This window comes from Pelobates fuscus, chromosome 13 (assembly GCF_036172605.1).
Source record: "Pelobates fuscus isolate aPelFus1 chromosome 13, aPelFus1.pri, whole genome shotgun sequence".
NCBI lineage: Eukaryota > Metazoa > Chordata > Amphibia > Anura > Pelobatidae > Pelobates > Pelobates fuscus.
The window spans coordinates 92505964-92650142 of record NC_086329.1 but is presented as its reverse complement, the minus strand read 5'-3'; the positions used below and the strand labels follow the sequence as shown (position 1 = coordinate 92650142).

Sequence of the window (144179 nt, the reverse complement as noted above, 5' to 3'; positions counted from 1 at the left end):
GTGATAGACTGGCAGGCAAGGGGTTAATTTTTATTTGGACTGGGTAAAGGGTTTATTTATTTTTATTTTTTACTTAAACGTTATTAAAACTTTTTTTACTTAATTTTTTAACTTTTTAAAGCTTATTTTAAAACTTTTTTTAACGTTAACCCCTAGTTAGCCTAACACTAAATCCCCCAATTCCCCACTAACTTCCACCCTCCCCAGCTAGCTAAATTTATAATTTTAAAATATTTAAATTAATTAATAAAATAAATTTAACCCCTGAGGGTTAAAAAAAAAAAAGAATTAACCCTCAGGGGTTAAAAAAAAAATCAGATCATATTAAAATGTAATCCCTGCCAATTGATCACTGTAGTCAGTGATCAATTGGCAGGGAAGGGGTTAATTTTTTATTAATATGGGTAAAGGGGGGGTGGGATTTTAATTTAACTTTTTTTTTTAACACCAGGGGGCAGGATCACTGAAGATCCGTCTCCCTGCACTTCACACTGAACCCGGAAGTGCAGGGAGGCGGAGGTGAGTATACACAGCACATGTGCCCGCTCAGACATGCTGTCAGAGCGGGCACATGAGCTGGGACAGCCCGATCCGGTGCTCCCGGTCTGCCTCTAATGCAGAGGCAGACCGGAGCACCATTAACCCCACGATCGCCGCGATTGCGGCGATCTGGGGTTAATTTTACCGCGTGACGGACGAGGTCCGTCACCCGTCGTTAAGGGCATCCCCAGGATGACGGACCTCGTCCGTCACCCGTCGTGAAGGGGTTAAGAAATGGTATGCCTTTATGGGGTAGCTGGAATAATTAGCCTACAAAAAAAACCTCCAAAGTTTGAAAAAACTTAAATGGCTGTGTCTGAAATGTGCCCCTTCAACGTCCACATATACCTGGTAAAGGTACATACGGGGCATTGCTGTACTCAGACAACATAGCTGAGCAATATATAAAGTATTATAAAGCCATAGCACACATAAGGTTTGCAAAATATACAGTACAAACTCACTGTGTGTCAAAAAGGCAGAAAAAAATGCTTATTACCTCTACATTTGATACAAGCTAACGGAAAAATTATCCCATGCAAAGGTTCAAAATTTGCCTTTTGAAATACCCTTGGGCGTCTTCTTTAAGAAATAGTATGCATTTTTGGGGTAGTTGGAAAAAGCAGCCTGCTAACATATTTAAAAATAGAATGCGGCCTCATTAAAACTCTCCATGTAAATTCACACTTAAAAACCTGAACTTGTCACGTCTCTTTCACAGCACTGTAACTTCACAAAATAGTGTCTAGGTCATACACTGGGCTTATTGTTTTACTCAGAAGAGGTAACTGATCATACTTAGGGGGGATTTATGACAGTGGCAATTATCAAATGTAAGAAATACCCAGCGAAAATGCAACATGTATGTAAAAACATTTAATTTTTTTTTCTCACCACAAAATTTGAAATAAATTGGTTGAAAAAATGGTGGCAAGTTAAGGTATAATATATGCCTAATAACATACCCTGGAGTGTCTGTTTTCTCAAATGGAAGGCCATTGTTGGGGTTATTTGAACAGTCAAATGGCTATAATGCCACAAAACCAGACATATGACCATCTATGAAAATTCCAACTATAGAAACTGAAATAGCATTGTCTCCTATATGGCATTGTAGCTTCACAGAATAGGGGCAAAGGTATACAATGGGGGTATCGTTGTACTCAGCAGATGTAGCTGAACACAACATGGGGTTCTGTACAGGGATAGCACACACTAGGTTTACAAAATACACATTACAATAACCTTGTAATATGTGTATATGCGTAAATAGAGAAAAAATACAATTTTACTCCAATATTTAGCATAGATTGGCGGTGAAATGGCTACGCAAAAAGTGTCAAACTAACCTTAGGTAAATAGCCTGTGATGTCTACTATATATAAATATAGGGAACATTTATATAATATATATGTATGTCACATCAAATTAAAGCCATTTTTGCTGTCTAAAAAAATGGTATATAATATGTGTTGGTACAATAAATGAGAGAGATGCACAAACAGCAAAAAATGCAAAAATTGCTTGTGTCCTTAAGGTTATGTCCAGCTTCTGAAGCTGTGTCCTTAAGGGGTTAATAGTTCACTACCTCTTCTGGGATCCAAACAATAAACGCAGTAAATGAATTTGGCTCGCGGGGCAGTGAATAGTACTATGCTCGCACAACCTGAAGGTAAAGTGACAATGCAGAATATTTTGTGTACAGTCTGATTATACCTCTGCAGGTTAACTCTATCCAGGAGCTTTCTTTACTAAACGGTGACTTGTGATAACAACAAAATGGCCATATTTGTCCCATGGTCACCAAGGTGAAGATAAAAACGAAAAAAAGCCTCTGAATTCACAGTTTTAGCACATTATGTTTTTTTTTTCTTTTTTATGAAAATGTTAATATTTTTACAAGACAAAATGGCTGAGGCAATTGGCTGGTCTATAGTCTGATGCCCAGCATGCATTGCAAAACAGCTGGACCTATGCTACCACAAAGGATTTTTGGTTTTGACTATTAAGCCCCTTACAGGTAACCCACATTGCTAGCTCTCCTGCAACTGTGTCATCCACGAAAGTAGGCCTACACTATAAACTATTCTAGTAACCTACTTTTCCCCATACATTACATCCATCCTACCCTTATCTCTTGTGACACTATACCCCACTTCCTCTAGAATGTAAGCTCCTTTGAGCAGTTCCCTCAGCAACCTCTATTCCTGGGTGTCCAACTCGTCTTGCTGCAAATACTGGTCTGTTAGTCATACTATTATACAGCACTGTGGATATGTTGACCCTTTATAAATATTAATAATTAGTACAGCCCACCACAATCATTGCTTTGGGTATTATTCTTAAATGCAATTCGGATACTAGCCACTAGAGGGCAACACAATCATGTTCTTCTCATCAACATGTGCATCCTGTTTCCAATTCGATGTCTCGGATCTCCATCTGTTCTTACACAACAAGCATGGTGTCCGTATTTAGTAGGCATTTTCCTGATCTGTCGTTTTACAGTAAGAACCTGGGCTCTGTAGAATAGTGATAGCAACTGTAGATAATTGGGAATTTTTTTCCCTGGTGAGAGCAGATAACGGTCAGCGCTGGCAGTATACAGCGCTTCCTAGAGAATCACCGGGTTACCTTCCGGCAGCCAAGACCAATTGGAGTCCAGTCAGTGATTTACTTAGTCAACTTCTATGGGGGATATTTTTTTTTAAACGTTCTGAAAAGTGACCGTTACATTCCTCATAGTTTGTAAGCTCATTTGAGCAGATCCAATGCAAGAAATACTCAGCAAGAATGCAACATATATGTATATATGCAAATCCCCCCAACCCCTTTACCACAAACATTGACATAAATTGGTGAAAAAATGGTGACAAGTTAAGGCACAAAATACACCATAATAGATACCCTGGGGTGTCTGCTTTATCAAATGAAAGCCCTTTTTGGGATTATTTGAACAGTCACACTGCTATAATACCCTAAAATGAGACATAAGCCCGTCAAATCCATCTATGAAAATTCTAACTATAGAAACTGAAATAGCCTTGTCTCTTATAAGGCATTGTAGCTGTACAGAATAGTGCCAAAGGCATACAATGGGGGTATCGTTATACTCAGCAGAGGTAGTTGAGCACAATATGGGCACATAATGTGCAGGAATGGCACACTCCAGCTTCACGAAATAAACATTGCAAAAACCTTGTTATATGTGTATATGCCAAAATAGAGAAAAAACACAATTTTACTCCAATATTTAGCAGATATTGACGATGAAATGGCTACGTAAAAAGTGTCAAACTAACCTTAGGTAAATGGCCTGTGATGTCTACTTTATATAAATATATACTTTTGTGTGGGAATTACTACTAAACCTACAAGACAAACATACCAACTTCTAAAATTGTTTCACATTCAAATTTTATTTTAGTCCTTGTATTTTGTGACCTGTAACTTTCAAAATAAGCTGAAATCCTATACATAGTATGTATTCTATAAATCAAGACACATAAATGACTTTATTTTGAATTACTTTTTCTAAGCTGGACATATTATGCACACGCTATTGTTGCCAAAACTGTGAAAAAAAAAATATTTTTTTGATTTTTTTTTTCCCATTTTGTGGCTTTTTTAAAAAAAAATAAAAAATTATTAATGAGTATGTAAATGTGACATAAAAATAAAGCCCTATTTGCCCTCTGAAAAACGGTATATAATAGGTGTTGATGTAATAAATGACAGAGATGCAAATTGCGTTTGAACACAAAAAGCAAAGAATGCAAAAATGGTTTGTGTCCTTAAGGGTAAGACAAGCTTTTGAAGCTGTGACCTTAAGGGGTTAAGTAGTCTGGGTGACTTTAACATCTGTGTATCCTAGATTGCAATCAGTGGTAGATAATTTTTTTGTTTTTTTTTCTCTGTATAGTAAAGATTTATTATTGGCATAACAATCGAGTTCTGTTCTGGCACAGCCAGGGCACACATTGCAATTGAGGAGGAGAAATAGAAATATTGTTTCTGTTTATCCACCCCTGTCTGTGCTGAAGGTCAGAGTTTGTAACAGTGATTGGGCAGGGATGCAAGATGGAGGCACTCATTTCAACAATTAGAGGTAAATAAACCGGTGGATTTCCATATTTAATTTTACTTTATAGGCCTAGGCAACACGTCTTTGGTAAATATAAGGTAATAGTGCACATAAGAGCAAAAATCCTGGGAAGTGATGGTTGCCCTTTAACTGTATCGTTTTCGTATACATATTAGTATAATACAGTGGAACGACGGTTGGTTTTGGAACGCTTCCGTACTCAAACAATTAGGTATCCAAACAAAATATTTGAGAGAAAAATGTCTCGGTATTGGAACAAAATCACACAACATTAACCTTGTTGGTACCACTTTGGAACCTCGTCGGTATGATGCATCGACCTCCTAGCACTAGACAAAGTGAAAAGAGCTCCAGTCTGTCTGCTCTATTCTGTTGGCAAATACAACTGACAGGTAAAGTGAAGTTACATTTTAATTTAATTTACATTGTGTTTATTGTATTTCTGTATGAGTTTATGCATTTGAGGTATTATTAAACTGTAAAATGTTTGTTATAATGCTGTACCTTTGGGAGTCTGGAACAGATTAATCTAATTAACATTAATTCTTATGGAAAATTTAGATTCGGTTTTTGAACAGCTCGGTACTCAAACAGCCTTCTGGAACGGATTGAGTTCGAGTTCCGAGGTCCCACTGTACTGTGATCTGACAACTGTATTGAGCAATGAAACAAATTCAGGTTTTTCTTTTACTATTCCTTTAATTGCTTGATCACTTGACATGATCCTTTCAAAAATATTTATTTAGTCTTATCTGCCGTGAAACTGTCTCTATTAGTGATCTTAAGTGGAATGAATGCTAATTCCGCATGCCAATTACTCACACTTCCTTTTCCTCTGCTAGCCAAAATAACTTTTAATCTGAACTATGTGATTTAAATCGTAACTAAAAAAAAAAAAAAAAAAAGGAGAACGTGAACTGTCCAAAGGTTCGAAGTCAAGATTAAAAAATAAACTTTATTGGAATTAAATTAAAAAAATTACAAATAACCTAAAAGATGGGGGGGGGGGGGGGGGGGGGAAGGAAAGCAAAAAACGAAAAATGTGAACAATTCACTCCAAGTAATTCTGTATAGAATAGACTAATAATAGTGATAAAAATAGTCAAGCAAAGACCACTGCGCGTAAAATACAAAGATACTGATGTCAAACACTGCTAGTAACGTTTGATGATAACAATGTATTCATATCCCTAAATAGGAAAACACACTGTAGCAGAGATAGGTACAGCTGCTAAAATTCACGTATTTAGCAAAACAATATGTATAAAGAACCTTGAATAAGGGCGGTGGGGGAGGATTGTCTAAAATTTGTATCTACGCCTATAAGGGCACTAAAATTCCTAAATCTGTGCCTTCAAGGGCACCTAGCATATACGTAGCTGTCTCTGTTCTTCTCCACTAAAGTATACAGCTCAAAGAAAATGGATATACCGTGATGAGGCAACAAAGTCGTGATGCCGCTGCTAGAAAAGTCAAGTGGTAGAGACTGGTCGGGTGTATGAGCCCCTTTGCGCGTTTCGCCTGTAAGGCTCTTCAAGGGGGAACCCATGTCCCGGGTTTTTAGGTTTAAATAGTGTGCCCTTGTTTCTGATTGGACCCTCAAGTTTCTATGGACGGCGTCACATAGCGTCAGTTAACGATGGCATCATTAGTTAATCTTCGGCAAACGATGTCGTTTGCAAACTTTGTATTAAGGCTTTTCTGTCTACTGAGGCAATTTCCAAAACTATATCTACACAGGTTCTGCCAATCTTCCACACTTCCCTAAGCATCTTATCCTTTCCCCTCCCAATACTTCACGTTTATCATTACTTTTCTGTAACACAGATATCAATTGGAGTGCAACTTTGGAACTCCTGAATCTTCAGTTATCAAGCCATTTTATTTTATTTGCAATTATTTTACTTTATTTATCTTAGGTTCTCTCACTTTATTTAGCTAGTGTGTGGCCCTCTGGGTGATTGCCAAGTTTATAGGCAATTTTAATATATACATATATATTTTTTCAATAAATTCTTTTTTATTTTTCAATCATTTTTTTCTGATTGGTATCCTTAGCCTCTATTGGTATTAGAATTCAAAATACCTCCTATACGTTCCCAATACCCCTATATCGATATACTACCCATCCTCTTCGTTTGTCCATATATAAAAGTATGCAGTTAATGGCACATTTAAACCTTCCGCTGTGTCTCAAGGCCTAACAGGGTGGGCATTAGAGTTAGAGTGACAGGCGTTTAAGCATCATTGTGCGGTATTATATGCATTTTTAGTATGAGAAAAGTCAGGCACAATCGAAACAAGTAAAGAGATTTTTCAGTCCCGGTCTAGACGTGCAGAGACATCACATCTTAGAACGTGAGGGACTTGTAAATGGCCACGTGAGCTAGGTCCGCACCTTGTCCGCTTCGTGTTCAGCACCCGCGTGTGGTAAATGTGTGCGGGTCTTAATGTTAGATTTCATGTCCCGGTTAGGAAGTCCTTGTAGGCTGGGTATGTCTCCGGTGTGTAAAGTATTGTATATGGAACGCCTAGGAGTAACCGCCATCAGGTAACAGGTGAGATTTGTCATTTAATTGGAGTTCATTGGTTATCAGGTGTGCCCCTTCAAGGTGGGGAGTTTAGTGCCCATTGCCGAAGGTGTCTTGTCCGGTCTGTTGGGTAGAGAGATACAGATCAGCCGATACCTATGGGTATGTTGGCCCCCACGGTTAGGAGAGCGCCCCCAGGGGCAGTAGGATGCGGGTATGTGGCAGCCGCCTGCCGGCCCCAGGTCTTTGTGAAGGCCTGCACCATCAATCCACCAACTCTGTATCTCTGTGAGGCCAGGTTGATCCTCAGTTGGGCGCCGTGTAGAGCGTGGATGTTTTGCCGCCGCCTGCGGTGGCCTACTCTCCGGCGATGTGGTCGGTGCCTGGGAGGGTTCCTCCGAGTGGTCTTCGGCCCGGGAAAGCTTTTAGGACGGCCATTGTCAGTTGCCGCTTTATTGTACAGGGGGTTCTGGGTGGTCGTGCGTTTAATGCTAATACCTGTCCCCTTTGGGGGGGGTTTGAGAGGTATATTCGCTTGGTCTCCTTCGTTGGTGTGTTATGTATACGTGGGTTGGGGGTTCGGCGGGAGTTAATGCCCTGTGGGGTCTCCCTCTCACCCGCTTGCAGCCGTGTGCTCCTCCGCTCCCCATTAGCTGTCATCATACGCTCCTCCAGCTTCTCCCAGAATCGGGTAAAGAGTTCGTCGATGCGTTGTAGCATGCCATCCAGCACAGCGCTCCCGTCTGGCCTGGACTGTCACGTGTTTCTGAAAATGAGTGTGTCTGCCATGTTGCGAGGGCTCTCTGGACGGCAGACGACCACAGGCTTAGCCGTCTGCCGGCTGTGCGGTAGGTGAGGTGTGCTGGCGTGGACCGAGATAACCCCCGTCGGTCCAGGGGGGGACAGGGAGTGTTTCCCAAGGTGTCCAGCCGTGGTTAGTGAGTAAGGAGAGCGGCCGTCTCCCCAGGTCTCTTCCTTGTGTAGGCCGCAAACCTCGTTCCGGCAGCGATGTGGTCGGGAAAGGCACCGTCCGGTGCAGCAGCCTCTCCCGGGTTGCGTGGTATGGGTTGCGGTAGGCAAATGTCGCTTTTTGGGACTGGATCACCCCGGATTATGTCCCCAGACACGGGAGCCCTATTCGGGCACGTCTGGTCTGCTAGGCAGTTAGGCTGCGCCCCGCTGATATTATTTTTAAACCTTTGCCCCTCTAATTTAAGAGACATGGGGACACAGACACTGGGGGACACATGGGGACACTGAGACACTAGGGGACACTGGGACACATGGGGACGCTGTGAGACATAGGGAGACACATTGGGACACGGAGACACTTGGGACACTGTGTCCCCATGTCTCCCAGCTAGTGTCCCTAGTGTCTCAGTGTCCCCATGGCTCCCAGTGTCCCCTAGTCTCCCAGTGTCTGTGTCCCCATGTATCTGTGTCCCCAAATGTCTCCCAGTGTCCACATGTCTCCCAGCCAGTGTCTGTGTCCCCATGTCTATGTGTCCCCAAGTCCTCCCATGTCTCCCGGTGTCCTAAGTATCTGTGTGTCCATGCCTCCCAGCCAGTGTCCCTAGTGTCTGTGTCCCCATGTCTCCCAGTGTCTGTGTTTCCATGTCTCTGTGTCTCTAGTGTCTTAGTTGTACCAAATGTCTGTGTCCCCATGTATCTGTGTCCCTAGTGTCTATGACCCCATTTCTCCCAGTGTCTCCATGTCTCTCAGTGTCCCCATGTCTGTATCCACAAGTGCCCCCATGTCTCCCAGTGTCCCCAAGTGTCTCAGTGCCCCCATGTGTCTCAGTGTCCCCGGGTCTCTGTGTCCCCATGTCTCTCAATGTCCCCTAGTATCCTAGTGACACGGGACACACTGAGACATGGGGACACTGGGAGAAATGGGGACACAGACACTGGGAGACTAGGGGACTGGGTGACATAGGGACACTGACACTGTGAAATATAGGGACACTGATGCCAGGCTGGCCTTCCAATTCTTTCGACAGCCTTGCCCCGCCCTGCAATTAGGCCCAGAGCACTCTGGTTGGTTTAAGCCATCCAATCAGAGTGCTCTGACAGGTAAATTAAGAGACTGACAGGTAAGTGGGGAAAGGGCCTGTAGTGTGGGAGGTAAGGGCTGTGTAGCGAAAGCCACTTCGCCACTGTGTTTTGGAGGGGGCTGCTTGCCCGCCTCTTACCCTGTGACTACGGTCCCTGGGCGATTTGGCCCTTTATGCATGGTATTTGGGCACACTGTGGGTTATTGGGCTGCCCCAGGTTTATGGGCCCTCTCATCAGCCCATACGAAACTTAAACCCCATGGCGTTTGAACTGTGTTTGTGGCATCTGAGCGCTGTTTGGATATGTTGAGCGCTCAGATCCAAGCCATCTGCGGATGGGTTGAATGTGGGGGTTCTGTTTAGTATAACAGGAGTTATGTATTTTTATGTCTTTTGGTGGGTGCTGGTAACATGTGCTTAATGGAGGCTGTGTTTGTCCCTGGATATAATTAAATCAGCTTCTCCATTGTCTCCAGGATAGAGGATTCTGGGGAACTAGTTTGAGCTGGAAACCATGCTTCCAGAAGGTCAAATGCACATTTGTACTAACTTTTGAACCCCTGGTCCAATTCATATGATTTTTGAGTATGTTGTTCCTCCGAATGGATTGATTGTGAATATGTATTTTTATGCGAATGTGATGTATATTTTGGGAGTTATGAATGTTGTGTAAAAACTGTATTTTCCCTACCTATGATAATTGTATTTTCCTGTGTGTACAGATAATTAGTTTACAGGTAGAGGCGAGGGCTATGTGTGGGATGTAACTATTGTGTGATTGGTTAATGTACGTTACTGTGTGTGTCCCTCCCCTTCATGGGAGCACCTAATAAAAAGGGCTGCAAGCTAGCAGCCAGAGAGTTCTATTTTTACCCTCAACTTGAGTCCTGTCTCTTATTGGGGGAATCTGCTACAAGGGAATGCTATACTAGGCATATTCCCTTGCTATAATCACTGAGCTCTTGTAAGAGCTTGTTCCTGCTTCGTTCTGAAGGGAGATAGCTGCAGCCTGCGGTGCTTATGGTGTCTGGTGGAGTGCTTGGAGTCCTCTGGAAGCGCTAGGAGCATCCATCAATGGAGGGTACTCGGTTGGAGTACACGGAGCTCCGTTACATTGGTGGCAGCGGTGGGATGGCGTCCTAGTGCGAGGAGAAGCAGCTCAGAGACACCGGTAACGTGTGGAGTGGTGCAGCGTCCCTATCTTCAGCAACATAATGGAACCAGCAGTGGCTACAGCAAGCATGGCGTATAGCTACTCCGTACTAGAGTTTGGCACGATGGTAGGGTTGCACCTGAAGTTTTACGGACCCAATCCAGAGGAGAAATACGTGCGGTTCGTGTGGGACATGGTGACCCGGAACCTACAACACAGGGCGTTGAGGGAAGGCCAGTGGGCACGTTGGGAGAAACTCCAGCCACAGGTAGAGTGGGACGAGGAAGAAACCGAGGTGGCCGGTGGAGATGGGACCGAGGTCTCTCTACCGGCCCTACAGGGATGCTGGGCACCCGGCCCAGATCCCCAGCAGCAGTATGTTTTACAGGGAGGGGAGACAGTCGGTCTCACTCCCCAGCGGCAGAATGTGTTATTGGAGGAAGAGACAACCGGTCTCCCTCCCCAACAGCAACCAGAGGTACCCGAGGTAGAGGACCTCATAGACTGGTCCTGGGAGGACCCCCTGCAGGCAGGTGGAGATGGGACCGAGATCTCTCCACCGGCCCTACAGGGATGCTTGGAGTCCTCTGGAAGCGCTAGGAGCATCCATCAACGGAGGGTACTCGGTCGGAGTACACGGAGCTCCGTTACAGGCTGCAATTGGAGGAGAGGGTTTGTAGAGAGTAGGGGAGGTACTGTAGTGGATTTAGGGATTGTAGTAAGGGAATAGCGGTTGCAGTAGGAAATAAGGGCTAATAGTGGAGGATAGGGGTGTAGTGTGAGGGATATGGCATGTAGTGGGGAGGATATGGGCTGGAGTTGGATTATAGGGACTCTAAGGGCTACGTTTAGGGGTAGGGCTCACTGGCGTACCTACAGACCCCTGAGACCGGGTGCCCGCCATTATCATTTGCGGCCCTGGCCCGCGCGGCAAAATGCCGGGGCCGCTTATTAAGGTGCCCATCGGGTGGCCCATGCTGTCATGGCCACCCGATGGGTATGGATTTTCAAGGGGCTCGGTCAGCGATGTGATGTTTTAACAGCGCGACCGGGACCCCCACACGCTGGGAGGAAGTGACTCCCCATCACTCCTCCCAGCTATCATTGGGAACTCTGACTCCCATCAACCTGAGCCACCACTGGATCCCAGGGAAAGTCACCCTCCTGCACCTAAAAGGTAGGAAACAGGAGGGTGACTTAAATATTATGTGTGTGTGTGTGTGTGTTTGTTTGTATGTATGTATCTGTGTCTACCTGTCTGTATGTATGTGTGCCTGTCTTTTTGTATGTATGTGTCTTTGTATATAAGTCTTGTGTGTGTGTGTGTGTGTGTGTGTCTGTATGTATGTGTCTTTGTATATATGTGTGTCATGTGTGTGTGTCTGTATTTATGTGTGTGTCTGTGTCTGTGTGCCTGTCTGTTTTTGTGTATGTATGTGTCTTTATATGTGTGTGTCTGCAGTGGGTGTAAGGGACTGTAGTAGTGGGGTTGGAGGCTGTTCTAAGAATGTTAGGGGCTGTAGTAGGGGAGTTAGGAGCTGCAATTTGGGGTTATGGGGCTTTAGTAGGGTAGAAAAATAAACTGTAGTTTATTCCCCCATCTCTGATGCTCAGCTTGGGTTAGGGAGGCAGGAATCCTGATTCCTGGTGGTCTCTGGCGCCGAATGCGGAGCCTAATTTGGGATTGGAGCCTAATCCGTACACCCACCTCGGATTAACTCTGTTCCTGGCAGCAGGGCCGGATTAACATAGGGGCTGATGGAGCTGCAGCTCCAGGCCCAGGCCCATGGAATAGGCCCATTTAAAAAAATAAAAAAAAAAAAAATTTTTTTTTTTTTTTATTTTTTTTTTACACACTACTCTAGGTTTACTCTTAGGTTTGCCATCTGACTGGTATTTTACTGGTTTGCCACCTGACTGGTATTTGAGGCTGCCTGGCCGTGCCAGTATTGCAGTAATACCGGCAATACAAATGCAGGTATTTTTCTCAGAATAAATGGAGATTACTCTGCAATACCAGCACCGGCCAGTAGGGGTCACTGTGTGTGAAGAGAGGCAGGGATAGGAAGTTACAGCATATCCCTGCCTCTCTCTACTACTTACTGATCCGTGGGGGAGCAGCAATACAGCACAGAGTCCAGACAGCAGCTCTACAGCTCAGGTAAGAGAGGGATGGGGGGAAAGGCAGCAGGGACACACGGGGACACTGAGACCCTAGGGGACACTGAGGCACTAGGGGACATATGGGGACACTGAGACACTAGGGGAAACAGACACTATGGGACAAATGTGGACACAGACACTAGGGGACACTGAGACACTAGGACACATGGGGACACAGACACTGGGAGACCTGGAAACACTCAGACACTTGGGGACACTGGAAAACATGGGGACACTGAGACACTAGGGGACACTGGGACACATGGGGATGCTGAGACACATGGGGATGCTGTGAAACATAGGGACATTGGGAGACACTGAGAAATTGGGACACAGAGACACTATGTCCCCGTTTCTCCCCATGTCCCCCATCCAGTGTCGCTAGTGTCTCAGTGTCCCCAAGTCTCCCAGTGTCTGTGTCCCATGTCTCTCAGTGTCACTAGTGTCCCCATGTGTCCCAGTGTCCCTATATGTCCCAGTGTTCCCATGTCTATGTCCACAACTGTCCCCATGTCTCCCAGTGTCCCCAAGTGTCTGTCTCCCAGCCAGTGTCCCATAGTCTCCCGGTGTCCCCATGTCTCTGTGTCCCTAGTGTCTTAGTGTCCCCAAATGTTTCAGTGTCCCCATGTCTCCCAGTGTCTGTGTTCCTAGTGTCTCAGTGTGCCTAGTGTCCCCATGTCTCCCAGTGTCCCTATATGTCCCAGTGTCCCCATGTCTATGTCCACAACTGTCTCCATGTCTCCCAGTGTCTCCAAGTGTCTGTCTCCCAGCAAGTGTCCCCAGTGTCCCCTAGTCTCCCAGTTTCCCCTAGTCTCTCAGTGTCTGTGTTCCCATGTCTCTGTGTCCCTAGTGTCCACAAATGTTTCAGTGTCCCCATGTCTCCCTAGTGTCTCAGTGTCCCCATTTCTCCCAGTTTCCCTAAATGTCTCAGTGTCCCCATGTCTCAGTGTCCCCATGTCTCTGTGTCCCCCGGTCTCTCAGTGTCCCCGGGTGTCTCAGTGTCCCCCGGTCTCTCAGTGTCCCCGGGTGTCTCAGTGTCCCCGGGTCTCTCAGTGCCCCCATGTCTCACTGTGTCCCCAGTATCCTAGTGACATGGGGACACACTGAGACATTGGGACACTGGGAGAAATGGGGACATTGAGACACTGAGAGACTAGGGGACTGGGCGACATGGGGACACTGACACTGTGATACCTAGGGACACTGAGACACTGGGTGACTTGTGAGACTGAGACACTGGGAGCAATCCACCTATACAGCAGAATCAAACTGTGAGTAGTCTGTTGGTGATTTTACAGAATTTTCTCTGATGTCACTCCTTGTGATTATACAAATGATTAAGGCTGGTATTTTTTTCCAAGAAAGGTGGCAACCCTAACTACTCTTCACATACTCTTGTTTAAAGGAGCACTATATGGTCAGGAACACAATCATGTATTTCTGACCCTATTATGTTAAAACCACCACCCTGGCCCCTTCTTGCCTCCCTAAGTATAGTTAAATATAACTTGTATTCAAGTCTGCAGCTGCTGGCTCTGCCTCTGAACTGACTGTCTGCTGACATCATCAGAAGTGGTGGTCTGAGCAAATTACAATACTTCCCCATAGGATTTGCTGAGACTGTCAACTATGCAGATCAGGGGCAGAGCCAGCACAAGTCCAACATAGCCCTGGCCAATCAGCATCTCCTCATAAAGATAAATTGAATCAATGCATCTGTATGAGGAAAGTTCAGTGTCTGCATGCCGAGGGTGGAGACACTGAATGGCAGTGCTGCACACTAGGCAGTACTGCCCCAGGAAGCACCTCTAGAAGCCATCTAAGGAGTGCCCAGTGGAGTTATTTTCTCTGAAAAGACAGTGTTTACTGCAAAAGGCCTGGATGGAATGATTCTACTTACCAGAAAAAAAATACAATAAGCTGTAGTTGTTATGGTGACTATAGTGTCCCTTTAAGTTTGGAAGCTTAAGAGGGATGTATGGGAACAAAACTTGTGTGGACTGGCTGACAATAAAATTAGTTTGGGTAATGCAGACGCTGGTCTCTCTAACACTGTGGCATGTCCCCTTTCTTCTACACTCACTACATACACCTTTTCTCTGTCTCAGACTATATACCAGGAACTTCTGCCTGCTAGTAAGAAGGTAAGGAGACAAGTGGACATGTGAGTGCTAGGGGACCGCCCTTAGAAAGCATGGAGTGAGCGCATTTTAGGATGCATTTATTTCAAGCTCAGGATGCTGCCTGCATAGTATGCCCTTAGTTGGACAGCCTGCAGGATTGGCTGGCAGCCTGACATGCATTCATACCAGGCTGTCCTTCAAATTCTTTAGACAGACATGCCCCCTTTTTGGGAGGCATGACTGTTTTAGTGTTTTTGGTCAATAAGATTCCGTAATTAGGCCCATCATAATTGTCAGCACCAGGCCCAGTGTGCTCTTAATCCGGCCCTGCCTGGCAGTATAGCTCATAATGTGCAGCACTCTGTTGAACACTGACCCTACAGATAGCTTAGTTTACCATCGTGCAAGCTTCCTGACTGCATTGTGGTTATCATTTATATATGCTCTCAATGTCGTCTTGCAAATGTTGATAAATTGTTATCTGTGGTTTTAATTGCTAAGCTATATGTATGTGTACTGCCATTTCTATTTTTTATAGAAAATAAAATAAAAAGAAATTGGTGATGAAATAAAAAGCCTTGAAAAAGACTCACATGAAATCGAGCAGTTTGTCTTATTTTGCAAACAAAATGCCACAATGGGAATAAAGTGCTGTTCGGGAATGCAATTTTTTTAAAAAAAAAATCACGTGGGTCCAATAAAACAAATTGTCAAAATTGCAACACTGAAAATGACACAACTCTAATAAAACCCTTAAAGGACCACTCTAGTGCCAGGAAAACATACTCGTTTCCTGGCACTAGAGTGCCCTGAGGGTGCCCCCACCCTCAGGGACCCACTCCCGCCGGGCTCTGGGGGGAGGAAGGGGATAAACTTACCTCTTTCTCCAGCGCCGGGCGGGGAGCTTTCCTCCTCCTCTCCTTCTTCCTTGCGACTTCATCGGCTGAATGCGCATGCGTGGCAGGAGCCGCGCTCGCATTCAGCCGGTCGCATAGGAAAGCATTTACAATGCTTTCCTATGGACGCTTGCGTGCTCTCACTGTGATTTTCACAGTGAGAAGCACGCAAACGCCTCTAGCGGCTGTCAATGAGACAGCCACTAGAGGTTTTGGAGGCTGGATTAACCCTCAGTATAAACATAGCAGTTTCTCTGAAACTGCTATGTTTATTAAAAAAAAAGGGTTAATCCTAGAGGGACCTGGCACCCAGACCGCCTCATTAAGCTGAAGTGGTCTGGGTGCCTAGAGTGGTCCTTTAAACTTCCTATAAATAAAAATCTACAGTATTTACTGTAATGGTACATGGTAGGTCTGTGAAATTAACCTTGAATTGAAATGTTCTGGCAGAGATTATTGATACAATGGTTGAATGAAAAGTGTCAAAATGCTTAGTTAAATCCCCTGATGGGCGGCTCTAACTTTTACATTTATTTACTTTGTATAGCACTATTGAATTTGGTGATTGCTGTTAAACGTATAGTTCACTCATGTAATGTTTTGCAAATATTAAGCTTAAAAATGATAATTCACTCCTTGCAATATTTGCGATATAACTTTCGAAAAATAATTGAAATCATAGACACGTCAATTCGAAATGAAAAATATAGCAGGTGAATGTGGTACCTGAAAGATACGATTGCCCCTATGCTGCCAAATATAGCCATTAGCAGTATCACTGTTTGGTTCTTACAATGCAATTTACAGTATGAAGCCAGGAGAAATAGCTAAAAGTGCTAATAGCATATTAAAGGACCACTATAGTGCCAGGAAAACTTGTTTTCCTAGCTCTATAGTGTTAAAAAAGTGTCAGCCAGCCAGTGAGTATGGATCCTTTCAGAGTTATGCACTAAAGTGAGAATTACTGGGAATTCAAAGTGAAATTCACACTTGAGGCCAAAAAGCGAAATGGAAACATTCTCCAAGACAGCAATGCTTCCAATTTGGCTATTTTGTCCTTAAATTGAAATTTACTTTAAAGTCATACTGTAGTGAATAACCCAGAAAATGTTCATCAAATATGTGCCTTGGTTTTAACATTAAATAAATAATTTAACTCCCTAATATTAATGTCCAATGGACGACAACAAGGGAGACATAGATCAACAGCCAGCACAGCTTAACCCTTTCACTGACTGAGATATGCCATGCATTAATTTGCTCCAAAACAATTCACTATTTCTACTCCAGCCCTGAAAGGATTTAAAGGAATATTTGCAACACCTTAACCAGTCCGCTGCAGTAGTTATGGTACACTTTTTTAAGCTCGTTGGCCGAGGGAGTCAGCTGAGCTCTCTCAACCAATGACCACTGGTTTAGCTCAATGCAAGAGATTCTGGGTCACAAGTGGATGTTCCCTGTCTCAAAAAGTTTGACTACTTATCCTGTGAGGGCGGTAGGGCACTCCAGGTACTATAACCACGACAGACTGCTGGTGCTTGGAGGATTTCTTTAAGAGACTGAGTACCTTAGGAAGGTGTCTGTGAGACTGAATCTATAGTTATATTACGGACTGAATCTATAGTTATATTACGGACTGAATCTATAGTTATATTACGGACTGAATCTATAGTTATATTTGAAACCCAGCAACGGCCACGGAAATAAAACACTCCAAAGAACAAACCGACATCAGTATAACAGGATAAATTTTAAAATATATACTTTATTGTTTTAATAAAATTAACAATATACAAAATATGTTTGTAGGAAAACAATAGTGGTTCTGACAAGTGTGAAGGCCAGTGAGCCATGCATGTTGTTAATGTGAGTTTCACTGTGTATATTATTTGGCTATGATGAAACTACCAAGTGCAATTCTAAATCATGTTTTTATGCCACCGTTAATGTATTTGTTTCCTAACATGGGATTGCCTTTGTATCTGAATAAATATTTTCTTTGCTCACGTGTTAAAGCTGCCGATAGGCATTGTATGACTGTATGTGTTTGACTTTGCACGATTGTCTGAATTTGTCTTTGAAATAAATGTTTGTGCTTGTGCATATGTGTTTCTTTGTGCATAAAAGTTGGTGTTGCTGCCTGAATGATTTTGAATGTATTTATGGGAATGAATCTACAGCCTTGTCCCTGTTCATACGTTGTGTTTATCCATGTGTCCTTGCAATGAGTAGTCTTTTTTTTTCACTGCTCTTTTCGTCTAGATTCCAGTTCTACCTCTTTATGGATTTCATCTATTGTTTTCGGTCCCTGAGGTTTATGTCGAGGTACCCAGTTATTACTTCTTAATTCCATTACATCCTGCACCAAAAATCGAATCCGCGAAGAGGTTTTCTGTTTTTTAATAAAGATGTCAATCTTGCTGATATAGTTGTCCAAGCGACACTGTCCATTTTCCAAGGATTTTCCAATTGTTGTGAGCAAAAGGCAAATACATTCCATGGACTCCTCGCTGTTTCGGTTCAGTAGTTTCATTAGGCAGTCTTTCATGGTGTCTTCAGAGAGAAATTTTAACTTAAATAGCTCCCCAATCAATTTGATGTTTCCTTGGTATCGCCTGCGTGCTTTACTACAAGCATCACTCAATTCTTCTTTTAGTCGACTCTTTTCTCTCGGTGACGTGGCAGCATCCAGTTCCTTTTGCAGTTTCTCAGTTCTTTCATTCCCATTTTCACCTCTCTCAAACTCCTTCTGGCAGAGTCTTATTAGCAGCCTACGGAATGTAATGCTTTCTTCAGGCTTGTCTTCTGTTGGGACCTCAACCATCATTAGCCAGTTGCACATGCTGGCGTATACAACAGCAAAATGTGGCTCTGCGACTGCTTTTTCAAATATGACTTCTACAACACCTTTCAGTTGATACTCTGTGTCTACAGAGAGCTCTTTCACTTGCTTAATTAGGTGCTGGAATGTCTGAGGTGTGATTTTATTTAGAATACTGCGAACTTTGCGAACCAATTCTTGAGCCTTGGCCATAGTCGGATCTTCGTTTGTCCTTTTCATGGGAGGTTTCCAAGCCTTTTCAGATGTATGCGGTTTTACATTCTCAGTTACATGAAGGATTTTGCGAGGTTCCTTACCAGGACCCTGCTGAGACCTCATTTGGCCCATTCCACATGGCAATCTGTAATTATCCTTAGCAGGGTGGATGAAATTTCCAGTTAGAGGTGTACATTTCCTGCTGGTAAATCGTGGTCGAAGGTGAGGTCTAATGAGCATTCCTTGGTAGAGTTTAGCAATTTCAGACAAGTCCCTTGGCTCCTGTGTAATAGATTTAAATTTAAGTAAAGAATCCCTGTCATACTGTATCCTTTCTACCTTTGTTTTAATATTTGTCTTCTCTTGGAGTACAGGTACTGGAAGGTCTTGGCTTTTCTTTCGAACGATATCAGCCTCAGCAGGAGGTTCTTTTTCTTCTGACAATGGCTGCTCTTCATGGTCACTGCTCAGACTCGCATGTGTTCCTGGCTGATTATTCTTCATCTCATTTTGTTCCTCCTCAGGGGTGCCCTCTTGCATAATTAGAAGCAACTCCTCTGGCTGAACAGTGGGGCAATCCAAAGTAGTTTTGGAGTGATAAATCACAGTGTCAGAGCTTACTGGCAGCTCCTCTAACATTTCACCAGTGCTTGATTTGGCAGGACAAACTGGGCCCACTAGAAGAATACCTGGATCTTGATCCTTGACAGCTTCCCGAGAATGTAGATTCATAGGCTCAGGTTGACAATCCAAAGTGGACTGTGGCTGACCAAGGTTTACTGGCAATTTCTCTGTTAATTCACTTGTATGAGGTTCGATAGTAGTAACAGGACATTCTAGAGAAGTGTTGTCTTCTAGATGTGTGATAACCTCTGTAGGCTCTAGAAAGGTAGGCTGTAGTAAAATAGCTGTAACTGGGTTCTGTGAATCTAGATTCATAGCCTCAGGTGGAAAATCTAAAGTGGACTGTGGCTGACCAAGGTTTACTGGCAACTCCTCTGTCAATCCACTTGTATGAGGTTCAATAGTTGTAACAGGACATTCTAGATTAGTGTTGTCTTCTAGATGTGTGATAACCTCTGTAGGCTCTAGAAAGGTAGGCTGTAGTAAAATAGCTGTAACTGGGTTCTGAGAATCTAGATTCATAGGCTCAGGTGGAAAATATAAAGTGGACTGTGGCTGACCAAGGTTTACTGGCAACGCCTCTGTCAATATACTTGTATGAGGTTCGATAGTAGTAACAGGGCATTCTAGAGAAGTGTTGTCTTCTAGATGTGTGATAACCTCTGTAGGCTCTAGAAAGGTAGGCTGTAGTAAAATAGCTGTAACTGGGTTCTGAGAATCTAGATTCATAGCCTCAGGTGGAAAATCTAAAGTGGACTGTGGCTGACCAAGGTTTACTGGCAACTCCTCTGTCAATCCACTTGTATGAGGTTCAATAGTTGTAACAGGACATTCTAGAGAAGTGTTGTCTTCTAGATGTGTGATAACCTCTGTAGGCTCTAGAGAGGTAGGTTGTAGTAAAATAGCTGTAACAGGGTTCTGAGAATCTAGATTTGTAGGCTCAGGTGGACAATGTAAAGTGGACTGTGGCTGACCAAGGTTTACTGGCAACTCCTCTGGCAATCCACTTGTATGAGGTTCAATAGTAGAAACAGGACATTCTAGAGAAGTGTTGTCTTCTAGAAGTGTGATAATCTCTGTAGGCTCTAGAGACCTTGCCTGCAGCAAGTGACAGGGAATATCCTCTAGACTTGTGACCGCTTCAGGCTGTGGAATAATATTGTGTTTATAATACTCTGCAGAATACTTTTTTTCATTTTCCAGTTCTTTTTTGTCCACTTCTTTTTCTTGGACATTTGTAGCCTTTTTAGTTGTTTTATATTGCTTTGGGCGTAATGTAGGCTTTACCTTAGAGAATGGGTCCCTGCAATTAAAAAAAAGGAAAAGTTAAAATACAGTTGTAACAATTATGTACTTTTCTCCCTTTCCATCCATCAGCCCATTCTGTTACTTACCGTATATACTCGAGTATAAGCCGACCCGAATATAAGCCGAGGAATTGGGAGATCAGATGAGTCCTTCAAAAATTGGGAAAACTTATTGACTCGAGTATAAGACTAGGGTGGGAAATGCAGCAGCTACTGGTAAATTTCTAAATAAAATTAGATCCTAAAAAAATATATTAATTGAATATTTATTTACAGTGTGTGTATAATGAATGCAGTGTGTGTGTATGAATGCAGTGTGTGTGTATGAATGCAGTGTGAGTGTATGAATGCAGTGTGAGTGTATGAATGCAGTGTGAGTGTATGAATGCAGTGTGAGTGTATGAATGCAGTGTGAGTGTATGAATGCAGTGTGAATGAATGTCGCGTGTGTGTATGAGTGCCGCGTGTGTGTATGAGTGCCGCGTGTGTGTATGAGTGCAGCGTGTGTATGAGTGCAGTGTGTGTGTGTGTATGAATGCAGTGTGTGTATGAGTGCAGTGTGTGTGTGTGTATGAGTGCAGTGTGTGTGTGTGTGCAGTGTGCAGAGCCTTGGTGGGGGGTGGGCAATTTTTTTATTATTTTTTATTATTTTAATTTTTTTTATTATTTATTATTATTTTTATTTAATTTAATTATTATTATTTTTATTATTATTTATTATTTAATTTAATTATTTTTTTTTTTATTATTACTACATATTTTTTTCGTCCCCCCTCCCTGCTTGATATATGGCAGGGAGGGGGGCTCTCCTTCCCTGGTGGTCCAGCATTGGCAGTTCAGTGGGGGCTGTGGGGGCTGTGAGAGAGCGTTACTTACCTCTCCTGCAGCTCCTGTCAGCTCTTCTGTCAGCTCACACTGTAAGTCTCACGAGAGCCGCGGCTCTCGCAAGACTTACACTGGGAGCTGACCGAGGTGCTGAACGGACGGCGCGGAGGAGGAGAGAGCTGACAGGAGCTGCAGGAGAGGTAAGTAACGCTCTCTCACAGCCCCCACAGCCCCAGTCTGTATTATGGCAATGTAAATTGCCATAATAGAGACTCTGACTCGAGTATAAGCCGAGTTGGGGTTTTTCAGCACAAAAAATGTGTTAAAAAACTCGGCTTATACTCGAGTATATACGGTATCTTATTCCTCTTCAGCTTTCCTCTCACTTTCAGTCCATCAGCTACCCTATCACTCGTACTCTATCAGTCATTATTGCACAGCTTGTAGTGACACTATCAGATCATTTATGTTACATATATTACATTCTGGTTACAGTAATTCCAGTAAATAGTTTACTTTGTACCATTAAAGCTTCTGTTTATATTAAAATACATATCTTATAGAAATTAGGTAATGCCTGGTAAGTCACTTGCTGTAGTGCTCCCCAGTGATTTGTGATGTTGGCTCAGAAAGGGCATTGACATCTTTCTCTATCTGTGGATCTTCTCTCATTGGTTTCCTGTGTACACAGACAGCCAGTGAGAGAACCAGGGTATTGGTTTACTGAGGACACTGAAGGTTTATTTGGATAACGTTATAGGATTGTGGTCGGTCATTCTGTGTCTCATGATACACTTACCTAGGTGGTCGAGCATATGTCATTAGTTGGTTAGTTTCTCTTGGAGTCACCCGAATATAGCATGGTACATCGGGAATCTTCTCCTCTTTTCCAAATCTGACATAGTTATTATAATGTCTAAAGATTTTGAAGAAAAACACACCAGAAAACAAAGAGCTCATTAATAAACTGATGTCATATCTCTGGAATAACAGAATGTGTTTAGGAAATGATAGAAAAAGCCATTATATATTATAGGTTATTATTTGGGTCATATTGTAATGATTAAATATTCCAAATTGAGATTTGTGATGTTGGCTCAGAAAGAGCATTGACATCTTTCTCTATCTGTGGTTCTTCTCTCAATGGTTTCCTGTGTACACAGACAGCCAGTGAGAGAACCAGGGTATTGGTTTACTGAGGACACTGAAGGTTTATTTGGATAACGTTATAGGATTATGGTCGGTCATTCTGAGTCTCATGATACACTTACCTAGGTGGCCGAGCACATGTCATTAGTTGGTTGGTTTCTCTTGGAGTCACCCGAATATAGCATGGTACATCGGGAATCTTCTGATCTTTTCCAAATCTGACATAGTTATTATAATGTCTAAAGATTCTGAAGAAAAACACACCAGAAAACAAAGACCTCATTAATAAATTGATGTTATATCTCTGGAATAACAGAGTGTGTTTAGGAGATGATACAAGAAGCCATTGGATACTATGCATTGCTATTTGGGTTGTATTGTAATGGTTAAATAATTCAATTTGATGTGTAAAACCTTTGACACGTCTGGACTAATTACATCCTGCATTTCATCCCAGGATGGTGCTGTCTATTTGGAGTCTCAAAACACATTTAATAAATTAGGGAATTATTGTGTCAGAAACACAAATATGTATTCCGGACACTATAGTTCTAATATCACTATTTAGGGCCTCAGCCCCCCTAAAGTAAAGGTTAAATCTCACCTTTTTCCAGCTCCACGCAGGGCTCCTCACATTTGGCCCCACCCCCGATCTGCCTTCTTAGTTGACATAATCAGAATTGATTATCTCAGCCAATCCAATGCTTTACCTTAAGAAAGCATTGGATTGACTGAGTTAGTCAATTTTGATTATCTCAGCCAAGGAGGCATGCTGGGGGCGAAGGCAATGCTGCCATGGCCAATCATAAATTGATGCATCTTGATAAGAATGTTCAGTGTCTCCATGCAGAGAGTGGAGACGCTGAATGTCAGTGCTACACACTCTGCAGCACTGCCACAGGAAGCGCCTATAGTGGCTGTCTGAGTGACTGCCACTGGAGGTGTCCCTAAGGAGCAATGTAAACACATTTTATACACTAAAAAAACCTGCAGGGACAGACTATTAACACCAGAACCACTACATTAAGCTGTAGTTGTTCTGGTAACTATGGTGTCCCTTTAATTGCAATATATTTTACTTTTTTTTTTTTTAACACCCCTGTATATCACGCCTGCTTATTTTATTTCAAATTCCATCACTACAAATGAGCTAGGCTGCACACATTCATGGATTTGTTCATTTTATTATCTCATCTGTTTAGAAAAAATAACTAAAAGGTGAAACTCAAATAAAATTTTAAGCATTTTACCGCTTAGATTACTACCATTCATTTAAAGATAACATTATTAAATCTACTGGGAAGTTCTGTTATTTACAGAAATGATGCCCATTAACAAACCATCTTTTATTCTAATCTCTATCGAAATCTGATCCCCATCTTCCAATAACCCCATCTAACATACCTGCAGCAACTGTCCACTTACCTGTCCGTAGAAGGCTGATAAGGAATATCCTTTAGACTTGTGACAGGTTCAGGTTGTAGAATATTATCCTGTTTATGACACTCTGCACAATAATTTCCACTTTCAGCCTTTTTAGTTGTTATGTATTGTTTTGGAAATAATTTAGGCTTCACCTTAGAGAATAGGAATGGGTCCCTGCAATTAAAATAGAAAAAGTTAAAATACAGTTGTAACAATTATGTCTAGTGATGTACCGAACTGTCAGCCGGCGAACAGTTCCCGGCGGCGGGCGGACACATGCGCAGTTCGATCCGCCCCCTATTCGTCATCATTGGGCAAACTTTGACCCTGTGCCTCTCGGTCAGCAGACACATTCCAGCCAATCAGCAGCACTCCCTCCCTTCCACACCCTCCAACCTCCCTCCCAGCATCCATTTTCGATTCATTCTGAAGCTGCTGATTAGATAGGGAAATTGATAGCTAGGCTAGGGTATTCAGCGTCCACTACAATCCTGAAGGACTCATCTGATCTCTGCTGTAAGGACAGCACCCCAAAAAGCCCTTTTTAGGGCTATAACATCAGGCTTTTTTTTTTTTTTCCTGTGTAATGTAATTGCAGGTGCCTGCCTGCCAGCTTCTGTGTGAGGTTCACATTGGATACTGTGCCTACTTGCCCAGTGCCACCACTCATATCTGTTTTAACAATAGGTTAAGCTTTACATTTAAAATAAATATTTATTTTTCACTGTAATAGAAGAGCAGTTGCCTGCCTGCCAGCTTCTGTGTCAGGTTGGATGCCTTGCCCATTTGCACAGTCAGTGCCACCACTCATATCTGTTTTAACAATAGGTTAAGCTTTACATTTAAAAGAAATAATTTTTTTCACTGTAATAGAAGAGCAGTTAGTTGTCTGCAAGCGTCTGGGTGTCAGGCCTACTTCAGCGTGTGCTCTGCAGACCTGTGCCAGCGTGCTTTGACAGTTGCCAATCAAATCTGGTGTCTCTTTAGCGTGCTTTTACAAAGAAAAAAGGTTTCTAGTGTAAGCTAATAGCAGCCAGTCAGTGTCCTTCAAGCGGCTCTGTCAGTCCTTCCTTCAGCGTGTGCTCTGCAGAACTGTTCCAGTGCACATTGCCAATCATATCTGGTGTCTCTATAGCGTGTTTTTAAAACCAAATTTTTTTTTTCACTGTTATAGATTGAATAGCAGTTACTTGTCTTCAAGCGGGTGTGTCAGGCCTACAGTGTGTGCTCTGCAGAACTGTTACAGTTCACATTGCCAATCATATCTGGTCTCACAGTAGCTTGCACGCATAGTACCACTAATCCCAAAAAAAATGACAGGCAGAGGCAGGCCACCCCGCAGGGGCCGTCGTGGTCGTGGTGCTGTGATTCCCTTTTGCCCTAGAATAATGCCCAGTTTTCAGAAGCCACGTACACTGAACTTGAAAAGTTCTTAGGACATAGTTGACTGGCTAACACAGGACACCCAATCTTGTACAGCCTCCGCTCGGAACCTTGACGCACCATCCTCCTCCAGCTTAGCTTCAGGCACCTCTCAAGATACCACTCACCCGCCTGCCGCCACCACCAAAACTAGCACCACAGCCGCTTTACTTGGTATGTCAGAGGAGTTATTCACACACCCGTTTGAAGAAATGAGTGATGCGCAACCATTATTGCTAGAGGATGTAGATAACAGGGATATGTCTCAGGCAGGCAGCATTAAACACATGGAGGTACGGTGTGATGATGATGATGTTGTACCCGCTGCTGCTGCTTCCTTTTCTGAGTTGTCAGATACAAGCGAAGTCCCTATTCTGCTCTGTGTCAGTGTGTATCATGGTCTCTGTGGACGGGGAACAGTCTCTATTCTGCTCTGTGTCAGTGTGTATCATGGTCTCTGTGGACGGTGAACAGTCTCTATTCTGCTCTGTGTCAGTGTGTATCATGGTCTCTGTGGACGGTGAACAGTCTCTATTCTGCTCTGTGTCAGTGTGTATCATGGTCTCTGTGGACAGGGAACAGTCTCTATTCTGCTCTGTGTCAGTGTGTATCAGGGGTTTTGAGGACAGGTGTCAATCCATATCTGCCAAGTGACCCTATGTAGGGGAACAGTCCCTATTCTGCTCTGTCAGTGTGTATCAGGGGTCATTAGCATATGTGTCAATCCATATCTGCCAAGTGACCCTATGTAGGGGGAACAGTCTCTATTCTGCTCTGTGTCAGTGTGTATCAGGGATCATTAGGATAGGTGTCAATCCATATCTGCCAAGTGACCCTATGTAGGGGGAACAGTCCCTATTCTGCTCTGTGTCAGTGTGTATCAGGGATTTGACTATCTTTATTCAGATTCAAAAATTACAATTTCAGGAAAAATGTAACAAACATTTACAAGAACATGTTATGCACATCATAGAAACAACGTAAACCTCTTTAAAGCCACAAACTTAAGACAAAAAATATGTACACACAATGTGTAAGGGTTTGAAAGAATATTCTGAATCCTTACATGTTTACTTTATCGTTTGTTTGATTTTTGTGAACCATATATAAACTACAAGCAGCGTGAAAACTATAAAAACTCAAGTGGCCATGCTGATCAAATTAAATAGTATGCGTTACACAGCGTATAAGGGTGATGTCACAGCACAACGGGAATGTAACAGGGGAAGAGGTGAAAGTCATCCTCCCCCTCCCACGACCCCGCCATATCTGCCAAGTGACCCTATGTAGGGGTAACAGTCTCTATTCTGCTCTGTGTCAGTGTGTATCATGGTCTCTGAGGACGGGGAACAGTCTCTATTCTGCTCTGTGTCAGTGTGTATCAGGGGCTTTGAGGACAGGTGTCAATGTTAGGTGATTTCTGCCCTTTATGGATTAAAAGCAGACTCTGCATCAACTGTGCCATTTTCCATGGGAGTTTTGCCATGGATCCCCCTCCGGCATGCCACAGTCCAGGTGTTAGTCCCCTTGAAACAACTTTTCCATCACTTTTGTGGCCAGAAAGAGTCCCTGTTGGTTTTAAAATTCGCCTGCCCATTGAAGTCAATGGCGGTTCGCGCGGTTTGCCGGTTCGCGAACATTTGCGGAAGTTCGCGTTCGCCGTTCGCGAACCGAAAATTTCGGGTTCGCGACAACACTAATTATGTCCTTTTCTCCCTTTCCATCCATCAGCCCATTTTGTCATTTATCTTATTCCTCTTCCGCTTTCCTCTTACTTTCAGTCCATCAGCTACCCTATCACTCGTTATCTATCAGTCATTATTGCACAGCTTGTAGTGACACTATCAGATCATTTATGTTACGCACATTTCATTCTGGTTACAGTAATTCCAGTAAATAGTTTACTTTGTACCATTAAAGCTTCTGTTTATATTAAAATACATATCTTATAGAAATTATGTAATGCCTGGTAAGTCACTTGCTGTAGTGCTCCCCAGTGATTTGTGATGTTGGCTCAGAAAGACCATTGACATCTTTCTCTATCTGTGGATCTTCTCTCATTGGTTTCCTGTGTACACAGACAGCCAGTGAGAGAACCAGGGTATTGGATTACTGAGGACACTGAAGGTTTATTTGGATAACGTTATAGGATTATGGTTGGTCATTCTGTGTCTCATGATACACTTACCTAGGTGGTCGAGCATAACGAATTTCCAAGTTGAATTTTTTTGGAGTCACCCGAATATAGTATGGTACATCGGGTTTCTTCTCCTCTTTTCTATATCTGTCATAGTAGAAAGTATCATAATGCCTAAAGCTTTTGAAGAAAAACACAAAAACAAAAAAGGTCAGGCTAATTCTTACAGCACCAGCCTAGAGGTTATTATCGCAATTTGTTAATGTGATCATATAGTATTTACCTTTTGTCAAGCACAGCAAATTTAGAATAAACAGAAGGGGGAAGGCGACGTCTCTCTGTGCCTTGTTGGCAACATTTTAGAGTTTCTTCCACAAACCCACCATTCTGCTCCCGTGGCTCCCATCTCTTCCCCTTCTCAGTTTCTGGAGAAATATCCAGATTAGTTGATAATTGGGGGAATGTCTGGGGCTCTGATTTAAGAGGTAGCCTAGTTAGGAAAGAAAAAAGTGATTAGTGAAGTCTCATATTTCACACATTTGATGTTTTGTGTTTGAAATAACTGAGTGTGTTTAGGAGATGATAAAATAAGTCATTATATATTATGCGTTGTTATATGGGTTATATTGTAATGGTTAAATAATTTGAATTAATGTGTAAAACCTGTGAAACTCTTCAAGACTCATTTCATCCCAGGGAGGTGCTGTCTGATTATGGACTCAAAACACCTTTATTAATTCCTATATATTGTCCTTTTTTTTGCGCCCCGTATATAATGCCTGCTTATTTTATATCAATCACTACAAATGGGCTAAGCTACACACATTCATTGTTTTGTTCATTTTTTATCTCATTTCTTAAGAAAAATAACTAAAAGGTGAAACTCAAATTTACATTTTAAGGATTCTAACCCTTATATTACTCCCATTCATATAATGACAGCACAATTCAATCTACAGGAACGCGGTGTGATTTATAGAAATGATGCCCATTAATAAACCATCCTTTATTCTACTCTTTATCAAACTCTGAAACCCATCTTCTAATAAACATGCAGCCGCTGACCACTTACCTGTCCGTAGAAGGCTGGATGTTTGGCTGTTTTCTGAATTCTTTTTTAGTAGAATTCCTGGGTGGGGGTAGAGTACCCGCCAGCCATGAAACCAGGGGACGTTCAATCATAGAAATAACGTTACCCATTGTCTCTGTAAATCATCTCACTGCAATGAAACTGCTTGTGAAATGCCAGTGTAACCAGCAGTAACAGGATTATCTGTTATCTGGTCAGTGACATCACAATGTGTTATCTGGTGACATCACAATAGAACCTGATGATCTATGATGTAAGAAAAATGGCTGACTGCATGATGTCTATGGAAATGAAATCCAATTGAAAACTAAAATAGCATTTAAATGACAGGCAAATAAACAACCTGATTTTCCAAGTTGTGGTTGTGGCTTTAAAGGGATACTCCGGCCACCATAACACCTTCATCACAATGACGTTGTTATGGTGTGATGAGGATCATGGCACCATCTCACTTTAATGTGTTAAACTATTTACAGTTTAACCCAAAACACTTTCTCTAACAGTCTGAAGCCTTGGACTGGGTGCGGCTGACAGGGCCAGCGCTATCATAAGACGTCACAGGCGGCCACCTTAGTGCACATCGGCCCAGGGATGCTAATTTCCGGATGACCTGTAGGAGTAAAATGCACAGCGCTCTTCTCCTGCCACTCATTTTATGTAGCATGGCCGAGTTCCAGACTCGGGGCATGGGATCGACAGAGCCAGTCTGGCTCCTAGTGGGTCGGCTTTTCTCTAGCGCCAAATTAGGGCGAAGGGTGATGATCCACAGCCACCTGAGTAGTGGGAGTTGGAAATTCTCCATCCTACTATCAGAGCGTTACTGTGCATTGCCATGGCAACGCTCTGATCCTTTCCACTGCGGCGGCGGAAGGAGCTGTCTGCACCTCCTGTGGATGCAGACAAAGAAGCACGTCTTCCACCGAACCACCCGGGAACAGGATGGTAAGCCACAGGGAGTGTTAGATTGTGTGCCTTTTATGTCTGTGTGCAGTGGCGTACATATAGGGGTCGCAGGGGTCCAGGGCCGTCTTTAACAAGGGGCAAACGGGGCAGCTGCCCTGGGCCCAATAACTCCTGGGGGACCCAAAGCAGCTGCACGTGGGACCCCCTGTCCACAACCAGGACTGAACAGCCCACCGGAAAACTAAGAAATTTCCCGGTGGGCTGCAGGAGGTGAAGCCCCTGAACTCTAAGAGTGCTCTAGACCGGGCCCCTGTCTTCCTGCCTGCTGGGAGAAAGTGAGGTGAGGTCACTTCCTCCCAGGTAACATAGTGCCGCTGGGGAGGAGGAGACACACATGGAAGTGGAGGAGAAGGAGGATGCACATACAGGAAGAGGAGAGGGACTGAGGTAGCCAAGTTCCTCAGACTCCCATCAACCTCAGCCATCCAGTTCCCACTGGACCCCAAGGAAGCCACCCTTCTGTAAAGGTAAGGAGACCGGAGGGTGGCTAAACTATTTAAATTGCTATAAATGTGTGGGTATCTGACTGTTTTTATCTGACTGTATGTTTATGTATCTTACTGTGTGTGTGTGTGTGTATCTGACTGTATGTGCGCATCTGGCTGTGTGTGCACATCTGGCTGTGTGAGTGTCAGTGTGTGTATATCTGGCTGTGTTTGTGTCAGTGTACCTTTGTGTCAGCGTTTATGTGTATCTATGTGTATGTATACCTGTGTCTGTGTACTTGTGTGTCAGTTTGTATGTGTACCTGCGTGTCTGTGTATGTGTACCTGTGTGTGTATATGAGTGTCAGTTTGTGTAAGTTTGCATCTATGCGTGTGGCAATGCATACATTCCATCATTCCAGTACCAACACTGCACACAAATACACTACTACATTCCAACGCTAATACTGCACACAAATACACCACTGCATGTGTACCCGTGTGTCTATGTGTATCTTAGTGTTCCTATCTGTGTTCTTGTGTGTATCTCAGTGTTAGTGTAAGTGTGCATCTGTGTGCAATGTATACATCCCAGCATTCCTACGTCAAGACTGCACCAAAATACACCCATGCATGTGTAACTTTTTGTCCGTGTGTATCTTAGTGTGTATACATATCTGTGTCAGTGTGTGTAAGTGTGTATCTCTGTGTGTGGATGTGCCAGTGTTTTTATCTGTGGGTGTGGATGTATGTATGTATCTGTGTGTGTATACGCCTGTCTGTTTGTGTCAGTCTGTGCATGTGTTCCACTATCAGTGTGTTAATCAGGGCCGGATTAACATAGGGGCTGATGGAGCTGCAGCTCCAGGCCCAAGCCTATGGAAAAGGCCCATAAAAAAAAATTAACATTTTTTTTAATTTTTTTTTTTTTTTTTACACACTACTCTTAGGTGTGCCACCTGACTGGTATTTTACTGGCACAGCTGGTATTTGAGGCTGCCTGGCCAGTACCAGTATTGCAGTAATACCGGCAATATAAATGCAGGTATTTTTCTCCGTATAAACGGAAATTACTCTGCAATACCAGCACCGGCCAGTAGGGGTCACTGTGTGTGGAGAGAGGCAGGGATAGGAAGTAACAGCATATTCCTTCCTGCTTCTCTCTACTACTCACTGATCCGTGGGGGAGCAACTACACAGCAGCTCTACAGCTCAGGTAAGTGAGGAATGGGGGGAAAGGCAGCAGAGAGACATAGGGACACTGAGACACTAGGGGGCACTGAGAAACTGGGGAACAGATGGGGACACAGACACTAGGAGATACTGGGAGACCTGGGGACACTGAGACACTAGGGGTCACTGAGAAACTAGGGGACACAGACACTAGGAGATACTGGGAGACCTGGGGACACTGAGACACTTGAAGACACTGGAAAACACTGGGACACTAGAGGATATTGGGAGAAATGGGGACACTGAGACACATGGGGACACTGTGAGACATAGGGACATTGGGAGGCACTGAGACATTGGGACACGGAGACACTAGGGACACAGTGTCCCCATGTCATGTCTCAGTGTCCCTAGTGTCTCAGTGTCCCTAGTGTCGCAGTGTCCCTAGTGTCGCAGTGTCCCCATGGCTCCCAGTTTCCCCTACTCTCCCAGTGTCTGTGTCTCCATGTCTCCCAGTGTCCCCAAGTGTCTCAATGTCCCCGAGTCTCTCAGTGACACTGGGAGACTAGGGGACTGGGCGACATGGGGATACTGACACTGAGAGAGTGGGTGACTTGCGAGACTGAGACACTGAGAGACAGGGAGACACTGGGAGCAATCCATCTATACAGCAGAATAAAACTGTGAGTAGTTTGTTGGTGATTTTACAGAATTTTCTCTTATGTCACTCCTTGTGATTTACATCATGTGATGTCACGCATAACTAATTATACAAATGTATAAGGCTGGTATTTTTTTACAAGAAAGGTGGCAACCCTAACTATTCTTCACATACTCTTGCTTAAAGGAACACAATAGGGTCAGGAATACAATCATGTATTTATTATTTCCTTATTATGTTAAAACCACAATTTAGCCCCCCTGACTTCCTCTTGCCTCCCTAAATATAGTGAACTCTTACTTGTATTCAAGTCTGCAGCTGCTGGCTCTGTCCCTGTCTGCCTCTGAACTGACTCTGTCTGCTGACATCATCAGAAGTGGTGGTCTGAGCAAATTACAATGCTTCCCCGTAGGATTTGGCTGAGACTGCCAACTAGGCAGATCAGGGGCAGAACCAGCACAAGTCAAACATAGCCATGGCCAATTAGAATCTCCTCATGAACATAAATTGGTTAAATGCATCTCTATGAGGAAAGTTCAGTGTCTGCATGCAGAGGGTGGAGACACTGAATGGCAGTGCTGCACACTAGGCAGTACTGCCCCAGGGAGGCACCTCTAGCAGCTATCTAAGGGGTGGCCATCAGAGTTATTTTCTCTGAAAAGACAGTGTTTACTGCAAAAAGCCTGAAGGTAATGATTCTACTCACCAGAACAAATACAATAAGCTGTAGTTGTTCTGGTGACTATAGTGTCCCTTTAAGTTTGGAAGCTTAAGAGGGATGCATGGGAACAAAACCTGTGTGGACTGGCTGATAATAAAATTAGTTTAGATAATGCAGACTTTGGTCTCTCTAACCCTGTGGCATGTCCCCTTTCTTCTACACTCACTACATACACCTTTTCTCTGTCCCAGACTATATACCAGGAACTTCTGCCTGCTAGTAAGATGATAAGGACATGTGAGTGCTAGGGGACAGTCCTTAGAAAGCTTGGAGTAGGTGCATCATTTGATGCATTTATGTCGAGCTCAGGGTGCTGCCTGCATAGTATGCCCTTAGTTGGACAGCCTGGATGATTGGCAGGCAGTCTGACGTGCATTCATGCCAGGCTGGCCTTCCAATTCTTTGGACAAACATGCCCCCTTTTTGGGCATGTTCATCCCTTTTGGCAGGTCTGGTCACGTGATTCGCGCCAGTGGCACACTCTTTTACCCTGCACATTGACTTCCTGCTTCACTGGACACTGCTGTTAGGGGGTATGGATTTACTTGAAAGATGAAAGCATAAATTAGAGAGAGATTAGCATAGAGTATGTGTTTTCTTATAGCTGCATCAGATACATGACGCTCAAGAGATATAACTGTTTTAGTGTTTTTGGTCGATAAGATTCTGTAATTAGGCCCCGTCATAATTGTCAGCACCAGGCCCACTGGGCTCTCAATCTGGCCCTGCCGCTGTCCTCTCTCGCCTTGACTACTGTAATTCGCTTCTCAATGGTCTTAAGTGTTCCCAACTTGCCCCGTTACGGTCTATAATGAATGCAGAGGCAAGGCTCGTCTTCCTGTCCGTCCCTACATTGGCTTCCCGTAAGATATAGGGCTCACTTTAAGATCCTGACACTTGCTTACAAATCTCCACACAATGCTGCTCCCACCTACCTATCCTCACTAATACACAAATATGTCCCGTCTAGGCCCCTATGCTCTGCCGGAGACCTACGTCTAACCTCGGTTTGTACTCCTACCTCTGATGCTCACTTTAAAGATTTCTATAGGGCTGCACCGTTCCTATGGAACGCCCTTCCCCTCTCTGTTAGACGTCCACCCAATCTCCACTCCTTCCAAAAATCTTTGAAAACTTACTTCTTTAGGAAAGCATATCAATTAAACTGTGAACCGCTTTTCTTCCCCGCATTCTGATTCTTTCCTGTAACTGTCATCAAAACAAAACACTAAGCCCTCAATGAACGCTATCCTAACAACCTACTTTTCTACCCTACCCTTACCTTTTGTCACATTACCCCACTCTCTCTAGCATGTAAGCTCATTGAGCAGGGCCCTCTGTTCCTGTGTGTCCAACTCGTCTGGTTACAAATACGTGTCTGTAATTCCACCCATTGTACAGCGCTATGGAACGTGTTGGTGCTTTATAAATAATAATAATAATCTCTGAAAGCTGGGTTCTTTATCCAGAGCTTAAAATTTCAACTTGTCCAGTAACTATCGGCGATTTGTATATTCAGCTGTGGTGAGTAGAAATTCATCCCTTGTGAGTGGGCTATGGACCTACCCGGCCGTCAGTGGCAAATAACTAGTGGACACGTTAAGACGAATCAGACTTAAAATTGTAATTTCTGCTCAATGTTATCCACTAGAATTTGTTGCCCCAGGAAGCTGTAATTTCATTATATCCATATCCCAACCCATGGAGATTGGCTCATCCTATTGTCTCATAATCACCATATTTTGAAGGTTGCCCATATCAATATTGTTTGGTATTCCAAACCAGTAACAGCAGACTCCTGAGTCTTCATTAACATGTGTTCAGATCACATAGGCTACCAAGGAACTAGGTCTTGTAATGTTTGTAATGTTTTGTGCATGCTGTATTTTGTGTTTTATTATTAAAAAATGTGTTGTTTATTTGTTTTTTTAGAGCATGTGAAGAATATAGATATGGATAAACTTAAAGGCAGCACTCTTTTAATATGTTTCCTGATAGTTAACCTTGCCGAGGGTGCATGTAAGATTGACATTCAGAAGAAATTTGTCGACTGCTCTCACCTGAACCTTGAGCAAGTGCCAACAGGTATCTCTCATGATGTCGAGAACCTGGATCTATCCTTCAACAAACTCACAAAAATTAAAATGGAGGACTTTTATCATTTATCCAATTCAAGGATATTAAACTTGAACTATAACAATATATCCAGTATAGACAATGATTCTTTCAACGCAAATATACTTATGGAAAACCTAAGTTTACTTAATAACTCTTTGACTGAGATGCCATCTGAGCTGCTTGCACCTCTTAAGAATTTGAAAATTCTTGATATGTCCAATAATTTCTACAACTCTTCCACTCTTGGGAATGTGTTTAAAGAAATAGTGAACCTCAAGGATTTATCTTTTGGTGGCCAAATGATGAAGACAATATTGAAAGATGACTTTGTTCCCATTAAGGACATTGCACTAAAAAGATTTGCCTTAAAAACTCAGTCTAGCCTAGAAGGTTATGAAGTTGGGGCATTCAGCATGGTGAATACACGTGATATATGGTTTGATATTACATTGGATGCGTATGCAGGTGCTCTTCCTCTCATCTTGAAAGTTTTTGCTGGGAAATCCTTTGAGAATATGCGTTTCAGAAATTTGTTTGAGTTCAATTACTACACCGAAAGCATGGACATTTTCTCTGGCTTGAAGGACGTTGGTGTTGATTCACTTTTCTTTTACAGAGGAACCAGATAAAGGAGTACCTCCTTTATCTGGTCTTAAAAAACATTTAGAAGCCAACTAATATCCGTGATCTCTTATTGCGGTCTGTAGATTTTGCCCGTTCTCCAAACTCCAACAAGACTGGCGAGAGAATTGGAAATCAGTCACTGGAAATTTTGATCATTCAGGATGTTGCCAATCCAGACATTTTGAGGTTCGATTGGACTTTTACCTGGTTCAGCAACATCAGAAATTTGCACATCATCAATGTTAATTTTAATTTTGTCCCATGTGTTGCTTGGACTCATATGACTAATTTAGAGATCTTTAACATCACAGGAAACCGTCTTTTGGCAAGGTATCTGTATAATCCAACCTGCCAACTTCCATTACCTGCAATCAAGACGTTCAATGCTAGTAACAATATTATGACTAGCCTCAGAACAATTTCTTTGTTAATTACCACATGGTCCAACCTCTCTGTTGTTGATCTTAGTTTTGATATTGAGAGTTGCACTGAGTCTTGCAAATGGCCTTCCAAAATAACAACTCTTATTTTACACAACAACGCATTGATTCACGATATTTCTCCTTGCCTGCCCCTTACTCTGGAGTATTTGGACATGTCTAATTCTCAGCTAGAGCGCTTAAATATGACTTATATTAACCAAGCCAATAACCTGCGTGTATTGATTCTCCGTAACAATAAAATCAAATTTATACCCACAGGTTGGAAGAGTTTGAGTCTTGGCTCTAGAAGGCAATTCTTTCGGAGTTATTGATGGGGGTTCATTTAAATATTTGCTGAATCTACGAAATCTAACTGCAGGAAACAACCCATATTATTGCAATTGTGACTTATATGCCTTCATCACAGAGACCCTCTCTGATAAAAATATATCACTACTTAACTGTCCAGATTCTTATTATTGCTATCATCCACAAAACCTTGTGGACACTAAAATTGATTATTTTAAACCTGGGAAATTACAGTGTGACGTGGGTTTGGTGGTAGCTATATCAGTGGATGTTACTGCTGTAGTAGTCATTATCTGCATGATCCTATGTTGGAAGTATAATGTTCCGTGGTACCTGAGAGCCACGTGCAAAATTATCGGTTCAAAAAAGGAGGACAACAGATAATATGTCTATCATGCCTTCATCTCATACAGCTATTTGGATACAGATTGGGTGAGGGAAGTGCTGTTATCTCGTTTGGAGAATTCCACTCCACCTTACAGGCTGTGCGTACATGAGAGGGACTTTCTTCCTGGGAAATGGATTATTGACAACATCATAGACAACATCAAAAACAGCCGCAAGATCATTTTTGTGCTCTCACGCAGCTTTGTCAACAGCGAATGGTGCAATTACGAGCTTTACTTTGCCCACCAAAGGAACATTGAACATGCGTTTGAAGATGTCATCCTGGTGGTTAAGGAAAATGTCAGATTCGAGGATCTCCCAAAACGGTTCTATAGGCTGAGAAAAATGCTGAAAGCCAAGACTTATCTGGAGTGGCCTTCAGACCAGAACCGGCAGCCAATCTTTTGGGTCCAACTGAAGACCATTCTAGGTCGAGCAAACCAAACTGTTACAGGACAAGATAATTTGTCTAGTGATATAGTTGAGGACTGAGTGCCAGATAACTCTGTGGTTTCAAACCCCTCTCAAACATTTCCTGTCAGTTAAAAGATCTTTATGTTCCTTTATAACATTTCTATGGATCCCTGTGTTTACATTCCAAGTTAATGATATTCTTTGGTTCTTGCCGTGAGATTTCATTCTAGTAAAGTGTGTACTTCATGTTATGTTTTTATGACTGTGCAAATAATACAGTATAATTTTAGTTTTTTTTACAGACTTTCTTTACTGAGAAATAGTGACTTGAATACGGATATATAGCTTTAAAGGGACAGTATAGTCACCAGAAGAACTACAGCTTGTTGTATTTGTTCTGGTGAGTAGAATCATTCCTTTCTGGCTTTTTGTAGTAAACTCTGGTTTTTTTTTTCCAGAGAAAATACAGTGTTTAAATTACAGCCTAGCTATAACTCCACTGACCACTCCTGAGATAGCTACTAGAGGTGCTTTCTGGGACAGTGTTGCACAGTGTGACTGACATTCACTGTCTCCAACCTCTGCACGGAGACACTGAACTTTCCTCATAGAGATTCATTGATTCACCCACTAGAAACTGTAAACGCACCAGTGGAAGAAAACAAGGATAACAACTATAATTACTCTTATACTAATGTAGATAAAAAAGACTCCTCTTAGTCTTCATAAAACTTATAAAACACCAGAATCTACAAAAAAAAAATCTCAAAATAATGTAACACTGTTGCATTAAAATCTAATGGTAATTTCGATAAGTATCACATTCACTAACATATATAGTTATAGTAGGCAAAATAATACACCACAGGTGCCTTCACTCTTCATAGGCCTACATGTAACATCATATAGAAGAGAAATAAAAAGGGTGACACATAGAGTATATATTTCATATACACATATACAATCCCTCTATTAATTAATATGCACTCTTCGATCAGGATATCCAGTTGGTAAGATCGTTAACTAGCAAATCATAGAAATGTGTAAATCAATATAAATCAAAGAAAATATATAACACAGAAAAAATAAAGTAAATACTGTATTTTTCGCTCTATAAGACGCACCTGACCATAAGACACACTTAGTTTTTGCAGTAGGAAAACAAGAAAAAAAGTGTTCCTTACCACCCACTCCCCTCCCCTGTCCCATAGTGTTCTCCCCCCACTCCCCTTACCCATAGTGTTCCTTACCACCCACTCCCCTCCCCTGTCCCATAGTGTTCTCCCCCCCACTTCCCTGTCTTATAGTGTTCCTTATCACCCACTCCCCTCCCCTGTCCCATAGTGTTCCTTACCACCCACTCCCCTCCCCTGTCCCATAGTGTTCCTTATCACCCACCCACTCCCCTCCCCCATCCCATAGTGTTCCTTATCACCCACTCCCCTCCCCATCCCATAGTGTTCCTTATCACCCACTACCCTCCCCCGTCCCATAGTGTTCTCCCCCCACTCCCCTGTCCCATAGTGTTCCTTATCACTCAATCCCTTCCCCTGTCCCATAGTGTTCCTTATCACCCACTCCCCTCCCGGTCCCAGTGTTCCTTACCACCCACTCCCCTCCCCTGTCCCATAGTGTTCCTTATCACCCCCTCCCCCCCTCCACTGTCCCATAGTGTTCTTTCACCCACTCCCCCCTGTCCCATAGTGTTCTCCCACCCCCCATCCCATAGTGTTCCTTACCACCCCTCCACCTGTCCCTTAGTGCCCCTTAGGTGGTCAAGGGCCCTACGAAGGCAACCGAAAAATTATAGTTAAAATCTGTTCAGATCTCAGTATCAGTGTGCAGTGATACAAGTAATCGTCTAGCGATCTTAAGCTCAGTTATTGTCAATTTCTGAAAATAGAGTTTCTATTTTGATTTACACAGTGGTGTTAAATGAGGAACTCAGGAAGAACTACAGAAACATGCATAGTATAAAGGTTGATTTCCTTTCCTGACAACTTGAATGTTGTGTTTTAAAGAAGAAAAAACAGAGGAAGTGGGTACTGCGTCAAAAAACATAATTTAAAATCATATTTGGTAAGGTTGCAAAGCAATTAGACATTCTTCCTTGTTACCATTCAATGGGAAGTCTGGGTGCTTTATGGAATATGGACATAGCAGAGGGTTGTGGGAGTTATAGTCCCGTGATGTTTTCTACTGATAGTTGTGCAGCCTACAGTTAGCTTCAATCATATAAAAAGCATGAATGAAGGTTACTCTGTGGGTTAACCCTTTCTCCCCACCTTGGTCCCCGGTAGGTCTCCTACCTTTATGTAGCGTGGCCGAGCGGAGTAGTGCGCACCACGGTACAGGAGACTCAGTTTCCTGTTCTCGGCCGGAGTCAGGCCTGGTACAGCGGTGCGCACTACTCTGCTCGGCCACGCTACATAAAGGTACATAAAGGTAGACCTACTGGGGATCAAGAGGATGAGAGAGAGGGGCACATTCGCTCCATAAGAAGCACAGACATTTACCCTCACTTTTGAGGAGGAAAAAAGTGCGTCTTTTAGAGCAAAAAATACGGTTTACGTCCGCCCCATGCGTTTCGTCCACGCTCTGGATTTCCTCAGGAGCAATAAATCAAAGTCTGTGTTGTTCCAATAATATACATGTCGAAATGGTAGGTCCTGGTTTAAAACTCCCAGTTTACCCCTCCCTCCGGCTGCCATCAGCCAGTCCCGGGGGTGGGGTGGGGGTGAACTCCATCACCTGTCTCTCATTTGAATAGCCAAGCCTCGATCTGAATATGACAAATCCCTCCCGAAGTCTGTCTCTGTGTTTCCTCTAATTCCGACGCATTCGAGTGACATAATGTCCAGCGTGTCTTTCGTTCCAATGACGTCATGACCAACTGTCTTGCATTCCACGGCATATTTCCAGATCTCCATTCACGAGAAAGGACCATTTGAACGTGATGGGATTTTCATACTTACAGTCCAATATTTATTAAAATAACATCAACATGAAGAAAAAAAAAGAATAAAACTATATTACTAGTCTAGTCACCCCAGAATAAAAAAGAAAATATATAAATTCATAGGAGGTATAAGCATGATAACATTATATATTGAAGGAGATTACATGAGGAAAATTCAGATTTGGGTAAATTGCTTATTATTTTATCATTTATATAGCACCAGCAAATTCCGTAGCGTTATCATTTTAGAATTCCTAACGGAAAAAAAATGTTTTCTTAATATATTTAATACCAAATTATATTAAAAAATATATAAAAGATGTATAAAAAAGAAAGAAAAATACTTGACTTGTGCTGGCTCTGCCCCTGATCTGCCTCCTTGACAGTCTCAGCCAATCCTATGTGAAAGCATTGTGATTGGCTCTGTAGGGATATTTATGGGATAATAATAGTAAACAGTTGAGAATTGCCCACTATTTCAATTCTCAGATCCCAAAGATCGTTATCGTGTAAGTGAAATGTATTCCATATAAATAAAATCACAATTTGTTATAAAAATAGATACAATTTATTGTGACAATTTAAATAATAATATGTAACATGCATGATAATAATCAATGAATATTCAGTATAACATGGTATGCAATTAAATGGCAATACACATTCCAATGGTTAAGACAAGATTTCTGACTGTCTAAACAGAGAACGAAAAACGTGCACAGAGCTGCAGCGTAAGGCAATAACACTTAGCTAACAGTTAGAATAACCCTTTCAATGCTGGCTAGACCTCCTAGGTAATTAAGATCTATTCTCATATGATTTTAAATAAAATAACATTTAAACCAGTTCGTTAGTCATTTCCTGGAACCATTCAATAAGAGTAATCTACTATGTTCTATAAGCAGAATCTTAACTTGCCTAAACAGATTTTTTTATTTTTTTTTATTCTTTATTTTTGTTGTGCACAAGAATAACAGTAAACTTTGGTGCGCCACAATAGCGACATCAAATTAGAGTAGTAAACATTTTGTACAAGTTGTGGTAAGCGATAAGCTGGCACATTTTTAAGATATAAAGAGTTGAATTGCAGCAATATTCTCGGTTAGCTCAAGCAGAGGATTAATAATCACATTTTTATACAAACAGTTTGTGCTTAGTGAAGCATTAATAATTAAAGTAAAACATACATGTTAATAGGCCAATCTATACCTGCCGTTAAACCAATGACAGTGATAGCAAGTCATGCATGTGAAGCAAAAATACACAGTTTCTAAGCACCCCGTTAGCAATCCCTGAAGCGAGATTTTACTGTATTTAGGGAGGCAAGGGCAGGTCAGGGGGCTAGATGGTGGTTTTAACACAATAGGGTCAGGAATACATGTTTGGGTTCAGTGACAGTTTGGGTGACAGTGTGTGAGGTCCTGACAGTGGGGGGAGATGATGACAGGGGTGGTGGTGACAATGGGGGGATGGTGACAGAGGGGTGGTGGTGACAGTGTGGGACCTGGTGACAATGGGGGGGATGGTGACAGTGGGGGTGGTGATGACGGTGTAGTAAGAATGACAATGGGGGGATGGTGACAGTGGGGGTGGTGGTGACAGTGGGAAGTTGTGACAGTTGGGGTGACAGTGGAGGTGGTGGTGACAGTGTGGGAAGTGGTGACAATGGGGGGGATGGTGACAGTGGGGGTGGTGATGACAGTGTGGTAAGGGGTGACAATGAGGGGGATGGTGCCTGTGGGGGGGTGTAATGACAGTGGGGGTGATGATGACAGTGATGGTGGTGACAATTGGGGGATGGAGACAGTGGGGGGGGTGGTGACAATGGGGGTGATGGTGACAGTGGGGGTGATGGTAGTGTGAGGGATGGTGACAGCTGGGGGGGTGATTGTGTGAGGGGATAGTAGCAGTGGGGGGGTAGCAGGTGGGGAGGCTGTGGCCAGGGCAGGTGCAAGGATTTTTGCTGCCCTCTGCGAAAACTATTTTGCTGCCCCATTCGTTCCATCCACTCATGCAGACTTACCTAAACTGACCAATACACACACACGCTGACCAATACAGACACACACACTGACCACACACACTCACACTGACCCATGCAGATACACACTGACCCACACACACACTCAAACAGACCAAGACATGCACACTGACTCATAAACACACACGCTGACCCATGCAGACAAACACAGACACACAGACCCATACATGCACACACAGACCCATACATACATACATACATACATACACACACAGACCCATGTGCAGACTGACATACACAAACATACTGACTGACACAGACTGACATACACTGCAAGTTCTCTCTTCCAGAGGCCGACACTTTTTCCCCAGCCCCATATCCTGTAGGAGCTGCAGGCTGTAGACCCCCCTTTCCCCCCCACACACACACACAGCACCTTTCACACACACTGTAGGGATCGACCGATAATTATTTTCTAGAGCCGATACCGATAATCTGTGGACTTTCGGTCCGATTGCCGATAACTTACCGATACCGATATTCTGTACATTTACCATTTAAAAAATATATACAGTTGCAAGAAATAGTATGTGAACCCTTTGGAATGATATGGATTTCTGCACAAATTGGTCGTAAAATGTGATCTGATCATCATCTAAGTCACAACAATAGACAATCACAGTCTGCTTAAACTAATAACACACAAAGAATGAAATGTTGCCATGTTTTTATTGAACACACCATGTAAACATTCACAGTGCAGTTGGAAAAAGTATGTGAACCCCTAGACTAATGACATCTCCAAGAGCTAATTGGAGTAAGATGTCAGCAAACTGGAGTCCAATCAATGAGATGAGATTGGAGGTGTTGGTTACAGCTGCCCTGCCCTATAAAAAACACACACCAGTTCTGGGTTTGCTTTTCACAAGAAGCATTGCCTGATGTGAATGATGCCTCGCACAAAAGAGCTCTCAGAAGGCCTACGATTAAGATTTGTTGACTTGCATAAAGCTGGAAAGGGTTATAAAAGTATCTCCAAAAGCCTTGCTGTTCATCAGTCCACGGTAAGACAAATTGTCTATAAATGGAGAAAGTTCAGCACTGCTGCTACTCTCCCTAGGAGTGGCCGTCCTGTAAAGATGACTGCAAGAGCACAGCGCAGACATCTCAATGAGGTGAAGAAGAATCCTAGTGTCACGACACTCCTTAGTCGACATGCCCTCGTGCAGTACTCGCACTCACCACTCTTTCTGTTTGGCACTGTTTCTCATTTCCTTTCGTTAGGCACTACACCTGGCCCTTGTTTAGCACCTATATATTCTGGTTTCTCCCCTCACTCCCTGTCAGATCATTATCCTCTATCCTTGACCCTGTACCTGCTGTTTCCTGGTTCCCGTGATTCTGGCTCCTTGCTCCTGTCTCCTGTGTCTTGTTTCCTGTGTATCCTGAGTATCCTGTGTTTCCTGATCCGGTGTTCCGATGTCCTTATGGTCCTGTGTCCTGTGCCTCCTGTTCCAGTGTTCGCCTGCTGTGTTCCTGTCTAGACTCCTTCTCCAGTGATTCTGACCTTGCTGCATTATTTCTGTGTGACCTGCTTAGGACTTTGCCCCTTGATGTTCATTTTGTACTTGGTGGCTGCACTCACCTGACTAAGCCTTTACCTTTGCCTAGGACTATCGTGGACTCTGCCTGCTCTTTTGTATATATTTATATATTTGTGGCATTGTCATATTTTGTTTTGTATATATATCTATATCCTTTTGGTTTGCCTTAATACATTTTCTTTATTACTCCATTTATCGTGTCCTAGAATTATTTCTCTGCTAAGTTGGTTCCCACACTTAAAGGGACAGTGCTGTTGCAGGGCAGCACCCCTTCATGTCATGACAGAATGATCTGACCACTTGGAACCGGCAGAGTATAATGTCTAGGATCACAATGAAGAACCTTGTTGGTATTCACGCTGATTCACAGCAAGAGTGTGCTCTCATTGAGACTTGTTGTAATCAGTTAGGAAAAATTCAGCGGCAGATTGGAAAGGCCTCTAATTTATGCTCATCTATTATAGATGTCTCCTGTCAAATCCAGAAATCTGTATTATGTGGATTTATCTATGAACTTCAAACTTTTCACAAAAACATATGTGATTCATTGCTTTTTCAGTTACCTAATTGCGATATATGGTTGAGAGAGCCTCCTGTGATAAGTAGGGTGTATACACTTATCCGTATGTCTCTTAAAGAGATATCACATAAAAAATCTTTATCATATTTGCAGAGACAAGTGAGAGTAATGCACAATAATCTTGTTGCCTTGTTACCTGAAGTGCAATTTATTATTGATCTTGTACAAGAAAGAATGACTGTCTTTATGCCTGATAATAATGATGGTATTCCCTTTTCTGATGTACATAGCATAACAAATCCTCCTGACTCTGACTTGGGAAAATGGCTTGTTGGTCCTCCCGACTGCAAAACCGAAGTCCCTCTGGAAATTAAAGCTGAATGCCTTCCTGCCCAAACAAAAGACGAAGATGTTGAGGGGTTATACAGCACTGGCGATCCCCTCATGGACCAAGTCTTTGATGAACTGGGTGCTCGTTGCATAGCAGCTTTAGAGGACGAGCAGTCTGAATGGGAAGGTAGTACCAGTACGCAGTTTCCTAATGTTGTCTCAGTACCAGAGACACATAGTACCCATATATTACCATCTCTTTTCTGCAAGATCCACTCGCCTATTCCCAAGGTGAAGCTACCGGCTACCAAGATGAACGATCTCAACACCGTTCAAGAGGGTACATGTCTGGTCAGAGAAAGTCTCAAGCAAACTCTGCCCAACCACGAAGCAGAAACAGACTCCCCTGAGTCTGCAACTAGAGATACGAATTCCTACCTCACCGTGCCAATTGAGGAGACCACCAGTGACCTGAACCAGGTAACGGGATCTGATCTGAAGGCCTGTCCCACAAAGGACAATGCATCCGAACTAGAAGAGTCACCTATAAAATGTGCTCCGGGTGATGCAAGTGACGACAAGGTTGGACCATTGAAATTGGGGACCAATCTCGTTGAAGGTGAATCTCCTGTCAAAAAGTCACCACGTAGGAGACGTGGTAAACGACCTACTTCTTTCAAGACACTGGCTGAGAAGGCTGAAGAACCAAAGGTGAAAACTTCAGAACAACCAGTGGAAGAAGAGGCTATTGTGCCAAAGGCAGCTCATGACGTTGATGTGGGGAGGCTTGATGATTCCAATTTTAACCCTTCTACCTCTGGGGGTTTGAAGATTGGCACCCCTCTCACAACCGCAACTGTGGAAAATGAGTTGTCGCCAAGTAAAAAAGACAGTTATCTTCAAATAGAAGACAAAGACTCAAACTGGGTGCAACGTGACAAACCCGTGATGGATCAAGCCCAAGAGAAGAATCTAAATGAGACCAGGCTTGTTCTAAACCCACAGCCTGAAGAAGACTCTACAGTTCTTCAAGTTACATGCTCTGGTAGAACAATTTCTCTGCTGCAAGAGGAAACCCCAACTACCAAGCTTGTACCTGAACCAAGCGCCGAAGATTATTCTAATCAGCCGCTTAACCAAACGCCAAAGGAAAGGAGTGTAACCGAACAAGGAGGTACCTGTTCCCATGATGAAGGAAGCTCCTTCTATGACATTTCAGTTACCATGATGTCTATCACTCCACCTAAACTCCAGCAAGTATTAAATGAAGACTTGCCTTCAGTTGAAAGTCTATCTACGACAAATAAAGAACTACCTCGAGCTGAGTTCACAAGGGAAGAAGAGAATGACTTCATTAACCAGGTATCTCTAGCCGCTACAGAAAAATGTCAATTTGAGAGAGAGTCGTCTCTGCTTCGGTTAGCCCCGTGCTCGGAGAAATTTGGGGAACCCTTCCTTGATGCATATCTGCGGTCTGTGGAGGAAGGCTCGCAGAATGTTCTTGATCCTGTACCTATTAATTTAGGGGATTCTCCTTGTTTGGTTCCAGTGGTACCTACCCAAGATTACGCAGAGACTGTTCTCCCTTCGACTGAAGTTGCATCGCAGTCTTTGTTCCGAGGATCCCACAAGCCAGAAACCAAGTCAGACCCAGGACTTCTGAGTGATGAACCTGTTACTAGCAATAGTCCCAGATCTAGTGGGTTAACACATTTGTCGGTCACTGGTATGGAGTGTTTCTTATCTTATGTGCCTTTACCTTCTGTTTCTGTGTCTGCCCTTCTATTGCTAAATGTTACTCTACAGTCCTTGCTTTTGTATGTTTCTATTCTGCCTCATTGGTTTCTCCCATGGGATTGTCCACCTCTCATTCCTCCTAAGCCTCCTCCTTGTTTTCCTCTACTGGTTGGGTGGCCCTGATTTTCTTCTGTCACCCGTGGGGGATCTTTGGGTTTTGGAGCGCCGGGAGTCGCTCCTTAAGGGGGGGGTACTGTCACGACACTCCTTAGTCGACATGCCCTCGTGCAGTACTCGCACTCACCACTCTTTCTGTTTGGCACTGTTTCTCATTTCCTTTCGTTAGGCACTACACCTGGCCCTTGTTTAGCACCTATATATTCTGGTTTCTCCCCTCACTCCCTGTCAGATCATTATCCTCTATCCTTGACCCTGTACCTGCTGTTTCCTGGTTCCCGTGATTCTGGCTCCTTGCTCCTGTCTCCTGTGTCTTGTTTCCTGTGTATCCTGAGTATCCTGTGTTTCCTGATCCGGTGTTCCGATGTCCTTATGGTCCTGTGTCCTGTGCCTCCTGTTCCAGTGTTCGCCTGCTGTGTTCCTGTCTAGACTCCTTCTCCAGTGATTCTGACCTTGCTGCATTATTTCTGTGTGACCTGCTTAGGACTTTGCCCCTTGATGTTCATTTTGTACTTGGTGGCTGCACTCACCTGACTAAGCCTTTACCTTTGCCTAGGACTATCGTGGACTCTGCCTGCTCTTTTGTATATATTTATATATTTGTGGCATTGTCATATTTTGTTTTGCATATATTATATATATCTATATCCTTTTGGTTTGCCTTAATACATTTTCTTTATTACTCCATTTATCGTGTCCTAGAATTATTTCTCTGCTAAGTTGGTTCCCACACTTAAAGGGACAGTGCTGTTGCAGGGCAGCACCCCTTCATGTCATGACAGAATGATCTGACCACTTGGAACCGGCAGAGTATAATGTCTAGGATCACAATGAAGAACCTTGTTGGTATTCACGCTGATTCACAGCAAGAGTGTGCTCTCATTGAGACTTGTTGTAATCAGTTAGGAAAAATTCAGCGGCAGATTGGAAAGGCCTCTAATTTATGCTCATCTATTATAGATGTCTCCGGTCAAATCCAGAAATCTGTATTATGTGGATTTATCTATGAACTTCAAACTTGTCACAAAAACATATGTGATTCATTGCTTTTTCAGTTACCTAATTGCGATATATGGTTGAGAGAGCCTCCTGTGATAAGTAGGGTGTATACACTTATCCGTATGTCTCTTAAAGAGATATCACATAAAAAATCTTTATCATATTTGCAGAGACAAGTGAGAGTAATGCACAATAATCTTGTTGCCTTGTTACCTGAAGTGCAATTTATTATTGATCTTGTACAAGAAAGAATGACTGTCTTTATGCCTGATAATAATGATGGTATTCCCTTTTCTGATGTACATAGCATAACAAATCCTCCTGACTCTGACTTTGGAAAATGGCTTGTTGGTCCTCCCGACTGCAAAACCGAAGTCCCTCTGGAAATTAAAGCTGAATGCCTTCCTGCCCAAACAAAAGACGAAGATGTTGAGGGGTTATACAGCACTGGCGATCCCCTCATGGACCAAGTCTTTGATGAACTGGGTGCTCGTTGCATAGCAGCTTTAGAGGACGAGCAGTCTGAATGGGAAGGTAGTACCAGTACGCAGTTTCCTAATGTTGTCTCAGTACCAGAGACACATAGTACCCATATATTACCATCTCTTTTCTGCAAGATCCACTCGCCTATTCCCAAGGTGAAGCTACCGGCTACCAAGATGAACGATCTCAACACCGTTCAAGAGGGTACATGTCTGGTCAGAGAAAGTCTCAAGCAAACTCTGCCCAACCACGAAGCAGAAACAGACTCCCCTGAGTCTGCAACTAGAGATACGAATTCCTACCTCACCGTGCCAATTGAGGAGACCACCAGTGACCTGAACCAGGTAACGGGATCTGATCTGAAGGCCTGTCCCACAAAGGACAATGCATCCGAACTAGAAGAGTCACCTATAAAATGTGCTCCGGGTGATGCAAGTGACGACAAGGTTGGACCATTGAAATTGGGGACCAATCTCGTTGAAGGTGAATCTCCTGTCAAAAAGTCACCACGTAGGAGACGTGGTAAATGACCTACTTCTTTCAAGACACTGGCTGAGAAGGCTGAAGAACCAAAGGTGAAAACTTCAGAACAACCAGTGGAAGAAGAGGCTATTGTGCCAAAGGCAGCTCATGACGTTGATGTGGGGAGGCTTGATGATTCCAATTTTAACCCTTCTACCTCTGGGGGTTTGAAGATTGGCACCCCTCTCACAACCGCAACTGTGGAAAATGAGTTGTCGCCAAGTAAAAAAGACAGTTATCTTCAAATAGAAGACAAAGACTCAAACTGGGTGCAACGTGACAAACCCGTGATGGATCAAGCCCAAGAGAAGAATCTAAATGAGACCAGGCTTGTTCTAAACCCACAGCCTGAAGAAGACTCTACAGTTCTTCAAGTTACATGCTCTGGTAGAACAATTTCTCTGCTGCAAGAGGAAACCCCAACTACCAAGCTTGTACCTGAACCAAGCGCCGAAGATTATTCTAATCAGCCGCTTAACCAAACGCCAAAGGAAAGGAGTGTAACCGAACAAGGAGGTACCTGTTCCCATGATGAAGGAAGCTCCTTCTATGACATTTCAGTTACCATGATGTCTATCACTCCACCTAAACTCCAGCAAGTATTAAATGAAGACTTGCCTTCAGTTGAAAGTCTATCTACGACAAATAAAGAACTACCTCGAGCTGAGTTCACAAGGGAAGAAGAGAATGACTTCATTAACCAGGTATCTCTAGCCGCTACAGAAAAATGTCAATTTGAGAGAGAGTCGTCTCTGCTTCGGTTAGCCCCGTGCTCGGAGAAATTTGGGGAACCCTTCCTTGATGCATATCTGCGGTCTGTGGAGGAAGGCTCGCAGAATGTTCTTGATCCTGTACCTATTAATTTAGGGGATTCTCCTTGTTTGGTTCCAGTGGTACCTACCCAAGATTACGCAGAGACCAGGGGCGGACTGACCGGTCGGGCACTTCGGACATGGTCCGAGGGCCCGGCCGGGAGGGGGGCCCGCCATCAGGGGGCCCGGCCGCCCCTTTAAATGCTGCAGCCGCCTGAGCGCTCTCTTAAGAGCGCTCAGGCGGCTGCAGCTTCTCACCTCCCCTCCCCGTAGCGTGGCCGAGCTGCTCTGCGTCCGCGGTGCCGGCCGGAGTTATAGGAAGGTGCACACACACTGAGTGTGCACCTTCCTGTCAGTCCGGCCGGGTACAGGAAACAGAAACTCCTGTTCCGCGCGGAACAGGAGTTTCTGTTTCCTGTACCCGGCCGGACTGACAGGAAGGTGCACACTCAGTGTGTGTGCACCTTCCTATCAATCCGGTCGGCACCGCGGACGCAGAGCCTCTCGGCCACGCTACGGGGAGGGGGTAAAAAGAGAGGGGGAGGGAGGGGGGGGGTAGTTAAAAGAGAGAGGGAGGGGGGGGTTAAAAGAGGGAGGGGGGGTTAAAAGAGAGAGGGAGGGGGGGTTAAAAGAGAGAGGAGGGGTTAAAAGAGAGAGGGGGGTTGAGAGAGAGGGAGGGGGGTAAAAAGAGAGAGGGAGGGGGGTAAAAAGAGAGAGGGAGGGGGGTAAAAAGAGAGAGGGAGGGGGGTAAAAAGAGAGAGGGAGGGGGGGGTTAAAAGAGGGAGGGGGGGTTAAAAGAGAGAGGGAGGGGGGGTTAAAAGAGAGAGGAGGGGTTAAAAGAGAGAGGGGGGTTGAGAGAGAGGGAGGGGGGTAAAAAGAGAGAGGGAGGGGGGTAAAAAGAGAGAGGGAGGGGGGTAAAAAGAGAGAGGGAGGGGGGTAAAAAGAGAGAGGGAGGGGGGTAAAAAGAGAGAGGGAGGGGGGTAAAAAGAGAGAGGGAGGGGGGTAAAAAGAGAGAGGGAGGGGGGTAAAAAGAGAGAGGGAGGGGGGTAAGAAGAGAGAGGGAGGGGGTAAGAAGAGAGAGGGAGGGGGTAAGAAGAGAGAGGGAGGGGGTAAGAAGAGGGAGAGGGGGTAAGAAGGGAGGGGGGAGTAAGAAGAGGGGGAGGGGGAGTAAGAGGGGGAGGGGAGAGTAAGAAGAGGGGGGAGGGAGTAAGAAGAGGGGAGATTAAGAAGAGAGGGGGGGAGTAAAGGGGGTAAGAAGAGGGGAGGGGGGAGTAAAAAGAGGAAGGGGGAGTAAGAAGAGGGGGGAGGGGGGTAAGAAGAGGGGGGAGTAAGAAGAGGGAGGAGTAAGAAGAGGTGGGAGTAAGAAGAGGGAGGAGTAAGAAGAGGGAGGAGTAAGAAGAGGGAGGAGTAAGAAGAGGTGGGAGTAAGAAGAGGTGGGAGTAAGAAGAGGTGGGAGTAAGAAGAGGGGGAGGGGGAGTAAGAAGGGGGAGTAAGGAGAGGGGGAGGGGGGAGTAAGAATGGGGGTAAGAAGGGGGTAAGAAGAGGGGGAGGGGGGGTAAGAAGAGGGGGAGGGGGGAGTAAGAGGAGGGCAATTGCCCCCTCCCCTGTCCGCAGGCACCGTGCGGGCAGCCGGCAGGGGAGGGAGGAAGAGAGGACCCGGGAGCTCAGCCTGCAGCTCCTCTGGGTCCTTCTTGCGCGAGCACAGATCGTTGCCACGGTTACCACGGCAACGTTACGGCTCTTGCAAGAGTAAACTCTAGCCCTGGAGCTACGGGCTAGAGTTCACTCTCAACACTGTGACCACCAGGTATTCCTGGTGGTCGCAGTGGTGAGAGTGAACTTTAGCCCCATAAACACACTGCCCCCACACCATACACATTCACACACTGCCCCCCATACACACACACTGCCCCCACACACACCATACACACACACTGCCCCCACACACACCATACACATTTACACACATTGCCTCACACACACACAGCCCCCCATACTAACATTGCCACACACATACACAGCCCCCTCGTACACACATTGCCCCACACACCCTACACATTCACACACTACACCCCCTCACACACACTGAACCTTTCACACAGACTGCACCCCTTACATATTGCACCACTGCTCCTATACCCTACTACAGCCTCATATCCCAGCAGACCCCAGGTAAGTTGTCAAACTGTTCTTAAACGGTTTGACTACTTACTCTGGGAGGGGGGCCCGGCCCTCCTGGCACCATAACGACTACACAGAGTAGTAGTGGTTATTGTGCATGTATTTCTTTAAATAATCTATGAGTGCCCCAGTAGCCAGCAAGCCAGCCAACCCACAGGCCAGCCAGCCCACAGGCTGGCCAGTAGACAGCCAGCCAGCCTACAGGCCACCAGTTAGGCTTAAAGCCAGCAACCCCACAGCCTGCCAACCGCAGCCAGCAAGCCACAGCCTGCCAGCCAGCAAGCCACAGCCTGCCAGCCGCAGCCAGCAAGCCGCAGCCTGCAAGCCCACAGCCTGCAAGCCCACAGCCTGCAAGCCCACAGCCTGCAAGCCCACAGCCTGCAAGCCCACAGCCTGCCAGCCCACAGCCTGCCAGCCCACAGCCTGCCAGCCCACAGCCTGCCAGCCGCAGCCAGCAAGCCCACAGCCTGCCAGCCGCAGCCAGCAAGCCCACAGCCTGCCAGCAAGCCCACAGCCTGCCAGCCGCAGCCAGTAAGCCCACAGCCTTCCAGCAAGCCCACAGCCTGCCAGCCGCAGCCAGCAAGCCCACAGCCTGCCGGCAGTAGCCAGCAAGCCCACAGACTGCCAGCCAGCAACAGTAATTAAGGTAAGAGGAGCCAACTTGGCCTAGGTATCAGCTATGTTGTGTTGCTATATTGTGAATAGGAACCAGAGTGTTGGAGAGACCCCCTCCAGGCCCCATTAGACTCCATTGTAGTCTCTAATGGGACCTGGAGGAAATTCTTTCTAACACACTCTCTAAAGGACACTGAGATAGCCTCTGCTAGAATGCTCCCCCCCTCCATGGCCCATTAGCCCTCAATTGTAGTCTCTACTGGGGCCTGGAGGCGACTGTTTCCAGCAGGGACACTGAGATGGCCTCTGTTAGAAAGACCCCCTTCCAAGCCTGTTAGACTCCATTGTAGTCTCTAATAGGGCCTGGAGGGGATTCTTTCTAACACACTCTCTAAAGGACACTGAGATAGCCTCTGCTAGAAAGACCCCCCTCCATGGCCCATTAGCCCTCAATTGTAGTCTCTACTGGGGCCTTGAAGGGATTATTGCACTTTTGTTCCTTGTGTCTAAAGATTGTGTAGGGTGTGGCTGGAGGCGGGACATGGGTGGCGCTTGCTGCGGAGTATGGGTGGGGCCTGTAAGGGGGCCCTTGATTTATTTTGCCCGGGGGCCCTGAGGGTTCTCAGTCCGCCCCTGGCAGAGACTGTTCTCCCTTCGACTGAAGTTGCATCGCAGTCTTTGTTCCGAGGATCCCACAAGCCAGAAACCAAGTCAGACCCAGGACTTCTGAGTGATGAACCTGTTACTAGCAATAGTCCCAGATCTAGTGGGTTAACACATTTGTCGGTCACTGGTATGGAGTGTTTCTTATCTTATGTGCCTTTACCTTCTGTTTCTGTGTCTGCCCTTCTATTGCTAAATGTTACTCTACAGTCCTTGCTTTTGTATGTTTCTATTCTGCCTCATTGGTTTCTCCCATGGGATTGTCCACCTCTCATTCCTCCTAAGCCTCCTCCTTGTTTTCCTCTACTGGTTGGGTGGCCCTGATTTTCTTCTGTCACCCGTGGGGGATCTTTGGGTTTTGGAGCGCCGGGAGTCGCTCCTTAAGGGGGGGGTACTGTCACGACACTCCTTAGTCGACATGCCCTCGTGCAGTACTCGCACTCACCACTCTTTCTGTTTGGCACTGTTTCTCATTTCCTTTAGTTAGGCACTACACCTGGCCCTTGTTTAGCACCTATATATTCTGGTTTCTCCCCTCACTCCCTGTCAGATCATTATCCTCTATCCTTGACCCTGTACCTGCTGTTTCCTGGTTCCCGTGATTCTGGCTCCTTGCTCCTGTCTCCTGTGTCTTGTTTCCTGTGTATCCTGAGTATCCTGTGTTTCCTGATCCGGTGTTCCGATGTCCTTATGGTCCTGTGTCCTGTGCCTCCTGTTCCAGTGTTCGCCTGCTGTGTTCCTGTCTAGACTCCTTCTCCAGTGATTCTGACCTTGCTGCATTATTTCTGTGTGACCTGCTTAGGACTTTGCCCCTTGATGTTCATTTTGTACTTGGTGGCTGCACTCACCTGACTAAGCCTTTACCTTTGCCTAGGACTATCGTGGACTCTGCCTGCTCTTTTGTATATATTTATATATTTGTGGCATTGTCATATTTTGTTTTGTATATATTATATATATCTATATCCTTTTGGTTTGCCTTAATACATTTTCTTTATTACTCCATTTATCGTGTCCTAGAATTATTTCTCTGCTAAGTTGGTTCCCACACTTAAAGGGACAGTGCTGTTGCAGGGCAGCACCCCTTCATGTCATGACACCTAGAGTGTCAGCTAAAGACTTACAAAAGTCACTGGAAAATGCTAACATCCCTGTTAGCGAATCTACAATACGTAAAACACTAAACAAGAATGGATTTCATGGGAGGATACCACAGAGGAAGCCACTGCTGTCCAAACAAAACATTGCTGCACGTTTTCAGTTTGCACAAGAGCACCTGGATGTTCCACAGCAATACTGGCAAAATATTCTGTGGACAGATGAAACCAAAGTTGAGTTGTTTGGAAGAAACACACAACACTATGTGTGGCGAAAAATAGGCACAGCACACCAACCTCAAAACCTCATCCCAACTGTGAAGTATGGTGGTGGGGGCATCAAGGTTTGGGGCTGCTTTGCTGCGTCAGGGCTTGGATGGATTGCTATCATCAAAGGAAAAATGAATTCCCAAGTTTATCAAGACATTTTGCAGGAGAACTTTAGGCCATCTGTCTGCAAGCTGAAGCTCAACAGAAGATGGGTGTTGCAACAGGACAATGACCCAAAGCATAGAAGTAAATCAACAACGGAATGGCTTAAACAGAAGAAAATACGCCTTCTGAAGTGGCCCAGTCAGAGTCCTGACCTCAACCCGATTGAGATGCTGTGGCATGACCTCAAGAAAGTGATTCACACCAGACATCCCAAGAATATTGCTGAACTGAAACAGTTCTGTAAAGAGGAATGGTCAAGAATTACTCCTGACCGTTGTGCACGTCTGATCTGCAACTACAGGAAACGTTTGGTTGAAGTTATTGCTGCCAAAGGAGTTTCAACCAGTTATTAAACCCAAGGGTTCACATACATTTTCCACCTGCACTGTGAATGTTTACATGGTGTGTTCAATAAAAACATGGCAACATTTCATTCTTTGTGTGTTATTAGTTTAAGCAGACTGTGATTGTCTATTGTTGTGACTTAGATGATGATCAGATCACATTTTATGACCAATTTGTGCAGAAATCCATATCATTCCAAAGGGTTCACATACTTTTTCTTGCAACTGTATTTCTACACAAATCTACTGTTAACTGAACATGTTTAATTTTTATTTATTTTTTTGCAAGTCTTTTTTTATTAAGGTAAATTCACAAAATATACATGTCAGTGAGAATTGTTTATGTTTTCAAGAATATATATGTGTGTGTAGTGGATGCAGTGAAATTATTTGATTAATGAATGTAGTGTGTGTGTGGCTACCTGCCCTTGAGAAAGGCGGTTATACCGCCGAAACGCGCGTTGGGCGACCTGAGCAGGACGACCTGTATTTACATCACCATTATTATTTGGCTATGACTTAATGTTTTTGGTCATGGCCTCTACTGACTGAGACTACAGCTAGCAGGATACCCCCACAAGAGATCTTTAACTTTAAACTATACCAAAGGGATTTATGACATATGTTAAGTGTAGTGACTGAGTCTGTTTTCTGTACAATGGACTCTGTTTAGACAGCACTTTCTTTAACCGATTTGTTTCCTCTATCTCTCATCTCCCTATCCTTTCGATTTAACTTCTACTAGACTTAATATCAGGAGGTTTTTCTCCTTACTACTGGAAGTCAATGTTCAATTAGGGATCTGGTGGAAGAGTTTTTCTGTACTTATGTCATTTATTTACTTATTATTATTTTTTATTTCCTTTTTTCCCTACTTGATCCATGCAAAGGGGAGATCTCCTGCTATATATTACAATTAACCACTAACAGGCTGGTTTTCCTTGATACACAATTTTTTGTCAGTGTGCTCAATTGTCTCACTTAATTATACAAGAGTGGTACTACTCTGATATACTGTGACATATTTGTATTGAGCTGCACTGCTCTGATACATTGTGACTTATCTGCTTACACAAGGAAAATGCTAACTTTACCAGTTAGATGTTTAGTCTCTAGTCTTTGTTTTATTTTTCACCACTTATGGTATATGAGGGTGTGTGTTGTAAACCAATTTTTGTGAGTGTGTTGGAGATTTATATTATTATTATCATAATTATTATTTTTTTGTTTCAATAAAGGTTGTCAGTTTTTAAGCTTGTACTATTGGATATCTATCAAGGGGTAGCAGTGGTGAGGTGGAGCACCCCGGTAATACGAGGAGCTCTCCTCATTACTTCTCCTGTCTGTTCTGTATATGTAGGGTTATGCCCTTTACTACCCCTGTAACCCCATTACTCCCCGCCAGAGTTCTCTTTGGCTGGTAGTTTTATTTTTTGTATATAGTGAATGCAGTGAGTGTTTGTGTAGTGTGTATATAATGAATGCAGAGTGTGTGTTTGTGTAGTGTGTGTATAGTGAATGCAGTATGTGTTTGTGTAATGTGTGTATAGTGAATGCAGTATGTGTTTGTGTAGTGTGTATATAATGAATGCAGAGTGTGTGTTTGTGTAGTGTGTGTATATAATGAATGCAGTGTGTTTGTGTATGTATGTAATGTGTGTAAAATGGGGGGGGGGGGGGCATTTTTATTTTTTACCTTTTTGAAAAAAAAACATTTTAAAAAAATTACATTTTGTTTTAGTCCCCACTGCCTCTTACCGATATTGCTGAAAATACAGAATATCGGCCAGACCGATAATCGGTCGATCTCTAACAAACAGCACTCCTCTCACATACACAGCGCCCCTCACACACACGCACACAGCACCCCTCACACACGCACAGCACCCCTCACACACGCACACTATACCCCTTACTGCTGTCTGTATGTACTCAGCAGTTTGTGTGTGTGTTCAGCAGTCCTTGTATGTGTATTTAGCGGTCTGTGTGTTTTTATTGTGTGAATGTATTGCATTTGTTTGAGGTACCAATAAATATAACCGTAATTTTATCGATAATTTCCATTTTTATTCCTGTGAGTGGTTGTGTAGGCAAGGCCCCAGTGCACTGCTTTGCTCGGGGGTCCATAATGTTGTTAAGATGGCACTGCCTCTATGTCTGTATAGATCACTCTGTGTGCCTATGCCCCATTACACTCATTAATCCCACATGTGCCATTGTCTTTCACCCCTTTTCCCACCAGCCCCTATTACCCCTCTCACCATCAGTTTCAAGCATTTCTATGCCTCTTTTCCATTTCTATATCTATATACCTATCATGCCCTCCCTAACTCCCTTTCCATTATTTCCTCCCTCTGGTTGCTCCCATAGATCTATTATATTATCGGTTCCTTACATAGTTTTCCACTCCTGGCCTCTAGTCTGTTTTTCTATTGTTTTCCCCATTTTCCCCTTTTCTCTCCTATCTACCTCTCTTCATGCTCCCTGTCGTCTCTGTCGGGCTGCTGCTCCCTAATGGTGTCGGGAAGAGGTCTCTGTGTAAGTGGAGAGAGCACAGTGTGATGTCACTTCATATCTCTGTCTCTCCCCATCACACAGTGTGCTGCACAAGAGGGTGTTCTGTCAGATATCTATATCTATCATATTTCTATACGGACAGGGCCTGTGCAAGGATTTTTAGCTACACAGGCAAATTAGCATTTTGCCGCCTCCCCCCCACACCCCTCAAAAAAAAAATCCACAGGGTTTGAGACCACCTTATTCCTGGTGGAAAGGGGCTGTATATGAAGACACAGGGGCTCTAGAAGAGGGTCAGGGGCTGTGGTGGGGGATAGGGTATGTGCAAGGGGGGACAAGGTCTGTGGGGGGGGGGGGGGGGGCAGGGGCTGTAGAGGGACACACGCACAGGGGCTTAGAGGGGAGGAGCGTCACTCTATTTAATATTTTTGAAGTACTTAAGCGCCTATTCACACATTTCCTTTGTGTACTTATCTGTCATATGTGGCCAGCACCCATTTCACAATCTAGGTGCAGGTGATACTTCATGAAGCTTAGAGAAGCACAGTATAAAGTATTTCCCTTGATGCTCAAAAAGCCTTTTAGAAAGACACTCCACAAACCTAAAGCAGATTAACTTACTAAAATACTCTGTGTGAAGAGTGTGTCCTCGATTCCATTTTACAAAAAGAGCAGATTTCAATAGAATTTGTCATATGTTTAGATTAACCTTGCTACAACCTGCTGGCTGTCAATCAGATAACCGGTCATATTACTTCCTGGTTGGTTTACCTCATTGGAGCTAAACTCAAGAGGCAGCAATTGCCCAGAGCACCTCGTTTTGCATGCTTTCTTTCCTGTAATTTTACTCTGTTCATTAAATTGTTCACCTGTCACATACTTTTAAATATCCGTAGAAATTTATTATACTTTGTGTCTAATAATTACTTGTATTTGACATATTTTTTCTCCCCCTATATTTGTTTCCATATTATACCTGAGATAAACTGACAAATCATGTCCATGTCTTATATCAGTCTTTACTCACTTACTCAACCAAGTATATTTATACGTCACATTTGAGCAGTTTGGGGATTAACCATTGGATTGTTTTTCCTATTTACAGTACTATCTATGCTTTATTTAGTCTTGCGTTTGCTGAGTGGAATTCAGCCCTTGCGAGTATAAAATGATCTTCTTGTGTGGAAGAGCTCTTAGAGGAAGCATATCCATTGTATAAGGTGCTGCAGGGCTGAATGCTGCTGTGGCTGTGAATAAAGCAGTAAATCAGGTTAAACTCAGAGGGATCCAGTTTAGACCATCTCCTTCATTCTCCCATCACTACTTACCGAGCACTCACTGCACAGAGTTTACTAGGAGCAGGGCCAACGCTTCCATTAGGCCAATAAAGCATTCGCCTGGGGCACCGACCTGCAAGGTGTGCCCACCGGGAAGTTTTCTGGTGGGCTGCTCCTGCCTGGATCGGGAGTGCTGCCTGTGTGAGCTCTTTTGTCACCCCCCAGTGCAGCTGTTACTTGTGCTGGGCTCCCTTAATGTTACTGAGAGTCCAGCGCTCGGGCAGTTGCATCCTGCAGGCAAGGGAAGCCGAGACGTGATCTAGTATCCTGGCTGCCCCCTGCCTGTAAACACAAGAAACACGCTGGAGTGAGCAGGTTGTGCTCAGGGCCGGTGCAAGAATTCTTGCTGCCCTAGGCAGCAATCCATTTTGCCACCCCCTCATTAACTACATTCCCTCAGAGATTTATTCAATAAACTCTGAATTGCAGTGAAGAGACATTTAGTGAAAGAGACGCACTTGGTTGACATTAAAGGGAAACTATAGACCCACGAAAACAAACTTGTTTTCCTTCTCTGTCAAGGCTCACCCCTTCTGTCACTTACCTAAAAACCCCTTGTGTCACCTGGATCCAGCACCGTTGTCCCTTGGCGCTGGCTCGGGTCCACGGTCGCTCCTCTCTCGCCGACGTCAGCCAGCAGGGGAGACCTAATGTGCATGCGCGGATGTATCTATTGTGCAGTATGTGCATATGGATGTATGTATTGGCAAGTTGTGTGTATGGATGTATTTCTTCAGAAGTATTTGTGTATAGATTTGGTTTTGGGCAGTTTGTGTGTTTGGATTTAGGTATTAGGCATTATGTGTGTATGGATGTAGGTATTGGGCAGTATGTGTGTATGGATGTAGGTATTAACGTGTGTGTGTGTTTGTATAGATGTATGTATTAGGCAGCGTGCCTGTATGGATTTATGTATTAAGCAGTAGGGATGTGCATGGCCAAAAAAGGTGGTTCGGTTCGGCACTTCCGAAATTCGGGAATTCAGCACTTTGGTTCGGCACTTCCGAAATTCGGGACTTCAACAATTCCCTAATCCTACCCCTAACTCTACCCCAAACCCTAACTCTACCCCTAACCCAACCCTAACCTAACCCCAACCCTACTATGGTTGGGTTGGGGTTAGGGAAGGGGTAGGGTTGGGGTTAGGTTAGGACTAGGGTTAGGTTTAGATTCCTGTCATCATTTCCTTAATTTTCCCTCCCTTAATTGTCCTTAAATCGGCAATTTGGTTTGATTCGGAAGCATCCAAATGTCCGAATTGCCGAAATTCGTCCAAATTTAAATTCGGATCAAAACTAATTGCACATGTCTATTAAGCAGTATGAGTTTACGCATTAGGCAATATGTGTGTATGTATAAAGCACTTTGTTTGTATAGATGTGTGTATTATGTTGATGTTCCAGGAGGGAGAAGCCAAATGGCAAATGATTTAGTTAAACTATAAAAATGGTCAGAGCTGTGACAACTGACATTTAATGTGGATAAGTGCAAGATAATGCATCTTGGGCGTAAAAACTCAAGGGCAGAGTACAGAATATTTGGTACACTACTAATCTCAACATCTGATGAAAAGGGATTTATGGGTAATTATTTCAGATGACTTAAATGTAGGAAATGCTAATGTGTGTGCGTGTGTGTGTCTGTCTCTTGCCGGTCTGTTCTCTTTCTCTAAATTTCTCACAGGTGTCTCTTCTTTCTCTAAATGTCTCTCCGGTCCATGACCTGTCTCTCTTAAGCAATAACAGGCAAATGGACTATTAGGAGTCAATTCACTAAACAGTGATTTCAAAAATAGTTGAGATGCTGCCATTATACAACCCGTCTGTTTTAGCTTAAATGTTGCACCTTTTATTTCAACTCACTGTTTAATAAATAGACCGGGAAAAGAAAAGAAGAGAAAATAACAAAAGACAATGGCAGGGTTAATCACTAAAGTGAGAATTGTTGGAGTTTCCAAATTAATTAAAATCTAATTTCAAATGGAAAATCAAAGTAGCAATATTTGGAAAATGTTACCAGTTTTTTTTTCTTTTTTTTTCTTTGTACCCTTAAATTATAAATGATGTTTTAAGTTCCCAATAATTCTCACGTTCGTTAATAACCCTATCGGAATAAAGAGAAACAGTCTGGAGAGAATCAGTGCCATCGAGTGAGCAGGGAAATCATGAACATAGACTGCAAGCTGCGGGAAACCGGAAAAAGATTGGGGATGAACGCTAATGGGAGAGATTATGCGTAGAAATGAGCACTGTGGAGGAAAGGGTCATCTGATTATTATTATTATTATTGATGAAGTGCCAACAAACTCTGCAGCGCTGTACAATGGGACCAAAATGGCAAATTTGGAAGAATTCTCCAACTCCGCTACAGTCACAGTTCAGCTGTTTTTGCCTTAACTTTGCAACTTTGTTTTCAATTCACTGAAATTGAGAGTTTAGTAATTAAACACGAAATGGCGGCAAATGGATCTTTGCCTAGGGCGGCAGGAATCCTTACACCGGTGCTGGCTAGGAGCATTCCGTGGCTCGATGGGCTGATGGGCCCGTTGTACATAGCTTAAAAATCTTCCAGTTGACCCCTTTCACATGGGCACATGTTAATGTAAAGCATAAAAGAAACTTGAAGATCTGTGTTTTGGAAGATTTAGAAGGCAGATAACTCAGGGACTCGTTCTGCATTTAATGGGTGAAACCTGACCATTCAGTTTCAGTGTCCCAGTGAGTTACGGGTTACTGGCAGCTGTCTAAATCTGTTAGGACATTACAATTTCTTTTTATTTACAGTACATTACCCAACTTATCTATTGACTGATATATAGTAAATTATTATATTATAATCATATTTCTTGGTAACGACATACTGAAGGGTTTGATTGTTTTTTATAACTCAAGATTCTAATAATCCAATAATTTAAAATTCTCCTAAAATTCACAATTAATTTCTTATTTCCACCTCTATGAACACAAAGGGCTTAAAGACGCCAAATAAATGAGAACGGCCACGAGGTTCCACTTGACTGATTTTTCTTCCTACTCATATAGACTGAGTGACTGGGTTCTGCCCACATTTAACCTGGTTGAACCTGACCTGCAAGTGTTTTTGCTACTTAGCTTTGTCTTCAAATTCTGTGATTTACCAACTAGATTGCTCTCAAGACAAATAGATTCCTCTTCTACTCTTTGCAGCTTATTCACCACTACAATGTGTTGCGTTTCAGTAACTAAACACACAAGTATTGTCTTGAGGCTAAAAAACTTGATGTATCTTATTTGTTGCCACAATGACTTGGCGTGTGAATCACTCCTTCAGCAGAGGCTGGAAACAGCTAACACAGAGTAAAAATATCTTCACGATAAACCTATAAATAAAGGTTACAGGAAGATTGTGAAATTATTGTAAATAGGGTATGTTTATCTTACATATTACTCACAGTGAGTCATAGCTTATACTTTTTTTGTTTTTTGTTTAATAGAAAATACTTAAATAAAAATTAGAATTTTATGGCAAATCAGGAGGCTTCATATTTTCTTCAAGGGACACTATAGTCACCCAGACCACTTCAGCTCAATGAAGTGGTCTGGGTGCCAGGCCCCCTCAGGTTTTAACCCTTCAGATGTAAACATAGCAGTTTATGTTTACATTGCAGGGTTAGTCCAACCTCTAGTGGCTGTCTTCCTGACAGCTGCTAGAGGCACTTCTTCGATGCAGTATGCGAAATTCACATCCTGCGTGCAGAACGTCTATAGGAAAGCATTGAGAAATGCTTTCATATGGACTTTTGAATGCACGCGCAGCTCCACTCGGGAGCTGACGTCGGCGGGGGAGGACAGGTCACCAGCGCCAAGGGAGCCCGGCGCTGGGTAAAGGTAAGTAGCTGAAGGGGTTTTAACCCCTTCAGCGCCAAGGGAAGAGGGCCCTGAGGGTGGAGGGAACCTTAGGATGCTATAGTGTCAGGAAAACAAGTTTGTTTTCCTGACACTATAGTGATCCTTTAACATTTTTTACTGTGAACCTCCCAGCAGCAAAGAAACAGGTAAAAGTGTAAAACAAAATCAACCAATCAGAATGCATATATCAGTAACGTAGGGTTGTGAGACTCCTCCCACTTCCTGTTTCTTTGCTGCTTACCTGCCAGGTGAGTCTATTCTAATTATATTGCCTTTAGGTTTTATTTAAAATAACTTATTATAGCTTCCTTGTAATATATAGATTTTTATTTGTTACACATTTTTTTTGATTTCTATTCCTTGCCTAAAAAATTGTCTTCCCTTTGCTACCCTTTAGGTCTCAGTAGGCCTTGTCGGCCTTTCCATTTTTCCCGACGTTTTTATCACCTCACACAGCGGGTCTTCTTCTGAGGTGAGCTTCCTCTAATAAATCTTCATCCTTCTGACCTCAGTTGTACATACTGTTTCACAAAACCTTTTTAAGGTAACTCCCTCTACTTTTTCTCAACCCATATATTTCTCTAGGTTTTTACCTAATACTCCCCACCTTTTTCTTTTCTCTTTCAGATATATATCAATGCCTTTCGCCTTTTACACTAGTTTTCCAAGGGTGACCCTCTTTTGATCTGTTCAGGTGTTTATCCCTATAATTACCTGTGGTGCTTTACAAATCACTTGTCTGCATCAGTTTATTGTGGGTGACCCCACTTCATTGTTTTTACCTCTGCATTGTAGGTGACCCTTATTTTTGTCTGCATTCTTTAACTTTTGTGGCTGACCCAGGGCCGGATTAACATAGGGGCTGATGGAGCTGCAGCTCCAGGCCCAGGCCCATGGAATAGGCCCATTGGTTTAAAAAAAAAAAAAAAAAAAAATGTTTTTTTTTTACATTTTTTTTTTTTTTTTTTTACACACTACTCTTAGGGTTGCCAGGTATTTCTCATGTATTTCTTAGGGTTGCCAGGTATTTCTCAGAAGTATTTCTCAGGTATTTGAGGCTGCCTAGCCGGTGCCGGTATTGCAGTAATACCGGCAATACAAATGTCTGTCTCAGTATAAACATAGTTTATTCTGCAATACCAGCGCCGGCCAGTAGGGGTCGCTGTTTGTGTGGAGAGAGGCAGTGATAAGAAGTTACGGCATCTCCCTCCCTGCCTCTCTCTACTCACTGATCCGCGGGGACCAGTTCTGCACAGAGAGTCCAGACAGCAGCTCCGAGACATGGGGACGCTGAGACATTGGGCACTGGGTAACATGGGGACCCTGAGCATGGACGTCCGCAGGAATTTTTCCGGGGGGAGGGGGGACATAATTGTAATGACATCCATGCTTGGCCCCTTTTTGACAGTGTCATGAAAGGGAAGGAGCATAGTCATTTTCACATAAAGCCAGGGTGAATAGCGTTTTCACAACTATGGTGTCAGGAATATATGTTTGTATTCCTTACACTATAGTGTTCCTTTCATCAAATTACAGGAACATTCTGGTCACCATAACAACTTTATCTAAATGAAAATGATGTGATGCAAGGAGGCCCCTGGGTGCTCTTTCTTTGAAGGGGTTAAACCGCTCTCAAATGGTTTACCCCCAAAGGCTTCCTTCAGCTCCAGATCTCCAGGTCGCTCAGTGGTATTCAACTTCTGAAACAGAGTGTCAGGAAGTGCAGATTGACGTCAGGCATGGGTGCTGCAGATTGGCTAGAGTGGTCAGCTGACCCTCTAAGCCAATCGCTAGTTCCCGATTCATAAAAATGTTTTACGTTTTTATGAATGGGGAGCTACTGATTGGCTTAGAGTGCTAGCTGACCCATCTAGCCAATCAGCGGCACCCCTACCCAGCGGCCCTCTGTGTTTCCTGACACTCAGTAAATAAAAGTGAACACATTAACACTGATATTGTTTGTTTTTACCTGAGGAGATGAGAAGGTCCAAAGTTTCCCTGCCAGGCCCAGGTACCAACGCCTAATGATGTGGTGTCCAGAATGAAGTGCTCCAATCTCATTTTCTTCTCCTTCTTTGCCTTCTGAGGCTCCTTCTGCTCCTTTACCTTTCTGCTACTTTCTGCTTATTTTGCGCCCTTCTGCTCTCTTTCTGATCCCTTTCTGCTCCTTGATGGCCCTTCCTGCTTCTTGATGGCCCTTCCTGCTTCTTGCATACCCTTCCTGCTTCTTACTGCCCTTCCTGCTTCTTTCTGCCCCTTCCAGCTTCTTGCAGCCCCTTGCTGATCCTTTCTGTTCCTTCTGATTCTTCCTGCCCCTTCCTGCTCCTTGCTGCTCCTTCCTGCTCCTTGCAGACCCTCCCTGCTCCCTCTTCCTACTCCTTGCTGCCTCTTCCTGCTCCTTGCTGTCCCTTCCTGCTCCTTGCTGCCCCTTCCTGCTCCTTGCTGCCCCTTCCTGCTCCTTGCTGTCCCTTCCTGCTCCTTGCTGCCCCTTCCTGCTCCTTGCTGCCTCTTCCTACTCCTTGCTGCCTCTTCCTACTCCTTGCTGCCTCTTCCTTACTCCTTGCTGACCCCTCTTGCTCCTTGCAGACCCTTCCTACTCCTTGCAGACCGTCCCTACCCCTTCCTGCTGCCCCTTCCTATTCCTTGCTGACCCCTCCTGCCTCTTGCAGACCCTTTCTGCTCCTTGCTGACCCCTCCTGCTCCTTGCTGCTCCTTCTACTTTACCCTCCTGCTCCTTGAAAACCTTTCGACCCCTTCCTGCTTCTTGCTGCCCCTTTCTATTCCTTGCTGGCCCCTCCTGCCCCTTGCAGAACCTTTCTGCTCCTTCTACTTTACCTTCCTCTATGCGGTCTCCCCCACCCCCCATCCCTCACTTACCTGCTCTGTAGGCTGCCTCTGTGCTGCTCCCCTGCGGTTTCAGTCATGAGAGAGAGGCAGGGATAAGCTGTAGCTTCCTGCCTTTCTCCATTCACAGCGCCACCTACTGGCCAGCGCTGGTATTGCACTGTATTCTCACACTAAAACGAAAAATAGCAGCACAAGCTGAAAAATCCGGGGGGGGCAAGTACCCCCTTTACCCCCCCATTCGGATGCCCATGACCCTGAGACACTAGGAACACAGTGGCCCCATGTCTCCCAGTGGCCCCTAGTCTGTGTCCCCATGTCTCCCAGCCACTGTCCCCAGTGTCTCAGTGTCCCCATGTCTCCCAGTGTCCCCATGTCTCTAAGTGTCCCCTAGTGTCCTAGTGACATCAGGACACATGGAGACATGAGGACACAGACTCTAAGGGACACTGGGAGACATGGGGATACAAACACTAGGGGACACTGGGCGACATGGGGACACTGAGAGGCATGGAGACACAGGGAGACATGGGGACACTGGGCGACTGAGACATAGGAGACATGGCAGTGTTCCCATGTCTCCCAGCCAGTGTCCCTAGTATCTCAGTATCGCCATGTGTCCCTGGTGTCTCTCAGTGTCTGTAGTGTGCCAGTGTCCCTAGTGTCTCAGTGTTCCCTAGACTCCCAAAGTCCCCTAGTCTCCCAATGTATCTGTGTCCCCATGTCTCCTAGTGTCTCAGTGTCCCCTAGTATAAAAGAAAAAATCTCAGGCACTCAATGTGATAGATTTAGGCAGGTTTATTGGACACCGCAACATTTCGACCTGTACCCAGGTCTTTATCAAGTCTCCAATGTCCCCTATGTATCAGTGTCCCCTATGTATCAGTGTCTCAGTGCCCCATGTCTCTCAGTGCCCATAGTGTCTCTGTGCCCGTAGTGTCTCTGTGCCCGTAGTGTCTCAGTGTCCCCTAGTATAAAAGAAAAAAATCTCAGGCACTCACTGTGATAGCTTTAAGCAGGTTTATTGGACACCACAACATTTTGACCTGTACCCAGGTTTTTATCAAGTCTCCAGTGTCCCCTATATATCACAGTATCTCAGTGCCCCATGTCTCCCTGTGTCCCCTCGTGTCTGTCACCCAGTGTCCCCAAGAGTCTCAGATTTCCCAGGTCTCCCAGTGTTCCCTAGTATCTGTGTCCCCATGTCTCCCAGTGTCCCAATGTCTCTCAAGGTCCCATAGTGACATGGGGACACTGGGAGACATGAGGACACAAACACTAAAGGACTGGGAGACATAGGGACACAGACATTCCCCCTTTTTGTGTATGTTCGCCCTTTCGGACGTTCTGGTTATGTGATTTGTGTCAGTAGCCCACCCTTTTACCGCATCCATAGACTTCCTGCTTTACTGGACACTGCTGTTAGGGGGTATGGGTTTACTTGAAAGATGAAAGCATGAGATTAGCAAAGGGTATGTGTTTTCTCATAGTTGCATCCTATGAATTTCCCTACAGCATCATCTCCATCAGATACATGACGCTTAGGAGGTAGGACTGTTTTAGTGTTTTTGGTCAATAAGATTTTGTAATTAGGCCCATCATAATTATCAGCACCAGGCCCACTGGGCTCTTAATCCGGCCCTGGGCTGACCCCACTTTTTTGTATACCTGTCTGCATTATGGGTAACCCCTAACTGCTACTGGATGACCCCTAGTTGTATTGGGTGACCCCCAACATTTGTGTGTGTGTATGTAAATATATATATTTATTTATATGTTCTTAATAGGGTGCCTATTGTTATTTTTCATTAATACGTTTATTTTACTATTACCACGTTGCCACCTTAATATGTCTGAGCAACTAGACCCCTCTGTCACTACCGAGTTTAAAGCTTGGCTTTTCTGTGCTATTGCAGAATCCATCCCTAAAGCACTAGCTGCCTTCCAAGAGTACCTATTGCAGGCCATCTAATCTCTCCTCCAAAACTCTTCAGCAGTATCTTACTAGTTGGGAAAAAATCCAGGGAATTTCATCTTGTCATCAACTTAAGAAACCTTAACTTTTCCGTCATATATCGACATTTCAAGATGGAGGGCATCCATTTTTTACGTGATCTTCTCTGTGAGGGAGATTGGTTCTCTCTCGCTTTGACCTCAAGGACACTTACCTCATGGTTCCAATGACCCACTCCTATCTGTGTTACCTACAATTCCTTTGACATCATGACATCTGGCAATTCACCTGCCTCCCTTTCATTCTCTCGTCCGACCCTTGGTGCTTCACCAAACTGACGAAGCCAGCTATGACTCTTGTTCTCAAGGCATCAGGTCCATCATATACCTCAACGACATCCTTATGATGGCTCAGGACCTGGGAAACTCTTTAACGACCACCGCACAACTTCAAAACCTTGGTTTTGTGATCAACTTCGAGAAACCTTCACTTGTTCCTTCACAAACTATCCGGGTTTTTAGATAGACTCTATTCAGTTTATCCTCCAGCTCCCGTCCTCAAAAATAAAAACTGTCAAGAAGGACATTCAAAAACTATTATGCTCCCCTCACATCTATCTTCGGGACTTGGCGATAGGTCTCCTATCAGCTTCCATTCCAGCCATTTTCCCGGGCCTATTGCATTATAGAGTGATATGACGCCGCAAAATCTACTATCTGTGGAAATCTGCATGCTAAAACTAACTTATTTCTCTGACTGAGGAAGTCCGCTTAGAGTTGGATTGGTGGCTCCACAATATGGAAGCATGGAACAGGACAGCAATATTTGGTTTTCAGCCTATCCTAAAATCAGACACCAGTCTCTCAGGCTGGGGCACGACTAGCTCAGATCTCTCCACAGGAGGCCTGTGGACCCCGTTTGAAGAGGCTTTACACATCAATTGGCTAGATTGCTGGCTCCTTATGCAGCTTTGCCTGTTGTCTGTTATGTGAATCACTTATGGGCTCACGTTCCAAACTCCTCTTGAATACACATTGTAACTTTACCAATTTTGACTAGCCAGGAACCTCTCCCTTCAAGCGGAATATCTCCATGGTCCGAACAACCTTGTGGAAGACTAGTTCTCTCGTCACTGGTGAGACGCATGCAATTGGATCCACACATTTTCTTCGAGAAAGGTACCGTTTGAGTTCCGAGGTTCCACTTTATTCCTTTTTTATATATTTTGCCGTAATTTTGAACTACTTGAATGTTATTGCGTGTCTTTGTCACCCCAATCAAGAACCGTACTTTCACAGTATTTTCTCTTCTTTTTTAGTGTGAAGAACCTTCTCCACTCTCAAGGCGCTTCTCTTGTTCCACCTAATGTTTCCTGTTTACATGGTTGACTACATCTCATCTCATATGGACTGTTCCAATATACATGATTGACTACATTGGTGCTGCTGCATAAGCGTAAGTGGGAGGAGTCTCACAGCCCTATGTTACTGATATGCAAATTCTGATTGGTTGATTCTGTTTTACACTTTTAACTGGTTCTTTGTTATTATTATTATTATTATTATTGCCATTTATATAGCGCCAACAGATTCCGTAGCGCTTTACAATATTTTGAGAGGGGGGATGTAACAATAAATAAGACAATTACAAGAAAACTTACAGGAACAATAGGTTGAAGAGGACCCTGCTCAAATGAGCTTACAGTCTATAGGAGGTGGGGTATTAGAAACATTAGGATAGGAAATATCAGGTAGGAGTGAAGCAGAGCTGGAGAAGAGAGCAAAGCACTATCCCATAGGAGAGAGCAAGAGACAGGTATGTAAGGGAGAGATTACTCTGGGAGGCCATACGCTTTCCTGAAGAGATGGGTTTTAAGGCCCTTCTTAAATGATTGAAGACTAGGGGAGAGTCTGATGGCAGTAGGCAAGTTATTCCAAAGGAGAGGAGCCGCCCGTGAGAGGTCCTGCAAGCGCGAGTTGGCCGTACGGGTGCGAGCAGCGGTCAGGAGGTGGTCGCGGGCAGAGCGGAGGGTACTAGGATGGGCCTACCTCTAGATCAGTGAAGAGATATAAGAGGGGCTGGAATTGTTCAGTGCTTTAAATGTATGGGTTAGCACTTTGAATTGACTCCTATAGGATACAGGAAGCCAATGTAAGGAATGGCAGAGGGGCGAGGTGTGAGAGGACCGACTGGATAGGAAAATCAGTCTAGCTGCAGCATTCATTACAGACTGTAGCGGGGCAGTACGGCTTTTGGGGAGACCAATCAGGAGAGGGTTACAGTAATCCATGCGGGAAATTACTAGAGCATGGACAAGCTCCTTGGTAGCATCTTGCGTAAGAAAGGGGCGGATGCGGGCTATGTTTTTGATGTGAGACTCAAAGGTGAGACCAGAGTCAAGTATGACGCCAAGACAGCGCGCTTGTAGGGATGGACTTATGTGGATATCACTGACTTGAAGGGAGAGTGAGAGAGGAGGATCAGTATTAGGAGGAGGAAAGACAAGGAGTTCAGTTTTAGAGAGGTTAAGTTTGAGAAAGCGTGACGACATCCAGTCAGAGATGGAAGAGAGGCAAGCAGTGACACGTTGCAGGACGGCCGGGGAGAGGTCCGGTGAGGAGAGGTATATCTGAGTGTCATCAGCGTACAGGTGGTAGTTGAATCCAAAAGAGGCAATAAGTTTTCCAAGAGAGGCAGTATAAAGAGAAAATAGAAGGGGACCAAGGACAGAGCCTTGGGGAACTCCAACCGAGACAGGGCGAGGGGAGGAGGTATCCTTGGAAAAGGAGACACTAAATGAGCGTTGGGAGAGATAGGAGGAAAACCAAGAGAGGACAGAGTCACAGAGACCGAGTGATTGAAGAGTTTGAAGGAGGAGAGCATGATCAACTGTGTCAAAGGCAGCAGAGAGGTCAAGGAGAATTAATATGGAGTAGTGACCTTTGGATTTAGTGGATTTTGTTGCTGGGAGGTTTACAGTAAAGAAGGTTAAGCAAATATTTGCCTCCTGTCTTTAATACAATTCAAATTATTTGGTCACTAAAGCTTATGCACGGAAGAACTGATACAGAATTGGTCATGTAAAAATGACTAAAGTGAACATGTGAGATAAATAAGATTTGACCCATACTCTTGATGAGTCTAATAAATAACAATGTGTGAAACATCGGTATTTTAATTCAAATACAATTTTTAAAAGTTGCAACCAACCCAATGGGTCATCTCTGAATATTTCTCACCATACAAAACACAAACCTTCTTATAGCCTTCAAAATCCTTGAAAGAACTAAAAAAAAAAGAAGCACAGAGCTGTCCTGATGATAGACAGTTTCAAAATAACATGCCCCCTCGAATACAAAGGCCAATCATTACTAGTGAGTTACGGACTCCCTGAACTTATCTCCACAGTTAGAACATATGGACATGTCTTGTGGCTTAACAGGACAGTTATGCTTTGGAGATTTGTCTTTTTATCAGATGACCTACTTCACCAATCTAACGATAATGCATAATCCGGCTTTTCAGAAATAAATTATTGTCAAATTGTGAGTTATCTGTCAATTTACAGCGAGAAATTGACTTTTTTGCTGGATAGCTAATAAGTTGGCTCTTGAGATTCAAATGTAAAATGTATTATCTACTCACAAATCAACATTGAGAGGTGTGAAACTAGAATATGAAGAACACAGCTTGGTCAATGAATTTGTGCCACCCCTTACCCACGTCGTGTACAAGTGATTTTCCCTCCCTATCTTTACTGACAAACTTCTTTCTTTTTTTTTTCTTTTTTTTTGGGGGGGATTGGGGGTCGTAAAGATTTTTTTTTTGCAAAAAAAAAAAAGTTTTGTAAGCAATAAGAGACTAGAGACGTAGATGTTCTAAAAAGAAAAATGAGATACAAATAAATAAATAAATAAGAACTGGAAAACTGGACTTCTTGAGGTAAAATGTGTAACACAATATATAAAAAAAGACTCTTCACATAATGCTCAGCTGGCCATTAACCTGGCTGAGCCTGATGGGAAGTGCAGTGTGGTACAATATTTAGTTTCATGTTTTTCCTGCATTACTGTAATTGGCCACTAGCTAATCCAAGAGAACAAGTGTATGTCTGTTAAAGACTGCAGAATTTAGTGAACTACATTGCCCATGATCCTGAGCAAGCCTACAGGGAAGCAGTGCGCTCAGCTATGTGTATTTTGTCAGTATAGTGTATAATAGTCAAGTCAGTGAGCAGGTTGGGGCAGTGGCGAAGTTATATTTTGTGTGTGCGTTAACAGTCTGCTAAGTGGATGCTCTGGGATTTGGTTATCACTGTCACAGCCAGTTTCCCGTTCACTATGCAGTGCAGTCTGTAATACAGCCTGCTCCTATTATTTCAAACTCTATTCCAAAGTCTGTCTGTCTGTCTGTCAGTCATCCTATCCATTTTAATCTAGTGATGTCTAAAGCATTTCTGATCATAATGAACACGTTGAATAGTTGTAGTATTTTGTTAGGAAATGATTGAGCCTTGATAAAGGAACACAAAACAAGTCCAACAAAACTTTTACAAAGTAATCTGATACTCGATTATCTCTACATATTTCTGCCCCCCATGGGCTTAACTTGATATTTCATTGCTGGAGATTGTTTAATATCTCCGACCCTAGCCATTAGAAATCTCAGTGTGCAACCAATCAGAATAGTTTTATTGCGCTCTGCAACTTTTTTGTGTGTGTCCTAACAATGTAAAGAATCAACATCATAGGACTGTGTAATTCTTCATTAAGATGTAGTTTTACTGGAGGCTAGTTATGGTAGTTAAAGGATCATTATAGGGTCAGGAACACAAACATGTATTCCTGACCCTGTAGTGCTAAACCCACCATAGTGCTAAACCCACTATCACCTATAGTGCTAAACCCCTTATAAAATTTTAAAACTTCCAGCGCCGCGTGGGTCTGCCGATGCTGGCTCCGCCCGCTTTGTGACATCTTCAAAATGAGCATAGGATTGGCTAAAATCGGCATGGGAGCGGGGCCAAATGAATCAATGCATATCAATGAGGAAAATTCAGCGTCTCCATGCAGAGCGTGGGGGCGCTAAACGGCAGGGCTGCTTACTGTGCAGCACTGAGCCAGGAAGCACCTCCAGTGGCCATCTAAGGAGTGGCCACTTGGAGGTGTCCCTAGGGACAATGTAAACACTGCCTTTTATCTGAAGAGGCAGTGTTTGCCTTTAAATGCCTGCATACAATGATTATACTTACCAGAACAACTACATTAAGCTGTAGTTGTTTTGTTGACTATAGTGTCCCTTTAAGGTAAAGTGCTGACACTGTTTTCCTGTGTTTCCAGAGGTAGCTGTGCAGTGGCCGTAATGTGTCTTGTTAAACTGGCTTTCCAGGTTTTGTTTGTAGTCTGCCACATTTGTAAATTGATACCTGCAGGCTGAAGGCCATTTTACTTTCCAAGTAACTTGTTTCCATCAATATATGTTTGCTGTCAAAACCAATGTTTTTATACTGTGTCAAAAAGAGAACATGACGTTATTCTAAAATAATTTTATAACATGACAGGAGGCTTCGTATTTGCTTAAGTCTCTCTTTACTAGAACTCCACAGCAGCACAGAAAAAACAACCAATCAGAAAAAAGTTAGATACTATAAAACTCCCCTCCCCATGCATCATTTCCTCTTTCTTTGCTGCTCCGCATCAGTACAGGTCAGAGTACCACTGCCTCCTGCTTATGTGGGTGGCTTTGGGTTGTATTATGATTTATTAGGATTTATATTTGATTTCTTAGTATATTTACTTATTTGTTCTCTGTACCTTTATTTAGTACCATGTGTTCTGTACTTCTATATATTATGTTATTTTTTGTGTCATTGTCTGCTTACATATATTTCTTCTTCCCTTGCCTTTGCTTCCCCTGTCGTCTTAGGGATTTCTTCCCTTCCATGTGGTAGTTTTAGGGGAGTTCTTGGGGGTCTTCCCTGTTTCGCATGTCTTCCCTCCCTCCCCTCACTGCCCACTCTCTTTGCCCGCCATTTTCCGCGGGCTGCCTGCGCGGTATAGGGGTTTCAGGAGACTAGCCTCTGGCTGCCTCCTGATTTCCCCGTTCCCCTAGTTCCATTCCGGCAACCGAGGTGCTCGCGGTCGGACGCGAGTACCCGCCGGCCGTTCCACTCACACACGTGGCCGCCCCGTCCACCACATGGCCGACCGCCGCGCTCAACTTCTTCACAGAGCCGCAGGCGGCCGACTGGGTGGAGGAGTGTGCACCTACCCGCGGCCTCTCCTCCGCCCACGGTGGTCGGATCGCGGCTATCGCTGCCCTGCTTTTTCCCCGGCGGATTGCCTTCCGTTTTGTGTGGAACGGAGGGCTCTGTGCTGCATCCCATGCCTTCCTCCCATGTACTATGTATTTGCAGCATATATCTCACAGATTACTGTGTATCTTAGGGCATTTTTCACTTCTTCAGATATATTGTATATTGTGAGTTTTTATTGGATATTCTGTCTTGCTCTGGTTTTTCTCTGACAACCACTTATTAGTTTTTTCTGACAGCATATATCACATAGTTTTTCTGCCAGTGTTTTTTCACATATTAGTTTTGCTGTCAGTGTATGTCACATTAGTTTTTACTGACAGTGTACGTCACACATTAGTTTTACTGACAGGGTATACCACATTTTAGTTTTCTGATAGTGTATATCACATTTTAGTTTTCTGACGGTGTATATCACATTAGTCTTTCCGACAGTGTATATCACATTAGTCTCACTGACAGTGTATATCACATTTAGTTTTTCTGACAGTGGAGCTCACATTTTAGCTTTGCTTTGCTGTCTATGTATATCACATATTAGTTTTACCGACGTCGTATATCACATATTAGTTTACTGACAGCGTATATCACATATTAGTTTTCTGACAGTGTATATCACATATTGGTTTACTGACAGTGTAGATCACACATTAGTTTTACTGACAGTGGATATCACATGTTAGTTTGCTCTGCGGACAGTGTATATCACAGATCCTGTGAGTTTTACCGACAGTGTGTATCACGGTTTACTGTGGGTTTGTTGTCGGTGTATAGCGCGGATTGCTGAGTGTTTCTGTTGATTGTGTACATCGCAGATTGATGTGAGTTTTGCTGACGGTGTATGTCACGGATCGCTGTGAGTTTTACTGTCAGTGTATATCTACAGGTTTCTGTGAGTGCCTGATGGGATACGTCACAGGTTATTGTGAGTTGCAGATATATATGAACTCAGTTACACAGGCTCTGTACAGGGTGTTTACAGTGCCAGTTAGCTCTAGGATTCATCTCCGTCTCAGTATATATTTTTTCTGCCCAGCTGGAAGTCTCTGTGAGACTACTCTGGTATGATTTCTCTGTCCCTGGCATATTTTTCTCGCTTACAGACCTGGCTCTGACTCAAACTGGTAAGGGAGACCAGTCTACGCTGATACCATAATTTTTTACCAGTTTCTCGGGGGAATTCATTGAGTTGGCTATCGTTAGCCCTACTCCATACCAATTCGCAGTTTACGGAGAGTATTGCTCAGTGCATCTTACATTCATGGACATGGTAGTCACTGGAACAACTTCCGCTTATACCCTATACGGATGGAATACCACTATTTGCCTGCTGGGCATTGAGGGACTGCGAGTCCCGGTTCAGGTGATTCATACGGCGTTACGCTGCCTATGGGTTGGCGTCTAGAGGTCCTATGTCACAGGATGCTCTGAGGCTCTGTTTTTTTTTTTTTTTTTTTTTTTTTTAGGGACCTCTGCTGAACTCGGAGGTCCCCATTGCTCACTCCATACCCATAGGAACGCGCTACGGAATCGGAGAGCGCTATATGAATAACAGGTTATCATAATATAACAATAATACACAATTCAGGATTGGCCTGCTATGTCTGTGCCCATAAGAACGGCCTGCTATGTCGGTGCCCATAAGAACGGCCTGCTATGTCTGTGCCCATAAGAATGGCCTGCTATGTCTGTGCCCATAAGAACGGCCTGCTATGTCTGTGCCCATAAGAACGGCCTGCTATGTCTGTGCCCATAAGAATGGCCTGCTATGTCTGTGCCCATAAGACCGGCCTGCTATGTCTGTGCCCATAAGACCGGCCTGCTATGTCTGCGTCTATAAGAACGGCCTGCTATGTCTGTGCCATAAGAACGGCCCGCTATGTCGGTGACCATAGGATCGACCTGCTAGGTCTGTGCCCATTAGATCGGCCTGCTATGTCTGTGCCCATAAGATTGGCCTGCTATGTCTGTGCCCATAAGATTGGCCTGCTATGTCTGTGCCCATTAGATTGGCCTGCTATGTCTGTGCCCATAAGATTGGCCTGCTATATCTGTGCCCATAAGATTGGCCTGCTATGTCTGTGCCCATAAGATCGGCCTGCTATGTCTGTGCCCATAAGATTGGCCTGCTATGTCTGTGCCCATAAGATTGGCCTGCAATGTCTGTGTCCATAAGAACGGCCTGCTATGTCTGTGCCCATAAGATCGGCCTGCTGTGTCTGTGCCCATAAGATCGGCCTGCTGTGTCTGTGCCCATAAGATCGGCCTGCTATGTCTGTGCCCATAAGTACGACCTGCTATGTCTGTGCCCATAAGTACGGCCGACTACGTCTGTGCCTATTAAGAATGTCGGTACCTATTAAGACGGCCTGTTATGTCTGGGTGCCGTACCCCTGCTAGGCCGCAGACCTGGGGGAATATCACTGGGAAATGCCGGTGCCCACCAGTGACATGGAAATAGGCAGGTGTCCAGACTGGCATCTTTGCCAACCTATCCAAGAGGAAACCAGTATACGGCCATCTGAATACGGTGGTTAGGGTGAAGGCCCTAAACCTCATGCCTGAAGGGCAGGGTTTTTTATAAGGTACCCGGTCATACATCTCCAAGGAAGACTTCGCACGGGCAAGGATCGGTGCTCGAGAATTTATGTATTTTTCTCTTATCTGCGTTAATTTTTTCGTTTTCGTAACTTCTTTTTCCTTTCGCTCGGGTCGTCGAGAGGCCTGACTTGACCTCCCCCGACCTCCCGGGTGCTTGTGGATTGCGGAGAACGTCTCCAGCTTTCCTCTGGCTACCAACGGTCGTCCTGGACCCCGCGCGCGCGCGCACGGGATCCGGGCGGACAGTTGGTAGTTTTTTCTTTTCCATTGTTGTTTTCTTCCGTGGATTGCCATCAGCCTTATACTGATATTGGTATTGGGTGTACCCTACAATTGGTCACCCTGATTCTCTAGGGACTCTAGTTTGGACCACAGGAGGGTGCGGCCCTCCATCATCCCGATTCAAGAATACTTTATTTTCAGGAACAGAGAGCGTACCCTCTCAGATACAGGACGGACACTGATTTGTTATTGGAGGGCGCATACTCAACCTCGGCCGAATACTGGGCTGGATACAGAGTACATGTTCGGAGGACACGTTCTCATAGAAGGAACCGGTCACGGATGTAAACCCTACTGTTTTGGTTGTTAACAGGCGCGGCCGCTCAGGCTATCGGCCGGACGCTATCACGTTAGTCGATCTCATTAGATGAGAACGCGGCTCTCTCGTACACTCGACACTCTACACAGGCTTGTACCTGTGCAAGACATCGGTGACTGCATAGCGGGGCGTCCCTCCTGCATTCGATTAGATCTGACGCCCGTACTACTGATTTCGTTATAGAGGACTGCCTAGTCATACAAGATATAAATTTAGTCTGGATCCCTCTATTCTATCTCCTGTGAGGGCTCTACTGGGTCTGGATCACTTAGGTACACACACTACTGGAGATAGTACGGCTAACGGATGGCCTCAGGTATTACGAGAGTGCAGGTTTTTGGTATTTTCTGCACCTTATAAATCGGAAACCTGCTTTCTGTTTTTGGATATCCAGACTATTGCGGACCAACCGCACAGACCGTTTCTCCCATGTCAAGATGACAGAAGCTACGGAAACCTTCATGGAGCGAAAGGACACTGCCTTGCTCGGGTACCAAGATCAAGGAAGGCCAGTTATCCGGCCCCTAGGTAACCGCACACATGGTTCACATGGTAAGACCGGACATCCCGGTTGGCTTGAGTTCCCTGCTCATACGATCTTGGGAGAAGGGGGCAGGACGGCGCCATCTCCTCGGAACGCTTACCTGGCGAACAGGATTCGGAGTTGGTGGGTTCTCCGTCTATTAGCTATTTACCCCTCGCGGGAGCCATTCTGCCTTTTGATTCACGCTAACCTACTCTTCAACTACCGTCGAGGAGACCTACGGACCTTGGGAGAGTACCTGGGGTACCCCGACTCCTACACAGACGCCTTTCACTCTTAGGCGAGGACTTACCTGGATGGAAATCTGCACTCCGGTTTGCACTCTCCATCCCTTTGAATTTTTCTGGGATTCTCTATTCCAGAAATTAGTCGACCACTGTTCCTCCACACGAGTTCAGTTCGGAACCATGACTGGACGTCCTTTTGGAATCTTTTCTCTACAGAGTCCGAGGATTACACAGTCCATTTGGAATGTCGGAATCACTTAGGATACGGCTAATTGACAACACTACAGTTTATTCTCGGATGAGACATCTCACCAGGTAGACCAGGAGTGAACGAAGGATCATACTCGGTTATATTGCGTCTTGGTGGTGGACTTAGACACATTCCTTGTGATTGGGGATCTACCTGCAAGATCGCGTCGCCGGATGACCCTGACACGATCGAAGGAACCACCCTACAGATCAAGAGTTGAGACAAGGGGGCAATTTCTTCTCGCGGCCTTGCATCCGCAAAAGGCCTTCGTTATTTTTACAATTACAGGAATATAGCTGATAGGTCAGTTTGCAAGCTCAGGTCCCAACCGCTAGGAAGCGGGTGACAACAACAAGTTTGTTGGATCCATCAGCAGATGGTGTTTTTTCTGTGTTTTGAGATGCTTCATCGGCTGACATCTTCATTGATCCGTCTACTGTCGTTTTTCGCAGTTGGTAAGTGCAATTAGGATTACTCCGCTATCTCCTGGAATAGGTACCAGCGACACAACCAGCGTTGGATTGGTGATCTGAGCGTTGAAACAGCAAATACGAAGCCTCCTGTCATGTTATAAAATTGTAGATTATGCTAGCTTTAGTGTACCTATAATCTTAATTTTATTAATGACAGGAGGCGAGTATTTCCCACCCATTTTTATCCCTCCCTTGTTCTATGTTTATAGTTTGGTTTGATCAGGTACGTATGCAACTCTGCTTGTTGTCTCTGCTACCTGTTGCATGCTCTTATGTCTTTTCTTTCATAAGTAGGGTTGGGATATCTAGAATTTAAGGTCATTTTGGTTGCTACATGGGTGCACACATGTTTATTCAGAGTACATTTCATTGGATAATCAACCTGTTCGATTCTGTTTTTCTCTCGTTTCAGCTTACAGTCCATCAACACTATCTAGTTTGACGGTTACTCTCGGATGGTGGACGTCATTATATTCATCGTGTCTAGGACTTCGTTTCTTCCCCATGATGTTCTCTGCCTTTTATTCTGTTTTTGTCGCAGCTTGAAAGAGGAAATGATGCATGGGGAGGGGAGTTTTATAGTATCTAACTTTTTTCTGATTGGTTGTTTTTTCTGTGCTGCTGTGGAGTTCTAGTAAAGAGAGACTTAAGCAAATACTCGCCTCCTGTCATTAATAAAATTAAGATTATAGGTACACTAAAGCTAGCATAATCTACAATTTTGTTACGTGTATTCGTTTATTCACTTATTCAAAAAAGTGCTCATCTCCCCTTAATCCCTTTAAGGACCAAACTTCTGGAATAAAAGGGAATCATGACATGTCACACATGTCATGTGTCCTTAAGGGCTTAAAGCAGAAACCTGTTTGCCCTAGATTAATCTAGAACTGTAACATCTGGAGTTCTTACATAATTTGTCATGACACATAGAAAGCGTGAAGGTCTGATTCCACCTCAAGTATTCACAAAATGAGAATCCATGCAAGGGTATTGCTAGCTTCCAGAAACACGAGGAGCTTGCACCCAAAGCAGACCTTAATGACCCCCTACATTAAGGTTCCAACAATATCTCTTGCTCTCCAGGGCTGGAGCTACTATAAGGTCGCTTTAGGACGCACTGGATTGGGGCTCAAAGTCCTGGTGACATGGGATGGGGTGCACAGAGCTTCCTTCAGTCATTCTGTGGGCCGGATAGCCTATTGAGATATTGAGAGATTTCATGGTGAGGGGGCTATTATCTTGTACTGACTGCTGCCTTTTCTCCACAGCCAGGATGCCAGTGGAATAACCCCATATCTGGAAACTGAACCCCTTAAGCCCTCCCCTAGCAATGCCTTTGGAGCCATGGCATTACAGGTTTGGAAATATTGGACCTTCTTAAATATGTTAAAATTTTATATATCCTCTACTGTCCTGCCGTGGTGCTTACTGGATCTCATCTTCTCTGTAAACCCTACCCTTTTTTTTACCAAAAATGTTATTCCTTGCAATAGATTTCTATACCTTCCTTGTTCTCACACTTTTAGTTCCTAACTGTTAAATACTTTTTAGCTGCTTTTTTTTTTATTATTTTAAATTTTTAAACTTTTGTTAGATCATCTTCCATCCCCCCCCCCCCCTGTTTGGGTCCTTTTTTTTTTTTTGTCACCGCTATATACCCCCAAAAATATTACTTTGTCTTATCTTTCTGAAAATAACAACTCCACCATCACTTTTTCTAAGAGTTTTTCTCATCATTTTCTTTTCATGGCGGTTTTCCATGACTGCATCACTAATGAGTTAGCCCCACTTCTCAGATGTCAGGATAGGAAATCTAATAAAATAATTAAATGGATACTCTAGTTACCAAAACAACTTCAGCTTAATAAAGCAGTTTTGGTGTATAGATCATGCCTCCAAAGTTTCAGTGTTAAATTCACTATCATTTAGGAGTTAAATCACTTTTGTTTCTGTCCATGCAGTCCTAGCCACACCACACGCAGCCTGCATGAAAAAAAAATTGTTTCACTTTCAGTTCAGTTGTTACTCACTTTAAAAGTTTAATCTCCTGCTCTCTAAATTGAAATTTAGTCACACACAGGAGGCTCTGGCAGGGTCTAGCAAGCTATAAACAGTGCAAGGGATAAGAAATGTTAAAGTAAACACAATTTGCCATAAAGGAAGAATGAACATTAGATGACTCTTTACAGGAAGTGTTTAGGAAGGCAGTGTAAGTCACATGCAGGGGGGTGTGACTAGGGTGCACAAAAAAAGTGTTTTAGCTCCAAAATGGCAGATAATTGAGCAGTGAAGGGACATCATCAATACAGCAAAACTGCTTCATTAAGCTAAAGTTGTTTTGGTGACTATAATGTCCCTTTAATAAATGATTAGATAAAGGTTGAAAAAAAAATCAGAAAAGCCAGTAGGAAGAGTATGTGATGCAGTCTTGGAATATAGCCAGGAAAAGAAAATTATGGTAAGTATTTAACATGTTCTCCTTTCCTGCCTAACCATGACAGCATCACTAATGGGTATTGGGTAATACCCATGAAAACCAAGAAGGGAGTGACACCACTCATTTATTGATTATTAACAACTGTCCTCAAAGCACCTCTGCCAAAGGAAGAGGAAGAACTCTTAGCCCAGTCCAATTTACAGTGTTTCAATGTAGGTCAAAGGATCAGTTAGCTGCTCTGCATATCTCTTCTATTGACACCCCCACTACAGTAGCCCAATAGTCACAACGTATCTTGTAGAATGTGCTTTAATCCCCACTGCAGCTGTTCTTCCCATAATGGTGCAGGCCTTAAAATGGAAGTGGAGATCCATCTTCTCAACATTGCTTTAGTGGCAGCTTCACTTCTTCTAGCTCCCAAGGGTAGGAGGAAAAGTTTTTCTTTCAATTTTTTCTTTTCTGAAATCCTTAAAGGTGAAGATCCCAGGGCAGAGAGAGACCTAACAAAATGCTTTATCCATAATACTGATCAGAAGAATCTGGTCACCAGAGGATCCAGTGTCCACCTAGTATCGATAAGGGCAGTAAGTGCAGACACTTATATCTTTAGAGAATTTTGACTCGGACTCTTCTCTGAGCCATCCTGCAAAAATTCCAGAATATCTGGGGAAGAAAATCTTCTGTTCTTCTTTTTAGACCTGTTCCTAAAGGTTTCCCAGATTCAATGATAACAAGCTGTACTGATAGCTTTGAAAAGAGTTGCTGCTACTCCATGAGAAATCCCTGATTTCACAAGTGACTCCTTTTCAAAAGTAATACCAATAGGTTCATGGACCAAGGGGATGGACGGACTGCTGCCCCTTAAAGAAGACGGACAAAATCTCTGGAAGAGACCTAGGTTTATACTGAGCATCAGTGGAAACCAAGGCCTCCTTGGCCAGAATGAAATGATGGCAATCACTTTGACATTAGCATTTCAAATGTTTCTCAGAGTGCAATGAGTGAGAGTGATTAGAGGAAAGACATAACCCAGGTCACATTTTCACACCTGTGTAAAGGCATCTTGAGCTTCTATATGGAAATTGAGGTTGCGAGAGAAGGACCTTGGAACATCAGCGTTCATAGATTAGGCCATCAAATCTATATGAGGCATTTCACAGTATCTCACTATTTGAAGAAAAATTTCCATCTTCAGGGTTTACTCTGTTGGGTCCATTACTGATCTGAACACATTCTATTTCCCTGGAAGGTAAACTGCTTTCAGACCCTGGAGGAGTTGTTCACAGCCACACATTATTGGTCTCAGCTCCTTAATGAGATTCATACTCCTGGTATCTCCTTGGTGGTTTATTTAGGATGCTACAGTTATGTTGTCTGTCTTGATCAGAACCTAATGTCCGTTCGGGATTGTAGCAGAACTCATCAAAGCTCTGAAGACTGTTGTCAGTTCCAGGAGATCTAAATGTAGATATTGAACCTGTGTTCACCAAACTCCTTGTATGATTAGTTATTTGTAGTGCACCCCAACCTCTTCGGCTGGTGTCAGTAGTGATACAAATCCAATCAGTATCCTCCAAAGGAAAACCTTGGACCAGATTGTGATCTTCTAATCACCACTGCATGTTTAGTTGAGTTCCTTTGAATTGAAAATAAACTTATTCCAGTCTGGATCTAGGTTGTGAAATTGTTGGAGAAAATTCCTTTGAGCACATCTGATCAGCCAGTAAGTATATCTGACTAGGCCTATTGTTACAGAGCCCAAAAGGCTCATATAGTCATGTAGTGCAGTTTGTGCTCAAGGGGGACAGAATTTTTAATTTCAAACTACATTTTCTTACTTCTGGTAATTCCAAAATCGTCGTCTCGGTATTGATTTGAGCACCAAGAAGCACAATTATGTAAATGGAAATAGGTTGCTCTTCTCTCGATTCAGAATCAAGCCGAGTTTTTATAGGAAGAGAATCACTTTTCATGTACTTTAAACTGCTACTGTGATAAGGATACTGTCCAGATAATAGAAAATCCTCTTGTTTTCTTAGGACTGCTGTTAGAAAAATGAGAACTTGGAGCACATTTTCTTGTAGCCAGGCTAAACACAAATGGTAGGCCCAAAAACTGGAAATGTTTCCCTAGGAAACATCTTGGATGATGGAAATAATCCATTTGTTGGAGATCCTTCTGGCCCATATCTGAAAAAATTGTCTTAGACAGCCGCCTACTTTCAGATTCTGGACTTCTACACTGTCATAAGGGCTTGGCATTGGTTCCATGTTCCCTTCTTCTGAATTACTTAGAAGTAGAGAGGTGGAGAATTTGGAAACTATACAAGAAGCTTATCTGGAGTAGTCCCTGTCAAGTCTGTAAGATCTGCTTTCTCAAAAGGAACGATCTTTGAATCCTTTGTCTCACTATGAAGACATCTTATGTCCTCGGGGAGAAAATGTTTTTTCCCTTCAGCTACTTTCATCAAGAATCTTACCAAAAAGTTTATCCCCTAAAATTGGGAGAGCACAAGTTGGTAAAAAAGAGAATCCCACAAAGCAGCTTAATTTAGTTAGTCCTGCCCAGGCAGGCTGTATACTGGGTCCTTTAGAGAGAGTTATGCTGAACGCCCTCTGGCATTATCAAGGTAAGGTAAGGCCAGAATATGAGGAGAGGAAAACGACTGGAGAGGTTGGAAAGGATGGAGCTTTTATCTACTAATTTAATTAGAATTCCTGCCTTGATAGATTGTCGATATTATTTTCATTGCCGGTTTCACTTTAGTGCACATCCCTGTCCGTTTGAGCCAGTGTGGATCATGTGAGTGCACTTTTTGGTGTTGTTTATGTAGGTGCATCCACGATTGTAGCTGGATGTAGGAGAAGGCCGCCGTCGTTGGCATTTGGAATTCTTCGCGTAGGTCAGCGAGCGATTTGAGGTCAGCTCCCTGCATCATTTGTGATAGTGTGAGGACGCCATGTCTCTGCCAAAGTTTGTGGTTGAAGTCTGGGATGAGATATTGGAACGCTTCTAGTGGGGTCGCTGGCGACAGAGGTGATGTGAGTCCCTTCTTGCGGTAGTCGTCCCACACGGAGAGTGTCAGTGAGGTTGTTGGTAGCATTTCCGAAGATCTTGGTCTATGGGTTGGCGGCAGCCATGCCATGGTGGGGAGTGAGATGCCCCTGGCACTGTGTTTCTCCAGTTCAACCCATGACATGGGAGTCGCACGGTGAGACACCGCGACAAGTGGGGTGATCTGTGCCGCTCTATAGTATCTTTTCACATCTGGCAAGCCCATCCCCCCTTGGTCGTGTGCTGTAAACATCGTGGACAGTGCCACTCTTGTTTTTTTGTAGTCCCATACATAATCATTTATTGAACGTTGTAGATCCTTCAAATATGTACTAGAAAGTTTGAGTGGGAGAGTGCGGAAAAAGTACAGAATTTTAGGCAAGATTACCATTTTTACGGAAGCTATCCGACCTGTCCAGGATATATACTTGCCCCTCCAACTGTGCAGTAAAGTACGAATTTCTGTGAGTAGTTTGACATAGTTGGCTTTGTTTAGCGAGGTCGTGGATGGTGTAAAGAGGATGCCTAAGAATTTGATATGATCACGCCTCCAGTCGTAGGTAAAGTTAGCTTTGAGGGTTGATAGTTCTTGGTTTGGGATGTTAACGCTTAGGGCGAGTGACTTTGAAATGTTCAGTCTGTAGTAAGAACAGGCGCTAAATTGGGAGAGGAGGTTGTGGAAGTTGGGTAGGGATATATGCGGTTGTTCCATGGTGAGTAGGATATCATCTGCAAAGAGGGACAATTTGTATTCTCTATTCTTGGTCTTAATTCCATGTATATTGGGGTTGTCTCTAATCAATTGGGTAAGGGGTTCTAGTGCCAGGATGTAGAGAAGTGGAGAGAGGGGGCAGCCCTGTCTGGAACCATTAGAGATATGAAACGGTTTGGATATGAAGCCTCCATTCACCACCCTGGCCGTTGGTGAGGAGTAAAGTGCCGTGACAAGCGATAGAAATTGCGGGGGGAATCCGAATTTTCAGAGAACCGCCATTAAGAAGGGCCAGTGAAGCCTGTCAAAAGCTTTCTCGGCATCCAGGGATAGTAGGACACTAAGGGTTTTATTCCATTGTATCTCGTAAAGTAGATCTAGAGTTTTCCTCGTGCCATCAGCCCCCTGTCTACCACTTACAAATCCCACCTGGTCTTCCTGTATGAGGGAGGGCATTATATGAGCTAATCTATTGGAGAAGATTTTTGCTATGATTTTTATATCTGTATTTAACAGGGAAATGGGGCGGAGGTTCTGGCATCTATTAGGGGGTTTCCCTGGTTTAGGGAGGGTGGCAACATGGGCCATTAGCATCTCGTTTGGCAGTTGTCCTGTCAGCATGGTGTGGCGGTATACCCTCTGTAGGTAGGGGGCTAGGAGCGGTGCAAATTGTTTGGAATAAGCATTGGACATGCCATCTGGGCCTGGTGATTTCCCAGGGGGTAAGGAGCTAATGGTGTCCATTATCTCTTGTGTGGTGACCTGAAGTTGTATGGCAGTCTGTTGTGCGTGAGTTAGTGTGGGAAAGTGCATCTTCGCAAGGAATTACTCGATTTCCATCGTGGTCGGTTGGTGTAGTGTAGGGTCTGTGCGGAGATTATATAGGGAGTGATAGAAGTCGGCCATACTGTCATTGATGTCTTGTGGATCGTATATTTTGTTGCCTGTGGCGGTAATCAGGTGTTGGATTTTGGAGTTTGATTGTTGTTTTTTAAGCAGTGTGGCCAAATATTTTCCTGCCCTGTTGCCCTGAGTGTACGTTCTTGACTTCAGTTTGGTAAGGATGTGGGCCGTTTTCTCCAGAGAGAGTGCGTTAAGTTGTTTAGTGATATCCTGAATTTCCTCCGCGTGGGCAGTGGACGGATTCAGGAGATGAGCCGCGGTGGAATCCCTTAATCTTCTTAGGAGGTCTGTGTGGTGTTTCTCTCGCATACGTTTCAGGTGGGATGCACGGCTGATTAATAGGCCTCTCATTACTTTTTTATGGGCTGGCCAAATCGAGAATATAGAGGCATGCGAGTAATCATTCATCTCAAAAAATTATTTTAGGTTCGTCTCCAGTGTTGCTGTGAAGAGTGTAAAGTCATGGTTATTGGGGCATGGTCAGACCACACTATATTGCTGATGGAGCAATTCTTTATGTGCGGGAGTAGCGTGCCTGAGACAAGGATATGGTCTATTCTGGAGTACGTTTTGTGCACTTGTGAGTAGAACGTATATTCTCTTCCTGAGGGTTTTTTTGTTCTCCATACGTCGTATAGGCTATTTTCATGGATAAGTTTCGTGAATGCCTTAGTGTGTGACTTGAGGGTGTGATGTCTTGTCGACTTGTTTGAGATGGTTGAGTCCATGCGTGTGTCCATAGTGTGGTTGTAATCACCACATATGATCTTGGGGTCATTTACACCGTCAGATAGCTTAGTGAGAATTTTGTGCAGGAAGTTGCGTTGTTGGTCGTTCGGGCTGTAGAGGCAAACTAGGACATACAGACGTTCATTGATCCTGCTGTGGCGAAACCGACCGCACCACGTGTCCTTGGAGGAGGCTGATTGCCCGCCTCTTGCCTTTGGACTATGGACCAGACTTTATGGGAATGTGATACCCCAGATAGCTATACCATGGAGCCTATTCATATAATGAAAGACTATGGGAAAGACTTTAGCTCCATGGCAATTGTACTGTGTGAATAGGATCTGCGCGCTATTCGGTAGTTTTGTGCGCTCAGATCCCAGCTATCTGGGGATATGTGAAATGTCTGTGTGTTATGGATAAAAAGTAACTTTCTGTATTTTAAAGTGTTTTATGTCTTTCTGTAACCATGTGGTTAATGGAGTCTGCTTCTAGCCCTGGATAATTGGATTACTTTCCTCTTTGTCTCCAGGATAGAGGCCTATGTAAAACCTGTCTAAACTGGTTTGCCATGCGGCTAGTAAGGGACAAAAGATACTTTTAGTAACTTTTGAACCCCTGGTCTGATTCATGATTCTCCGATACGGTGATTGTGGTGTCTGCCAGAGTGCTTGGAGTCCTCAGATCCCACTGCTGCCACCAATGTAACGGATCGCCTGGCACCCCGACCGGGTACCTCCGTTAATGGATGCTCCTAGCGCTTCCTGAGGACTCCAAGCACTCTGGCAGACACCACAATCACCGTATCGGAGAAGCATATGAATCTTCTCAAGCCTCTGAATGCTGTAGACAGTTGAATAGGAACCATACGAATAGGTTTTCAATCCTAGCAGTCAAACTGGAACAGCATACAATAAATCCTCCCCCAATAATGAGACGACACTTCACTTTGAGGGTTAAGCAGGAACTGAGGTCTGGAACACCCAGCCTGGTTTTTATTACAGTTGTGCACATACAGGACACACCCAGGGGGAGGCATAAAACAACCAATCAACAACAGTACAACCCACACAACCCCTCCCCTCAGATAAGCAATTAACATAATTATTACATACAGTAAAAATACAGTTTCCACACATACTCTGTAACTTTAAAACCATACATCACATTCACACAAAAATACATATCCACAATCAATCCATTCAGGGGAACAACATATTAAAAAATGGCATGAATCAGACCAGGGGTTCAAAAGTTACTGAAAGTATCTTTTGTCCCTTACTAGCCGCATGGCAAACCGGTTTAGACAGGTTTTACATAGGCCTCTATCCTGGAGACAAAGAGGAAAGTAATCCAATTATCCAGGGTTAGAAGCAGACTCCATTAACCACATGGTTACAGAAAGACACAAAACACTTTAAAATACAGAAAGTTTCTTTTTATCCATAACACACAGACATTTCACATATCCCCAGATAGCTGGGATCTGAGCGCACAAAACTACCGAATAGCGCACAGATCCTATTCACACAGTACAACTGCCATGGAGCTAAAGTCTTTCCCATAGTCTTTCATTATATGAATAGGCTCCATGGTATAGCTATCTGGGGTATCACATTCCCATAAAGTCTGGTCCATAGTCCAAAGGCAAGAGGCGGGCAATCAGCCCCCTCCAAGGACACGTGGCGAGGTCGGTTTCGCCACACCTGCAATGCAAAATTATATATCGTCCTTGGTTGTCTTTTTTAACTCAGAGTGTTTCTACAGTTAGAGAGTTATGTAGCAGTATGGATACTCCCCTAGATTTGGAGGTGTGGGTGGCGTGGTATTGAGTGGGGTAGTCCATGAGGGCGAAGGTTGGGACTCTAGTGGAAACAAAGTGCGTTTCTTGAATGCAGACTATGTCTGCTTTGGTTTGTTTAACGTCATTGAAGGGCATACGTCTTTTATGTGGCGTGTTTAGACCCTTGGTGTTGTGTGAGTAGATAATCATGGTTGTTAATATGCGTTATGGGGCGTAGAGAGCTGTCAGAGGTTGATGCAACCCGGGTTGGCTTGTTATGAAAGGCTGTGATGGTAGGTGAAGGTAGGGGGGGATGTGGCGGTGTGGGCGACAGGAAGGTGTTGTATAGGTGGGGGTAGTATGTACAGGACCTTGTGGTCTGGTACGCTATTCGCACCTGGGGGAAAGGAGCAGGAGCTTCCAAGTACGTGGCTAATTGGGCTCTACTATTGTTATAAGAGTAGAGCTGAAACTTCGTATATAATGTTGGCAAACAGTAAAGCAAAAACATAAACATATAACAGTTAACTCGGATTACACAAGGTAGACAAGTATCATTGCTTGACCCGGCGCTATGGAGTTGATTTGCCCTAAGTCACTCAGTGCGAAGGGATAAGGGACCTTCCCATGGGTGGCGTGAGCTTATCCATGAACAGGTTACCTGCTTGGGGGCATATGTCTCGCCTGTCTCCTATGTGGAGCAGTAATTGTATAGTGTAGTGTTGCTTTCTTGAGTAGAGATATCAGTGAGCAGATAGAGCTTGCGGGGGGAGGGGGAGTGTTGGGTGGGCCGTAAAGGCTTTTGGGCCGTTCTAGGCGAGGGCCCAGTATGTCAGGAGGGCCTCAAACATTTTCCCTGGGGGGTGATAGGAGGCTACGCGTCTGTATGTGGGGTAGCAAGTAACAGTAGAGCTATGGGTGTATATGAGGGTGTTGCGATGAGTGGCACATAAGCCTATGGTACCTAAACATGTAGCACTATATGCGGCCTGAGCCATGTGGCCAGATGGGTTGTTGTGCCCTGAACCGTGCATGCTAGCCGTATTGCTTGGGAGTGAGAGCATGTGCCTTTAGGTGTTGGCCGTAGGGGCAGATGAGTGGTGTAGAGTCATGTAATCGCTGGCATGTTCGGGTCTCACATTTTCAAAGTATACATTTACACGTATATGTACAGTTGCAGTTACAGTAGAAGGCTTAACACTTGTCGGGATGACTCAGGGTAAGGAGAGGGGCATGGTGCCCGGTCATGGACATACCCCGCGTAAAATCTCTGGCAGTAAATTTTATCCTTTAAAAACGGAGCATAAGGCCGTCGGGGGGTCAATCCCTGTAGGTTTTGCGTTTGTGTTTCCCCAATGCGCTCAGTGCTGAGGCCGGCAACGCTCGATGATCGGGAGCAGATATGGATGTACATAGATGCCCTCCAGCTCTGAGCCTCTGAGCCTCCCGCCCCTTTAAAGGTTTCCCCGGGGTGAGCTATCCCGCCTGCCCAAGGTTGGCCTAGGTGATGAGGTGTGGGTTACAGGTGAGGTGGATAGCCTGTGGGGGCTGTATAGGGCAATCAATACATATAAACAGTAGCGCATTAAGTGGAAGAAAAGGTGAAATTAGGTAAGCGTTAAATGATACTTGCGTTAGGCATGCTATTCACTTGCAAATTAACGAGTTAGTCCAAGTTAGTGTTGCGACCATGGCGGCGCTTGTCATGCCGCGGCTCTTCCGACGATTCTTTCAGTAGGCCCCATTTCTCAATGAGCTGTATGCCTTCTGCTGGGGCCGGAATGATGGAAGTCTTCCCATTTTTAGTGAGGATTAACTTTGTGGGGAAACCCCACCGGTAGTGGATTCCGTGGGTTCGAAGCGTCGTGGTGATTTGGGTGAAGTCCTTTCTGCGATGGAGGGTGGCTGGTGAGATGTCCGCCATGATGTTTACTGTTGGAAAGTCCTCATGGGGGTTGTCCCTGTTGCGGTGGGAGCGCAAGACTAGCTCTTTGATGTGAAAATAGTGGGCTCGAAGCAGAACATCGCGTGGTGTAGAGTCCGGCAGGTTCTTGGGCTTTGCCACCCTATGTATCCTGTCCACCAGGAGCATGTCCGCGGGGATGTCAGGTGCGTATGCCCTCATTAGGCCTCTCGCATAGGCTTGCAGGTCGTCTGGGAGAACTGATTCTGGGACACCGCGGAGTCGCAGATTATTCCTGCGCGCTCTATCCTCATGGTCTGCCAATGCTCTTCTATGGTTTCTAGCTTGTGTTGGAATGCCTGCAACTGTTCGGAGGTGACGGTTTGTATGGCCTACAGCTCCTGATGTCGCTGTTCCATAGCGGTTGTTCTCGATGAGAGGTCCCTCACCTCCCTCTTGATTTGGTCGGCGGTCGTTTGCCAGGTATTTATCAATTTGTTCGCCATTGTCTCCATAGCTTGCTCGAAGTGGCTCCTTGTCAGGCAATCCATAGGCAGGGGATCATCCGATGGCGCCGGGGAGGGGTTGGGAGCGGTATCGTCCGCGCCCTCATGTCCGGCTGCTCGTTGTGGGTCCGTCATGGAGGAGGATTTGTGTCCGAAAAAAATTATGTTTTCGGCTTTGGAGGCAGCCTTCTTGGCTTTAGAGGTTGCCATGAGAAATGTGGTAGTTTATTGGGTTTCAGCTTGAAAAGGAGGTAAGTGCAATGGAGCCCTCGTGCCGGAGCAAAGTCTCAGACGTCCATCTTGCTCGGCGGTTAGCCACGCCCCAATGTGATGCATACTTTTAAAGTTATGAATGATGTGGAAAAACTGTATTTCTCTGCCTGTGATAATTACATTATCTGAGTGTATTGTACATGTTTATTGGTTGTTTTCCAAAACCCTGTGAGTGGTACTAATGTGTAAGAATGTGAATATAAGAACAATAAACCCACAGCTCTGTCTGTTCCTGCTTAACCTTCAAAACGGAGCCTTGTCTCGTTCTTGGGGGGGATTTATTGTATGCTGTTCCAGTTCGACTGCTAGGAGTGTAAACCTATTCGTATGGGTTTTCCTATTCGGCTGTTTACAGCATTCGTATGTTTGAGAGCATTCGTATGCTGCTCCTGTTCGGCGGATAGTGGCCTGAAGCAGAAGCAGTCTACAGTAGCTGCCTGTATATCTGGAAGGGAATATCTCCTAAATGGCTTTTAACCCCTTTTATTCCTGGGGGTGCCGTTACAATTGGTGGCAAACGGCAGGATCATTCCCACAGGCAGAAGGACAGCTACAGGAGACACCATTCCGTGGATTTACAAGTTGGGGGCAACGTATGTCCTAGTACAGCGACCCTAAAAGCAACAGAATGGAACCAGCAGTGTTATACGAGGAGGAGGACCTGGATGGCCGGGAAGCATTAAGGAAAGGCATCTGGTACCAGGCCCTGGATAATGTACAATACCAGCGGAGTGAGAGTCTCCCCAGTGAAGAGCATCGGTTCCAGAAGCAAGTGGCCCTGCGGATGCCCTTCCTGGGAGAGCAGCCCCTGGAGGAATGGGTGAAGGAACTAGAGCACCAGGTATGGCAAGAGCTATGGCTGGAGGATGCCTACCAGGCGCTCTGGTGGTATATGGCACAGTAAATACCCTGGACAGCCGAGCATGACAAGCCAGAGGGAGAGGAGTTTGATGGTCCTGGCTTGTTATGGGAGTCCTTTGCAGAGCCTGATTTCGGGAGCCCTGCGCAGACCAGACTTCAGGACATTTTCTACGAGAGGGAGGCTAGGCATGACTGGGATGACCCACATGAGGTAGAGCAAGACCTGGCTCACCTAGCAACCCTGGAGTGGGAACTGGAGCAGGACTACCAAGATCTCTTCCACTCCATTGGGAAGGCTCAGCAGGACAGCAAGGTGACAGACCCAGATCCAGTCCCATTCAGCTGGGAAGATATTGTGGAGATTTACTGGGAAGGACCCCAGGTGGCCGGTGGAGATAGGACCGAGGACCCTCCACTGATCCTGCAGGGAATTGGGAGCCCAGTCTCCATTCCCCAGCGGCAGGCTGAGTTACAGAAGGCAGTTGGTCCATGTGAATGTGATGCATACTTTTAAAGTTATGAATGATGTGGAAAAACTGTATTTCTCTGCCTGTGATAATTACATTATCCATTGTGTAAGGTAATTGTATCACAGGCAGAGGGGAGGATTTTGTGTGGGAGTGTCTGAGTGTATTGTACGTGTTTATTGGTTGTTTTGCAAAACCCTGTGGGTGGTACTAATGTGTAAGAATGTGTATATAAGAACAATAAACCCACAGCTCTGTCTGTTCCTGCTTGACCCTCAAAACAGAGCCTTGTCTCATTCTTGGGGGGGGGGATTTATTGTATGCTGTTCCAGTTCGACTGCTAGGAGTGCAAACCTATTCGTATGGGTTTTCCTATTCGGCTGTTTACAGCATTCGTAGGCTTCTCCGGTTTGTGGATTGGTGTCTACAGTAGCTGCCTGTATATCTGGAAGGGAATATCTCCTAAATGGCTTTTAACCCCTTTTTTGCCTGGGGGTGCCGTTACACTTGGTCTGCAGATGGAACCAGGGGAATTACACCCTACAACAACGGTAGAGCAGAGATCCTGGGATCCAGATAGAATCCAACCGTTGGTTCAAGCCGCGAAGAAAGGAATTCCTGCAACAGCAACAATTCCATCAGCATTCAGCTTGAACTCTGCCTCTTCACACAGTTCTTATGCCTTATGTTATCATACTTTGTTTCTGTGTTATTTTTTTTTACCACAGTTTCTTTTAATAATCCAATATAGAGTGTCTACAGATGCTCCCTTTAATACATGGCTTAACCGTACCTGCTTGCAAGTGGGGCTTACCACCCCACATATTCCTCAGCCCACACCCCACTAATGACCTGCACTACCTTGTTATTCTCTCCCTGACTAAGTGGGTGCCAGCCTCTGATCAATGTAAACCGGTATAACTGTCTTTGACCCTCTCCAATGTCTACAGAGGCAGCTCGTATTCTCTACTCATCAACGTTATATAACTATGTCCATAATCCATAACATATGAGAGAGATGCAATTTCCACTTCATTAGGTCTTACGTTGATTATGTGTGTGTAACTCACCCAACCATGGGCAGCCAATCCAAGGTGTCAGGGTGTCACAGTTAACACACTGTGTGTCCTGGGAGGGGGCATGGCCTAACAGCCAAGATGGCCTAACAGCCAAGATGGCCGGACGTGTTTCTTCTTAACTCTGACCTATTTGAGCACTAAATCAGCCTTGATCGTTTATATTCTAGAAGATTAAAGCCTTACAAGAGTTGAAATCTGACATATACTCAGCAGGAACAAGTTAATGCTTGTATTGTGCCAGTATGCCATGCAATTAAGCCATCCGACCATGGGGCCTAGTCTGTCTGGATGAGGCGGACGATCTGCCGACACAGGGCTAGCTCTAAACGACAATCAGTCTGTATCCCCGCAACCCTCCCCACTTGGGCCGGTGCAGGATATCCCGGTTCCCGCTGGAGAAACTCACCTGCCTGCAACAGCTGGATACCCAGCCAAGCCGAGCACCGCATGGCATGGCCAAGATGGCTGCTGTGCCTCAACATCCACGATACCCAGAGGATGCAACAATCCAGACCTGGAAAGAGCGCTTTGAAGACAGATTTGAAGAGGTATGTCAGCGGTTCTTTATCGCCGAGCCCCTGCCGCCATCTCACCTGCTGAGCCTGTGATCCACGCCTCTGCATCGGACTACGGATCCCATTCTGGGCCCGAGGCCCGAACGTAGGACTTTTCAGCCATACACCCGAAAATTCACCTGTTTACTGGAGCTCTCTCGGGCCTGCACTACTCCCAACCAGAGAAGAAGGATTCTTGGTGGCACAGCAATGGCTCCTCTTGAGGCCTGGACACTGGGGGAGGACAGACTCTGGTGCGGAGAACTCTCCACTGCTCACAAGCTCCTGCATGACAGCTGACAGTACAAGAGGGCAAATAAAAGCAACGCACCCCGCATAACTGTGGACTGTCTCCTGCAACATACCTGTGGTGTCGGATGAATCCTGTATTTCCTGGGTCCCATGCCGTCTGTGGCCGGTCTGTTCTTACTGAATTAAGTAACATTGTAACAGTTGTAAACTACTGTCTTGAGGGTTACCCAGGTGATCATAGTTGTGAATTGGCACGCATCAAAAACCACATTCTTTTTAAATATCTTTTTCTATCAACATTTTGGTATACATGTGAAAAAAATAATATATATATATATTTGTCTGTTTGTCTACCATGCTATCTAATATGTGGTTTTGTTTCTTTTATTCGTTTATTGCTGCCATGTTGTCACACTTATTACTGTGGCATGCCCCTTCACACTTACCTCCTGTCATGTCTTAACTACCGGTATTACATTGTCTCTTCCGGGTTGACGGAGCTTAGCCACACTCCCTTCTCTGACGCGGTCTCCCCATGCTACATAATGAGACCGCGCCAGATTCAAGACGCTGGATTATTGAAAAGCGTTACCGCGAAATCAACCCGGCTAGCAAGATTCCTCGAAACCTTCTTTGTGCACCGAACCGGACTGGAAAACTATCGACCATCCTTCTCCTCTCCTCGACCACGGCTAGTAACTGGACCTTCCTCATCCTGCTTAACATCTTCCCTCCCCGGAGGAGAACTTAGGGAAACCTGATCTTTCTCCATTGAAAGCAAAGTCATATTTTTACTCCGTAATAGAGACTACCTGCTCTCAAGCCTGCTAATCGTTCCTGCTGCAGCCTGCTCTCAAGTCTGCTAATCATTCCTGCTGCAGCCTGCTCTCAAGCCTGATTACCTCGAACTCCAACTAATCATTCCTGCTGCAACTTTCATTTCTTATTTTGCTCCGTTTCCATGAACTTGCAAACTCCTATGTTCTATACTGCATGCATACCAGAAGCTGCTTACTCCGTTTAACAAACAGCTAAGTACTTAAAGATACAGTACCTGTGTTATACGTAATTAAAGATACAGTACCTGTGTTATCCTCTAGTATCCTAGTCATCAATTCAAAATCCTAAGAGATCTGCAGTTATTTTCCATTTAAATACATGTAAGCATTACAGAATAATCCAGCCTTTGTAATGGATCCAGCAGATTTCGATTCTAAATTTATTATGTTGAATCAAAGAGTTCATGCAAGACCTACAGGTTACAAATGAACGGATTCTTACTTATGTAAGAGACTTACAAACACATACTCCTCATACTGTTATGCACTCGGCTAGCGACCCTGCTGTCTGTAATCCCGAAAAGTTTTCTGGAGATCGATCCAAATACAGGGAGTTTCTTAATTCCTGCAAATTATTGATTGCTTTAAAACCTAGATCTTATCCCACTGAAAGATCTAAGGTTTGTTCAGTTATCTCCTTTCTAAGAGGTGAACCTATGGCCTGGGCCCATTCCTATTTGGAAAACGATGACCCCATCTTAGACTCATTGGATGCATTTTTTGAAGCCATGTCTCTTCTTTATGAAGATCCCAACAAACAATCTACAGCTGATTTAACCATTAGAACCTTACATCAAAAACATAGACCCGTCGAAGACTACATTGCTGAATTTAAAAGATGGGCAATAGAAACTCAATGGAATGACATAACCCTACGCAACCAGTTCCGAATTGGGTTATCCGAAGCAGTAAAAGATGAACTTTCTAGAACTGAACTCCCTACCACATTAAATGCTCTGATTCAACTGTCAATCAGCATTGACAGAAGACTTAGAGAAAGAAAGGCCGAAAAAGCTCTCTCGAGTCCATTATGGAAAAAAACCATTCAGTCCTTCAAAAACGCCTGAAAAACCATCATTACAAACAGAACCTATTGAAATAGGGGTAATAAGAAGTCCTCTCACTCTAGAAGAGAAAAACAGAAGACGACTACTAAACCTCTGCATGTATTGTGCCTCACAAGATCATGTGATCTCAGAATGCCCCTTATTGAAACGTCCAAAAGGCGGTAAGCGTGCTTATACCACTTCTATACTAAGTGCACTTCCCTCCAAATCAACCACTCAATTCACCTCTATTTCTCTCATATTACAGTGGGACAAAGAAAGAATTACGACTGAAGCCATTATTGATTCTGGTGCAAACGGGGTGTTCATCGATTCATCCTTCGTAACAAAAAATAAAATTCCTTGTGTTCGCAAAAGCACTTCTGTTTCTGTCAGAGTGATTGATGGCTCCCTCATATCCTCGGGCCCTATACTAAACAAAACCATTCCTTTAAGAGTGACCACTAACAATACTCATACTGAATATCTTATATTTGATGTTATCCCATCACCTCTTTATCCGGTTATACTGGGGATCAACTGGTTAAGGAACCACAACCCACAAATTACTTGGTTTCCCTTCTCTCTCACCTTTAGTTCTACTTATTGTAAAGAAACATGCCTACAACATATTCCAATCTTGCAGGTTATTGAAGAACCAATTATACCTTCCTGTTATTCTGAGTTCTCAGATGTGTTCAGTAAAAAGGAAGCTGAGACACTCCCACCTCATCGTCCCTCTGATTGTCCAATAGACCTCATACCTGGTGCCCCCATCCCTTTTGGGCACATCTATCCTCTCTCTGAATCAGAACTAAAAATCCTCAAGGAATACTTGGATGCAAACCTCCGTAAAGGGTTCATTAGACCCTGCAGCACACCTGCTGCTTTCAGTATGTTTTTTGTGAGAAATAAAGACCAGACTATACGTCCCATCATAGATTACAGAGCTTTAAACAAAATAACAGTTAAAAATCGTTAACCTCTTCCCCTGATAAATGAATTGATTGAACGGTTAAAAACTGCTACCATCTACACCAAGCTTGACCTCCGTGGGGCATATAACCTTATTAGAATCAAGGCTAACGATGAATGGAAAACTGCTTTCCGGACCAGATATGGCCTTTACGAGTATTTTGTGATGCCTTTCGGCCTCCGCAACGCCCCCGCAACCTTTCAACACTTTATAAATGACATCTTCAGGGATCTTCTAGATGTTTGTGTTATCATTTATTTAGATGACATTCTTATATACTCTAACAATCCTGAGGAAACAAAAAAACGCGTGAGATGGGTGTTATCCAGACTCAGAACTCACAAATTATACGCTAAACCAGAAAAATGTCTTTTCAACGTTAATGAAATTACCTTTTTAGGATACGTTATTACACCTCATTCGATAAGCATAGATAGTTCCAAAATCAACTGTATCCTCAACTGGCCTATTCCTTCTAACGTAAAAGAATTACAACGTTTTCTGGGGTTTGCCAACTTCTATAGAAAATTTATTCAAAATTACTCCGACGTAGCTCATTCACTTAATCTACTTAACAGCAAAAAGCATCCTTTCACTTGGAATGAAAAGGCTCAAGAAGCCTTCGATGAATTAAAAAGAAGATTTACAACTGCTCCTATTCTTCAACTTCCAAACCCCACATTTCTCTATGTCCTGGAAACCGATGCTTCAGAGACAGCCATCGGAGCTGTCCTCTCTCAACACAAAACACCTCAAGATCCTCTTCATCCAGTTGCCTTCTTCTCACGATCCATGTCTATTGCTGAGAAAAACTACCCTATTGGAGAAAAAGAATTACTGAGTATAAAAGCAGCCTTAGAAACCTGGCGATATCTTCTTGAAGGAACACATACTCCTATAATGGTATATACTGACCACAAAAACCTTGAATACCTTCACTCCAACAAAACTCTCTCTGCTAGGCAAGTAAGATGGAATCTTTTCTTCTCTCGGTTTAATTTTCAAATTGTTTTTAGACCCGGATCCAGAAACAAAAAGGCAGATGCCCTTTCCAGAATTCACCAAGATCTTGAATTGAGAGATCCTCCTGTAACTGGAACTCCTCCTCATACAGTCATTGGAATCCTAACATCCCTTATAGATGACATAAAAGGTCTAAGCGAAGATGCTCTTGAACTTCCCAAGTCAACCAAACTATCAAAGAAAAATGGTCTCTATTATTTCAATAACAGGATTTACATTCCTCCCATATTCAGAAATAAAGTACTCGAATTAATTCATGATTCTCCTTTGGCTGGTCATCCAGGAATAAAAAAGACCCTAGAATTATCCAAGATATACTATTGGTGGCCTCGCCAGGACAACACCATTGAATCCTATGTCAAAACTTGTTCAACCTGCCAAAGATCCAAGTCTGAACATCATCAACCATTTGGTCAATTATTGAATCTACTGATTCCAGAAAGGCCTTGGCAATCCATTTCTATGCACTTCTTGGTAGAACTCCCTCCTTCTCAACATCATACCACCATTTTAGTAGTAGTGGACCGCTTCACGAAAATGTCCCATTTTATCCCCTTGAAGAAATTACCCTCATCATCTGAACTTTCAAAAATATTCCTCGATAATATAGTGAAACTTCATGGACTTCCTGATGAAATCATATCAGATCGAGGAACCCAGTTTACCTCCAAATTCTGGAACGCATTGTATTCTTCTCTTCATATTCAACGCAAACTATCTTCAGCTTATCATCCCCAAACCAATGGGCAAACTGAAAGAGTTAACCAATGTTTAGAGCAATATTTACAATGTTATTGTTCCCACCTACAAGATGATTGGATCACATGGTTGCCTATGGCCAAATTTGCATACAACAACTCAGTTCATACCAGTAGTAAAATGACTCCTTTCTTCTCAAATTATGGTTTTCATCCCTCTTCATTTCCCACTCATACCATTCCTTCATCTAACCCCACCGTTTCAAATCAAATTTCTTACATGTCTTCCCTGTTTCTTAAATTGCATGAAAATCTTAAACTCGCATTGGCTAATCAAAAGAAGTTTTTTGATACTAAGAGGCAACCTCCTCCAGCTTATAAAGTTGGTGATCTTGTCTGGCTCTCCTCGAGAAACATGTCCACCAATCGTCCTTCAAAGAAACTGAGTTCCCTCTTTCTTGGTCCTTTTCGAATATTGTCAATCATCAACCGTTATGTTGTGAAATTGAAGCTTCCACCTACTTTGAAACTTCACCCTGTCTTCCAGGTTTCCTTGCTCAAACCTCATCTTCCTGACCCTTTCCATAGAGATGCACTCACTACTCCTGATCCTATTTTGGTACAAGGTGAAGAGTAATACGAGATCCAAAGGATTCTAGATTCGCAGATCCATCGTGGCTCCCTGCAGTACCTCATTAGGTGGAAAGGTTACGGAATTGATGAGGACACTTGGGAAAACTCCTCTATGATCCATGCAAACAGGTTAATTACCTCATTCCACAAACGCTATCCGTCTAAACCATGTTGATAGCACCCTGTGGGTGCTCCTTACAGGGAGGGTACTGTCATGTCTTAACTACCGGTATTACATTGTCTCTTCCGGGTTGACGGAGCTTAGCCACAACCCCTTCTCTGACGCGGTCTCCCCATGCTACATAATGAGACCGCGCCAGATTCAAGACGCTGGATTATTGAAAAGCGTTACCGCGAAATCAACCCGGCTAGCAAGATTCCTCGAAACCTTCTTTGTGCACCGAACCGGACTGGAAAACTATCGACCCTCCTTCTCCTCTCCTCGACCACGGCTAGTAACTGGACCTTCCTCATCCTGCTTAACATCTTCCCTCCCCGGAGGAGAACTTAGGGAAACCTGATCTTTCTCCATTGAAAGCTAAGTCATATTTTTACTCCGTAATAGGAGACTACCTGCTCTCAAGCCTGCTAATCGTTCCTGCTGCAGCCTGCTCTCATGTCTGCTAATCATTCCTGCTGCAGCCTGCTCTCAAGCCTGATTACCTCGAACTCCAACTAATCATTCCTGCTGCAACTTTCATTTCTTATTTTGCTCCGTTTCCATGAACTTGCAAACTCCTATGTTCTATACTGCATGCATACCAGAAGCTGCTTACTCCGTTTAACAAACAGCTAAGTACTTAAAGATACAGTACCTGTGTTATTCGTAATTAAAGATACAGTACCTGTGTTATACGTAATTAAAGATACAGTACCTGTGTTATCCTCTAGTATCCTAGTCATCAATTCAAAATCCTAAGAGATCTGCAGTTGTTTTCCATTTAAATACATGTAAGCATTACACCTCCTCATAGTGAGTACACAGTGATTCAAAAGCTTCATACAGTTGCAATAAAAAATATGTGAATCCTTTGGAATGATATGGATTTCTGCACAAATTGGTCATAAAATGTGATCTGATCTTCATCTAAGTCACAACAATAGACAATCACAGTCTGCTTAAACTAATAACACACAAAAAAATGAAATGTTGCCATGTTTTTATTGAACACACCATGTAAACATTCACAGTGCAGGTGGAAAAAGTATGTGAACCCTTGGATTTAATAACTGGTTGAACCTCCTTTGGCAGCAATAACTTCAACCAAACGTTTCCTGTAGTTGCAGATCAGACGTGCACAACGGTCAGGAGTAATTCTTGACCATTCCTCTTTACAGAACTGTTTCAGTTCAGCAATATTCTTGGGATGTCTGGTGTGAATCGCTTTCTTGAGGTCATGCCACAGCATCTCAATCGGGTTGAGGTCAGGACTCTGACTGGGCCACTTCAGAAGGCGCAGGGCCAGATTAAGAGCCCAGTGGGCCTGGTGCTGACAATTATGACGGGCCTAATTACAGAATCATATCGCCAAAAACAGTAAAACACTCCCAAGCGTCATGTATCTGATGGAGATGGTGCTGGAGAGAAAGAAACAAGCAGCTATAAGAAAACACATGCCCTAGGCTAATCTCTCTAATTTATGTTTTCATCTTTCAAGTAAATCCATAACCCCTAACAACAGTGTCCAGTCAAGCAGGAAGTCAATGGGCAGGCTAAAAGGGTGTGCCACTGACGCAAATCACGTAACCTGCCAAAAGGGGCGAAAATGCCGAAAAGGAGGACATGTCTGCCCGAACAATTAGAAGGCCAGCCTGGCATGAATGCATGTCAGGCTGCCTGCCAATCATGCAGCTGGCCAACTAAGGGCATACTATGCAGACCTGAGCTTGGCATAAATGCATCTAATGATGCGCTTGCTCAACGCTTTCTAAGGACTGTCCCCTAGCACTCGCTGGTCCACTTGTCTCCTTACCTTCTTACTAGCAGGCAGAAGCTCCTGGTATATAGTCTGGGACAGAGAAAAGGTGTATGTAGTGAGTGTAGAAGAAAGGGAACATGCCACAGTGTTAGAGAGACCAAAGTCAGCATTACCTTAAAGGATCACTATAGGGTCAGGAACACAAACATGAATTCATGACCCTATAGTGTTAACACCACCATCTAGCCCCCCTGGGCCCATCATGCCTCCATAAATATAGCAAAATCTTACTATATTCAATCCTGAAGCTGTAACTCTGCATGCTGTTTGCCTCAGAAAAAAGCAGTCTGCTGACATCATTAGAAGTGGTGGCCTGATCCAGTCACAGTGCTTCCCCATAGGATTGGCTGAGACTGACAAAGAGTCAGGTCAGAGCCAGCATGATTCAAACACAGCCCTTGCCAATCAGCATCTCCTTAGAGAGATGAATTGAATTAATGATACTCTATGAGGAAAGTTCAGTGTCTGCATGCAGAGGGAGGAGACACTGAATGTTTAGATGCATTTTAGGCAGCAATGACCCAGGAAGGATCTCTAACAGCCATCTAAGGAGTGGCCAGTGAAGTTATCACTAGGCTGTAATGTAAACACTGCATTTTCTCTGAAAAGACAGTGTTTACAGCAAAAAGCCTGAAGGGGGTGATTCTACTCACCAGAACAAATTCAATAAGCTGTAGTTGTTCTGGTGACTATAGTGTCCCTTCAACTATACTGTCAGCCAGTCCACACAAGTTTTGTTCCCATACATCCCTCTTAAGTTTCCATACTTAAGTAAGAGTATGTGAAAAGTAGTTAGGGTTGCCACCTTTCTTGGAAAAACATACTGGCCTTGCTAATTTGCATAATTAAATATGTATGGGTGACATCACAAGATGATAATCACAAGGAGTGACATAAGAGAAAATGCTGTAAAGTCACCAAAAAACTACTTAGTTTGATTCTGCTTTATAGATGGATTCTATACACTGGGAGACTAGGGGTCACTGGGAGACTAGGGACACTGTGTCCCCATGTGTCTGTGTCATAATGTCTCCCAATGTCCCTTAGTGACTCAGTGTCTGCCATAATGTCTCCCACTGTCCCTTAGTGTCTCAGTGTATGTCTCCTTGCAGCCTTTCCCCCATCCCTTACTTCCTGTTGCTGTCTGCACTCTCTGTAGCCGCACCCCTGCAGATCAGTGAGTATAGATAGGCAGGGAGGGATATGCTGGAACTTCCTATCCCTGCCTGTCTCCACACACAGTGACCCCTACTGGCCAGTGCTGGTATTGCATAGTATTCTCTTGTTTATACTGAGAAAAATACCAGCATTTGTATTGCCAGTATCACTGCAATATTGGCACCAGCCAGGCAGCCTCAAATACTGGCTGTTCCAATAAAATAAAAGAAAGGTGGAATCCCTAAGAGTAGTGTGTGTGTGTGTGTGTGAAAAAAAAAAATTTAAAAAAAAATATTTTTTTTTTTTTTTTTTTTTAAATCAATGGGCCTATTCCATGGGCCTGGGCCTGGAGCTGCAGCTCCATCAGCCCCTATGTTAATCCGGCCCTGAGAAGGCGTATTTTCTTCTGTTTAAGCCATTCTGTTGTTGATTTACTTCTATGCTTTGGGTCATTGTCCTGTTGCAACACCCATCTTCTGTTGAGCTTCAGCTGGTAGACAGATGGCCTAAAGTTCTCCTGCAAAATGTCTTGATAAACTTGGGAATTAATTTTTCCTTCAATGATGGCAATCCGTCCAGGCCCTGACGCAGCAAAGCAGCCCCAACCATGATGCCCCCCACCACCATACTTCACAGTTGGGATGAGGTTTTGATGTTGGTGTGCTGTGCCTCTTTTTCGCCACACATAGTGTTGTGTGTTTCTTCCAAACAACTCAACTTTGGTTTCATCTGTCCACAGAATATTTTGCCAGTACTGCTGTGGAACATTCAGGTGCTCTTGTGCAAACTGTAAACGTGCAGCAATGTTTTATTTGGACAGCAGTGGCTTCCTCTAAGGAATCCTCCCATGAAATCCATTCTTGTTTATTTTTTTATTTTTTTTTAATTCTTTATTTTTGTTGTGCAACATATTATCACAATCTGACAAGTGAAAAACATATTTTGCATGTCACATTACAGCACAGGGACATCCCTGTTGTTGCGTAGTACATGTGTATAGTGAAAAAACAGGTTTCCAACAACGGGTCTTTAACATGAACCCGTGTGTCACAATCCCCCATTCCACTTTCTGACTGAGACATAGGGTATGCTATCTCATAATTCAGATGCAAGGTTCGCTGTACCGTAAGAGTCATCAGCACCATTCTCTATAGGAGAGGTTCGTGGTGCCGATACGAGGAGAGTGTAAGTAGAAAGAACAGAGAAGAAAAGTAAAGAGAAGAGGCAAGACGGGGCGTGGAGGGACGACGGAGGCAGCCGCGGAGGAGGGAAGGAGGGAAAGAAGGGGGGGGGGGAAACGCAGGCCCATCGGCCGTCCCCCAGAGCCGCAGAAGTCCCGTCCCGCACCCTAGGCGCCCAGCGGACTCTCGTCCCACGGCTCCCACAGTCTTCTGAACGCTCCCAGGGACCCCCTAAGCCTAGCCGTCAGGTCATCCATAAGGCGCACCTCCCTTATTCGCACAATAACACTCTCTGTGTGTGGTGTCTCCGGTTTCAACCATGTGTATGCGATCGCTCGCCTTGCGGCCTATGTAATTTTGTGGATCAGTTTTTGCTCCCTTCTCGTCCACCCGTCTATGGTCCTATTTAGGAGATACACCCATGGGTCTAAGTCCGGAGCTCTAGAAAAAACTTGCGTCATAAGGTCCTGTATGGCTCCCCAGAATCCAGTGACTCTCGGGCACCCCCACCTTGTTTAGTTTTTTACGTATTGTAGATTCGCTAACAGGGATGTTAGCATTTTCCAGTGACTTTTGTAAGTCTTGTAAGTCTTTAGCTGACACTCTAGGATTCTTCTTCACCTCATTGAGCAGTCTGCGCTGTGCTCTTGCAGTCATCTTTACAGGATGGCCACTCCTAGGGAGAGTAGCAGCAGTGCTGAAGTTTCTCCAATTTGTCTATATGAACAGCAAGGCTTTTGGAGATACTTTTATAACCATTTCCAGCTTTATGCAAGTCAACAATTCTTAATCGTAGGTCTTCTGAGAGCTCTTTTGTGCGAGGCATCATTCACATCAGGCAATGCTTCTTGTGAAAAGCAAACCCAGAACTGGTGTGTGTTTTTTATAGGGCAGGGCAGCTGTAACCAACTCCTCCAATCTCATCTCATTGATTGGACTCCAGTTGGCTGACATCTCACTCCAATTAGCTCTTGGAGATGTCATTAGTCTAGGGGTTGACATACTTTTTCCACCTGCACTGTGAATGTTTACATGGTGTGTTCAATAAAAACATGGCAACATTTCATTCTTTGTGTGTTATTAGTTTAAGCAGACTGTGATTGTCTATTGTTGTGACCAGGGCCGGCCTTATGGGTGTGCGAGCTGTGCGGCCGCACAGGGCGCCATGGTGCAGGGGGCGCCCTGCGGCCGCATAGCACACACGGCATGTCTGTTAGCCGCAATGCTAACAAGGCATTTGCCTTGGGCGGCGTTTTCCAGGGGGCGGCAAAAAAAGCCGCCCACAAATGCCCAAGGCAAATGTCTTGTTAGCTTTGCGGCTAACAGACATGCCGGGCGGTCGGGCGGCGCTGGCGGGTGGCTGGCGAGGGAGCACTTCCTCTGAGCTGTTTGCTCAGCTCCCTCGCGCGCCGCAGAGTGAGGCTGGGAGACGGAATATGACGTCATATTCCGGCTCCCAGCCTCACTCTGCGGCGCGCGAGGGAGCTGAGCAAACAGCTCAGAGGAAGTGCTCCCTCGCCAGCCGCCCGCCAGCGCCGCCCGCCCAGCCCAGCAGCCACTGGACCACCAGGGAGGAAGAGACCCCCCCCCCAGCATCCCCAAAGGTAAGGAGGCTGGGGGGGGGTCTAAATAAATTTTAAAAAATGTGTTAATGTGGGTGAGTGTGTGTGTCTGTTAGTGTGTATGTGTGTGTGTGTGTGTATGTTAGTGTGTGTCTGTGTCTGTTAGTGTGTGTGTGTGTTAGTGTGTGTGTGTATGTTAGTGTGTGTCTGTGTATGTTAGTGTGTGTCTGTGTCTGTTAGTGTGTCTGTGTATGTTAGTGTGTGTCTGTGTCTGTTAGTGTGTGTCTGTGTCTGTTAGTGTGTGTGTGTCTGTTAGTGTGTGTGTGTCTGTTAGTGTGTGTCTGTGAGTGTGTTTGTCTGTTAGTGAGTGTGTGTGTCTGACTGTGTGTGTGTGTGGCTGTCTGCCTGTGTGTGTGTGACTGTTTGCCTATGTTTGTGTGTGTGTGTGAGACTGTCTGCGCGTGTGTGTGTGAGACTGTCTGCGCGTGTGTGTTTGTGACTGTCTGCGCGTGTGTGTTTGTGACTGTCTGCGCATGTGTGTTTGTGACTGTCTGCGCGTGTGTTTGTGACTGTCTGCACGTGTGTGTGTGACTGTCTACGTGTGTGTGTGTGTGTGTGACTGTCTGCCAGTGTGTGTGTGTGTCTGTCTGTGTGTGACTGTGTGTGTGTGTGTGGCTGTCTGACAGTGTGTGTTTGACTGTTTGTCTGTGTGTGTGTGTGTGTGGCTGTTTGCCTCTGTGTGTTTGGCTGTCTGCCTGTGTGTTTGTGTGTGGCTGTGTGTGTGGCTGTCTGCCTGTGTGTGTGTGGGAAGGGGTAAGGAGTGGGGGAGGGGGGGAGGAGGGGGCGCTGTGAAGATTTTTTGCACAGGGCGCCCAAATGCCTAAGGCCGGCCCTGGTTGTGACTTAAATGATGATCAGATCACATTTTATGACCAATTTGTGCAGAAATCCATATCATTCCAAAGGGTTCACATACTTTTTCTTGCAACTATATGTCTTAGCTTGTATGTTATACAATACTTTCCTTAGTCCAGCTTAGCTTAACATAAACCTTTAATATGCTATACGTTTCCTAATTGTGTTTTACTCTATCCTTGTGTAGTCAGGGCAGCTAGTCTCCAACCTCAGTTAACTCTTATCAGGACCTGCCCTGACTCTCATTCTTCTCATGTTATACTCTTTAAATCAGGGGTGGGGAATGTCCGGCCCGTACAAGGCCAGCAAAATCATTTGGTCCTGCTGGATAGGAGGAGGACCCAGGAGGGTGTAATCCTCCTGCGAGCAGGCAAGTTAGAGTGTTGCCGCGCGTTACCATGGCAACACTCTGACAGCGCTGTGCTCGCGGGAAGAAAAGAGTTAAGTCAACCTGCAGCCAGAGGAGCTGCAGGCTAAAGAGCACGCAAAACCACTGGACCACTAGGGATAGCAGTGATATGTCCTTCCAGGCCAGAGATAAGGAGTGGAGGGGGGTGGGGGCTGGGGTACATAAGGTTTATTGTTTCCTCTTTTTAAGTAAAAAAAAATGATTTTCGCCCTGATCCCCCCACCACAATAAAGATCCCTGACGCACACTACACCACCTCACACACACATACTTCACCCTTCACACACACAAACAGAACTCCTCACACACACACTACACCCTCACATAAACACACAGAATCCCTCACACAAACAGCACCCTTCACACACATACACAGCACCCCCCACACAAACACACATCACCCCTCTACACACACACACACACAGTAACCCCCTTCACACACACAGCACCCCTTACACAAACACAAAACCCCTCACAAACACACTGTGTGTGGGGTTATGTGTGTGTGGGGTGCAGTGTGTTTGTGTGAGGAGTTATATGTGTGTGGGGTGCATTGTGTTTGTGTGAGGGGTCATGTGTGTGTGTGTGGGGTGCAAGCACACTGCACCCCTCTCACACACTTCACTACCTCACACACACTATACCCCCTCACACAAACACTACACCCCTTACACACATGCTGCACCCCCTCACACACCGCATTCCTCACACAAACACACTGCACCCCTCACACACACACACACACACAGAACCCATTGCACAAACACACTGCACCCCCTACACTCACACACAGCACCCCTCACACACACACTACGCTCCTCTAACACACACACACACACACACACACTGCGAGTAGCAACTTCATCAATACCAGCTAACATCACACCACAGAGAATCAGTTCCAGCCATCACATTAGGATTGAGGAGTGAGTGAATTAAATGTTTGCCCAAATACAGCAGGCTAATTTTTACGTTGATTATTTTTTATGGCCAGCAAATGATGTTTTAAATATCCAAATGGCCCTTGGCAGATAAAATGTTCCCTGCTCCTGCTTTATACAAACAGGAAAAAAAAGTGCAGAAACATTGATATTTTATGTTACATTACATTTGTTCCTGACATTATTCTACGTATTCCTGTTAAAATGTCCATTTTACGCTTGTGCACACTGCAAAAAAAAAGTTTATAAAAAACAACAACAAAAAACACTCACAATACACAAAAGGGATATTGACACATAGGATGAGAATATTCCTGCAGGCTGATTGACAGCCTGTTAAGGCGGCCCTGCTACTACTACAGCTTAATGTAGTTGTTCTGGTGAGTTTGGTCAGTCCCTGCAGGCATTTTTATGTAAGAGAAAATGCATTGTTTCCACCAGAGGTATTCCTAGGCAATAATGTACTCATTCAGACGGCCACTAGAGGTGCTTCCTGGGTCAGTTTATCCTGGGTCAGTTTTACTTGACGCTTTACATGGAGGTGCAAAACACTCCCCATAGAGATGCATCAATTTAATGCATCTCTATGAGGAGATGATGATTGACAACTGCTGATGCTATGGAAAAGCATTGGATTGGCTGAGATCATCAGAGTTGATGATCTCAGCCAAGGAGGTGGAGAATGGACAGAGCCAGCTATGACCGGACCGGCGCGATGTTGGAAAAAGGTGAGTACACTACCTTTTTCATAGGGGGCAAGCGAGACTGGGGGATTAAATGGTGTTTTACACCTATAGTGTCAAGAATACACATTTGTACTCCTGACACTATAGCGTTCCTCTAAGTAGATATGGTGTTTGCAATGACCCCCCCATAAAGTATTTTTTTTTGCATTTTAAGGACACATGACATGTGTGACATGTTATGATTCCCTTTTATTCCAGAACTTTGGTCCTTAAGGGGTTAATACAAACTCTAAGTTAGCTGAATGGTAGTAAAATCTGTTACACTAACGCAATACGCCTCCTTAAGGAAGTATGTTTTGGGGTAATTTCTTAAGGAACTGGATACGGGAAAGTTTGACAGGGCAATAATGAGGGTAAGATTATGCCCCAGTAAAGTATTATGAATAAGAGCGGAGGCTTCTGGTGTAATGCCACTGGTTAAACAGGAAGGCTGAGGGGAAAAAAATCACACAATACAAGGTAGTCTTAACCCTTTCAGGACCGCTGACGGTTCAGGACCGTCAGCGGTAAAACGTGCGTTTGGACCGCTGACGGTCCTGAACCGTCATAACGGTCTGGGGCTACTTACCTGATCGCCGTCGGTCCCACGGCGGCGATCAGCTCTCCTCCCGGTCCAGGGGGACTGCCTGTCTGCCCGGGCAGTCCCCCCTCGGCAGATCAGGACCCCACGGCCATGTGATCACTCGATCACATGACCGCAATAGGGGTCCATGTGTCTGCCTGCAGGGGGACTGTCTGTGCTGACAGGCAGTCTCCCTGCAAGTTAAAAATCAAAAAATAAAGTGAAAAAAAATCAGTGTAAAAAAAATAATGTGTATATATATATGATATATATACATGTATTATATCTATATATACCTATATATAATATATGTATATATATATCATATATATAATGTCATACTAAGTGTATTTTTATATTTATATATACGTATATTAATATAAAAATACACTTATATTTAAATTACACACGAATATATACAATATATGTTAATAAAAATAAATAACAAAAAATAAAAATAATTTTGCAATTTTATTCTAACAGTATTTTGATATTGATATATATATATTTATATCAAAATACACTTAGAATGTAATGATATATATCTATGTATAAATAAATAAAAATAATACGAAATATACATATGTCCATATACATAATTACATAAATAATTTCATAAATATACACGTAGACGTCAAATATATAAATATGTATATATATTAAAATTCTACGTGCGTATTTATGTAATATTTTTACCTAATTAAGTAATTTTAATGATTGCAATTTGAGGGACCTGCCTGCCAACCCAGGCCGAAAGTCCAGATAATTTAATTTGCTAGCACTGTCTTTAACCCTGTAACTTTCTATGACACCCTAAAACCTGTACATGGGGGTACTGTTTTACTCGGGAGACTTCGCTGAACACAAATATTAGTGTTTCAAAACAGTAAAACATATCACAGCGATGATATTGTCAGTGAAAGTGAAGTTTTTTGCATTTTTCACACACAAACAGCTCTTTCACTGAGGATATTATTGCTGTGATATATTTTACTGTTCTGATACACTAATATTTGTGTTCAGCGAAGTCTCCTGAGTATAACAGTACCCCACATGTAGAGGTTTTATAGTGTTTGTGAAAGTTAGAGGGTCAAATATAAGGCTTGATTTTACTTTTTTTTTTTTATTGAAATTTGTCAGATTGGTTAGGTTGCCTTTGGGAGCATATGTTAGCCAAGGAATGAGAATTAGCCCCATGATGGCATACCATTTGCAAAAGAAGACAACCCAAGGTATTGCAAATAGGGTATGTTCAGCTTTTTTTAGTAGCCACTTAGTCACAAACACCGGCCAAAGTTAGCGTTTTTTGCATTTTTAACACACAAACAAATATAATGCTAACTTTGGCCAGTGTTTGTGACTAGGTGGCTACTAAAAAAAACTGGACATACCCCATTTTGAATACCCTGGGTTGTCTACTTTAAAAAAATATGTACATGTTAGGTGTGTTTCGGGGATTTATGACAGATAATGGTGTTACAATGTCACTATTGATACATTTAAAATATATATATATTGAAACAGCAATTTCCTACTTGTATTTATAGGCCTATAACTTGCAAAAAAAAGCAATAAAGCATGTAAACACTGGGTGTTTTTAAACTCGGGACAACATTTTGAATCTATTTAGCAGTTTTTTTTCATTAGCTTTTGTAGATAAGTAAAAGATTTTTCAAGTAAAAGTCCAAAAACATGTTTTTTTTTAATTTTTCGCCATATTTTATTATTTTTTTTTTAAATAGAATATATGACATAATACATATAATAATGGTATGTAAAGAAAGCCCTTCTTGTCGTGAAAAAAACAATATATAACTTGTATGGGAACCGTAAATGAGAGAGCGGAAAATTACAGCTAAAGACAAACACCACAAAAGTGTTAAAACTGCTCTGGTCCTTAACGTACAAACATCGCAAAAACAGGCCGGTCCTTAAGGGTTTAATGCAAAAATGTCATAACAAATGTATAACAGAAATATAATAGTTTTATTTTATTTCACTGCTACATTATAGACAGAATGTAACAGGCAATGGGAGAACTGTTCACGTTGTTAACAGACAGGCTTATACATTTGTGAATGGCTTGCTATAATGTTGGGTGTGTGAGCTATGAAAAGCTTAATGGAAGAAGGTCTGACTGTTCCAGCACAGAACTGACCTGTGAACAATGGGTTAAGTGATGTGTCTGCTGGGCAGGAGCTGGGAGCCACACCTCCACTAGCTGGGCTGGAGAGTCAGTGCAGTGACTGACTGACTGCAGCCTCCAGCCAGGGACAGCACTGGGCATAACATGGGGCCACAACCACCCTGCACCACCAGGATCTGCCCACAGGTGAGGTGAGTGATGGGGAGGGCACCTGGAGATGGCAGGGAGAGATCGACCAGACCTGTAATATGAATGGATTGCAGGCTAGACTGAGTGTGCTAGGAGTTAGCCAGCTAAGTGCCCTGCCAATGAACGCAGCCCGAGGGTGCTAGGAGTTGGTCTGCTGTCCTCTCAATTTAAAGATGCAGGTTGGGCTGAGGGTGTCAGGAGTTATCCAGTAAACTGCTCTACAATAACCATGCAGGCTGAGCGTGTCAGGAGTTAGCCAGTTAACTGCTCTACAATAAACAGCAGCATACTGGGGGGAAGGCGGGAGAGGGTTAGAATTTAGGCTGGGGGGTGTTAGAATTCCCCAGGAACAGCAGTTGGCTGAGGATGCTAGGAATTAGCCAGTTACCGTTCACCCAGTTGATGGAAAGTGAGAGTGATGGGAGTTCTTGTGCCAGGAGCACAGACAGGACATGTCAAGGATCAGAACAGAACATGCTCACAATTCAAATATGTACTAGCCTTTGGCATAGAGTTGATAAAGTTGTATGTTTATATAATAGTGTGTGTGTGTATTATATTTTATTAATTCTTTTCAGTATTGTTAAGTTATATGTCAGCTCTGCCATGTCAAGCTCAGTTGGAGAGAACATTTCAAGCCATGGCATTCTTGATTCTGTGAATAAACCATTTTTTTTTTTTTTTTTTAAAGTGTCCAAATAACTTCTTTAGTTTGTTTAGGGTGATAGAGTTACCATTTTTTTTTTTAAATAATGAAAGGGAAATAGTGCAGGCCCTTTAAAAGTATTGTCATTATATAGAGTTTGAAAACCAATGCAATTTTGGTCAATAAACTTTGAGGTGAATCGATGAGTTTGTGCCAGGCTACAATAACCTTACTTGAAAAATAGCCGATTAGAGGATTTTATTTACAGACTCTGGCTTCAAATTTGCAATTCCCCAGTCTGTTCACCACCATGGCCAATTTAGTGAATTTCCCAGACTGTTTAAAAATATGCCTTTTGAGTCGTGATCACGTCCCCAGTAGTCAAATTGTTAAACCAGAATTCACAGAACAGTGTTACATTTTTTGGACCATCTGAAGGTCTCTTTTGCAACTGCCACAGATGCATATTAAGAAATCAATGGGGAAAGGCCTGAACCAAAAACTGGGCCCCCATTAACTCTAGCAAACCTTCAAGACACTATGACAATTAAATGTGTGACATTTCAATTTTCACCTCGTCAAAGTGAATTCAAAGTAAATTTCGACATATAGGTTAAAGGCGCTGAAAGGAATAGATTGATGACTTTGAGAAATGTTCAAATTCTGGTTATTTTAAAATTCATTTTGGATCCTTCGCGGTTTTGTGAATAATTCAGTTTATGCTTTCCTGTAACTGTTTCATGTATAACGGCATTTATAGAAATATAAAGTTTAGCGGTCCCGAAAATCTTTATCTTCATTCGTTAGTTTAAATAGAAATGACAATATAAATCTTTATTCCCTTCGGAACAAAAAAATTGAGATACATTTATAATATCGGTACAGACAGATATGTAATTTGTCATAATGAGGGTATTTTTAGAATTGCCATCTTGGATCGAGACACAAATTTTTTAAATCGCTATTTGAAGGGCCCCTGGCATTCTGTATTTTCTGGGTCCCATGCCTCTCTGGCCTGTCTGTTCGAACTGGTTTAGTTACATTGTAACCATTGTAAACTAATGCCTGAAGGGTTACCCAGGTGATCTGATATAGTTGTGAATTGGCACGCATCTAAAACCACATTCTTTTTAAATATCTTTTTCGATCAACATTTTGGTATACATGTGAAAAAATTAATATATATATTTGTCTGTCTGTTCGTCTTCCATGCTATCGAATATGTGGTTTTGTTTCTTTGATTCATTTATCCATGTGATTATTTTTTTTTAATAAATGTTGCAGGTTCTTTGAGACGTCTTGCACCCATGCTGTGACTGTGGAAGCACACGTCTCATGTATTCTTTGGGTTGAATGTTTCTGACTGTAATTTGCTGCCAAAATCCTTTGAATCCGACTCCTATATAGACTTTAGTAAAAGTCATACACAATGCTATGTTTATGATGTTCTTTAACAATAGGAGATTGCTTGCTGCTCGAGATAAAAGTCTTAAGATAATTGCTAAAAAAAAAAGTTTTTATGAGTGACAGCATAAAGGTGGAAAAACATTTAGTCTATCAACCATTAGCTAGTTAAATTAACATCTAGATTACAAATGAAAGGAAAATTCTCCAGCACTGCTAATAAATAGGTTTAACTGAAATATTACTTATTACAAAAATATTTTTTGCTATTTGTAAAAGGAAAGGGTTCTATGTATGTAGCAGAATTTAGTGGCTACTTAATAAATTGCCATATGCATTTTAAAAACAAATCTTTATTAATATATTTTTAATGACGCTATAAAAAAAAAAAAGAATTCATTTGACTAGAGAGTTGTTCGCCAAACATTTTTAGCATATCAGTGACATTCAATTCACCATGCCTTTACTGTACAAACTCAGGTCGGGTCCCTTGATCCTTTGAGAAAATTGTTATATCAAACTATTTCAAAAGACAAAGACCCTTTATAAAGAGGAGCATGGAAAAATACAAAGGAACTTACTACACAGAGTGGTATGTTGACTGGAGAGTCACACAAAGGGGAAGGTGGTGTTTCAGGGTGCGGGAGGAAAAAAGGATAGGGGTTTTTAAGAGGGTAGGAGGCTAGAAGTCATATTTTGTAGAAGACCTTTGTTGAGTTATGTATCAGATCTTTAAGACTCATATTATCATGCCTCCCACATTCTAAGCCCACTTTATAAAATACATTGTCCAATAAAGGTACCTCCTGTACCCAATGGCTCAACCCATTTACTGAAGAACCTCTGTGGACATATGGTTATATCGGTGGCTGGTGACTTTAGTGATGGGAGCTGGTTAGATGGTTAACATTATGTTTCCAGTGCTCCGGTGAAATTAGGTGAATGCTTACTGAACTGATTACTGGAAGGATAATGTAGAAATTGAATGAAGAACATGATATATGAATATTATGCTTTTATTACTCCTGTGCCATAACCTCTTGGATATATTCACCATATTGAATATTGATGTTTTGTTTTTGTCTTGTTTCATTTTCCTCCCTAGATTTAAGGTGCTCATAGAATGATGGGGTGTCACACCAAAGGAACCATGAATCTGCACAGCAATCCCCCAATTACCTAAGTTTCTCACCAGGAATAAAACACGTGTACCCCCAAAATGCCATTTGCTAGGTAAGCGTCCTTATTGCAAAATATTATCGATTAAGAAAGATCATTTTTTTGTTTTTTACAGATTTTAAGAATATGGCATTTGACAGTAAGGAGGAAATGTTTCCATTGAAGATTAGCACATACAGGATATTCCTCTAAACTGTTAGCTCTGCTAAATTTGTATCCTCATTGCAAAATATAGGCTAGAATAGCCGGTAATATCTGTAAATCCATTAAAATGGAATTGTTTTTCCAATTTGGCTGTTTCAGCTTATATTGTAAAAGTCTGTTGTTAACTCACCGTTCAGCGAATGAACTAAATATTTGTGCCCAGGAATGTCAGCAATGTGAATCGACCCATCTTAGGAACAACCATACTGACAATATGCAGGGTGGTGTTCTAAGATGGCCATTGTTATATTTATTGTTTTTCAATATCCTCTTTATTGAAAAAAAAACAAGAATACAAATTAATAAAGTATGCATCTGGAGAATCAGGGTACATCGAAACGGGATAGAATAGAATACTTTCTCTGAAAAACTATGGTGAATATCTGATAGACATAACTGTTTACAATAAACAACAGCAGATCACTGAATATAGCAGTATTGTCCAATGTACAACAGGGAAAAAAAGCAGAAGGATTCAAAATGTACAAGCTCTCCCTTGAAAAGGAGGGGGAGATGTTGGGGCTAATCCACTAAACACAAAGTTGTAGTAAAGTAAAAAATTAATTGAAATATTTGGACTACAGTAGCTATTGCTGAGCTGGATAATTTTTCAAAATCACGTTTCTTTGGCTAAATCTTGCAATTTAGTTTAATCTAGAGTTGGCTAGAACTTTGTTGCAAGGTCCTCAGTTGGCAAGATATTTGTTTTTGTACAGTTTACGATTTGTAAAACAACCAAAATGGTAAAAGAATGGTCTCCGCTCACTTTCCCCTTTCACAAGACCTCACACCCGACTGATAAACCACATGGATCTGAAATTTCGTTCATGGAATGCCGTGAGGCCAAATTACCCAGCAAAGTATTTCCTGCAACAAACTCTTCGGTATCCCTTCTAGAGAAAGGAAATGATTTTATTGTGGGGTTTTAAATGTTGGCTAATTCTTTGCTAGATAGCACAATGAAAGTTTCTGCTTCCTGGATTAAATCTAGCGACTTAGATGGTCTGTTTAAATAGGCTTTATACACACACTACTCCTACTTTTGAATTATCTCACTGTGGCTTTGTTTTGTACATAAATCAGATAATAGCAGGATAAGGTAACAAGGAATTCTATTGTTAAAAATAAACATTTGAAGATGGTCATGATTAAACAAAGTGATTTTAATACCTCTCTAATGCCCTTAAGGAGAACAAAACTATTGCCAAGCACATGGCGGTTTATTGTAAGAAGGGCCCAGAATTGGAAACGCAAAATTGGCTCCTGCTTGCTTATAGACATCTCAAGATGTTTATTTTTGTTATAGACATCTCACCCTGCTGTAGGTAATATTACTGGTTGTTAGAACATAATCTGAGTGTGAATCTCATTATTATTATTATTGCATACATGGTATTAACTATATTACATTATTTAAGCTAGAACTGTATTGGGCTGAGAAATGGAAGTTTGAGTTTGGAATGGCTCAATGCAGAGCTTAAAATTTCAACTTGTCCGGTAGCTATTGGTAATTGAATATTCAGCTGTGGCACGTAGAAATTCATCCCTTGTGAGTGGGCTATGGACCTTCCAGACTGTCATATCATTGTTGATTGTTTGTTTTTTATAGTTATCGCAACCCAAAACTCATCATGATTCTTCATTAGCATGTGTTCTGACCACATTGGCTACCCAGGAACTACGTCTTGTAATTTTTTTAAATTTCTTGTGCATGCTGTATTTTGTGTTTTATTATTAAAAAAAAAATGTTTTTGTATTTTTCTTTAGAGCATGTGAAGGATATAGCTATGGTTGAACCCAATGGGAGCACTCTGTTAATATGTTTTCTGATCATTAACCTTGCCGAGGGTGCATGTAAGATTGACTTTGGGAAGAAATTTGTCGACTGCTCTCGTCTGAACCTTGAGCAAGTGCCAACAGGTATCTCTCATGATGTTGAGAACCTGGATCTGTCCTACAACAAACTCACCAAAATTAAAAAGGAGGATTTTTATCATTTATCCAATTTAAGGATATTAAACTTGAACTACAACAATATATCCAGTATAGACAATGATTCTTTAAACACAAATATACTTCTGGAAAACCTAAGTTTGTTTAACAACTCTTTGACTGAGATGCCATCTGAGCTGCTTGCACCTCTTAAGAATTTGAAAGTCCTTGATATGTCCAATAATTTCTACAACTCTTCCACTCTTGGGAATGTGTTTAAAAAATTGGTGAACCTTAAGGATTTATCTTTTGGTGGCCCAATGATAAAGACAATCTTGAAAGATGACTTTGTACCCATTAAGGACATTGAACTAGAAAGATTTGCCTTAAAAACTCAGTCTAGCCTAGAAGGTTATGGAGTTGGGGCATTCAGCATGGTGAATACGAGTGATATATGGTTTGATATTGCGTTGGATAAGTATGCAGATGCTCTTCCTCTCATCTTAAAAGATTTGGCTGGAAAATCATTTCAAAATATGCGTTTCCGAAATTTGTTTGAGTTCACTTATTACACAGAAAGCGTGGATATTTTCTCTGGCTTGAAGGACGTTGGTGTTGATTCACTGACCTTTTACCGAGGGAAGTTCAATGAGTACCTTCTTTATATGGTCTTGAACAACATTGAGAAGCCATCTAATATCAGTGATCTCTTATTGCGGTCTGTAGATTTTGCCCGTTCTCCAAACTCCAACAAGACTGGCGAGAGAATTGGAAATCTGTCACTGGAAAACTTGGTCATTCAGGATGTTACCAATCCAGACATTTTGAGATTTGATTGGACTTTTACCTGGTTCAGCAACATCAGAAATTTGCACATCATCAATGTTAATTTTAATTTTGTCCCATGCGATGCTTGGAATCATATGACTAAGTTAATAAGTCTTAACATCACTGGAAACCGTCTTTTCGCCAGGTATCTGTACAATCCAACTTGCCAACTTTCATTACCTGCAATCAAGACGTTCAATGCTAGTAACAATATTATGACTAGCCTCAAAACAATTTCTTTGTTAACGGCCACATGGTCCAACCTCTCCACTGTTGATCTTAGTTTTAACAATATTGGGAGCATCAAGGAGTCTTGCATATGGCCTTCTAAAATAACAACTTTTATTTTACATGACAACACATTGATCCACGATATTTCTCCGTGCCTGCCCCTTACTCTGGAGTATCTGGATATGTCTAATTCTCAGCTAGAACGCTTAAATATTAATTATTTCAACCAAGCCAATAACTTGAGTGTATTGATTCTCCGCAACAATAAAATCAAATTTATACCCACAGGTTGGAAGAGTTTGAATCTGGAAGTTTTGGCTCTAGAAGGCAATTCTTTCGGAGTTATTGATGGGGGTTCATTTAAATATTTGCCAAGTCTACGAAATCTAACTGCAGGAAACAACCCATACTATTGCAATTGTGACTTATATGCCTTCATCACAGAGACCCACTCCAATAAGAAAATATCAATACATGACTGGCCAGATTCTTATTATTGCTATCACCCACAGAACCTTGTGGACACTAAAATTGATTATTTTAATCCTGGAAAATTACAATGTGATGTGGGTTTGGTAGTAGCTATATCAGTGGCTGTTACTGCTGTAGTAGTCATTATCTGCATGATGCTATGTTGGAAGTATAATGTTCCGTGGTACCTGAGAGCCACGTGCCAAATCATCCATTCGAAATATCGCTCCAAAAACAGTGAGGACAACAGAGAATATGTCTATCATGCCTTCATCTCGTACAGCTATTTGGATGCAGATTGGGTGAGAGAAGTGCTGCTACCTCGTTTGGAGAATTCTACTCCACCTTACAGGCTGTGCATACATGAGAGGGACTTTCTTCCTGGAAGATGGATTATTGACAACATTATCGACAACATCGAAAACAGCCGCAAGATCATCTTTGTGCTCTCACGCAGCTTTGTCAACAGCGAATGGTGCAATTATGAGCTTTACTTTGCCCACCAGAGGAACATTGGACATGCGTTTGAAGATGTCGTCCTGGTGGTTAAGGAAAATGTCACCTTGGAGGATCTCCCAAAACGGTTCTATAGGCTGAGAAAAATGCTGAAAGCCAAGACTTATCTGGAGTGGCCTTCAGACCAGAACCGGCAGCCGTTCTTCTGGGTCCAGTTGAAGTCCATTCTAGGTCGAGCAAACCAAACTGTTACAGGACAAGATAATTTGTCTGTGATTAGTGAGACAGTTGTGGACAGACAGCCAGATACCTGTGTGGTTTCCAATATAACAAACTCCTCTCAAACATTTCCTGTCAGTTAAAAAGGTCTTTATGTTCCTTTATAATGTTTCTATGGATCCATGCGTTTACATTCTGAGTTGCTGATGTTTTTTTTGGTTCTTTTAGTGAGATTGTATTATAGAAAGTTTGTACTTAATGTTATGTTTTTATGACTGTGCCAATAGTACATTGTAATTTTAGTTTTTGTACAGGCTTTCTTTACTGTGAAAAAGAGAAATAGTGACTTGAATAAGGATATATAGCTTTAAGCTGATGAATGTGCCTTAATACAGTGCTACGCTGCTGAGACTCGGCTAACGTGGAATTAAACCTCTCCCCTCTTAAAGCTTGGCATTGTTCGTCTCAGAGCACGGGAGGTTGATTAGCCAAGATGTTTTCAGTGCTGTCCAATGTTGGACAGGCTAATGTGAAATTTATTTTCCTTGTTGGGCAAGTTGCAGCAGTGACTACACTTTGTGGCAGAAGATCCACATTTTTTTGTCAAGTACCTCGATAACAGTTTAACACTAATCAGGGAAATGGCTCCCGACAACTTGTTGCACCATAACTACTACAGTGAGCGGCCCTTTTAAAATAGTTAGTGTATGAAAGCAAACTCCTTACCTCCACAGCAACAATAATGTGCGCTAAATCATTATTAAAGGAACACTCCATGCACCATAACCACTATAGATAGTTGTACCGTTTATGGTGCCAGGCGCCCATCCATTGTTAGAAGTCAAACTTGGAAATGGGTAAATGGGTATGGCTAAAAAACTAGGACTGTCCAGCAGTAAGAGCAGTCTTTGTATTACCAATGAAAGTTACTCTCACTGCCCCTAACATTACAAGTACGGTACTCAAAAAGAGCCCTGCCGTGAAACCTTATCCGTTATGAGAATCTGGATTGTGTTTTCTGATAAATTCTGTGAGGACTGCATTCTTTAAATTCTCTAAGCATGCAGGTTTATTTTTTTAAAATGCTTTTTATAAAAGGTAAACCAGTGCAGGTTTTTTTTACTTTTTGGTGGGATGCGGTGGGGGTTAGGAGGGGTACTGCCATTTTAGCACTTTTAATGTTCTGCTTCATTTATATTGATAGAGGAGGAAATATTTGCTAAATTAGCATTTTACACAAATTCATTGTTATCGGGTGTCAGGGTACCTGTGGTCTCTACCTCCAAAAGAGGTAGAGACTTAGCTGTTCCACCATCCAGACGGTCTGATGACTCCCTTCCCCGCGGTCTATCCGGTCATGCAAGGCCGGCCGCGAGGGAGTGACTGCCTTTTACACCATCTAGGCAGGAAGTCATCATCAGGACACTCCCCCGGATCGACCTGTCAGTCAATTGCTGCAGGACCAATCAGGACGTCTCGGAGGTGTGGTTACTGCTCTGAACAGGGTATTTAACAGAGCTTCTTTCATTAGCTCATTGCCCTGTCGTGGTTCTAGCTTGTTCTAGTCACTCAGTGCTTGTGTATTCTATTATCCCTTTTGGTTTTGACCCGGCTTGTTTACCTTACTCTGCTTATCTCTGTTACCCTTGATTCGGCTTGTCTCTCGCTTACCTGTCTTCTGTTACCCTCGACCTCGGCTTGTCTTTGACCATTCTATACTGTACTACTTACGTTAGTCCGGCCATTCTAAGGTCCGGTATACGTATCTGGCTACTGTTTGTACTCTGCGTGTTGGTTCCCTGTCCCGATCCTGACATTACGACAGGGCCAATGGATCCTGCAAGTAAAAACAGTCAGCTGGCTTCTCCTGATCCTAGGTTTGAAGCCATGGATCACAGAATGGATCAGATGGCGCTTGCGCTACAGGCTCTATTATCTCATGCCAATAACCCACCAGAGGAGATACGTAATACCCCTGTTTCTCCTGTCAGTTTAGGTCTAGAGGTAGCCACAGTGGGTGCTTCTTCTCGCATTACCCCCCCAGTACGCTATGGTGGGGCTCCTGAGAAGTGTCGTGGTTTTTTAAACCAAATTAGTATCCACTTTGAATTGCAACCCCGCTCTTATCCTACAGATAGGGCAAAGGTAGGATTTATTATCACCCTACTTATTGAGAAAGCTCTGAGATGGGCCAACCCACTATGGGAGAACGATAACCCATTAGTGTATAACTATAACGCATTTGTAGCTGCTTTTAGAAGAACATTTGATCCTCCAGGTAGAAAGGTTAATGCAGCCAGATTACTGTTGCGCCTGAGACAGGAGAACCGAACACTGGTGGATTATGCACTAGAGTTCAGGTCTCTGGCGTCAGAAGTCAAGTGGAATGAGCAGGCGTATATGGATGTATTTTTGAATGGCCTATCTGAAGTAATCCTTGATGAGGTTGCTACCAGAGAACTCCCTGAGAATTTAGAAGATTTAATTTCGTTCATCTCTCGTATAGATGAACGTTTAAGAGAGAGACAGAACACTCGAGAGAGGAACCGGAGACCTTCTTTTAGGTTAGCCCCGCTTTTCCAAGTCCTGACTCCACGGTATCTTTGCTTCCTGAACCTATGCAGATAGGTTATACCCGCCTCTCTGAGGAGGAAAGACAGTACAGGAGAAGAGAGGGTTTGTGTATGTATTGTGGAGCCAAGGGTCATTTACTCTCGAACTGTCCTAACCATCCGGGAAACGCTCGCACCTAAGTCTCTCTAGAGGACAAGCCTTGGGTGTTTCTATTTTGTCCTCTACTCCTAATTATAAAGATCACAGGCTTCTGCTACCAGTTTCCTTAACTTGGGAGAAGGAAGTAGTAAGGGCTATGGCATTGATAGATTCCGGTGCTGCTGAGAATTTTATCGACCAAGCCTTTGCTATTAAGAACAATTTCCCATCCCAGCTAAGGGAGACACCCTTGGCCGTTGAGGCCATAGATGGTAGACCACTACTAGACCCTGTTATCTTTCGTGAAACCATACCCATTAGTTTAAATGTTGGTATCCTACACGTGGAGAATTTATCTCTTTTGCTCATTTCATCCCCTTCCGTTCCCATAGTTCTGGGGTACCCATGGTTGAAGAAACATAACCCTATTATCGATTGGGAGTTAGGGGAGATACTCTCGTGGGGCCAGGGTTGCCAGGATAGGTGTTTATGCAAGGTTTCTCCATTAGCTAATGTTAACATACCTGAGACTCCTATTCAGTCCACAGAAAGACAGATACCAGACCTTTACGTAGACTTAAAGGCAGTATTTGACAAGAAGAATGCCGATTCTTTGCCGCCACACAGGCCATTTGATTGTAAAATTAAGCTTCTACCTGGGACTATGCCTCCGAGGGGCCATGTATATCCTTTGTCTGTTCAGGAAAACTTGGTTCTAGAGGAGTATATTCGGGAGAATTTAGAAAAGGGATTCATTAGGAGGTCTTCTTCCCCGGCCAGGGCTGGGTTCTTTTTCGTTAAGAAAAAGGATGGCACGCTGAGACCTTGTATCGATTACCGAGGCTTGAATAAAATAACTGTCAGAAATGCCTATCCTATTCCACTTATTACCGAGTTATTTGATCGTCTTAAGGGCTCCAAAATCTTCACCAAGTTAGATCTCAGAGGGGCATATAATTTGGTGAGAGTCCAGCAGGGACACGAGTGGATGACGGCGTTCAATACTCGGTACGGTACCTATGAATACACAGTTATGCCGTTTGGACTTTGCAATGCTCCTGCAGTATTTCAGGATCTGATTAATGAGGTACTTAGGGAGTTTCAACATGATTGTGTCATTGTCTACCTAGACGACATACTGATACACTCTAGGGAGATTGAAACTCACCATAGACAGGTCAGAGCGGTATTACAGAAACTTCTGCAACATGGTCTATACTGTAAATTGGAAAAATGCAGCTTTGATCAGTCTCAGATAGATTTTCTTGGTTACGTGATTTCTGGGGAAGGTTTTAAGATGGACCCTGACAAACTCCAGTCTATTTTAGATTGGCCATTACCTAAGGGACTCAAGGCTATTCAGAGGTTTATTGGTTTCTCCAATTATTATAGGCGCTTCATTAAGGGTTACTCGTCTATTATTGCGCCCATTACCAATATGACCAAACAGGGGGCAGAAACTAAGACGTGGTCTCCTGAAGCTCTCGCTGCTTTCAAGAGGCTCAAAGAACTTTTTGCTTCTGCTCCAATATTAGTCCATCCTGATACGACTTTGCCGTTTCTACTCGAGGTCGATGCCTCTGAGACAGGAGTAGGTGCGGTTCTGTCACAAAGATTAGCGGTAGATAAACCATTACACCCGTGTGGTTTTTTTTCCAGGAAACTTTCTGGGGCTGAGAGCAGATATGACATCGGAGACAGGGAACTGTTAGCAGTCATTAAAGCCTTAAAGGAGTGGAGACATTTGTTGGAGGGGACCCTACACCCTATTACGATTTTGACAGACCACAAAAACTTGTCATATATTGGGGAGGCTAAGCGCTTATCCTCTAGACAAGCTCGTTGGTCCTTATTCCTGACTCACTTCAATTATGTACTGACTTACAGACCTGGTTCTAAAAACTCTAAAGCCGATGCATTATCTCGCCAATATGAACCTTCTACTGTACCTGAACCAGTTCTTTCTTCTATAGTTCCGAAGTGCAATATCATTGCTAATACGAATCTCAGGATTCATTCTCCATTACTGGCCGAGATCATTAAGTTGCAACATCTCGCACCTAAACAGACCCCTGCGGGTCGTCATTTCGTTCCTCCTGCTTTTCAACTGGAACTTTTACAGTGTTTACATAATAGCAAGATGGCGGGACATCCTGGTATTCGCAAAACTTACGCCTTGATCTCTAAGGACTTCTGGTGGTCTACTTTACGGAGGGATGTTGAGGAGTTCATCGCTGCATGTGAAGTTTGTACTAAAACCAAACAACCCCATACGCTTCCATGTGGACTCCTGCAACCCTTGGAGGTTCCAGAGAAACCATGGTCCTGTTTGGCCATGGACTTTATTGTCGATCTACCTATCTCTAAAAGACAGACTGTTATCCTCACCGTGGTTGACAGGTTTACTAGGATGGCACACTTCATTCCCCTGCCTAAACTTCCGTCTTCTCCCGAATTGGCAGAGATATTCGCCAAGGAGATTTTTCGCCTACATGGGATACCCTCTCAAATTGTATCGGACAGAGGCTCCCAATTTGTTTCCCGCTTTTGGAGGTCCTTCTGCTCTCAACTTGGTATTAAATTAAACTTTTCTTCTGCCTATCATCCTCAGTCTAACGGAGCTGCTGAACGTACCAACCAGAAAATTGAACAATATTTACGATGCTTTGTTTCTGAACACCAGGATGATTGGGTCGGTTTGATTCCTTGGGCGGAGTTTGCACACAACAATCTCGTTTGCGATTCTACTCATTCAAGCCCCTTCTTCATGAATTATGGTTTTCATCCGTCTATTCTTCCTTCGGATTCTCCTTCCCAGGGGGTGCCGTCGGTTGATGTTCATGTTGCCAATTTGAGGAAGTTGTGGGATCAAACTCGACAAATCCTTGTGCACAACTCTATGTTGGTCAAGAAACACGCTGATAAACGTAGAAGGGCGGCTCCGGTCTTTGTTCCAGGTGATAGGGTATGGCTGACCACGAGGAACATCCGTTTAAAAGTGCCCTCCATGAAGTTCGCTCCTCGTTATATTGGACCCTACAGGGTGCTGACCCGTATCAATCCGGTTGCGTATCGTTTAGCTCTTCCTAATACCTTACGCATTCCGAACTCGTTTCACGTTTCATTGCTGAAACCACTCATATGTAACAGATTTTCCTCCACAATAGCCCCTCCTCGCTCCGTTCAGGTGGAGGGTCAGGAGGAGTATGAGGTCAACTCTATTATTGATTCTCGAATCTCCCGGGGGAGAGTACAATATCTGGTTGATTGGAAGGGATATGGTCCTGAGGAGAGGAGTTGGGTACCTCAGGAGGATGTTCATGCTCCCCGTCTCCGCAGGGCGTATCACTCTCGCTTCCCATCTCGTCCCGGTTCATTCCGCCCGGTGGGCGTATCTGAGAGGGGGGGTACTGTCAGGGTACCTGTGGTCTCTACCTCCAAAAGAGGTAGAGACTTAGCTGTTCCACCATCCAGACGGTCTGATGACTCCCTTCCCCGCGGTCTATCCGGTCATGCAAGGCCGGCCGCGAGGGAGTGACTGCCTTTTACACCATCTAGGCAGGAAGTCATCATCAGGACACTCCCCCGGATCGACCTGTCAGTCAATTGCTGCAGGACCAATCAGGACGTCTCGGAGGTGTGGTTACTGCTCTGAACAGGGTATTTAACAGAGCTTCTTTCATTAGCTCATTGCCCTGTCGTGGTTCTAGCTTGTTCTAGTCACTCAGTGCTTGTGTATTCTATTATCCCTTTTGGTTTTGACCCGGCTTGTTTACCTTACTCTGCTTATCTCTGTTACCCTTGATTCGGCTTGTCTCTCGCTTACCTGCCTTTTGTTACCCTCGACCTCGGCTTGTCTTTGACCATTCTATACTGTACTACATACGTTAGTCCGGCCATTCTAAGGTCCGGTATACGTATCTGGCTACTGTTTGTACTCTGCGTGTTGGATCCCTGTCCCGATCCTGACAGAGTGTCCCTCCCACGGATAAACCATTGAAAATCACCTAAAGCTTGCATTACCGTTTTCACACAACACTCCATTTTCTTTCAAATCTATATTAAAAGAACACTCTAATATTGTATAAACATGTATTGTTAACAGTGTTATACTAACTTTTTAGATTCAGGACAATAGAGTGTTATACTAACTTTATTAAACTTTAACAGGTTACATAAAGCTTGCTTACTCTCCATATTTCCCTTGGCGTGCCTCCTCCTCTCTCCCACCGCCCGCCTCCTCTGGGTGAGAACATCAATGCTGGCTCCGTAGAAGAAGCATTGGGAGGCTAGTGCGGATGCATGCCAATTGGCATGTCCTCCTAGAGATTTGTTGTCCAAGAGGCGGCCCTAGTTGGTGTCAGGCAGAAGTGGAAGAAAAGGAAGCATTTATATACTGTTCAGCCTTCAGAGACAGGCTATTTGTCTCGTAACCACTACATGTGTGGTGTTTCTGGCACTTAGTGTCGCTTTAAAGATTTAGCGACTGACATCACCTGTTTTGCTTCTACTCTTCCACATACTATGTTCAATAAGAAAAAATGACAGTGTTTACCACAATGACTGATGGGGAGCCAAGATGGCGGTTAGAACCTAATACAGTAGTTTGGATTTTAACATTTAATTTAATTTTCCAGACCTCACAAAGGCATGTATTTTTTAAATATAGGGGATACGTAAACATTACTGTAAAAATCAATGTTGCTTGTAAGGGACAATCTTTGCATGCTGGAATGTTCCGCACTCGTTTCCTTTCATAACCTTGAGAAGGGTTTGACTTCATGGCATGTCTGTAGTTAATGTTACAGCTATGGAACACATGTTGACTTGTAATGTTAGAACAACCAGCACACACATTTTTCCAAATAACAGCACCCCATACGAGTTTGTTCTTCAAAGAGTAAATTGAAAACACAATTGCAAGCTTTAGGCCTCAGTAGGCTCTTTGGAAAAATAAATAATCCGTTAAATAGTTTTTCTTCCAATTTGTCTGTTTCAACCCAAACTTGTTTGCAACTTGTTTTGTTTTTTTCCAATTTGTCTGTTTCAACCTAAACTTGTTTGCAACTTGTTTTTTCAATTTTCTTAAACTCACAGCTTTACGAATAAACTCCAAAGGTCATTTATAAGGATGAGTTTCTCTTAACCATGTTAGCGCTGGAGCATTGACCAATACATTATACAACATAAAATGTAAATATGTTATGAAAAAGGTAATGTTTTGTGTGGTGGTTAAATACAGTTTAACCCCTTAAGGACACATGACATGTGTGACATGTCATGATTCCCTTTTATTCCAGAAGTTTGGTCCTTAAGGGGTTAAACAAGGTACATTCATCAAATTGTGCATAAAGTCATAATACAGATAACTACGTCATTGGTATTGCACATGGGCATTTACAAATGGCAGTTAATGTTTTAAAGTTCCAATTAGAATGTACACAAGAAAAAGCTATAATGCAATAGGATTCAATATCAGTACACCTGACTGTACGCCATTGCCAGAATGGTGGATATGCAAATGCAGTAAGATTTTGATGGTTGTCTTTTATGTTTTTTATATGTAAATAAGAGGCAGACTCGTGGTCATCTTTACCATGCTATCTTTATTTGTGTTCTGATCTTTTCTCATATGTGTTGACGTTGTTTATGATGACCATAACCACTACATGTATATGTAGTGGTTATGGTGCCATGAAACACTTTGCGTCATTTCTCGAATATGGGTCAAGCCATTTTCAAGTACTTTGTCACAAATTGAAGATCTCCTAAATGCCTGTTGCCGGCCCCTTGCTTGGCAATTTGCTATTGCAGGTAGATTTTGTCCACATATGGACGTCATTCATTGCCCGAGCACGTCAGCTGAATACCATCCAATTACGGACGTAATGGATTAGCAAAGGCAAGTGTTACACCCGCAACATGCTGAACGAGTGGCCAGGCAGCAGACGCTGGGGGCATCCTTGATTTATTTTCAAATCATGACATTCCGTTTACAACACGAAGCAATTGTTGCGAGCATTTTTTTTATTTATTTTTTTTGTGAGGTTTAATCGTATAAGGAAACACAGCTCTTATCAAAGATGAGCTATTTAATTTACATACCCTGATTGAGTAAAAATTGCTGTCAAGAAAGTGACGAGAGACGTGAAACGCCTTCACTGTGATCTATTTAAAGTCCTTTTCTCCGTGCGTTTTGCATACCGATATAGACGTAATTATAGTTTATTTTTGCAGCTGAGAAAATAAAATAAATGAAGTCATGCGATCTGTTCTCTATTCCACAATGAGGTTTGCGTTTGATAATGCTAATTGGTATTTCTTGATTCAAATTCCAAATCTTTTGGCGCATGAAACGTAGGTACAAACACAGACTGTTTTGTTTTCTGTTTATTGAGTGACGTCTTTTTTTTCTTTTTTCGTTTCAAGAGACCATGTATCCACACCTTCCGATCTAGTTAGGCAGCGAAAGAAGACTGTTGGATTATATAGATTTTACTGTGAAATTTCGACATCATCAGAAGGATTAAAAATGTTAAAGTGGGGATAATTAGAGCGATTAAGCGTTCAGTTTCCTACTCCACTCGCTTTTACAATTAAATAAACGCAAACAACGCTGGTTAACCCTTGAATGTACATTTAACCCGTGAATGCACTGGCAACCTTTGTAAATCTGAAAGATTACTAGCCGTATATTTTTCTGGGTGTAGATGTGAAATATCCAGTTGACGACTTCTAAGAATGTAAGGGACAAAGAGCAATATTTTATCAAATGTTTTTGTGTAAATATGTTTGTGTTTTATTTTGTAAAAGTTTAAAAAAAAAAATGCATTTTCTCAATTTTGTTTTATTGAAATAACATAAAGAGTTAAAATACTGGAATGTTTCTCTGTGTTTCTTATGCTCAATAACTTGATAAGATAAGTGTGCAGGTATTGTGCTAGCTTCCAATCTTGGCAAAACATCCCATCAAATTCAGCTCTGTTACTGCCTAAATCTCCACTCTCTCTCTCTACAGACAGACAGATAAGTAGATAAATCGATATTATTGGTCTTTCGGTCCCTATTGTGACATTCTTGTAAATACATTCATTCGCAGTTTCGCCCAAACCATTATATAGTATAATTCTTCCTGTATATATTGTCAGGTGATGGTGCTACAGGCTTCTTTTGGAAAACCCAGTTATCTCCAAATCTTTTTTTTTTCCAGCCCTGGAATGCCATCTACTTAAAGGGTTACTGTAACCAAAAAAAAAAAAAGGGTTTTGTTTTTTTAAGGAAACACTTTTTTGTTTAGACTAAGAGTAACCCTGGCCGTGCTGAGAACCTCCTTACCCCCCTATTAAAAATAAAAGTTGAAATAAAGCTTATAAATAAAACTTACCTCCGTTCCAGAAACTTGCCCTCTTCTGCTGACGTCACGTTCCTACTTGATGAGGATGGATGTCAAGGAGGGCAGTATGAGGGGACCGCATGAGTTCGAGGGGGTGGCCGAGCCCCCATTGAGCACCTGTCGCAAGCTTGCTGATATCAGATGTCCAAAATGCACATCGCTCTTGTTCCAAGCTGGCTGATGACACCCCAGTGACACTGGATGTCGAGTTACAACTCAAGCAGCAAAATGGTTAAACTGTGTATGTGCAGCATTCCATAGCGAAATGTTGCAAATAGACTCCATGCACCTTGACCACTTCAAATTAATAAAGTGGTCGTGGTGCTTGGGGTAAATCTTTTACCACTAGACTGTAAGCTCCTTGGGTCAGCCTGTCCTATTTAACTGTTAGATTTAATGTTCCTAGAGGCACACTCTCCCGTTATACTAGTCGATTTTAAGCTCATGGACACACAGTCTCCTATTACAAACATACAAAATGAACCTACGCTCAAACTCCCACTATTCCTGGGCAGCCGCAATGGCTATAGAACTTATCAGCCCCAATACTTACAATAAAAAAATTAAAAATAAAGGTACTTGCGCACTATCCCAAATCCCTATGCACATTTAAATAACTGGAGTTTTTTTTTTTAGTATCACTCCAAAGTGTAAGCTCACCTGCAACGTCAAGGCAAAACCTCTTAGGTGAGTCCTACACTAACAATTCCCCGTGCCCGTTTTCAGCTGTAAGGAAAATCTCTTGAGACAGAGATTAGAGATTTTACTTTACAGCTGAACACAGCAAGGTAAATTGTTAGTGTAAGACTTACCTAAGCGTTTTTGCCTTGACGTGGAAGGTGAGCTTACACTTTAATAGCCCTTGGAGTGATATTTAAGCCACCCGTTCCTTAAAGGTACACAGGGATTTGGATAGTGTACACATACCGATTTTCAGGCTTCTTTTCATTTTGCTTTGCATTTTACAGTCTCCCATTAGACTACTAGTGGGTTGTAAGCTCCTACGGACACAATCACTCTTTCTAGCAGATGGAATTCCCCATTGTAATACTAGATTGCAACCTACAGACTGTCCTTTCATTAGATTGTAAGCTCATTAGGCAAGAATATATGTTTTATAGCCCTGGTTATGAAATCAGTTTGGAATGCAGGAACAGGACATGTTTTCTGTCCTTGTTGATCACCCCAAGGGCCGTGAATCAATAAAACAGACCAAAGCAGGAAGCCCTGCTGAGTCCTTGTGTAATCATCGTGTTATTTTATTCATGTAGATACACACAGTTACACATATAATGTCAGCACCCATTGTTCCTGTGCAATCTATATTTCATGTTACCCTAGGAAAAAAGACCTTTGCTGTTCCAAACCGCTCCCAGAGCAAACAGCCTTATCTGTGTTATATACGCAGCTCAGGCAAAAACATAACTGTATCTGCATCTATTGCGTATCCCTTGATAGCTGCTGAATATAACACAGTGGCTTATCTAGCTGTTATATATCAATGGATCTCCTGCGAGGTAAGTCGATTTACTATCTTACTCAAAATATTTACTTTAATACCTGCGTATCCATGCTTTGTATGTCTCTGTAATGGCTGCATACAAATATTACTAGCATCCTCTTTGGGTAATTAAATTTGAACATTATATTTTTTTATTTTTTTTGGCGAGATGTGGTATCATGTTAACAGATCAGAAGGTGTGTGTTTATCACAGAGCTAAACAGTAATAAAATTCAGATTTATATGCAGCACTGCAAAATAAAAAATTCTAAGTAATGTATAGAGTGTATGTGCGTGTCACAGAGCTCCACAGCAATAAAACTCAAAATAATCGGCAATACGTTCATGTGTATTACAAACGGATTAAACGCAGTAATATGCGGGATGTATGGGTGTGTCACAGTGCTTCACAGCAATAAAACTTTTCAGTGTTGTGTGATACACATATATGGAAACAGGTGGTTTAAGGAAGCATAGCTCCACCTACAAACTCTGTCAATCAAAAGCCAGGAATTACACTTCCTGGCTGTCATACCAACTCACATGAACGAGTTAGTACATTAGAGTTGACTTGGAGAGATTTGCAAGTGATTGCTTCCCACATGCTGTGAGGCTGAAAATGTCTCTCTAACTGACAAGGCATGGGGTGGGGGGTAATAGAGGCACTTTAAGGATATTTTGGTTTAAATCAGAGACACTACAATTCTTACTTTATTAAAGGCAGTTTGGATTTGCTTTGTGCATAGTGAAGAATTTTAAATTTAAACTTTATTAATACATTTGGTGAATGCCATTCATTTTCTTGACTTTAATCCCTTTGGTTGTCTGTATACGTATTTATTCTTTAATATTTGTCTTGCTCCAAAAATTTGTAGTTTAATGACTAACTATTCTATCGTGGTTAGGTGAAGCATGTGAAATTCTTTCCTGTAAGAGTCACTTAAAAACAGAGCTGGATTGTTTCAAAACCCTACAAATCCCAATCACTTTCATTTGATGCAATCTGAGTACAGAATGCTGAGTTATGTTGGCTCAAAGCCCTTCAGAGCAGATAACAACTACTGTTAGTTAAACCTTTTTAAATATGACTCTTATCTTGTATGTACGTAGCGGGGAATGTGGTGCGACTAAGAGTAAGGAGACTACCCCAATTCTCCCCCCAATAATGACAAACAACGAATATTGGATGAAACAGGCCACAGCATTTATTAAACTTACAACTGTAGGACTCATCCGAACTTTATTCTTTTTCTTTAATTCAAATATAAATAAACATATAAATATATACATGTACATACCATAATTAACATATAAATTACACTTATTGCCATACAGCCTCCAACTTAAATAACCGTCCTTGCCAACGAACTTAACCAGGTGCCTATGCACCAAAACTTTACCCACTGGTGTCTCGCCTCCCCCCTCGTCCAAACCAAAAATTCCCATCATCTTAAATGCTCTACCACCAGCCGGCTTTTTGCTCGGTGGGCACGTCCTATTCGGTAACTTAAAAGTTTACCTTACAGAGCAGGGGAGGTTGAGACCCACCATGTCCATCTCCTGACATTCCATCTGGTCCCCAACCCTGTTGGCAAGGACACGCTCCCCGCCACAAACCCCGCTGTTTTAAACCTAAAATCAGCGGGGAGCCCCACCAAAACCAACCAGGCCTGTTCCACCACTTCCTGCATGGCATGACGAAAAAAGGTCTAGCCCGACCTTCATCACCCAGAAACACAGTAGCTGCCACATGCGCGAAAACACCCTGTGGCAAACCAAAATCCCCTTACCTTCAAACACCTCGAAAGGCCCTCCAATTTTGCTTCATACGGCAGCGTACCATGCACTGATTATGGGCCCGCTGCCAAAAGATACGGGAAATGACCTTATTTTTTTTTTTATATATATTATTATTATTATTTATTATATATATATATATTTTTTTTTTTTACTGCTGTTGTTATAACATACGACAAGTCCTGCATAACACATCCAGAACTTATTATAATAATCTCTATAACCATAATCTCTCTTCTTTTCTGAAACCAAAACGTTAAACACAAATAACCATAACTTAACACACAGGGTCATACAGTGAACCCAACACCACGCATCACGAAACAACTAAAACATGCACCAATAACCTTGTAGGGGCAGACGCCAAACACCACCTTGGTATCGTCCCAAGCTCAATTCCCGCCAGGTGGATAACCCGAACATTAGGGACAGGTGGGACAGCTGAACCTGCTCCGGGAGGAGCCGAACACATTACATACCTCTGGTACCAAACCAACGAACCTCCGCTCCAGAAGGCGCACAACCCAATAGCTCACCTCCCGGACGGACACCCGCATCCCACCTGGGAGTATAACCAGGAAAAGGACATCCAGATAATATCTGTTTTCCAAGTGCACCCTGGGAATTGTTACTCGTACCCAAGGAAGCGGTACTTAATTATCTACCTCAAAGGAATGAATGGATGAGCCACCGCCGCTGAGAATTGAACCCGAACCCCCCCCAAGGATTGAACAAATTCCACAAAACCAGCATTACTTCACCGAGACATCTCACCATACCCCCTCCCGGTTCTCACGTGCGTGACATACCCATCCTAAAAGCCTCCAAGGCAGCGCTAAACCGAAAGGAATGCCACAAGATTCCTTGCCGACAATCCCCAGAACCATCAGACTTGAGCGAAAGACCCAAAAAATTGGGAAGGGGAAAGAAAAAATCCCATCCGCATAACCCAAAAGAGGGCCCGTGCATACTGGGCGCAGCTCACAGTTCTCTACAAAGGAAAAGTGCAAAAGCCGAACCGCCATACCCTTCCCGAAAAACATCCAACCTGGATTGTCAAATACTTATAGTGATATGACCCGCAGGGCGCCGAATGGTGGCAAACAATACCCCACCACCGCATGGCCTACTAGGAATCACCAATACCCCAACATGCACGGCCCCCAGGAGCATAACGTCCAGGTGGCCGTGGAAACTGATCCACGGACCCATTCCGTCACTCTGCCAGACTGAGCAACCATGAGTCCGCCGGCAAGGCGTCCCCTCCAGATCCGCCTGTGAGGCGATTGCCCCTTAAGCAAGTGAACCACTGGAGGGAAGGAGGCTGTGAGCCGAGTAATGGCTTGAACAACCCCTAAATTGTCACATTGAAACACTACCCTTAGATCCTTAAAATGTGACCGCCAGACCTCCCCCACCACCAAAATGGGGAAACGCTCCAAAAAGGCCAGATTCTTTGTGAGCCCAGAATGGCCCCAAACCCCACCGCGCCAGCCGCGTCCGTAAATAGGTGGAGGTCGGCGTTAGAAACCTCGGGCCTTTGCCAGGAGGACCGCCCATTATATGCAGCTAAGAAGGAGGCCCAAACCGACAAAATCTCCCGCAGCGGCCGACTGAGTCGAATGAAATGGCGAGGCCCGGAGAACCCAGCTGTCGCCGCAGCCAGACGCCGGTTAAAGACCCGCCCCACGGGCATGATCCAACAGGCAAAATTCAGCTCACCCAGGTGCGACTGCAGGCAGTGCAGCTGAATCTCGTGCCGCCCCATGGCCAAGGCCCCCTCGCGCCGCCAGCCTTGAATCACATTCAAAGGCAAGCGGCAGTCCCCCGCCAAAGGGTCAATCTCAATGCCCAGAAAGCGGAGACAAGTGACCGGGCCCACCGTCTCACTGTGTGCCAACGGGATCCCAAACTAATGGAACACCTCACCCAGAACCCGTCGCAGCAGCGCACAGGCTGTCAAATTGGCAGGACCCACACAAATGAAATCAGCGAGGTAGTGTAGCAAGGAGTCTATCCAAGTCTCCTCCCTCACCACCCAGTCCAAGAACATGCTGAAGCATGCAAAGTAACAATAGAATATGGTACTACCCACAGGGCGGCACATATCCATGTAATACATGCCTACAAAACACAGCCCAGAAGATGGTGACATTCCGGGTGCACCGACAGTAGACGGAAGGCCGAATCCACATCAGCCTTGGCCAACAAGGCCCCAGGGCCCATGGCCCTGAACATGTCAACCGCCACGTCAAAGGATGCATAAGATACCCGGCAGAGTTCCCAAGAGATGTCGTCAATTACCAACCCCACCCGGGGGTACGATAAATGGCGAATCAGACGGTATGTGTCCAAAACCCATGCTCAACCCATCCAGTAGGATGCCAGCCGCCCGACGATTCCTATAAACTGGTGAGCCAAGGGCGTATCGCGCTCATGACCCCTGGCGCCATCGCCCTCTGACCCCAAATCCCCTATCTCGACAACTTTACCCCACTTGAAGCAGTGGGAGGCAGGATGGGCTCCCCCACAAGTGGAACAATCGTGCTGGAAACGGTAAGATGCCCCCCACTTGCAGTGACTGTCGTTGAATTTCAACAACAGCCCGGCCTCTGTTTCGCGGCCAGTGAGGAGGAGGACCCTCCCCATCGCCCCCCTGAGAAAGGACGAGAACCCACCCTGCTGTGTGGCCGAGCAGGTCACAGTGGAGAGCAAGAGGCCAATGTCAATCTGTTCCCACGAAATTGAGGTTCGCACCGCCAACCGTTGACGGAACTGCTCGTTATATTTCCACCACCCCAGACCGCCATAGGTACGACAAGCGTTCCAAATGGTACCTAGGTAGCAGAATAATGCGGAGCACTTCTGCGGAGCCCTTTCCCCAATTACACTGGCCAGGATTGCAAACGCGCAAATCCAATTCGCGCAAGTTTTAGGGATCTTTCGGTACTGGTATGTCTCCTTTTTTTTTTTTGGATTCCTACTCGTCCTTTTCCATGAAAGGAGGAGCCTCCTCCATGGGAAGGAGGGAAAAATCTCAACAAAGTCTCCCCTCCAAAGTTTTTCACGAATCTCCTGTTGAAGGTGCAAGCCCAAGGGCCCTGACCAATACATAGGCGGACTCACACGAAATGGCAGCAACACCCGGGGGGTCACCTAATGCTAGGGACCCCCCAGCAACAGCAGGTGCTGTGGCACCCGACGCCGTAGCAGGGGTGCCAGCATGCCTGCCCACTCCGGGAGAGGGTACCCCGTGACCCTAGAAACAATCAAAACCCCCTGTGGCTGCAGCGCCTGGGACCACACTAACTGAAGCTGACCATCTAATGGGGGGGACCCTACCTGCTTGCGCACCCTGCTCCCTTTATTTATTTATTTTTTAAATTTCTTTCATTTATTTATTTATTTACTTTTTTAAAAAAAAAAATAATTTGTACTTTTTTTGTTTTTGGCTGATCAAGAAAACCCCTAAGCCCTGACAGAAACCCCCCAGCAAAGAACCCCCGGACTGAAAAGAAGAAACATTAGTCAACTCACCAACCGATGCCCGAGGAACCTCCCGCGGCAAAGGAAAATGAAGATGATCCAGGCAGGACAGAGTTAATTTCATTTTCAGCACTGCTCAGCCTTGCAGCAGCACCAGGCGCCATCTGCTGGACGGTTCCAGGAACTGCAGCCAGATCCTGTGTGAAGAGCCGTGGAGAGGAGCTCACACCCCGCAGAGGAGGGCAGCCGAGGTGAGTACCCAGAGGGGGGACCAAGAATAGGGACAGAAGGGACAGGGGGGGACAGAGAGAGCCAGGAGGGGGCTTAGAGAGAGGAGGGACACCCAGCACAGCAGGAACTGGGGAGGAGGGAGATAGAGAGAGAGGAAGGCGACACAGACCAGCAGCAACGGGGGGGAGACTCCAGAGGGAGAGGGGACAAGGGATGGCACCACAGGGAGGGGGAGGAGGGAGGGGGGAATTGTGGACAGAACCAGGGGGAGAAGAGGGGGACCCCCCCCCGGCCGACCCTCATCCCCAGAGGAGCCATCAGAGCCCGGGGAGGACCCCCCTCAACCCCCGGCAGCACAACCGTGCCCCACGTGGCCCTGAGGGGCTCACTCACCACCACCGGCCTGGCTCTGGATCTGCTGTGCGCCGACCACGTGGGGGCTAGGAAGGCCTCTCAGACCCCCCAGGATGCTCAGTAGGTCTTCTGGCCCCCCCTGGCCCGCTGTCCACGGCTGGGGGGTGGCAGATGATGCAGGCCGCGTGTCAGATGGAGCAGATGGAGCAGATGGAGCTGACACGAGGCCTGGTAGTGCCTTGGGCCCGGGCTCTAGCTCCCATACCGGGCCTGAGGTGAGGGATCCTGCGGCCTACAGGGGCTGTAGCCGCGTGGGAGGCCCCAGGAGAGGTCTGACCGCGGGGGTGATCCCACACCGGAGGCCACAGGTTGGAGGGGAGCACATGGCTCCTGAAGGTGCCTGCCACCATCCAGGGCGGCAGCAGCAGCTCTGAGGGCAGCAGCAGTGAATCCACAGCCATCCCTCAAGCAGGAAAAGTCACCAGGCCCAGGACAAACAGGAGCGCAGAGGCAGGGGAGGTGTTTGCTGGCCAGAATCCCAAAAGGCACTGAGGTAAGATGATCCCTGCCCCACTATAAACCCATAACCACTCCCCTAAACACATATAGCCAATTACTAGCACCATCCCCACACTCATACATGTGCCCTTGTCCGTTTAGCTGTGCTGACTCCCCAGGGCCTTGACGGACAAGTCATAGAATCCGGTTATAAACAAGTAAATGCAATGTAACAAAGTGTAAAACGGAACCAGCGCTTATGAGTTTAAATAACAATATACCACTTTGTGGATAAGTCTAATTAGCTGCTAAACATTCAAGTGATTCCTTACAATATCACAAATACAGGACAAAAAACAAAATAAGAATGTAGCGCTTATATAACATTTGAATTAATCACCTTTTTATAGATATCTATAACAAATAATCAAACATAGTGTAGATCATAAATGGCACAATAATATATATTAATTCCAGTATATGTACACTCACAAACGGAGAGCTATAGACCCAGCTCTGGTTTGAATTGTTTCTGGGTCCGTACAGGCGACCCACCCCTATTCCCGATATGGATCTGTTCTATAGGGAAAATAGAGGCACAGCCGATGCGCAGTATTGCTGAAAATTTTTTAAAATGTGAAATAAGAAAATCCCAAGTGGGTCCTCACAAGTGTGGAGTCATACAGTAATGACTCAATTCTCAAGCATTGTGCAGATTAGGGACTGCACTCCCTGCTGTATATATAATGGTGCTGGGAACCAGGATCGATGAAAAAAGGTAAAAGATTTATTCACACAATATAAATTGCAAATAAAAGAAGCATCAATGTGCTAAATCCGGGACGCGTTTCGCCACTACTAGGGTGGCTTCTTCAACCGGGTAAAATAGTTCAGTGTACTCAAGTTCCCAATACATGTTTAAATATCCAAAAAACGTCGGGCCGAGAGCCGTTTCAAATGTGCCGTCATACGCCGGTACCACCCACAGGTACGGCGTGTGCGGTCCATGCCTCCCTCTCATGTCGGGAGCCGAGAGAGTTGAATCCTCATAATCCTTTCGGCTCCGTTCATTTCTTTATGCGGTTAGGCGGTAGATGAATACGATTAAATTCCACATCGTGCATGTTCTCTATAATCAATGGCAAGCTTACACTGTGCGAAGTGTACTCCGGGCATTCAGCCCATGCAAGGTCGCTTCATGTCTGGGTCCCAAACACACCAGCATCTAGCTCCCAAGGCTCTCAGCTGCAAGCCTTGTGCAGAGCCTGGGTCCCAAACACACCAGCATCTAGCTCCCAAGACTCTTAACTGCAAGCCTTGTGCAGAGCCTGGGTCCCAAACACACCAGTATCTAGCTCCCAAGGCTCTCAGCTGCAAGCCTTGTGCAGACCCCGGGTCCCAAACACACCAGCATCTAGCTCCCAAGACTCTCAGCTGCAAGCCTTGTGCAGAGCCTGGGTCCCAAACACACCAGCATCTAGCTCCCAAGGCTCTCAGCTGCAAGCCTTGTGCAGAGCCTGGGTCCCAAACACACCAGCATCTAGCTCCCAAGGCTCTCAGCTGCAAGCCTTGTGCAGAGCCTGGGTCCCAAACATACCAGCATCTAGCTCCCAAGACTTAGTGCTGCAAGCCTTGTGCAGAGCCTGGGTCCCAAACACACCAGCATCTAGCTCCCAAGACTCTCAGCTGCAAGCCTTGTGCAGAGCCTGGGTCCCAAACTCACCAGCATCTAGTTTCCAAGGCTCCCAGCTGCAAGCCTTGTGCAGAGCCTAAGTCCCAAACACACCAGCATCTAGCTCCCAAGACTCTCAGCTGCAAGCCTTGTGCAGAGCCTGAGTCCCAAACACACCAGCATCTAGCTCCCAAGACTTAGAGCTGCAAGCCTTGTGCAGAGCCTGGGTCCCAAACACACCAGCATCTAGCTCCCAAGACTCTCAGCTGCAAGCCTTGTGCAGAGCCTGGGTCCCAAACTCACCAGCATCTAATTTCCAAGGCTCTCAGCTGCAAGCCTTGTGCAGAGCCTGAGTCCCAAACACACCAGCATCTAGCTCCCAAGACTCTCAGCTGCAAGCCTTGTGCAGAGCCTGGGTCCCAAACTCACCAGCATCTAGTTTCCAAGGCTGTCAGCTGCAAGCCTTGTGCAGAGCTTGAGTCCCAAACACACCAGCATCTAGCTCCCAAGACTCTCAGCTGCAAGCCTTATGCAGAGGCTTGGGTGGTCTACCCAAGAATTCCTGCACCACTTATTTTATTCATCTATTTTTTTAGTCTCTCTTTTCGCTTCTCTCCCCTTTAGTATAACTGCTTAGTTGTTAACCCCTTAACGCCGTTATGGCGTTCTATGCCGTCCTGCATTAAATGGGGCTTTAAAGCCGTTGCGGCGGCATAGAACGCTGTAACGGCTTTCTGCCCCAGGAGGTGAGATTTACTTACCTCCGCCGTGATCCTCTTCAGGAGAACTGCCTGACAGCCCATGCAGCCCTCCCCCGGCAAATGAGGCCCCCGAGGGCCATGTGATCGCTCTCAAAGACCCCCTATAGCTGGCTGTGGATCTGCCAGCAGGGGGACTGTCTGGGGTGTCAGACAGTCCCAATGCTGATGGGAAAGTAAAAAAAATATTAAACATGTTTTAAAATAAATTTAATGTGTGTATATATATATATATATATATAATAAACAATACACAAGATCCAGCGCACTCTCCTATCTACTAAACAGCAACTTCAATGTTGACAGATTTTATTAGTTTTTAAAAGGTTTTATTTAAAAACACCTTATCTAGGCAAAAAAATAATGGGGATTTAGTTACATTATATAATGTAACTAAATCCCCATTATTTTTTTGCCTAGATAAGGTGTTTTTAAATAAAACCTTTTAAAAACTAATAAAATCTGTCAACATTGAAGTTGCTGTTTAGTAGATAGGAGAGTGCGCTGGATCTTGTGTATTGTTTATTGTATTATATGGCCCCCAGCAGCACCCCATTTAAGCATGTTCAGGTGAGTGCAACCACCCCCCATGTTCCATATATATATATATATATATATATATATATGTGTGTAACGTGATACGTAATGTATTTTAATGTTAATATAAGTACATATATTAATCTTAAAATACACTTAGAGAGACGTTACATATATATATATATATATATATATATATATATATATATATAAGATATATATATTGTATATATAATATATCTATATATATATTTTTTATATTTATATATACACGTATAATTACAATAGTAAATAAATAAAATATTTTTTTTAAAATTTGAATAAATGATATATACATATGTAATCTCATTCTAACTGTATTTTGTTATTAATATAATATATATCGGTAACAAAATACACTTAGAATGACATTCTATATCTATCTATCTATAAAATACAAATAACTGCAAATATTTATATATAGATAAATATATATAATTACATAAATAACTACATAAGTCTACACGTAGAATGTAAATACATATATATGTATATATATATATATATAAAAATTTTACATGTATGCTTAAGTAATATTTTAACTTAATTATGTGGTTTAATTAATTAAAATTTGATTGACGTGCCTGACAACCCAGGCAGCAAGTGCAGAGAATTAAATTCGCACGCGCTATATTTAACCCTGTAACTTTCCAAGACACCATAAAACCTGTACATGGGGGGTACTGTTTTACTCAGGAAACTTCGCTGAACACAAATATTAGTGTTTCAAACTGATAAATTGTATTACAACGATGATATATTTAGTAAAAGTGAAGTTTTTTGCATTTTTCACACACGAACGGCACTTTTACTGACGATATTGTTGTAATATGTTTTACTGTTTTGAAACACTTATGTTTGTGTTCAGCGAAGTCTCCCAAGTATAACAGTACCACCTATGTATAGGTTTTATGGTGTTTTGGAAAGTTAGAGAGTCAAATATAAGGCTTGCATTTCATTTTTTTCACATTGAAATTTGACAGATTGGTTACGTTGTAGGTAAACATTGAAACATTCAGGCAATTTTCAGATGTGAAGCATTTTAGGTAGGTATATTCTTGATATTAGGCCACAACATGTGTAGCGGCTGATCAAGGTTACTCCTTGTAGGTTACTCCTTGTATAGGTAACTAGGGCAGAAAACAATATCATGTTGTTATGCCACGGGGTAGGAACCAAAATACACAAAATATAAAAATACACAAAATATAAAAAACAAATGCCACTGGGTAGGACAGTGTGCAAAAAGAAAGAACGTAAGGACAGCTTGTGTCACCACAGCTGTAACATTTCGGTATTTAAACATCTAGTTCAGCTCGTATAACACTGCTGGGGCCAACTATGGGAGAATCCGCTACACTGGTAAAAACAAAACCTCTGCACACTGCAAAAATATATATGGCTAATAACATTGGGGCCACTAAGCGCCTCCGACAAGGTTTGTGTGTAAGTCAGCGAGTTACCCATGAGGGTGACAAGGCTAGGGCAAGAGGATGTTTGTTTAATGCAGTTTTATGCCGCTTGCATCTACACTTCTCCTCTCTCCTTAAGGTGTTGCCTACAGCTAATTCTGCAAGTGTGTACCTCACCTTAATTAAATATTTTCAATAATGTGTTTTATGTGTCTTTCTCACAGAAGATTATCAGGGGCTGATGAATGGGATCTACGGGTAGGAAAACTTTTGCATTGTGTTTTACCACGCTAACACTTATAGTATCATAAGAAAGAAAACAGTAATGTAGCCCCATGTAGCTAGAGCGCAGCTAAGCGGAAAAAGGCCTTGACAGGGGTTAGGAGGCGGGCTTAGGAGGAAGTAAGCAAGGGTTGGATTATGGGTAAGTAGGATTGGCTATTTAAATGAGCAGCCATTTTAGGTGAGTCATTCTAACTTCCTACCTAGTTGAGTTTGTGTTCACCTCGGTGTGCGCGGACTTTGCTTGGTCGGACTTTCTTTGTCTCCTCTGCAGGACCAATGGACGACGTGGAGCGGTTGCTGGAGGGGATCAGGTCGGCAGCACGGCATCAGGGTGTGGACTGGCTACGGGCACAACTCGGCCCTGCCCTGGCGGAGGCGGCGGATCGGGACGGCGATGGCGGGAGACCGGTCAGGGCCCGGAGGCCCCCGAGGAGGCTAAGCCCGGGCACGGGGCCCGGTGAAGTTGTCCCCGGAAGCAGTGGGCTTCCGGTGGCGACCGGCAGCAGGCCCGGGAGCCGCGTGGTCGAGGCCTTGCCTCCCCGCGTGCGGACGGAGCCTCGGACGAGCACTCGGAGGCAGAAGGATGTCGTGGACGGGGGCGCTGCTGCTGTCGGGTCGGAAGTGGCCGGGCGGCCCCCTGGCGTTGCAAGACCCACGGAGGGGAGGTCTGGGCGGGCTTCCCCCCCATCGGAGAGTACCGAGGACGACGAGGCCGGATCCGGGAGACCGCATGGCCGGCCTGGGAGGCAGCAGGCAAGTGCAGGGGGCTCCGGCCGGGGCCCTCTTGGCGGGAAGGTTGTTAGGGGGAGCTCTGCCACGGAGAGAGGCGGTAGTAGGCCAGTGGGGGGTGCCCAGGCCATAGTCCAAAGGGGGGTGGGTCCCGGGGCCCCTAAGCGAAAACGTAGATCGAAAGGTGTGAGTTCCAGGGGCGTGGGGGGGTCTCGAGAGGCCAGGTCAGAAAGCGGGTCCCCTGTAGGGGCGGTGGGTAGGTCCGGGCTGTCGGGGTCTAGTCAGAAGGGGGGTAAGGGTAAAGGGGCGGTGGGGATAGGCGCAGGTAAAGGGGTTCCGGAGGCGGCTAGTCGGAAGAATGCAGGGGGTCGGGGACCGGGATCCTCGGTAGTGGTCGGGCGGCGGGGGGGCCCGGATTCTGGGAGTGGTAGCGACAGTCCATCACCCGTTAGATCGCAGGGGTCACCGGGTGGGCTCCCCGGTCGGCGAGACAGCAGCGGAAGTTCCTCTTCCTGGATGTCGGGCGATCTGCACTGCAGCCCCCACCGTCCCGGTTTCGGGGGGCTTGGCCGGTGAGTCCAGTGGGTCACTACACTCTAGCGCTTTAATTACCACACTTCAGGCACTACTCCACTCATTGGGGGCGGGGGGTGACACTAGCGGCATTGGTCAGGTGTGGGCTCCGGGTGTTGTGGCTCCAGGCTCTCGGGTTGGGAACTCCACAGGGCCTAGTTCGGGCGGGGACATGGTGTTGCCGCAGGACGTAGGGGAGATTGGGAGCGAGAGGGCTGAGTTGGCAGGGGGCATTCCCGACGCGGCTAGACAGCACGCGTATGTGTCGTTTGCGGGCCCGTTGGGGGTCCATTTGAAGCAGGAAGTGAAGGATAAGATATGGAAGGGGGAGTTTTGTGAGATCTTCTCCCTCCTCCCCTTGGAGGACTTTATAGACCTCAAGGAGGAGGATAAGAAGGACGAGAAGAAGGAGGAGGAGGAGAAGAGGAAGCGGTATCGCAAGATTCTGAAATCCTTTGGGAACTGGCTGAGGGCCTTTTGCGTGCTGGCTAGCGTGCTCGGCGAGAAATCGCCGGGGTTATGCTCCTCGCTGTTTTGTTATTTGGATGGCATTTGGGAAGCGTACCGGACTTACGGAGGGTTGGCGTGGTGGCGGTATGATGAGCAGTTTAGGCAGCGGCTGGCGGCTAACCCGGGTATGCGGTGGGACCAAATGGACCTGCCGCTCTGGATGAAGTTAATGATGGCGCAGAAGGCGCAGCCCTTTCAACACTCGGCCGGCGCTAGGGGGGAGTCCGCCTCGTCGGCCACCTTACCAAAGGGCTTATGTTGGCTCTATAATGAGGGCCAATGCAAATGGGGGACCACGTGTCGCTTCAAGCACGAGTGCTCCGGCTGCGGAGGCGCTCATGGGCTCAACCGCGGCCGGGGGAGGGGGAGCATCCGCTTCCCCTGGGCTTAACCCCAGTGAGGCTAAGCGCGATGGAGCCATGGCTAAGCCGCTACGTTAACAGGGCGGATGCCGATGTGCTCCGGGCGGGTTTTGAGAAGGGGTTTTTCATTCCGTTTCAGGAGCGGGAGGGGGGGATCGGGAAGGCTGCGCAACCTGAAGTCTGTGGCTGACTTCCCGGACGTGGTTAGGGAGAAGCTGGGCAAGGAAGTCGGGCTAGGCCGCATGGCGGGCCCGTTCGCAGTGCCTCCGCTGGAAGGCCTGCGGATTTCCCCACTCGGGGTGGTTCCCAAGAAGGAGCCGGGTAAATTTAGGCTCATTCACCATCTCTCGTACCCGAAAGGAGAGTCGGTGAATGACGGTATTCATAAGGACTTGTGCTCGGTGTCTTATGCGTCTTTCGACCGGGCGGTCGATTTGGTCCGGCGGGCCGGGCGTGGGGCTCTGATGGCGAAGGTGGATATTGAGGCCGCGTTTCGGCTGCTGCCGGTCCACCGGGACTGTCATCACCTGCTGGGGTGTTTCTTCGAAGGGGACTACTTCGTGGACTTGTGCCTGCCCATGGGTTGTTCCATTTCGTGCTCCTATTTTGAGAAATTTAGCACTTTTCTCGAATGGGTGGTACGGGTGGAAGCAGGGAATCGTTTTATTGTACATTATTTAGATGATTTTCTGTGCGTGGGACCAGCTGATTCCTTGGACTGCCTGCGCCTGCTGCGGACGGTTGAGTGGGTGGCGGGCCACTTCGGGGTTCCGCTGGCGGCGGATAAAACTGAAGGCCCGACCACGTGTCTGAGTTTCCTGGGTCTGGAGATTGACTCCGGGTTGGGTGAATGCCGGCTGCCTCGGGATAAGCTGGACAGGCTTCGAGGGGCGGTGGCTGCTGTAGCGGGGGCGCGCAAGGTTACTCTGCGGCAGCTCCAGTCTTTGATTGGGCTGCTCAATTTTGCGTGTCGCGTAATCCCGATGGGAAGGGTCTTCAGTCGCAGCCTGTCGGCTGCTACTGCGGGGGTTCGGTCTCCGCACCATTTCATCCGGGTGTCGGCGGCCATGAAGGAGGATCTGGGCGTTTGGGATGCCTTCTTGCGGGATTTTAATGGGACGGTGTTGTTCAGGCAGGAGGGCCAGTCATCGGCCGAGCTTGAGCTTTTCACGGATGCTTCGGGCAGCGTGGGTTTTGGGGCATACTTTGGTGGCTGCTGGTGTGCGGAGAGGTGGCCGGACTCTTGGGGTTCGAGCCCTCTTATGCGCAACTTGGCTTTCCTTGAGCTATTCCCGTTAGTGGTTGCGATGGCACTATGGGGCGACAGGCTGCGTGATCGGAAAGTGGTCTTTTTCTCGGATAACATGGCGGTGGTTCACGCGGTGAATCGTCAGTCTGCGGCCTCAAGGCCGGTGGTTAGGCTGCTTAGGCGACTGGTATTG

General features: G+C 44.1%; 1 protein-coding gene and 1 pseudogene across 3 annotated transcripts; both read left to right on the top strand.

The window, feature by feature from the left end:
- The first annotated feature begins 29243 nt into the window (after positions 1–29243).
- On the top strand, positions 29244–37064 carry LOC134582649 (toll-like receptor 2; annotated as a pseudogene).
- Positions 37065–62435: 25371 nt separating this feature from the next.
- Positions 62436–118099, top strand: LOC134583276 (toll-like receptor 2). 3 transcript variants are annotated; one of them, XM_063440150.1, is made up of 3 exons: positions 62436–62470; positions 113474–113601; positions 115519–118099. In XM_063440150.1, the coding sequence occupies exon 3, from the start codon at positions 115539–115541 to the stop codon at positions 118029–118031; it is 2493 nt and encodes an 830-aa protein (XP_063296220.1). In that variant the 5' UTR covers positions 62436–62470; positions 113474–113601; positions 115519–115538; the 3' UTR covers positions 118032–118099. The 3 variants fall into 3 exon arrangements, with proteins under 3 accessions (XP_063296220.1, XP_063296219.1, XP_063296218.1); XM_063440149.1 differs by lacking the exon at positions 62436–62470 and adding an exon at positions 110230–110315; XM_063440148.1 differs by lacking the exon at positions 62436–62470 and adding an exon at positions 110230–110320.
- The last annotated feature ends 26080 nt before the right edge of the window (positions 118100–144179 follow it).

Excerpts from the sequence above, each read along its gene's own strand:
- LOC134583276 (XM_063440150.1), top strand. The coding sequence starts at position 115,539 with ATGGTTGAACCCAATGGGAGCACTCTGTTAATATGTTTTCTGATCATT.